The sequence below is a fragment of the Glycine max genome, chromosome 11, assembly GCF_000004515.6.
Source record: "Glycine max cultivar Williams 82 chromosome 11, Glycine_max_v4.0, whole genome shotgun sequence".
NCBI classification, from domain to species: domain Eukaryota; kingdom Viridiplantae; phylum Streptophyta; class Magnoliopsida; order Fabales; family Fabaceae; genus Glycine; species Glycine max.
The window spans coordinates 9,137,202-9,246,586 of record NC_038247.2 but is presented as its reverse complement, the minus strand read 5'-3'; the positions used below and the strand labels follow the sequence as shown (position 1 = coordinate 9,246,586).

General features: G+C 31.7%; 12 protein-coding genes and 1 non-coding gene across 22 annotated transcripts; 4 read left to right on the top strand and 9 right to left on the bottom strand.

Moving 5' to 3' along the window:
• Window positions 1–5,099: 5,099 nt before the first annotated feature.
• Window positions 5,100–9,023, bottom strand: ARI7 (ariadne A subfamily protein ARI7). Of its 2 annotated transcripts, none has more exons than NM_001354820.1 (7): window positions 8,655–9,023; window positions 8,145–8,177; window positions 7,761–8,037; window positions 7,094–7,574; window positions 6,352–6,897; window positions 6,138–6,271; window positions 5,100–5,797 (listed from the first exon to the last, which is right to left on the bottom strand). In NM_001354820.1, exons 1-7 carry the CDS (start codon window positions 8,775–8,777, stop codon window positions 5,793–5,795), a joined length of 1,599 nt encoding a protein of 532 aa, NP_001341749.1. In that variant the 5' UTR covers window positions 8,778–9,023; the 3' UTR covers window positions 5,100–5,792. The 2 variants fall into 2 exon arrangements, with proteins under 2 accessions (NP_001341749.1, NP_001341750.1); NM_001354821.1 differs by having other exon boundaries at window positions 5,100–5,724.
• Window positions 9,024–15,073: 6,050 nt separating this feature from the next.
• LOC100807535 (EEF1A lysine methyltransferase 4) lies at window positions 15,074–17,795 on the bottom strand. The gene is made up of 7 exons (XM_003537853.5): window positions 17,556–17,795; window positions 17,372–17,468; window positions 17,161–17,299; window positions 16,533–16,615; window positions 16,264–16,398; window positions 16,076–16,180; window positions 15,074–15,384 (listed from the first exon to the last, which is right to left on the bottom strand). Exons 1-7 carry the CDS (start codon window positions 17,609–17,611, stop codon window positions 15,253–15,255), a joined length of 747 nt encoding a protein of 248 aa, XP_003537901.1. The 5' UTR covers window positions 17,612–17,795; the 3' UTR covers window positions 15,074–15,252.
• A 3,263-nt stretch (window positions 17,796–21,058) lies between these two features.
• On the bottom strand, window positions 21,059–26,452 carry LOC100802919 (protein TIC 62, chloroplastic). Of its 3 annotated transcripts, none has more exons than XM_006590845.4 (14): window positions 26,124–26,452; window positions 25,610–25,727; window positions 25,448–25,520; window positions 25,314–25,359; window positions 25,042–25,212; window positions 24,662–24,743; window positions 24,453–24,525; window positions 24,264–24,374; window positions 23,038–23,190; window positions 22,691–22,824; window positions 22,336–22,524; window positions 21,900–22,094; window positions 21,379–21,445; window positions 21,059–21,277 (listed from the first exon to the last, which is right to left on the bottom strand). In XM_006590845.4, the coding sequence occupies exons 1-13, from the start codon at window positions 26,389–26,391 to the stop codon at window positions 21,391–21,393; spliced, it is 1,668 nt and encodes a 555-aa protein (XP_006590908.1). In that variant the 5' UTR covers window positions 26,392–26,452; the 3' UTR covers window positions 21,059–21,277; window positions 21,379–21,390. The 3 variants fall into 3 exon arrangements, with proteins under 3 accessions (XP_006590908.1, XP_006590906.1, XP_014619483.1); XM_006590843.3 differs by having other exon boundaries at window positions 25,042–25,218; window positions 26,124–26,449; XM_014763997.3 differs by lacking the exons at window positions 21,059–21,277; window positions 21,379–21,445 and having other exon boundaries at window positions 22,011–22,141; window positions 25,042–25,218.
• A 222-nt stretch (window positions 26,453–26,674) lies between these two features.
• On the bottom strand, window positions 26,675–31,726 carry LOC100802397 (protein TIC 62, chloroplastic). Its single transcript, XM_041006790.1, has 8 exons — window positions 31,611–31,726; window positions 29,913–30,030; window positions 29,207–29,317; window positions 28,960–29,049; window positions 28,692–28,747; window positions 28,500–28,568; window positions 28,171–28,359; window positions 26,675–27,914 (listed from the first exon to the last, which is right to left on the bottom strand). Exons 1-8 carry the CDS (start codon window positions 31,724–31,726, stop codon window positions 27,719–27,721), a joined length of 945 nt encoding a protein of 314 aa, XP_040862724.1. The 3' UTR covers window positions 26,675–27,718.
• Window positions 31,727–39,251: 7,525 nt separating this feature from the next.
• LOC100805941 (4-hydroxy-3-methylbut-2-enyl diphosphate reductase, chloroplastic) lies at window positions 39,252–42,417 on the top strand. Its single transcript, XM_003537850.3, has 10 exons — window positions 39,252–39,639; window positions 40,194–40,390; window positions 40,571–40,750; window positions 40,866–40,997; window positions 41,092–41,166; window positions 41,256–41,361; window positions 41,471–41,565; window positions 41,745–41,930; window positions 42,025–42,111; window positions 42,230–42,417. Exons 1-10 carry the CDS (start codon window positions 39,375–39,377, stop codon window positions 42,293–42,295), a joined length of 1,389 nt encoding a protein of 462 aa, XP_003537898.1. The 5' UTR covers window positions 39,252–39,374; the 3' UTR covers window positions 42,296–42,417.
• A 162-nt stretch (window positions 42,418–42,579) lies between these two features.
• On the bottom strand, window positions 42,580–47,551 carry LOC100807003 (cytochrome c biogenesis protein CCS1, chloroplastic). Of its 4 annotated transcripts, none has more exons than XM_006590840.3 (9): window positions 47,021–47,551; window positions 45,681–45,900; window positions 45,474–45,585; window positions 44,595–44,867; window positions 44,194–44,459; window positions 43,946–44,102; window positions 43,786–43,869; window positions 43,221–43,403; window positions 42,580–42,871 (listed from the first exon to the last, which is right to left on the bottom strand). In XM_006590840.3, exons 1-8 carry the CDS (start codon window positions 47,442–47,444, stop codon window positions 43,248–43,250), a joined length of 1,692 nt encoding a protein of 563 aa, XP_006590903.1. In that variant the 5' UTR covers window positions 47,445–47,551; the 3' UTR covers window positions 42,580–42,871; window positions 43,221–43,247. The 4 variants fall into 4 exon arrangements, with proteins under 4 accessions (XP_006590903.1, XP_006590904.1, XP_006590905.1 ...); XM_006590841.3 differs by having other exon boundaries at window positions 42,580–42,881; window positions 47,021–47,542; XM_006590842.3 differs by having other exon boundaries at window positions 42,580–42,848; window positions 47,021–47,542.
• A 1,653-nt stretch (window positions 47,552–49,204) lies between these two features.
• Window positions 49,205–60,846, bottom strand: LOC100805404 (phospholipase A-2-activating protein). The gene is made up of 22 exons (XM_003537849.5): window positions 60,653–60,846; window positions 60,235–60,560; window positions 59,636–59,739; window positions 59,368–59,436; window positions 58,714–58,774; window positions 58,470–58,609; window positions 57,088–57,277; window positions 56,715–56,776; window positions 56,211–56,299; window positions 55,973–56,042; window positions 55,826–55,885; window positions 54,875–55,021; window positions 54,726–54,764; window positions 54,575–54,612; window positions 53,743–53,829; window positions 53,091–53,256; window positions 52,857–52,934; window positions 52,379–52,515; window positions 51,926–52,002; window positions 51,153–51,222; window positions 50,365–50,430; window positions 49,205–49,795 (listed from the first exon to the last, which is right to left on the bottom strand). The coding sequence occupies exons 1-22, from the start codon at window positions 60,710–60,712 to the stop codon at window positions 49,661–49,663; spliced, it is 2,271 nt and encodes a 756-aa protein (XP_003537897.1). The 5' UTR covers window positions 60,713–60,846; the 3' UTR covers window positions 49,205–49,660.
• A 5,105-nt stretch (window positions 60,847–65,951) lies between these two features.
• On the top strand, window positions 65,952–70,076 carry LOC100804865 (probable 1-acyl-sn-glycerol-3-phosphate acyltransferase 5). 4 transcript variants are annotated; one of them, XM_006590839.4, is made up of 5 exons: window positions 65,952–66,202; window positions 67,356–67,500; window positions 67,582–68,179; window positions 68,895–69,025; window positions 69,424–70,053. In XM_006590839.4, the coding sequence occupies exons 3-5, from the start codon at window positions 67,608–67,610 to the stop codon at window positions 69,846–69,848; spliced, it is 1,128 nt and encodes a 375-aa protein (XP_006590902.1). In that variant the 5' UTR covers window positions 65,952–66,202; window positions 67,356–67,500; window positions 67,582–67,607; the 3' UTR covers window positions 69,849–70,053. The 4 variants fall into 4 exon arrangements, with proteins under 4 accessions (XP_006590902.1, XP_006590901.1, XP_003537896.2 ...); XM_003537848.5 differs by having other exon boundaries at window positions 65,953–66,202; window positions 67,627–68,179; window positions 69,424–70,047; XM_006590838.4 differs by having other exon boundaries at window positions 67,356–68,179; window positions 69,424–70,076.
• A 2,336-nt stretch (window positions 70,077–72,412) lies between these two features.
• LOC100804335 (UPF0496 protein At4g34320) lies at window positions 72,413–74,342 on the bottom strand. Its single transcript, XM_003537847.5, has 2 exons — window positions 74,033–74,342; window positions 72,413–73,768 (listed from the first exon to the last, which is right to left on the bottom strand). Exon 2 carries the CDS (start codon window positions 73,746–73,748, stop codon window positions 72,624–72,626), a length of 1,125 nt encoding a protein of 374 aa, XP_003537895.1. The 5' UTR covers window positions 73,749–73,768; window positions 74,033–74,342; the 3' UTR covers window positions 72,413–72,623.
• Window positions 74,343–83,021: 8,679 nt separating this feature from the next.
• On the top strand, window positions 83,022–83,731 carry LOC100527769 (uncharacterized). Its single transcript, NM_001250188.3, has one exon. It carries the CDS (start codon window positions 83,060–83,062, stop codon window positions 83,372–83,374), a length of 315 nt encoding a protein of 104 aa, NP_001237117.1. The 5' UTR covers window positions 83,022–83,059; the 3' UTR covers window positions 83,375–83,731.
• A 1,458-nt stretch (window positions 83,732–85,189) lies between these two features.
• LOC112998424 (small nucleolar RNA snoR83) lies at window positions 85,190–85,330 on the top strand. The gene has a single exon (XR_003263525.1). It is a non-coding gene; the product is annotated as a small nucleolar RNA snoR83 (small nucleolar RNA).
• A 2,310-nt stretch (window positions 85,331–87,640) lies between these two features.
• LOC100803270 (dolichyl-diphosphooligosaccharide--protein glycosyltransferase 48 kDa subunit) lies at window positions 87,641–91,964 on the bottom strand. Its single transcript, XM_041006702.1, has 13 exons — window positions 91,632–91,964; window positions 91,301–91,437; window positions 90,876–91,001; window positions 90,586–90,639; window positions 90,368–90,481; window positions 89,911–89,966; window positions 89,779–89,820; window positions 89,518–89,593; window positions 89,323–89,394; window positions 89,099–89,224; window positions 88,906–89,010; window positions 88,353–88,436; window positions 87,641–87,828 (listed from the first exon to the last, which is right to left on the bottom strand). The coding sequence occupies exons 1-13, from the start codon at window positions 91,891–91,893 to the stop codon at window positions 87,781–87,783; spliced, it is 1,302 nt and encodes a 433-aa protein (XP_040862636.1). The 5' UTR covers window positions 91,894–91,964; the 3' UTR covers window positions 87,641–87,780.
• Window positions 91,965–94,166: 2,202 nt separating this feature from the next.
• Window positions 94,167–96,566, bottom strand: LOC100803804 (probable NAD(P)H dehydrogenase (quinone) FQR1-like 2). Its single transcript, XM_003537846.4, has 2 exons — window positions 95,538–96,566; window positions 94,167–94,616 (listed from the first exon to the last, which is right to left on the bottom strand). The coding sequence occupies exons 1-2, from the start codon at window positions 96,074–96,076 to the stop codon at window positions 94,385–94,387; spliced, it is 771 nt and encodes a 256-aa protein (XP_003537894.1). The 5' UTR covers window positions 96,077–96,566; the 3' UTR covers window positions 94,167–94,384.
• Window positions 96,567–109,385: the final 12,819 nt, after the last annotated feature.

The window sequence follows — 109,385 nt, the reverse complement described above, 5'->3', positions numbered from 1 at the left end:
GCATTTCTTCCAATTTATAGGTAAACCAAGTACGATAGCGTTGAAGAATTAATCTTTACACAATAAAATAAAACATTTTTTCGAGCTTTTTTTGCTGAATTACTTTAATTTCGCTATATTCAATAATTTTTTGTATATATTAAATTTTAATAATCTAATTGTTAAATAATTTAATATTATCTCAATTATTATACTAAATTTTAGATAAATTAGGCATTTATAATTATATAATTTTATATGAAACATTAAAATGAATTTATTTAATAAATGATTAAGTAATTTTAAAATTTTATAAAATTTTGTAAACTTAATCTATTGAATAAGAACTTTTAATTCAATATGTATAAAATATTATCAAACAGAGTTATTTGATCCTCTCTATATATAAAAATAACGTGCGCACCCTCGTTCTTCACTTATGATTCACTTCTGAAATTAGTTTGTAGAACAACACAAAAATCAACTTTTAGTATAATAAAAAAATAAAAAGGTCAGTAAAAAAATGGATTTATCGTACGTAAGCGTAAGCGCGTGCATTTCTTAAATCATGCTCATGGATGGTTCTTAACAATTAAATGTATTCTGTAATGTATCTTACTTTAGTAAATAATTATTTATTTTATTCAATTTTCAATAAAATAATTTAAAAATAAGAAATGACTTTTAAAAAAATAACCGAACTTGTATTAAGTTTTGATCAATTGACATTTAACATGTTCCATGTCATGACATAAAAAAGGATCCTACTTTTGTAGAAAGAATGCTTAAATATACACAGATATGTGCATAAAGGATTTTTGTTTAAATAGTCACAGACTTTTTTTTCCAGTCCAGACAAACAAGTTTCTTTGTTGCCAGAGATGGTACATGGGCTTATAGCTCAAGTAGGAATTGAGTAGGTAGGTTCGGATTGAGGTATATATGATATTTATTTAGTTGAATTTGAAAAAAGCAATCCTCACGGACTCGTATAACTTCATCCTTGACGTCCTCCACACTCAACCTCCGTGTATTCTTAAACCTTTAAAATATTTGTTTGGGTGAAAATAACATTTTTTTAGCTAGAGGTATGAAGAGAGTAATTGTCTCTTCATATTTGTAGTTTGCCATATCATTATTTGGAAGGTGTTCCATTTAGGGGCAAAGGCTTTAAAGTGCATGTGATGACGACTAAATGAAATTGTGCTCACTTGATCTAGTTGTTCCCATGCCACAATTGTCCTTTTCTATCTCCTTATTGTCGAGTTGGTTGTTCCGCAAAAGCAAAAACCTCAAGCAAAAATTCCTTTTTAGAAAACTCCAATGTTTAGTAACATCTCACACGTGGGAAGAATCGATGTCGATGTTGTTGTGATGTTTGATCTTTTCTGTTGATGGAAATACGAGATGCAGAACAAGAAACAAAAAGAGACGATCTATGTCAATGTGTTCACATTTATTGTCGTAAAGAGAGAAAATCTTGCAGGATGCTACACCTGACCATAAACGATGCTGACATCACTGACAGCAGAGAAGACCAAGGGAAGAGGACAACGACAAATTCTTTTTTTATTTATTTATTCTGGTGTAAGTATGTGCACCATAATCCTCACTTATCTAAAGAGTTGATTATATCTACAATGGGTTTGCCTTAAACACCTTAGTCTCCACCCTTGAAAGGCTCTTATATGTTTGGGGGTGTCGTGCCAAAGTCAAACTCCTTCGGTGCATAAGTAACTTTTTAATGGTTGCCATCTTATTTTGAAAGCAATGGCTAGGATTGATTTTACAAATTCGATTGCAATTTTTACATTACCTATGTGAATTTAGGTTCTAGTCTATCACTGTCAATATATATATATATATATATATATATATATAAAACCAGAGGTATAACAAGTCTTCTCAATTTTTTCCATAAATTATAATTATTCAATACAAAAATAATCAATAATTAATTTCTTCATTAACATTGAATCACAAATGTAAACAAAAATTAACATTTTTTCCTCTTTTTGTCACGTCCATTTCACACACATTTTCTATAAATTGGACAAAAAGTATATCAAAATACTCTTTATTTATGTCTTTTATATATACTTTAAAGGATGCTTCTTTCATGAATCATTTTTTAATTCCAAAAATATTATTTCTAAGAATAAAACATGAGAATGTTATTTTTAAGTATTTAATAAAAAAATGTGTTTGCTTAACTACAAAGTTAGTTGAGAATATTTTTTATATTTCAAGAAATAATTAAGAGATTTGTTTAGTTAAATTATTTTTTCCTTGGAATATATATTAAATTACTAAAATATCCTTATTATGTTAAAGATGTTAATTTTTTCCTAATACAAACAACTTTATACCAACAAATGACAAGTAAATTAAACTCAAAATGTTATATACCTCACATTCTTATGACAAAATCTCTTTCACTACTCATTTACTATTCATTAGAGTATGAACCAAAATATAGATATACTTATCTGCATCACATCAAACATGAACAAGGAACAATTGGAGGGAAACCAAAAAACTATTGTGGGTAAAACTCATCGGATTGGTGGTAAATAAAAATTAACACATGAATGAAAATTTTGAGAATGACAAAAATTAAAGAACATAAATGAATGGATAATTAAGAAGAGAGTGTGATAATGGATAAGAAGATGGTATATGTGTATTTTTTACTGAGAGAGAGAATTTTTGTCCCATGGAAATAAATATTCCCTACCCCCTCTGTCGAGATTAAAATTTGATTGAAGGTGGGATTATTGCTTACCTAGTATAAAAAAATATAACCATGATTAATTAATTTATTACTTCGTAATAAACACCAGATTATTTTTTCCCCTCTTGTTTTGTTGGGACTAAAAAATCTACAAAACAAATGTTCCCTAAGTTTCTTAATCACCTATTTGTTTCAATTTTAAAATAACATTATATTACAATTGAAATTATTTGTTATAAATCTAAAATATATTTTGTATATTCTAAAAATTTATCTATTATGGATTTCTTAAGAATAATTATTATTAATTTTAATAATAACATAATTTAAAATTTTTTAAAAATATATTTATTATGTATTATAATAATAATTGATCATGCCAATTTCCGACCAAGATCTCTCCCTTGGCTAAAGGGGTCCTCGTTTCCTCTTGCTCCAAATTTTTGGTCCATTTGCTCTAAAGTGATGTCTAGGCCGAAGAAGGGGGTACCTACAAAAATATACTCCGACGCTCAAGTAAAATTTTGGTTGTGAGTAAATCGTTACAAGGTAAGAAGAATATAGAATGAACTATGATATTTATTGGAAGGTTTTACCTTATTTATACAAACCTCTATGGGCATTGGATCATGGGCCTTCGTGGACAAATTACCATTTAGGTAATTTTTCCTTAATTAAGGTTTAGGTAATCTAAACCTTGATTATCTGTAAATATCCCACATGTTACTTTTTTAAATGCTCCAATAGCCATCTTTGTAGTCAAGCTCAAGTAAAGGATTATATTTGTTTAGAGGCAACACATACATGAAGAAGAAGACCTATAGATATTAGAAGCTTTGAAGAAATGATTTAAAAAATTAATATTTTTATTGATTTATTGACCTTACACATAAGTGTGAGTCGCAAATACAAGTACAGGCCAACCCTGAGTGTCATCCAGAGGTGCAATGACATTGAACCCACAACTAAAAGGTGTTCATTTTTTGTAATAAAATTATAATTTTGTAATATTTTTTTATATTATTTTATAGTTTTTTATAAATAAATTAAAATTGTTATTTTATTTTGTCTTATTTTTTTTTTATTTAGATTGAAATGTGATGTGTGATTAAAAATATGACTCTTTTAATTAGTTTTCCTCATGTGTTACAACCATATATTTATATTGAATGAATTTTCAGCTCTATGAATGATAGCATATTTGAAGAAACAAACAAAAATTAAAACTACAAATGAAGTAAAACTATAATCAGTATATTAATAAAGAAAAAATATATATGTAAGTTTTAATTTGAAATGATATTTTGTCATTGATAGACGATAATGATGGAGTTTTGGAGAATTTTCATTGAAAGACCAAATATAAAAAATAAATTAAATCATAAATAATTAATATTTTTAAAATAAATTAAAATAAAAAATGAATTAAGTTTCATATGAGTTTATCTAAACTTGATAAAATTTAATGGGAGTATGAATGGGTTTCAAAAAATATAATATTATCTTTTTTAAATCAAATATTTTCTACCTTGCAGTAATGGAGGTAAGGAGAGTTAAATCCACCTCCAACTATGTTCTTTTGTCATGCCTATTTGATAAATAATTTTTTGTGTATTTAATTTTTTAGAGATATAAACTAAATAATAGATAATAAAATAATAATAAATTAAATAAAAAATGTGATACATCTTTTTCAGATTTGTTAAAATTATATTATTTATTTAGTGAAATAAAATGTATATTTATTTTATAAATTACTTGTCTATTTTTAAATACATAATATAAGAATATTTTTTCATTAATCCATAAAATATATAGACCGGCCTTGATAATTATAAGTACTCATTGAGTATAAAGTTAAGAATTAAAGTCGTTATCCACATCGTTATGAGACAAGTGTGAGTATTTTCTAAGTACAAATACAATTTAAAGGAATATTGTCAAGTCTTAAATGAAATTTTTAAATTTTGTTAAATTCGACATTATTGAAGAAATTAATTATTGGTTATTTTTGTATTGAATAATAGTATTTTATGCAAAAAGATATAGAAAATGTGTTTAACCTACTGTGTGATGTACTTTTATCTATGATAGTACTTGCAACCGGATTCATAAAATCAATCCTAGCCAATAAGATCGTAACCATTGAAAAAGTTACTTACACACGGTAAGTAAGGAGTTTGGCTTTGGCACACAAGAACTCGCCATGTTTGGGCTAAGTGAAATAGTTATATTACAACAAGTGTTAATACAACAGTAACTCAATTTGTTTTAAACGAAGGGCGTATTTGGAAAAACATTAACTTTTGAATTTATAAACATCAGTTTTTGCACAAAATTGAAAATAATATAAAATAGAGGATTTTTTTTTGTGTTAACATAATTAAAGGCCAAGAGATTGCAACGAGTGCAAGGATCGATCGAGTAACGAAACGAATAAGAATAGTCGAAAGTATATCGCTTGAAAATTGTAACTTAAACAAGTTAAAATAGTGTAAACATGAGAGAAGAAAAATCAGTGAAGTTACCTCCACCTATAACTCCATAAAATAGGAATAAAAGCATCCTAGTTGTCCTCAAGGTAGCCATTTACATAAAACTACTAGCAAATAAATGCCCCAAGGCTATCTATATACAGCGCTAGGATTTCAAACAGAAAGGTAGATGGCATAGGAATAAGAAACCTTGGAAACATATCTTTTATCTCAGCAGAGACATGGCTGGCTAAAAGAAAGATATGAGAAAGCAAATGGGGTATGAAATCCAAAAAGATTAATTCCTTCCTTCCAAAGGCAGCAAAGCAAAGCAATTTTATGTTGTTAGACCTGTACGCCTGTACGTATAATAAGGTGTCCTTCAAAGTCAATTTCTGTCTACAAACTCTGCTGGCAAGTTTAGATCAAAAAAACCACCACCTCCAAGACCCTCTTTTCTAGCACGTTTACGAGAAGAACATCCATTATCGTCTGAACTCCCTGATCCAGATGGTCGATCAAGTTCTTCTGTTACACCTACGCTTGCAGCATATATACAATAATCCTTTTCACTCAGTAACATTTTCTGATGAGCATCCACAAAGTCAAACTGAAGAAGACATACATAAGAACATTCATAACATAATAAGATAAGGAAGCTAAAAATATAAATTTATGAGTTGCCACCATATTTCCATGTTGGTAAATAACAACAAGATCTACAATAAGCACTATAAGCATAATTATATACGTAACCTCATCTACAAGTAATACTTCTTCATTTTAATGCATAACAAAAGAAACAAAAATGGAAGCAAGAAATCAAAATTGGCTCACTTAATTTCCTGTTAATGCATTATGAGAGGAGGTATCACAAACAATGGCAATGCTAACGCAAAAGGGTTTTGGTCCAGCTAATTATTCAAACAAAACCCACAAAAGGCATTTACCAGTATTATTGACTTTGTTGTTCCAGCCAACTGAAAGTTCTGATGCCCTCTCGATGCCCTTTGACTTGTATGGAGCAATACTATGAATGCCAAGATTGAGAGAACCCAATAGATCATTCTCAATGCATTCATACCTGCATCAAATATCACAATTCACGACTATCAATACCAAAAGTAAGTGATGTACCAGGACCTTATTTAAAGCAGCACTCACATTTTTTGACAAAGTTTGTCAATAATTGTTGAAAGGTTGAGTATCTGCATCCTTATCTCAACAACCTTATCATCTGAAAAGGTTTCAAAAGGCTCCTCCAAAATTTTAGAGAGCTTTTCAACATTTGCCTCAAGCTGTTGCTGTTGATCCTCAAATAAGTTCTGTTTTATTTCCCGTTGAGCATCTGTCATTTCATCCTTAAAAAGCTCATCTCCAAACATATAAAATGCAAATGCATATGAATATGATAGGACTCGCCTAGATCTGAAAAGTCTGGAGAGTCCATTATTTACCCAGCTATAATCTCTGAGTGTAGAATCTTTTTCTTCTGAAATGGCAATCTTCCCTTGTATAGTCTCTTTCAGTTTACTTTCAATCTTAAAGGAGTCTGTGTGAGCTTTATATCGGTTATGATAATGCATATAACGATATAGATCCCTCTTTGCACGTTCAGCTGTCTTTTCTTGCTCTTTGTATCGACCACAGCTATGACCAGCTATACTTGACCAAGTATGCTCTCGGCCAGTAGCTCCACCACACAACCAACTGCAGCGAAAGGGGGAAAATTTATAAAAAAAAAAGAAGCAAATGTCAACTCCAAGAGTCAAACGTGGCTTAGACTCCTGATCCCCCCCTATTATCATATTTAATTAACTGTTTTTTTATAATCAAATATAGAATATGCCAAAGAAGAGAGAAAAGTTGGGTGAAAATATATAATGCAGGAAGGAGGAAAGCTCACCAAAATGCTTGGCCACAGATACAGCTAACCAAGTTACAACCACCATTCTTCTCCACTGGTTTGTGACACTTTGGACATGGTTTTGTATGAACAGTTATCCAATTAACTGTTTCTGATTCATCTCGGCACTTCTTAGCCCAAAGCTCCCACATCAGACATGAACAAGGGGAGTGTGCTTCTGACAAACAACTAAAACAAAATTGTACACCACATGAACATTCTACCTCACACAGTTCATCATCCTCGACCCGTATTGCATTCCCACAATGAGGTGTGCTGGGGCACCATTTAACTCTCTTATTGTCTTCAATGTAAGATTCAAGCAGAAAGCGTTCATATTTCTCTGCCATATGAGGGTGCTCTCTACTGAGTAGAGTTCTTACAACGGCATCATCACATATGGAATTGCACTTGTGTTCCATGCATCTAATGCGCTTACTTTGACCCTCATTTATCTTGACAATAAAGTGCTCTATCCAACCTGTAAAAAGAGACACAAACACAAAAGAAGCTCATAAATGAAGTTTTCATGAATTTTCATTTGTGCAGCCAAGATTGACTCTTACTACTGCATTACAAATGAAAAACATTATAAGCCACGCCATCCACCTAACACATCTGAAATTTCATATAACCAAAGGCCATGAATAACAAAACAAAGACTCACAGCCGTTGCAAAAGCAGTGACCGCAGTCCATTCTCGTTGTTTTGCTACTAGGAACTTCCTCCATACAGATGTAGCACATGAATGCAGGAGGAACAGGTGAGTCAGAGTTGCGATGTTCATCCACACTAACACCAGCTTCAGCAAAGAGAAATGATTTCCCCTTGTCTACTAACACTTCAAACAGATTCTCCACATCCCAACGATGAAAAATAAGCAGCGTCCGAGCATGTTGCTCTCTCACCGATAGCATGTCCATCACTCTGCGCAAATCCTCCTTCTGCACAAATGTGGGTAATGATCTCAGTAAAACCTAAAAAATATATAATTTATCCAAACAAAACACACAAAGTGATCTCTTTTCTTTTAAATTTTTTCTCATGTTACCTGTGCAGCTAGCAGTGATTCCTTTGTAATCACCTGCAAAAGCCAAAGGATTTCGTTCATCAGAACATTGTCAGTGCAAGGAAAAAAACACAAAGTTCCCAGCTTCACACAATAGTAAAAAATAAAATTGATCATAGAACCACACAACCCACAAAAATTGCAACCAGGCCAACAGTAAAAAAAAGAAGGGTATTCCAATTCATATAGAAACCCTTCAAACTCCAACCACAAATTCAGCACCCACAAACGAATTCAAGGAATCCCCAAACGTTTACAATCGAAAATAGTTCTAAAAGCCCTACCTTCAACAAACCTATCTCAATACACCATCAAATATAATGGCACTTCGCGAAGAAAACAATCAATTCACAACCCAATACAATAAAGAAAAAGAAAGAAACACGGACGAAAATCATCGCGAGAAAGAAACCCAACAAGAGAGGGTTTTTTACATGAGAAAAAAGAAAAAGAATAAAAATTGGGATAACCCCAAAACGGCGTATCGTATACCTTAGTAGTGGTGCCCTTGGAAGAGAGCAAGGCGTAATTCTCGTCGTTTTCGTAGGCCTCGACGGAGTCCTCGTGGTCGGAGTCGTAATGGTAATCTTCGTCGCTGCTCGCGTAAACGTCCATCTCCGCTACCCCCGAAACGAAACGGTTCAATGGCTATTCAATTTTTTCAATTGATGGAATCGCGGGATTAGGGATTAGGGATTGGATCGAATCCGGTGATCGGAAAAATCAATAACGGAAATTCCGACGAGAGCGCCGGCGATAGAGAGCGCAGCTACACATACGCCACTCCACTCACGAACACACACGCAGAGAAAGAGAAGAAGAGAGAGAGGGAGAGAACCTTTTCTTCTAGCTTTGCAAGTTTTTGCATGCTTTATATAAACAAATTTATTATTATTAATGATAAGGATGATTATTATATTGAATAATAATAATAATAATAATAATAATAATAATAATAATAATAATAATAATAATAATAATAATTCATTGTTTCCTCTGGTCTGAAGTCTAATTTCATTGATTGCCTCAGGTTAGAGTTAGAACAGAATTCGTCAAAAAAATAAAATTATTAGAACAGAAAATAAAATAAGAGGTTTGAGAATTTCACTTTATAGCAGTGTTTGTCTGTTTTCCTGTTTCCTCACTTATTTTTGCGTACAGGTCACATTGTTTTTCCTAAAAAAATTATATTATTTGAAAACTTGCCTATTTTTTATAACGTTTTCCTTTATAATCAGTAAATATTATTTCATAATTTATGATTCCTCTTAAAAAAACAATTTGGGATTCAGAACAATAAGAATTTTTTTGTTTTTATTAAATTTTTTGGTGATTTAGAAAAATCTAAAAGATGTGACAGAATTTAAAAAAAAAATAAAACATTAAGAAATTTGTTGAGATTTTGATAACTTAGAGGCTAAGTTGTCTCGCTAAAAAAAATGATAAAAAGAAATAACTGAAGTACATTATTTTTTCTTTTCTGAATTTTCATAACTTTTCATTTTCGTATAATCATAACACAATAAATCACTATACCATTGATTATAAACAAAGTACATTTAATGCAAGGAAAATAAGTTGCATGCGTTTCTTACTTTCTTAGGAAAATGGTGTAGAAAATATTGAAGATATGTATTTTGTTTGAATAAATAATTAATATTTTAATATGAGCAATAAATGTTTAATTTATATATTTAAAATTTATAATAAATGCAGTAAAAAAATTCAAGATATGTATTTTGTTTGAATAAATAATTATTATTTTCATAAGAGCAATAAATGTTTGATTTTAATTATGTTTATTGTATTAAAAATTAATTTATTTATTACATTACAAGTGGTCTACTATAACCTAGGTTCGATAAGACATTTTAGTTGATTTTTATATGTTTTTATTAGCTGAAAACTTGTTTATTAAAAAAATTGTTTGACTATTCAATAAATAAGTTTTTTTTAGTAACTTCTTAGGTTATGTTTGATAAAATTAATTTTTTAAATAAATTATATTTTATTATTTTCTTATTATTTTATATTTTTTAACTATTTTAATAACTAGTTTTATCAAATACATATAATTTAATAAGTTAACTTAAGTCAAAATACATCTATGTCTTAAAATTTCAAAAGATACACCCATCTAAGACAATATGGCATAACATTAAGTAGTGTTTTTAATACCTTCATTTCATACTTTGTGAGATTCTTTCTTGCAGAAAACATTATCATAGGATTTGTGAAAGTCTTATGAAGAATAAATGAAGTCTAGAGTTTGAAAGTAAAGATCTTCATCAAAAGATATGTTATGCTTATCTAGACCTACTCTGAGTAGAAGAAGTGACTTTTTGCTGAAGTGCGTAACACGCCAACCTATAGACATGAATTCTGACGGAAGAAGGGAAACACATTTAATGCAATTAAATGTTCCAACAACCACAAGACTTTAGACGAAGAACTAGAGTGAAGAATTCATCCATTGAGAGACAATGAATACTTGAAGATGAATGTTATAAATAGAAGAAACTTTGAAAATATAAGACACGAATCAACTTGAAAATATTCTTTCTTGTAAAACTTACTGTAAATTTTATGTATAGATACAAAACTCTCAAAACATCTTGTAAATATTGAGAGAAAATATTAAAAATATTGAGTGATATATATGTCTCTAAGATGATCATATCTTAGTCACTTAGTAAAGTTTCAACAAATCTTAATAATTTGTTTAGAGCCAGCAGTGGATTGATAAGACAAAAAATATTAGGTTAAAGTCAAGCTTGTGCTAGAGCTTGTCTTTGTAAGAGTCGAAAGTGTCACTGACAAATACTTATAAATTTTGAAAAATAACTATACGTAACCTAAGTGGTAGAAAGGAAACAATATAAATTCTTGTGTGTTATTCTTTACTGCTTTTCTTTGTGTTTGACTAATAAAGGCTTTAAATTTGTTTTTAGATCTTATATTTGTTTTGATATAATAAAGAAAATCATTGTTTGATAAAGCTCTTTCAACATCCTTTTATTTGTTTTTTTTTTGTGAAACTTGTATACAACAATAAATGTGTTTTTGGTCAAAGAAAAAGTTTAAAATTTCTAAAAACACAATTTAACCTCTCATTCTTATGTTATTTGCTTCTATGCTAGCTTTTCAACTAATTTTGTCAAATATAACCTAAAAAGTTACTAAGAAACTACTAAAAAAATGTTTATTTACCGAACGATCAAATAAGTTTTTCAGTTAGTTTTGTCGAACATAGTCTTATTAGATTCTAGAGTTTTTTTGAAATGCTAGCTTCTAGCATTTTATATTTCTTCCCTTTTTATCCTCAATATATTTATTCAATTTCCTAATTACATTTCTTAAATTAATCATGGTTTTATTATTTTTCTGTCACTTTATATTTTTCAGCTACTTCAATAGTTAGTTCTATCGAACACTTATAATTTAATAAACTAGTTTTTCAGCTTTCAACTACTAATTAACTTTTCAGCTAGTTTTACTAAACATAGTCATAGTATCAACCAAAAGATTTACATTTAACCCCTTTCTACAGCAACATTGTGAAGTTGTAACAACCCTGAACCTGATAGAAATATTTACCACCTCCAAATGAAGCACTATTGAAAATGTCTAACTGCTTCAAACATTCTATCCATATTGCATTAGCTCAAGAATACTAAATGAAAAGGTGATCCACAAATTCTAATTGATTGCCACAACGAATACAAACTACCTCTTCTTTTGGCATAATTCTCCTACAACCTAAATTATCCTTGGATGAGACTCTCTTTCACTACAACCTCCACCTAAGCACTATTAACTTTCAAGATGACATATTTATTCCATACCCTATTCAAATCATCCTCCACATTCAATACATCCTCCACCATAGTTATAGTTAGATTGTATTGTATACACTTCGCTTACTTCCTTTGTCCACCTTCACATGACCATAACTCCCAACACAAGCTTACATTAATCCATATTCATCTTGATATTGATAAGTAACTCCTCCTCCTTGTGAAAAAGATTCTACCTCCATCTCCGAGACCATTCCTACACCCCATCCACCCAAAGTCTTATCTCATGAACTTTAACATCCTTACTATTAGCTATCAAGAACAATCTAGGATATTGAACACAAAGTGGCCTCCTCCACCTACCTATCCAACCAGAACCAAGTACTCTGACCATCAACAACCACTTTGCTTGTCACCTCACTAAATCAATCTGGTTTTACCTTCTTCCCACCATCATCCAACCCTTAAGACTATGTTCGCAAGATATTTCAGCTAGTTTTTAGAATTTTTTTATTAACTGAAAAGTTTGTTTGCCTGTTCAACAAATAAGTTTTTTTAGTAGCTACTAAATTTTTTTAAAATGCTAGCTTTTAACTTTTTATACTTCTTTCCTTTTTATCCTTAATATATTTATCAAAATTTTTAATTATTTTTTTAAAATAAATCACAGTTTTATTGCTTTTATGTTATTTTGTAATTTAATAAGTTGATTTTTCGTTTTTCAACTTTCAACTAATTTTTCAACTTTCAGTTAGCTTTTCACCTAGTTTTGCCAAACATATCCTAAGGCTATGTTTAGCAAAAAATGTCCATCCACCACCTTTCTCATTTAGGTTCAACCCTGCATAATTCCCCACATATGGTCCCATGATACCCTCTTTAAGATATGATATGATAGAAATTAAGGAGATATGATTATGTTATAATATGATAGAGATTAAGATATGATTCTATTTATGTTTTGGCATAGATTAAGAGAAATGATAGCTTATTTCTAGGAAAGTAGGACACTTTTATCCTATCTAATAAGATTAAATCTCTAAGATTTTGATTAGATTTAATCTTGTCTTCTTTTTTTTATATCTATATACACACAGTCTTTGAGTCAACGAGTGAAAAGAAATACACATATTTTCAGTTGTCATTTAATCTCAACAACCCTCAATTACTTGATGCCACAAACTCTACTTTCCTACTAACATTTCCCATCTCAATTTGCCTAGGAAATCAAAGATATATGCTCTTAGATTCCTCACCTCCAACTAGGAATGAGTATATGAATTGATTCAACCCGTTTAAGACCTGGTGTGCAAGGCCCACATTTTATACATATCGGATAACCCTAATTATTAGTTTTTCATAAATGTATCCGATATGCAAAGTCTGCAAATAAAAGGGCCAATCTATGGGCCCAACTGGTAATCTAAAAAAACCCGAAAAGCGAAAAATCTATCAAAATAGGAGATTTTTTTTTTCTTTTTAATCTAAAATCTATCAAACAAAAACATACCAACATTTGTAACTAAAACATATCAAGATTTATAACAACATCCAACATTCAAACCTTATAAATTAAATATCAAGGTCTTAGTATATCCTTTGTGGGTTTTGCAGGCTAACCCGTGAGCCCGCAGATTTAGCATGTGAAGCCTGTCGGTTTCACAGACTCAGTCCAAATTCGCCTATAGTTATGTGGATTTAAAAAAAGAGATTGTTATTCACATGGTTTGCAAACCTTGGCCCGTATATCCACCCTTCCCCCGACCCACATGCTTTCTTATCTCTACACATTGTTTTCCATGCCACCCAACAAACCGTTCTTACTACCTGCCCCTTCTAAAGGAATTTCTTAAATAGCCATTCAATCTATGGTAACGTAAAACAAACTACAACAATATAACTGATAGGGGGGGGGGGGGGGGGGAATCCAGTGAAAAAGCTAATCACTCACAACATGAAGAACCAAGGCTTGGATCTTTGCTGGGAGAAGTGCCTACATATTTAGTGCCTAAAACAAGATTATTTATGGAGGATACATGTAATGAACAAAAAAAAAAAAACTACAGCACAAAAAGTTCTATGTACATTAGGTAATATGTACATTAGGTAACATTTTTAATTTCCAAATTTTAAAGTATTCAGAATGATAATTATCATTATTGTTATCATTATCGTTGATCATGTTATTATTGTTATCATAACTATTGTTATCTTCGTTGCTATTATCATATTATAGTTATTCTTATTTTAATTAGAAGAAAGATTTATTAGATAAAATTGAAAAAGGTGTTACATATTACATAACATTTGGTTAGTTTTTTTTTTACATTGCCAACAATGAGAATCAAATCTAAGTTCTCATGCATTTATTCTAACTTCTACTAATATAGATTTAATACATATTATATCTTGTTCAAATGGAAGGGAAAAAAAGAAGAAGAAGAAAACAAATGAAAGAGGGTGATGCATATGTTTTTAGTAACAATAATATCATGAAGTCAATTATTTCCTTTAAAATGAGAACAATCATTATTATAATCATTCTTACTTTATTGCCATATATAAATAAGAATTTTTTTTAAAAAAACAAGTAAAAATAACCGAGTAAACATATAAGGAAAAAATGTGTATAAATTAGCTAATTGTTCCCTTATGTGAAAATATTTACTATGATAGTCACCATCAATGTTATATATACAAGAAATATAAACACGGTGATAATAAAAAGGTGAGGATATTTACTATTATATTACATCAATAGCCACTATAACCACTATCATCATTAGTGCCACCATATTACCATTGCTTATACTGTGAATTATATTTATAAAATTTAATTTAATAATGCATAAAATCAATTATGGAATTATTAACTTTTAATTTGAAAAATATGAGAATAGTTATTGTTATTTCTTGAAAAATATGAAAATAACTATAATTATTGTTATGGTCATCATGTTAGATTTCTAATATTTCAAATTTCGTTTATAAAAAGTGACTAAAATTCAAGAGGCACTTCGCCTAAACTCACTGTGGAACGAGAGAGATCTAAGTTAGTGGTGCTCTACATAGCCCGTATTACATTGGAGCATTAGGATGAATGGCAAACATAGCTAGCAACTTGAGATGGTTTCATTTACTTTTCAACAAATTAAAATTACAATTTTGGTGCAACATCAGTGTGCCTAAATCCAATAGTTAAGATAACTGCATTCCTCTTTTGAAGCAAGTGAATTAAAATTGCAGCAAGGAAAATAAATTGAAATTGATGGCAAAACTTCATACAATACAGTCTAATAGTTCAACTCGTCAACATTGATCCGGAAAGCAAAATCTTCACTTTCTAACTCTTCATGAAGTAAATTAATAGGTGATGCTTCAAACCTCTTAACAGGTGGAATATCATCATATGATGATCTCTGTCCCTGAAAAAAGTTCCACCAATCAGTTAAAACATAAATGCAGAACAGTTAAAACCACAAGCATACGAATTATAATCCTTATCAACCTCTTATGCATAATCCCACTCTAAATCATATAACCAGAACTAGATTTGTGCAACAATTTAGATGTCACCTAGCGGCCCATCAAAGGTGAAGATCCAAGATTGAATCACCCTCACATGTATAGCATATTAAAGCGTCCCTCCCCCTCCTCCTACACCCCCCCCCCCCCCCCCCAAAAAAAAAAAAATTATACTGCTACAGCTCATGATGAAATCTATACTTCGTCATGAGAATAGAATCATTATCTATATCATTGGCAAAAGTAGCACTTTTTAATTGCAAAAAAGTAGAGCATAATAGATTTTCCAAAGGTATATGCAACATTACATTGGTCCTGTATTTAAAAATTCAACAATTTTGTCCTCGAAAGATATGCATGAAATCAAATTGGTCATTGAAGTAGAAAACTGATGATATTCCTCATTATTGAAGAACCAATTTGGTAATGTGAAGTCATCAAGGTTAACTTTGAAGGACCAGAATGATTGTTCACTTTAAAAGGCAGTCAGTGGAATGGGGATTTTGGTATCTATACCTTAAAAATAGCAATGAACAAACATTTGCTTTTGTCATCATAAGAAAAACGAGAAGTAAGATTATATGGACCAACCTTCTTCAGAACATAGACAAAATAGTGAAAGGTTTCACCAAAAGTAGTCCACTCAACAGACCAGTTGAAATCTGGTGCATTAAATATAGGGCGCCTGAAATGTGGCTGGCATGAATTTTAGATAGATTAGAATCAATCACAGCAATACTCATTAAAAGAGACACAACACATCTAACAATTTTTGAAACCTGGCCAAAAGTTACTGAGATAAATGTGCCACCAGCTTTCAAAACCCTGTGAACACCTTTCAATGTGGCCATGACCTTGAATATAGTTTCAGGCTTTGGATTCCATGGGTCACCACTGTCCACGAACAATACATCCTTCAAATTTCAAAACCAAGAATCGCATTTAATCCATAAACTTCAAACACTCGATCATACAGGAACCATAATCATTAGTTTAAAACATCAAGTCAAAATCCCATCATAGATCAAAGGAAAATTATTCAATTTACCATAGTTCCTTTCTCAATAACCAAATCAAAACATTCATCCTCAAAAGGTAGCTCTAGCATATCAGCTTGCAGCACTTTTATGTCTAATCACAGAAATGAAAACATGTAAAATAAAAATAGACATAACAAATCAGAAACACAGATTCACAATACAAAGTTAATATAGATAGTCAATCATATATATATATATATATATATATATATATATATATATATATTCATTCATGTGTAATAATTAATTAAACCTCGTTTGCATAAACTTCTTCATAAAACCTTATAGCAGAAGAAATAAAAAGAAAAAAATGAAATAAGTTTCTTCTATAAGTTAAAATCAACTTTTCTCCCATAAGTGGGATTGGTTCACGGATTGTGAATGGAAAACAATATGATTGGGATGGAAGACCCCACTAAAGTGGTCAGTCAGGTTCCCTGAGAGAAATTAATGATAGACAAAGCTGACAGATACTTTACACTATTATGTTATCAGTGGTCCAAAAATAAATGATTTTAACTTAAGCAAATTAGCTTACGGCGAAGCTTACTTCGCTTTTTTCTTTGATATCTATCTTTCCAGTGCTTAAGGAGAAGCTTATCCAAACAGGACAACAGTATAATTGAGGAAGCTGACCTTTGAATCCCCGGGACAATAGCCGTTTTTGCATGTTTTGAACTGCAACAGGTGAAAGGTCAATGCAAGTTATGTTGGTTGTGCCATCCTTATGCAACTGTTCACACATTTGTGAGTTTCCACACCCAAGCTCCAGGACCTGCAAACATTTTCACGTTAGCCATATTCCATAATCACAAATCGTACCCTAATGTGTGAATATGAAGCATACAGCGGAATGGGGCGTGAGATGGGGTTGAATCAAGTGGCGAAAATGGGAATAATCCTTGAACCACTCGTATTGCTCCTCCTTCGAGAACCTCTCGTCCCTGAAACCAACGAAAGGAAAATTAAATTAAATTGTTGAGAAATTTACAAAATTTGTTGAGAAGCTTTGATCAGTGAATAGGGATTACCAGTAGGAAGGATTAAGGTAGGTCAAAGCAGTTGAAGGTGTTGGCGTATCTTCCATTGTTACTCTTCAAATTTCAATCCAAAACCCTAACACCAAACCCCTCTACTCTACTACTTTGGAACAGATTAACTTGAATTTTTATTAGTATCCCTTGACACTTGGCGGTGTAAAGAAATTATGCTTATCTAATTATAAATTCAAATGTTTAGGGGTCTAATCAGCTGCTTGAAATAATTGCTACAGATAAAAAAAAAAATCAAATTTATAGTTGTTTGTAATAATTGCTTTAACGTGTTTTGTTAATTAGTAAATGCTATAATTTTTCTTAAAAAATAGCATAATTGTTTCCACTAATAATATTAGAGTATTAAAATTAATTTTTAATAATTTCAAAAATATATCTTTTTATCAAATTTAATGTCATTGTTTCTTAATTGATTTGATCGGTTCTTAGTTGATTTCTTAATTTCAAACCACTTATCTATATCGATTTTCATTAATTTTGGACTGATTTGATTGATTCTGAATTGATTCTCATCGATTCTTAAAATTTTGCAAATCAACAAAAAATTCTCCCATGTTACCTTACAATTTAGATTAGAACATTGATGAATTGTGTCCTTGAGAGATGACCTAAATTGGTCCTGTATTTCAAATTTAATTGAAAAATATAATGTTTTTTTTTGTAGTAACTCGGTAATTGTTATCACACTTTCAGCGTCGTCACGTTGACCAACATGTGTTAGACTACAACGTTTCACAAATGACCATACCAGTCTACTGCTTTATCCTTGCTTGTGCGACCTGAACCATCTTGCGGTTTCACCATCCAACCCTTTATTGGTGTCATCTATACTGGCCAAGGATTTAGATTTGGAGATCGATTTAACTGACTTGCAAGCTGGGGTAAGGTTGTAGAATGAGGCTTCCTCGTTACCATGGTTAGTTTCATTAACTGTAAGTCTCCATACAAACTTCATTGTTCATATAACTTCAACTTCATTGGATAACAAGGTATTTTGTTACAAAGGATGTAAATAGTGCATTATTAAATAGAAGTAGATTTGAGTGTATATGGGAGATGGTACCCTTCCAAATCCCAACTAAGAAACTAAGATTGCACATGTAATTAAGGATTTGAGAAAGCTAAAATGATTTGGTACAAAATAGCAGTTTTGGTATCAATACTAGTTGCTAGTGCAATTGACTTTTGTCTATCCTATTCTTTGACAAAATTATATTCTTCATTTGTTAAGGTCTTTGTTGTTGCTATGTGATATTGTCCATGGTTTCATTCAAGTGAGCTTTTGCTTTTGATTACTATCACTTCATCTGATTAAATGTGCATCCATGAGTGACTTTCCCTTCCCATTATTATATTCACTACTATAGCAATGAGAACGCTGATATTCTACCCATAAATGTTCATTTATAATTGGTGCAACATCACATAACAAAAAGCAGCCTTAACGTTCTCAAGATAGACGCCAATAGTACTCAGACCTAGTATTGATAACAAAATTACTATTTTGTACCATAGAGCCTGGACTTTAACACGTCATTCATCTTTGGTCACAAGTGCACTCAGCAACGACTGGAGTTGAGGCCTCAGGGTCCAAGAAGGAAGATGAAGATTGATAAAAAAAATTGACACTTACTTGTGGATGGGTCTTAATAACTAGCTAGGACTAGGAATGGGACTTGAAGGTCTGTGACTGCAAGGGTAATTAGTTAACGACTGTGAAACAAAACATCTTATTTAGCAAATGATGCTTTTAAAGCGTATTGGACAATACTAGGTTCCATGTGAGTCATCAAGGTAGGATAAAGATTGTGAATATATTGACAAAAGCCTGAGGAAAAAGGTTCTGTACTTTTGTTGACATGAGAAAAGGGTGAGAACGGAGAGGGAGAAATGTGGGAGAAAGCACGAGAGATTGGACAAACGGTAATACTAACTGAGATGGGGTGAGGTGACAAAGTAGTCAGTGAGAGGTTGTTTAGAAACCAATTGAAGGAAAGCAAACATAGTCTCATTAAATAGTACATGACAGAAACACACAACACATTACATGACGGAAACACACATACAGCGTGACAGAAAACACACACATGACAGAAATACACACACAAAAGGGGTTTAGTTAGATCCCTCATGGCATTCCTGTCCAGTGAAATCTCAGTCCTTAATTAGAAACAAGAGAAAGAATTTTGTTAGAATTAGTGGTAGAATCCCTAATTGTTAGCTTATTAGGCTTTAGAATAAGCAATCACATATATACAGAGCTGTGTGATATTATTGTTTAGATACACATTCAGTAAATCCTTTATGGTAAGTTTAGACACACATTCAAATAATCTTTTAAATTTAAAATAATAAAAAAAGGAGATATGAAGTTTTGATGGTGGAGATTTTTACTAGAGAGAATTTAAGTGAAAATCCTATCCATTCCCATACAACATGACAGAAAACACATTGCATGACAGAAGCACACAATAAATGACGGACACAGTTACTATTATATGGAGATTTAATTGATTTGAATCACTAAAATTGACTCCTAAACATAAAACCAACCAACCAACTAATAAGTTAGGATATTATTATTTTAAGAACTTATAGCACATATCTGTACATATTTATATACATTGTCATTCTAGTTGACTTATTCTGTTTCATACCATTAAAACTTTCAGTACTTCTTTTTTTTTTTTTATATAATTGTCATGACCTATTCTATTTTATTTCACGAGTCCCTGAATAATTTATCTATATTTCTTTCCTGAAAGCTTTTGTAATTTATCTAGTATTGTAGTTTATGATCTATAAACAAATTATATAACATATCTATTCTTAAGGTTGAGAATGACCCAAATTATATTAGTTCTATTTTAGGAGATATAAGAGTTGGAGGGAGGGATAAATTGTGGATTCGAGTTTTTTCCTAACAAAAACTAATATATTAACAATTAACATTTGTCGATCCGAGATTGTAGTTTTACGGGATCAGGTTTGAGTTTATGCAGAAACATATCATAAAGGTAAAAATTGACTTAATATGTCCCTATTTATTGCTAGGGTACTATAAGCCTATTATCTACTCTATTTTTCTTTATTTTATTATTTCATAAAAAAAGAACTTTATTTTACTCCTTATCAAATGAATAAATAAAACATCATTTTTATTTTCTAAAAACACATTTATTTTATTTACCTTAATCGAAAAAATATTACTTCTATTTTGATTGGACATTTGAACTCCTTCCCCAACACGCGTGCATATTGTGGCATACAAACGATGCATGTACTATGAACTAGAAACATTTCTTGTTGTAGCACATTTCCATAGTTGGCTTGCAAGTCATATTCGAAGAGAAAATGTACATTAGTTGACGGCAAAAACGTGAGTTGCAGTACGTACAAAATCGTCTGGAACGGTCACATGTTATCCGCAAATAAAATTGAAATGAAAAGCTGAAAATAATAAAAACAAATATTAAAAATTGAACATGAAAACTGATGCTTTTTCCTTCATTTAAATTGTAACATAGGGAAAATAAATTACAAAAAGGAGCAATAGTGTTCGTTGAGTTTCGCCAAATGGTCATAAAGAAATAAATGAAACACTGCTGAAAATTTCAATTCGTAGAAATGCTTCTCTTCATATTTGAGTGACCATCCTTGTCCTTCATATGAGTTGCCGCATAGACTCTTCAACAGTTCTATTAAAATTATGTGTCCAGTAATTTTGGCAGTAAAAATAAAGCTTAAACCATTGTAGAATATAATCAAGGGTATACATATAATAATTTGCATTTCTAACCTTAGGCAATTCCTAAGAATTTCTGAAGGAAGGTGATGGTGATGCAGGAGGCTTCAAGTCCTCATACCTGGATGTTCATTTGAATGAGATCGGAATGTTAACATTTCCTCCAAGAAACATAAGACAAATATGGATTAAACAAGAAATTTGTTAAAAATTAAGGACACCAACCTAAGCATAATGATAATAAATTATAAATATCAGAGAGCCCTACACATAGGAGAGTGGACAAAAAGAAAGGGATACTACGACGTAATAGTGAACTTGATACAACTTTTTTACCCGAAGTCATGATGTATTTGATCTATGCATGTTCTCATTTACACGTTCCTACCTTAGTCCACTCATTACCAATCTATGATTTCTCTAGTCACTTGAATTTCCAAGTTCCAACCAGTAAATAAAACTCACAATTATACAAGCCAATGAGTCATTTGTTGAAAAAGCCTTAAATAAGGAATAAAGTAACAGTCATTGGAGAAGAAACAATTGTTTTTTAAGGCAAGTCGGAAGCAGCTCACATGGTATAAGGTGAAAGTGGTGTTGACTTGGGTTCAGGGAGATGTTCTTTCTTTGGTTCATCTGCTGTCGAAAGTTGGGCTGGTCCATTGCTTGATATTGTGTCTATCTTTGGCACCCCAGCTGCAGCAGGTGTGGAAACTGATACAGTTGGTGCATTAGGAGATGGTGACGTGGGAGGCTTTAAGTCAGGATATCTGCAGGCATAACATGGCCTCAGGGAACAAGAAAATCATACTGAGGGCTGTGACAGAATTGACATAAGTTGAAACCAAACTATATAAGGTCCGGTGCTAAAGCATAGACACAGCACAAATAAAATTACTACTAAGCTGCTGATAACAAGAATGAAATCAGACTAACATAGGGTAGGACGTTTAGGTAAGAAAAACAGTAATGTGTATTAAGATAAGAGCACAAAATTAGAGGGAAGCTTACACTACATAAGGAGAAAGAGGCTTCTCCACTTTAGATGACGATGTTGTCTGAGAGTCGCCATCTACTCCCAGCACACTACTTGGAGTATCAGAAGCACTTGGTTGTGGCACTGTCTCACTGATCTTCGTTTGTTTCCCACCACCAGGCTGAGATGGAGAAGGAGATGATGGTGGCTTCAAATCATCATAACTGATAAAATAAACATCAAATTAGTTTATGCCTCCATAGTCCACAATGAAAAAAATTGGTTGTGTCCAAATCCTTATTAGTTATTACATTATCAGAAAGACTTACAAATATCCCTACATAATATTTTAATATCTTTTGTCAAGGCAATATTTGGAATTTGGCTTACACAATATAGGGAGAAAGTGGCTGATTTGCCACTGGTTTAGGTTGTGCAGTTTCTTGTTGAGTGGCTACTTTAGGTTCCTTAGCCACAACATTTGCAGGGGGATCTGGAATGCTGACAACTGCAATATCTGGTTTCTGAAAAATCCCAATAAACAATGAATTAACTATCACTTGTTAGCAATAGCAAGGTAGAAGCGTTAATGATGACTAGCACCCTCAGTGGCAAGTTGAACTGAGAAGCAGGAGGTATTCAATTGTTATGTTTCAGGTTACGACCATTCATTTTTCTCAAGACTAGTTTTGATCATGTACCTTAAAATGTACAGTACTATATAAGGAAGGAATTACCTTGGGTGAAGAAATGTAAGGGCGTTGAGAAGGTATCCTTGCAAGAAGTCCCTCCATGGGAGTCAGCGGTGAAGTTGTCTCTGCAATTGCCTCCACTATTTTACAATATGAAAGATCACGATTCTTGGCCATGACTGCCAAGAGTTCAGCAATCTGCAATGAATTAGAGTAAGTTAATTTTGCACTTGGCTAGCATTCACTTACCAATTTGAAAATCAGAGCATATATATTCCCATTTATAAGAGGCAACAATGACTGCCAACATATTTACATTACTTTCCAAACATACAAGCAACATGGTGCGGCGTGTAATAATATATATTCTGTTCTGTATGTGCAGACAAGAATTAAACAAGCATGGATTAAATTAAAATGGTTATATTAACCTCAGTAAATACGATTATGTGTAGTCCTAACTAGATATACGCTGTGGTAACACAGCAGATAGCAAAGGTAGCTCTCAAATTTAAAGTTCTGTGTACATTACCTGCTAGATACAGGAAAAGAAAACCTATGGGAGCTCAAATTTTATTAATATAACTGGAATTTTTCAGAATAAGCTTACAAAATAATGAAGAAATAAAATTTATGAACAAGAGATTAGAGATATGATGAGAATGCAAAAAAAAAAAAAACAGAACTATAGTCTACATGTTGTCGGATACTGACACTGCACTGATGTCAAGGTGGGGATTATGAGAAGGAGAATGTTAACCAGTATCCACTGGTTAAGGGATCAAAAGTAAAGTGGTTTTATAACAAATTGTAACATTTGATGCTACTAATGCACTCTCATTTCCAATACAAACTTTCTGATTGTTGATTGTGTCTTAGGGCACTCATTAGCATGACCCTCATGAGAATTTCCAGTCAATGCATTGTTGACTTTTATGAAATTAGATTGGCAATGCTCATACATAGAAAATATAATCGCAAACTAAAAGAGAGCTAAAAACAAAATAGAATAAGAATAACATTTATTAGTATTGTTTTTCAATCAACTTGCTTGCAAAAAACTATGAGAGCTAGCTTGTGATCATATTCCATCATACACAAAAGTATTCCAATTTGTTTGCAATTCATCATAAAATGAAATTCACTTACTTTTATTTATTATCAGTACTTGGGTACTTTCTTGAAAATCAGAGAGTTAACAACTTCCATATGTCTATCATAATTTATAGAATTATAGCTATATACATGAAAACATATCACAAGATAAGTACCTGAAGGTTTGACACCAGACCCCCAAATAAAGTATCTTCCGTTGATAGGGTTATATTATGAGTTTCCTTGAAAGCATCAGTAGGCCGCTCCATACCTCCAGGTCTCACTATCTGAAGAGTGACAAACTAATTAGTCAAATAGAACCTGGACTTGGGTGAAATTAGTATCAGAGATTCAGAATGACTCACTGTGTATGGAAGTCCACTGGCCAGCAGTGCTTCTTCTGCCTTCCTTTTCCAAACTAGGACTCCCCAAAACAAACTACAGAAGCAGAATTTAGCAATCAGTTGAACTGCTTTATGATCTCAATATGTGGATATAACTACTACTTGACTACAAACTACAAATATGGAAATTGTTGAACACAGTTAGTTCATGAGAAAGCTTTCATACTCACTTGAGGATAGCTGCAGGAAAGCCAATTTTGTTTGTTCCCAGTGAAGTAACCAATATGAAGTGATTTACTTTGGTAACAGTTGCTGCAAGGTAGAGAGAACAACCATTTCACATTTTTGTGTTTTCAACATTTAGTACAATGCAAATTAATCACTGCTCAAGACAAAAATATAAAAAAAATAACAAAATAATAAACACTAACTGATTAAGCCTGGTTGATTTCAGTATTTGTGTTTGTTTTAGTGTTTCAAGATCAAGGTTTAACAAAGTTTGAGCAGTAAACAATGAAAACTTCAATTTTAAGACAAAGAAAGATCAAAACATACAAAAAGCATAGAGGACTAAAACATAACGATAATGAAAGATCTTGTTACCACTTACCAGCATCAATTAGATTTTTGGTGGCCAGATAATCTATTCGAAAGGGTCCAGTGATGTCAAAAACTTCCTTCTCACTGGCACCAATGCTACATATAACTGTTGATGCATTCCCTAACGCCGATCCAATTGTTTCTGGTTTCTCCAAATCACATTCCACAATTTCAAGCTTCTCTACAGCTGGGCTAAAGCCCAAAAACAATCTGTTATTCAATACAGCAGCATTTTGTCATTGAGAACCGAAACATAATGATTTCAAAACTTTCTTGCCTTACCTTGTACCCCTCCATTTGCACCATCAAGCTTCAATTGTTCAACACTCTGCACATGTTTATATCTTTAACGTGTATCCATTTTACACAAGATATTAGTCATATAACATATTTCAAATAATTAATCATTACACTACCTGAACTAATGCACCGGCCCTCTGAGCACTCCGCACTCCGGCTCTGACTCTAAATCCAAGCTTTATAAGCTCCCTGGATGAAAGAGACTATCGCTTCTTAGAATTTGAAAAAGATTATCATCATAGAAAAGAGAAGTGCAGAGTAACAACTAATAAATGTACCTCACTGTCCGTGAACCAACTCTACCAGTAGCACCAGCAACAAATACTAAGTTGTCATCCTTGGAATCTGTTTTCTCAGAAATCCCCTCAGCAGTACCCGTACAAGATTTTGTTGAACCTTGTATACAACATGTATGTTTAGATTCACGTTAGATGATCCAAAATCACGTTTAAATGTGTAATTTTTTTCTTAACGGAAAATGTTAATTTGTTATTTTTGTTAGAAATATCGGTTAGAAGATTCAAACCGCGACTCATCCCCCCTCCCTTCTCCCTTCCCCAACCAGAGTCAACCTTGTATCTCCGTTTCCGTTTAAATGCATAACTTTAGATAAATGTTCACATATTAGAAACAAATTTAAGTAACTTTTGCATTCTATAAAAAAAATATTGAGTTTTGTTACTAGCTAACTTCCTTTTAGAATGAAAACATACAAAAACAAATGAACTAAATGAAACATATATTGAAAGAGAGAAGGAGCATCATATATATATATATATATATATATATCACCTGAAGCTTGAGCTCTGGTGCAACGAATTTTGTGCTTTGTGGTACAAGGGTACCTTGTGAAATGGGAAAGGTTAACATGGGAGGTGGCCGAAGGTTTGTCAGTGGCAGCTCTACGTGACAGAGAGGAGGTGGGAATGGTGGTTGCGGTGAGTGACTGTACGGAGAAAGCCTCCATAGGAGAAGCTAGAAGGATGATATCTGGGAATGAGAATAATAATATGAAGATGTGAATAGTTTTGAATTTGATCGTGTTTGTTATGTTATCCATTACTATCTTCTCTCATTGGAACTGGTGCCACCCTCTACAGTGTGTGGCTATGATATGATGCCTCTACCCCACATATGTCACTCCTCAACCTCAAGTCTCGAGTTACTTAGATTCGCCACCGAGAGAAGATCATAACGTTTTTTTTTTCTTCCAAATATCTATTTTGATCATGGAAGTGTTAAACGGTGATAAATTAATCTTAAAAAATAAAATTTTAAAATTAATCTCTAAATATATTAGAAGTTTCTCAGATTAATCCTACAAACATAATTTAGGACTAATCAATCCAATTTTTCGCTCATTGGACATTCTAGTACTAAACACTTTGAGAGACTTTTTTTTTCCTTTCTCAAATTTACGTGGAATATATAGTTTCTATCTCTCTGATGCACAAGTTTTAATTTCGTACGATTTTGATATGTCAAAAAAAGAAAAATTGTAAGTAAGGTTTTTCTTAGCCAAATTTCAAAAACTGTTTTACATTAATAGCCAATTAAACTTTTTCTATTATGCTACTTGATTATATTATTTTAATTAAATTAAAAAAAACCGAGGGTCGAGTATCTAGATAGTGAAATCCTAGTAATTAAGATCTTGCATCTAACTACTGAGATATCGTCTTCTTTTCCTAGTTTTATCACTTTATGTACAATAAAGAAAACATAAATCCAGTCTTATTTTATTCCAAGTTTTGAAAAGTTGGCAAGTTTTGAAAAGTTTTAAAAAGAATAAAAGTAAAACACGACAAATTAATTCCTTGGGAATAAATTCAATAAAACCTAAAGTTTGAAGTAAAAAGTACAATGCCAAAAATAAATTACGAAAATGAACAATAGTGTTCGTTGTGATTCACCAAAAGGTCATAGAAAAATAAACGCCATTGCTGAAATTTTCAATTCGCAGAAATGCTTCTCTTCATATTTGAGTGACCAACTGGCCATCCTCGATATGAACTGTGGCATAGACTTTTCAGAAGTTCTATAACAATTATGGATCCAGTAACAAATTAATACGAAAATGTTGGGTCAGAAACCATACTAGTGAAAGTGAACTTGACATATAACATTTTGACCCAAAGCCTTGATGTGTTTGGTTTATCCACCTTTTCACCTTAAGTCCATTCATTAGCAATGTATGACTTCTTTACTCGCTTGAATTTCCAACCAAAATAAAACTCACAATTATACAGGGCAATGAGTCATTAGCTGATATCCCCGCCCCCTTATATCTCTTTTCTAAAGTTTAATTACTCGACATGCATTACATTAAGGAATGAAGAGTCTTTGGAAAAGAAAAATTAAAATCTTAAAGGCAAGTCAGAAGCAGCTCACGTGGTATAAGGTGAGAGTGATCTTGACTTGGGTTCTGGGAGATGTTCTTCCTTTGGTTCATCTGCTATTGAAAGTTGGGCTGGTCCATTGCTTGAAACTGTGGCTATCTCTGGCACCCCGTCACCAGCAGATGTGGAAAATGGTATAGTTGATGCATTAGGAGATGATGTTGGAGGCTTTAAGTCAGGATATCTGCATGCATAACATGGCCATAGGGAACAAACATAAACAATAAAATCATACTGAGGGCAGTGCCAGAATCGTCACAATTTGAAACCAAACTGCATAATGTCGGGTGCTAATGCATAGACACACCACAATTAAAAGTACTACCAAGTGTTGATAACAAGAATAAAATTAGGCTAACACATGGTAGGATGTTTAGGTAAGAAAGACAGTAATGCGCATTAACAATTTAACATGAGCAGGAAATTAGAGGGTGGCTTACGCTACATAAGGAAAAAGAGGCTTCTCCATTTCAGATAAAGATGTTGTCTGAGAGATGCCATGTACTCCTAGCACGCTACTTGGAGAATCTAAAGCACTTGGTTTTGGCACTGTCTCACTGATCTTTGTTTGTTTCCCATCACCAGGCTGAGATGGAGAAGGAGATGATGGCGGCTTTAAATCATCATAGCTGATAAAATAAACATCACATTAGTGTATGCCTCCACAGTTCACAATCCTAATCCTTATAACATAATCAGAAAGAGTAACAGATTTCACTACATAATATTTTAATATCTGTTTCTAGGAAATATTACTAATCTGGCTTACACAGTATAGGGAGAAAGTGGCTGATTTGTCACTGGTTTAGGTAGTGCAGTTTCTTTCTGAGTGGCAACGCTAGCTGATGGGTAGTTCAGTTGGAAGGAAGTAACTCACCTCAATGAGTTGAGTAGCTTCAGAGGTGGAACGATTAAAAAGGGTGACGTCGGATTGACTGAGCGGACTTTATAGACCTTTTACACAGCCACAACATTAGCCGAGGGATCTGGAACACTGACAGCTGCAATATCCGGTTCCTGAACCATCCAAATAAACAACAAATTAACATGTAGCACTTGTTAGCAATAGCAAGGTAGAATGGTTAATAATGACTAGCACCTGCTGTGCAAAGTTGCACTGATAAGCAGGAGGAGGTCAACAGTTATTTTCAAGCTTCAACCATCCATTTTTTTCAATAGTTTTGATAAAGTAACTGAAATTGTACAGTACTATATAAGGATGGAAGTACCTTGGGTGAAGAAATGTAAGGGCGTTGAGAAGGTATCTTTGCAAGAAGTTTCTCCATGGGAGTTGGTGGTGCATTTGTCTCTGCAATTACCTACACTATTTTACAATATGAAAGGTCGTGATTCTTGGCCATGACTGCCATGAGTTCAGCAATCTGCAATGAATCAGAATAAGTGGATTTTGCACTTGGCTAGCACTAACTTACCTATTTAAAAATCAACAGTCTCATAATTTTGAGGAGGTGTGACCTTCCTCTGAGGCCTTCCGTGCTGGGCTTCATGCATGTTGCCTGGTCTATCACTCACTGTGTATGGAAGTCCACTGGCTAGCAATGTTGCTTCTTCCTTCCTTTTCCAAATCTGGAATCCCCAAAACAAACTTCAGAAGAAGAATTAAGCAATCAGTTAAACTGCTTTATGATGTCAATATGCCAATATAACTACTCCTTGACTACGAACTACAAATATTGAAATTGTACACAGCTAGTACTTGAGAAAGCTCTCATACTCCCTAGAGGATAGCTACAGGAAAGCCAATTTTGTTTGTTCCCAGTGAAGTAACCAATATGAAGTGATTTACTTTGGCAACAGTTGCTGCAAGATAGAGAGAACAAATATTTCGCATTTTTGTGTTTTCAACATTAGTACAATGCAAATTAATGACTGCTCAAGAGTCAAGACAAAAGTATAAACAAAATAACATAATAAATATTCACCGCCTGGCTTATTGAAATTCCAAGGATAACATTTGTGTTTGTTTTAGTGTTTCAAGATTAAGGCTAAACGAAATTTGATCAGTAAACAATAGAAAATTCAGTTTTAAGATAAATAAAGACCGAAACATACAATAAGCATACTACTAAAACATAATGAAAGCTCTTGTTACCAGCCTCAATTAAATTTTTGGTGGCCTGATAATCTTTTGGAAATTGAAAGGGTCAGTGATGTCAAAAACTCCCTTCTCACTGGCACCAATGCTACATATCACTGTTGATGCATTCCCTAATGCAGATCCAATTGTTTCAGGTTTCTCCAAATCACATTCCACAATTTCAAGCTTCTCTACAGCTTGACTAAAACCCAAAAACATTTTCAATACAGCAGCATTTTGTCATTGGAAACCGAGACATGTTGATTACAAACTTTCTTGCCTTACCCCCCTCCACTTGCACTTGTACCATCAAGCTTCAATTTTTTAACACTCTGTACATATTTAAATCTTTAATGCATATTTATTTTATACAAGATATTAGTCATATAACATTTCACGTAATTAATCACTACGCTACCTGAACTAACGCACCAGCCCTACGAGCATTTTGCACTCCAGCTGTGACTATGGGTATTCGTGGGCTGATTCAGGTAAGTTTTGATCAAATTTAAGACTCAAGCCAATAAAATTTGATTTGTTCGATTTTTACAATTTTTTTTAAAATCCAACCTAACCCATTCATGAATGGTTTGGTTTGATTCGGACCAACAGATTATCCATTTAAATTTGATCCTTTTTTTACCTAGAACTATTATTTTAGAGCATGATTCATCAAAATACAATTAACGCAATATTATCAAATGTCTGAAAGTAGTAAAATTGATTAATTTAATGTCATCGACATAATATTATAAAATAGACTAATACAAATTAAAACAAAATATTCATCAACGAAATTTACTCTGAATCACAATTATTCCTTACAAACTAATTTCATGTAATAAATTTTGTTACTATCAGATTTGTTGAAACAAATGAACAAAATATGATTCATTAATATTATAAATATGACATAAAAAATAAATGTGAAAGGTAAAACAAATACAATGTACCTAAAAATAATACCTTAAAGGTTTCAATGCTACTAGTCCAAACACTTTGTAGCCAACACTTGGAGGCTCCATACCAGCAGCCAAACAACTCTAAAAATTTTGATCGGATTTATAAATCTAAATCCGTAATCCAACCCATACATGAACAGTTTTGATTGGTTTGGTTCGGTCTTGACCTAAATACATAAATGATTTAACCTAAACTATTTGAATCGGTTTGGATCGATTCGGATTCGTAAGTAACCCATACCTGTGAACACCCCTAGCTAACTCTAAATCCAAGCTTTATAAGCTCCCTGGATGAGAGAGACTATCACTCCTAAGCATTTTTAAAAAGTTATTATCCTAGAAAAGAGAACTATAGATCAAGAACTAATAAATGTACCTCACTGTCCGTGAGCCAACTCTACCAGTGGCACCCGCAACAAATACTAAGTTGTCATCCTTAGAATCTGTTTTCTCAGAAATTCCCTCAGCGGTACTAGTACTAGATTTTGTTGAACCTTGTATATAACATGCAAGTTTGGACTTTGGATTCACGTTAGATGATTCAAACATTAGACTCACTCTAAAATTGTTTGAGTCAAAACAATTTTAGATAACCTTTGTATTTTATATATATATATATATATATATAAAACTTATAATGAATACTACTACTAACTTGCTTATAACAACATACAAATATAAATCATTTCACCTCAAAATCAATTTAAATACAAATGAACACACAGCAATGACACTCAAAATTAAGAAACATATAACACCTGAAGCTTGAGCATTGGTGCAACGGATTTTGTGCTTTGTGGCTCTTGAGGTGCAAGGGTACCTCGTGAAATGGGAAAGGTTGACATGGGAGGCAAAAGGTTTCTCAGTGGCTTCTCTACATGACAAAGAGGAGGGAATGGTGACTGTGATAAGTGACTGTACGGAGAAAGCCTCCATAGCCAAAGGTAGAAGGATGTCTCTTAGATTGAGAATGAGATGGGGAATTGTTAATTTTGTGAATAGTTTTGATCGTGTATGTTATCCATTGGCACCAATGTCATTCTCTACTGTGCGTGAATGTGAAATGATGATTGATGCCCATACCCACATGTGTGACTCTCAAGTCTTGAGGAGTTACATAGATTCACCACAATCATAACTTTTTCACACTGTACGTGGAATGAATAGTTCTGATGCGCAAGTTTTTATTTCATACTATAATACTTTCAAAGCATGATATCTTTGGGGGTGGGCTGAATTTTCTAAAATTGTAAATTTTTTAAAATAAGCAGACCAATTATTTCTATTTTATATTAAAATGAAGGAATTAAAATTGTGAATTGAACAAAATAAGAGAAGCAAAATAGTATTTATATAAGTCTTTTTATTTCTACATAAAAATATAATAGAGTTTAATATTTATACAATAATAGTTTAAAATAATTTTAAATTACCTTCTGAATTACTTTAAGATAATTATTCTAAAAATCAATAAAATTATCATACATGATAGGTTGTAATCAGATAAATGAGTAAAAAATTTTACATTATCTGTATATAACTTTTTTTTTCTCAATTTAATACATTAAGAGATTGAATAATTAATAGGATAATACTAGAATTTGATAGCTTATCTTCTTTAATAATATTAAAATTTATTAACAATGAGGGCAATATTTCTTTTGGTTAGAAAATGAGGGTGACTAAATGGGGAAGTTTTTTTTTTGTTAATTACCATTTGGGGGTTCATTTTGAACCATAACCCAAAACGGGGTAAATGCTTAATATCTTTTACGATTCCTAAGTTAAAGGTTGCAATCGATGTTATGAATTTTTTTTTAACTGAAATCGTATAATATTTTATGATTTCAGTTAATTTTTAAAAATTTACGACACGGTCCTTTTCTAAAAAATTTTATAGAAGTCACAAATGAATTTACAACTTCTATTTTTTTCTTATATATTTTTTTAAAAAATACAAATAATTTTTTATTTAAATTATTTAATAAATAAATATTTTTAGTTTTATTTAATATTTTTTATATATTTTTATATGGTTTTATTTAAAATTTTCTTAAATTTTGGTATGTCATTTTATTTAATATATAGAAAATATAGAAACATTAAATATAGAAAATATATTAAATAAAATAATATACCAAAAATCAAGAAAAATTTAAATAAAACCATTTAATTTTTTTAGAAAATATATTAAATAAAACAATACTCAAAATGTATATAAATATTAAATAAAAACTTATAAAACATATATAAAAATATTAAATAAAACTAAAAAAGCAAAAAAAAATATTTATTTATTAGATAATTAAATCAAATAATTATTTACAATTTTTTTAAAAAAATTTATAAGAAAAACAAAAAAAAAAGAAGTTGTAAATGAATTGATGACTTCTATAAAAAAATTAAAAAAAAAACTTAAATGACTTTAAAGTCATAAAAAAAAAAGACCTACGACTTAGAAGTAGTAAATTAAAAAAAAATAACTGAAGTCATAAAATATTTTGGGACTTCAATTAAAAAAATAGAAGTCGTAACATTAGTTATGACTTTTAACTTAGAAGTCCTAAAAGATGGTATGACTTATCCTATTTTGGATAATAATTTAAAACGAACTCCAAATGATATTTAGCCAAAAAATTTCTTTATTTTATCGTTTTGTTGAAAATGAGAGTAATATAATATAATTAATATTTATATATCATATTAAAGCAAAATGAAAACTTAGTGAGGGCAAATGCCTTTATTCTCTTAGCCATAGATTCATCCATGCAATCAATGTATAAAAATATAGAAAAATGACTTTCTACATTGTTTTCTTACCAACATGATGATAAAATAAACAAAAGTTAAAAAATTGGATAGTAAAATTTACTAAATGTTAAAAGTTGAATGATAAAATTCGTGAAAATAAAACATAAGTGATAAAATTCATAAAATAATGAAAGTTTGGCGATAAAATTTGTAATTAAAATTAAAGTGAAATAAGACCAACAACCATTTGATACAAGTGATTCCTTGTATACCTTAACCAAGTGATCCGAATTTGAATCCTAATTGACAATTGAATATAAAATAAAATATATTTAGAGAAAAATACTTATTTTATATACATTCACAATCTCTAACAAAAAATTATTATTGTCTTTTGATAATAACAACTTCATATCATTATCTTATATCTACGGATTGAAATATCATCTACTTCTAAAAATTTATGTACAATAACAAAAAAAAAATCCTGCCCTAATTACAAACTTAAGATTGTCACAATCTTCGAATGTAGGGTTATTTACACTGAGAGCTTGAATTTGAGTTTTAATTATGTAACTTTTAATAGTACGATCTTAATTAAAACATAAACATAAGTTCAATTACTTGATTGAAAAGAAAATGTTTAAAGAGTTAATTAAAATTACTAAATAATTTAAGGACGTAGAAATTAACTTAACCTTTTTATTAAGATCAATTGTAGATATTTTTAAATTATAAAGTGCGTACTCAGATTTGAAGAAGCAATGTTTAGAAAATCCTGTGTATACAGATAATCAATAGTCAAAGCCGCCACCAATGGAAAAAAAACAAAAGTCAAAGCTACCGGTGCTTTTTTTTAAAATTTTAAATAAAGCCATCCGATCTTGAAAACTGCAAAATTTATAAAATAATTTTATAGAGTTGGTCAACAAAAAGTAAAAAAAAAAAAAAAAAACCAGCTAAATTTGACTCTATTTCTCGCTCTGAGAAATTTTCAGTAAATTTAACGATCTCAAAGTTTTATGGATGAAAATTATTAAATAAGGAATAAATAAATTAAGATTCTGATAAAATTTTAGTTCTGATAAATTAAATATATTGTCTTATCACTTGTCAGAATACTGGTGTCCCATTTACGTGGAGGCACATGCCTAACTATTTTTTTCCACTAATTGAACTCAATTTGGAGTTAATTTTGATACATTTGCCGTTTTAACTTGAAGAAATTAGATGCGATGTAGTTTAAGAATCTGTATGAATTATATTTTGAGTCATTTCAATTTGGAGTTAATTTCAATTTCATTATTATTAGTAGGGATGGTACAACGGGACGAGCTGGCCTAACTTGGCGGACAAGATGGAATTTTCGACACACAAGTTCATTATGATCCGTAATACCTAACACATCAGTCCACCAGACTAGAGCTAATAGACCCGTTAGTGGATTTTTTTTTCTTTCTAAATACACATTTTCTCTTATATGCTTTTTTTCAGTTTATATTATTTTGTAATTTAATTTTTAATATATATTACTTGAGATTATTTTTCATTTTTTTACTTTTCTTTAATTTAAAATATTATAAAATATAAATATTATATTATATAATTTTTTTAATTAATTTTAAAATTACTTATTTATTAAATTAAATTTATAATTTTATTTTTTATTTTCTTTTAAAAGAAAATAATATTATTAAATATAATTATTTTTGTTTTATTATTTAATTTATTTAACATATTTTTTAGGTGAATATTTTTATTTGAAATCTGAATTTTTTAATATAATTATTTTTAATATAATTATATTACTAAATATAATTAGTTTGATTATGTCATTAGATTTAATTAAAAATGAGAAGACTTTTTGTTTAACAACTTATCTATAGAAGAACATTATATTACATTATCAATAAAATACTTAAACAATTACACTTCGTTAAGGAAAACTTAAAGATGAAGATATGTTAGGACAATTGTTTCTATGTTGCCGGGAAATTCCACAATTTTTTCCACTTTCCCATTCATTTTCTTTTTCGTCAATCTCAATATGAAATGCGAGTTAAAACGGGACGATTATTTGTCATCCTCTTTCTCCTTGGATCACACTAATCTCATTCATAATCTTACTCGTTCATATTCTTGCTACATTAATTCGGGTGACAGCAAAAAATAACTAACTGCTAATTAAAAATCTTTAAAGATATTTTTAATATATTTTTATTATAAAAAATAACTCATGTTTAGTAGTTATTAGTATCTTTTGGATATTTTAATATTTTTTTTTCATATCTGCACGCCATAAATGATAAAAATACCAATTCTTATCACTTAAACAAAAAATAACTGCTAAATAAATATTTTTAAAAATATTTTCAATATAGCAGTTACTACTCTTTTTGAAATTTTATGTCTATTGTACAAGATAGATGTATCAATTATTTTTTTACTATATTTTTTAGTTTATTTTAATACTACTAACTAATTTTTTTATTTTTCTAATTAACGAACATAACAAAAAAATATCAACATCACATAAATTTAACTACAAAAGTACATACAAAGTAACTAAAAAATTGTACTATAATTTTATCCAATTTTTTTTATTTTTCTTTATCTGTATATTTTTTATTTAAAAAAATAAAAAAACAAAATTATAAAATTTAATTTAATAAATAAGTAATTGTTTTGTGTTTTTTAGTATCGTAAAATTAGTTATGACTTTGTGTTAACTCATTGGCAAGTACATCATTGTCTCAAGAGTAAAATACTTGGAAGTTGGAGTGTCAAATCCACCTGAACTTTGTTTGTACATTCAAACTCAGTTTATAAGTAAGAGATAAGGAATTTAAAATAGAAGATAAGAAGAGGTAGAAGATAAGATAAAGATTTTTAAAAAAAGATGATAGATTTAAAGATAAAAAAATAGAAGATAAAATAGATAAAAAAAATTTAAATATAAGAAAAGTAAAAGATAAAGATAATGATAAAAAGATAATTCAGAATGCAAATAAGTTGGGACATAGTATACCAAAACTACTCAAATAAACAAATTTATATTCTATACCTTCCTGGAGTAAATTCTAAATCCAATTTTGAATTGAGATTTGAATGAAATATTGATTGATGTTTTGTTTGAAAATTACGACAATTCAATTTGGGTTTTTATATTGTAAGAAAAAAGATAATAGGTAACAAAGAATCATTTTTTTTATTCAGCGTGGTTGTTTATTTTGATAGAGTTTTTGTAACGATAATTGGTATCTTTATTACACTAGCTAAAACTTATTTATTCTTATTCCTTTCTATCGCAACAAGATGGACTTTGCCTAGGCTAAGAATAGATCAATTATTAAATCTTGGGTGAAAATTTCTTTTACCCATTTCTCTCGCCAATCTATTATTAACAACTTTGTCTCAACTGTTTTCACTGTAAAAAAAAAAAGTGGACCTTATATAGCAATGAATTGTTTTTGAAATGTCCTTTCCCAGTTCTTTAGAAATTACCATTTTCCAGTGTATAACCCCTAGAAACAAATGCATGGATGGTTAAACCACACAATAAAGATGAAGAGCAAAAAAAATATAATAGAAATTGAAATTGCATTTAATAGATAAGAAGAGCACGTGACAACGTTCTTTTGCTGATATTATTACCTGATACTGGATTATTCATAGCATTACTATACCTTCCCTATTCATTGCAGGTTGGTTATTTGTCAGCATGGGTCTAGCTTACGATGTATTTGGAAGCCCCCACCCAAACGAATATTTTACGATGTATTTGGAAGCCCCCACCCAAACGAATATTTTATAGAGAGCCAACAAGGAATTCCATTAATAACGGGCGACTACTAGACTCCCAATAGAGAGGGTTAACTTATCATTATCATAAGAGGTTTTACACTTTAGGGACTAATGTGGGACAGAAGAAGAGGGATGGATAGAGAAAGAAAATGAGATAACGGACATAGAAAGAGGATTTCCCCTATTAGAGATACTCAGGCTTAGGATGTATTCATTAGAGAGCTCTAAGTATTTGGGGTCGTGTCTTTTCCTTCAACTTCTTACTCCTTTTATATGCCTAAGGTAGATTACTTTTCACGCTGACTTGGTATTGAGCGCGAGCTTTCGCGTTAAGCGCGCCTTTAGGCTTCCTCGTCAGCCTTCTTCGCGCAAAGCGTGAGCTGGCCCACTTAGCGAGAGTGCATGCTAAGCCTGAATTGTGCACTAAGCGAGCTGTCCAATTCTTCTAATTTTTCTTCAAGGTTTTTTCTTTCAATTTTTGCATCAAATTTCCTCCAAAGCACTTGAAAATTTTCTTCTTTTAATTTATGCTAATAAAAAACTGTAAAAATATTAATTTTTTTTATTTTATTAAAAACAATAGTAAAGTAAAGAAATTGCAATCATTCTTAATCAAAATTGACTATCAAATTAACTCAAATTTCACATTTATCACTTTGTATTGTGATTTGATTACTTGATAGACTTATTATTAAAGATTATTAGTATTTTTTGTGGTCTAAATATTTTTGTGTTGCCTTTTTCTTGTTGCAAAAAGGAAAATGAAACTTAGTTATTCACACTGAAAATTCCACATGTACACATGTTATTTTTTTCTTTTTTTAAACTTGGCTAGCCAACCCACTAGCCCACCTTCAGACAGGATGGGCCAGGATGTTCAATCCACCAAGCACAAGTGGGCCATCTCGCCTCGTCTTGTTTTTGGTGGGTCAATGGTAGAGCGGCCTAAACGGGTTGGTCAAACCGTTTTGTCATTCCTAATTATTAAGTTTAAATTAAAAACATGATTAATCCAAAAGAGTTGACATAGTAGTGTAACACATGAATAAGAGCGATTTATTTAACAAGAAAATTCCTATTTGATTCTCATCTTATGCAAATTTCCTTGAGTTAACGATAAACACACACTGTAAAGGAGATTAACCTCTAACTTAGAAAAAAAATTAAAAACAATTAAAAACATGACCTGATACTTTTTATGAGGTTAAATATAACTATATAAGATATCATTATATTATTTTTTTTTTACAAAAATGTCATCCTATTTAGTTAGGGTTGATAAGGTTATAAGGATATATCATTCTCGAGTTCAACTATTAGGTATGTAGTTGTACTAAATCTTTGGAGAAATTTTTTTATTTTTTATAATGATTATATCTGGTTGGAATAAAATTATCTTCAATAAAAAATATGTGTGGTGCAGGCCATAAAAAGAAAATTAAATTTACCTTTATTTTTATCTTAATGAAAAATTAATAATTGAAAATCTTGTCATTAAAAGGAAATCTTTATCTTTGGAAACAAAAAATAGAAAAAAAATAATTTTAATTGAAGAAAACGTTTGTCACGGGTACACAACATTCACGAACCGTGTTAGTATGTGGGCACCATCCTCATAAGCGCCAAAAAAACTGCAAGCACTCAACTCACTCACCTAACCAGAAAAACTAAATATTGTAAAAAACAATTTTTCAATAACTTGTGTAATAAAATTGCTTATATGCTATACCACACTGTGACAGTATGTAACTCTGACACCGTAAAAAATCAAATTTTCAATAACATGTGCCAGAAAATTTCCACGGATAAAAAATATTATTAGTCAAAACAAAAAAAAATGCTTATTTCATTGTAATTACATAATACTCGATAATAATAAAGAACGGCGGCGTTGAAGTGTTGAACAATAAATAAAAAAAATAAAAAAAATCTGAAAACAACAACAGAGAACACGAGTTTGCAGCCATAAAATAACCCACACATTCAGACTTTGTTGTGTTGTGTTGTGTTGTGTTTGACGCACTGTGTAATGCTATCTACGATGGCTCTCTCTGCGCATATTTGCCGTTTCCCCGCCACGCGCGCTGACACTGCTTTGCCGGAGACTCTCACCAGAATCCGGTGCCAGAAGCCTCTCTCTGTCCGATGCTCTGGCGATTCCCCTTCCGGCTCTGTGGGTTCGGAGTTCGATCCGAAGGTGTTTCGTAAGAACCTTACTCGGAGTAAGAATTATAACCGCAAAGGATTTGGGTACAAGGAAGAGACCCTCCAACTCATGAATCGCGAGTACACCAGTATGTTTCCTCTGAATTGGTGTTTGACTTCTTTTGCTGTGTTTTTTAATTGAATTGCATATAAAAGCTTGCTTCTTTCTTTCTGGGCATGTGATTATTTCGGCTTAGAGAGAAAGATAGAGATAGATAAATTGGATAAGTAAGGCCTTGTTTGTTTACTATTTTTTTTTATATATAAAAAAAACATCTCTAAGCTGTTTGTGTTTATTTGTTTTTTTAAGACACTTGTTTTGAAAACAATTTTTAAAGTTTAATAAATTTTGGATAAGAATTTTGATTGTTGAATCGTGTGCAATGCTTCATAAAACCGTTTTTAAACAAGAAAAACGAGATGAGAATCAACCATGCCCTTTTTGTGGTTCATTGTTCTGTTTAATTATTTGTTGAGATGATTTGCTTCCGTTCCATGGAAATTGAGCTCTAGGTTAGTTTTAAACTGTGTGCTTTTATTGTTGGGAGTTTACTTAAGATTTGTTGCTGTGTTAAATTGTATGTTATGTTTTGTTCAGTGTGTGTGTAATGATTTTGTGTGTACCATGTTTTTGTAATTTCAGGTGATATCATTAAGACTTTGAAGGACAACGGGTATGAGTATACATGGGGTACTGTCACAGTGAAGCTTGCTGAAGCCTATGGATTCTGTTGGGGAGTCGAGAGGGCTGTTCAAATTGCTTATGAGGCCAGAAAACAGTTTCCTACTGAGACAATTTGGATTACCAATGAAATCATCCACAACCCCACTGTTAATAAGGTTTCTTCATGTTTCCTATTACCATCAATGATCTTGTATTTCTTGAATTGGTACTTTGAAGTTATACCGTTCAGTTCAGGAAGTTGGTAAAAGTTTATTCATGTCCTGAACTCAATGGTTGATTGCTGCCCTTTTTCCTGTGCATGCCATTTTTTTAACATTGATAAATTATTAATGCAGCGGCTAGAGGAGATGAATGTTCAAAATATTCCTCTGGAAGAAAGTGGAAAACAATTTGATGTTGTCAACAAGGGTGATGTAGTCATATTGCCAGCTTTTGGAGCAGCAGTGGAAGAGATGTTGACTTTGAGCGAGAAAAATGTTCAGATTGTTGATACAACTTGCCCATGGGTTGCAAAGGTACTCTTTTGTATAGATGGCTTGATATTGTGCTGATTTGCATAACTTCAATTCATATATATTTTGCCATGCATCACCAAATACTGAGATTTTTTCTTCAATAAATTGTCTTAAGGTATGGAATTCTGTTGAAAAACACAAGCAAGGAGATTATACCTCTGTAATTCATGGTAAATATGCCCATGAGGAAACTGTAGCAACTGCTTCTTTTGCTGGCAAGTATATAATTGTGAAGAATATGAAGGAGGTCAGTCCTAAGTTGCTGTTATTCTCATTTTTCGTGTAATGAATGCCTTGAAGAAATTTGTTTTAATTTTTTGCATATTGTTAACCTTATCCAGGCTGAATATGTTTGCGACTACATTCTTGGTGGTGAATTGAATGGATCCAGTTCAACCAAGGAAGCCTTTTTAGAGGTATGGTTTTTTCATCATGTAATTAGTCTTGCTTTCTAAACCCTGTGGTCTTCACTGTCATGATTATGTATTTATTTATTTTTGTGCAGAAATTTAAATTTGCAGTTTCTGAGGGCTTTGATCCAGACAGAGACCTGATAAAAGCTGGCATTGCAAATCAGACAACAATGCTCAAGGGAGAGACAGAAGACATTGGTTTGTATTTTTTTTTTGGAGTTGAGTTGGGGGGTGGGGGGGGGGGGTTGACTCACTCGTCTCTAAAGTATGAGTACTTGTGGTATTTATTTTATTGATAATTTCTTAGGGAAACTATTGGAGAGGACTATGATGCACAAATATGGTGTGGAGAACATCAATGAGCACTTCATGAGCTTCAATACAATTTGTGATGCTACTCAGGTAGTTTCACTTCCGTTGCCTTTGATGTTCTTGCTTATTTTAGATTAGTTAAAATGTGATTGCTACACTTTTTAAGCCAAGCTGGTTATAAGTTAGCAGCATACATAATATATTTATAGTTACTGGTCAGTTTTGTATGCTTTCAGTCTAATCAACAGCTAGATTGAATTTTCTTTTAGGAGAGACAAGATGCTATGTATAAATTGGTGGAGGAAGATTTGGATCTAATGTTAGTAGTTGGTGGATGGAACTCCAGCAATACTTCACACCTGCAAGAGATAGCGGAGGAACGTGGAATCCCTTCTTATTGGATTGACAGTGAGCAAAGAATTGGTCCAGGAAACAAAATAGCATACAAGTTGAACGTAAGCATGGATAAAGAGATTTATACCTTGTCAAAGTTATTAGCTCTTTCTAGCCTTCACTATTAATAATAATGTTAATTTTTTGGTCTATCAGCATGGAGAGCTGGTGGAGAAAGAAAACTGGCTGCCAGAGGGTCCAATAACAATTGGTGTAACATCTGGTGCATCCACACCAGACAAGGTAAATTTCTCTTGACTGTCATTTTTTTAAATTTCTAATGGTGTGCTGTACTTTCACTTTTTGCTAATATTCAATTCAATTCGTTTAATACTATTTTGCATCATTGGATTTCAAACAGGTTGTTGAAGATGCACTCATCAGGGTTTTTGACTTGAAACGGGAAGAAGCGATGCAACTTGCGTAGAGTCAGTCATACATACATTGTCAATGTCTAAATGAAACGAGGGACTTAATCATAGAATCTATTACAGCCCTATGTATTGTAAAATATATCAATAACAAAAGTTCAAGAGCTCTTATTATAAATTTTAGCCTGTTGCGGTACCATAAACCAACCTTCTAGCACTTATTGACCGTCCACATTACCTTTATAAATTTTGGCTACAAAAGAGTATAATACATCTCTGATGATGCCCTTTGTCTCTCAAATGGACACGGAATAGCTTAATAAATTGTAAAGGCAAGTGGTTCATCTTAATGCAGTTGCAATAGCAACCTGTACATTATGGACGCATCAAATTCATATTCGACCTGATACACTTTCCAATTATTTAAACGAGGGGCCAAAATAACACAAGGCATACGAGTTTTGATTAATTTGGCCCCATTACTAAAAAAATACAGGAAATATACATGTATGTTGAACTCAGTGTATCTAGATAATGTCAAATAATATGAGCTGCAAAAGTTTTCTTGATATACTTCTTGTAGGCATCCTTCGAGCATTTGTAAATTCCCTGATGATCAACCAGCAAGACAACTGCTGGACACTTCAATGATGAAGTTCAATTTGTATTTGTATGCCAAAGTACTTTATCACATAAGTTGAATAAACTTTTCAATAAGCACTTATAAAGAAGAAATAAGGAGATAAAAATTCAAATTTATCCTTTAAGTTAAAACCAAGTTATACATCTCAGCTTTTGCAAAAGTTAAATGAAAAAACTTCCAAAGAATTTGAGATGCATAAGGTGATTTTAATTTATTTGAGAAGTTTGATTCATTTAATTTTTTTTTTATCTCTTCTATAGGTGCTAATGGATAAGTGTATCCAAATTGAATCATAATCCATATAAGTTGCTATCATCCAATTGAAGTGTCTTCTTTACCTATCTTGATTTGTCAAAAGCCATAAGCTAACCACTAATGCTATCAGCATGCTTAGGTAGATTTGATTCAACTATTTCAGGGACCTTATCAAGTAAGCGGCTCATCTCCTCTGGAAATTCCATCTTTGCCCTGTTAGTCTTCCCTCCAACGAAGACTGTTGTCCCATCTTGTAAAGCCCATATCTGTCAGTTGACCAAGAAATAAATTACTAACAGGTCAAAAATATACAATTGAATATGAATAATAGAACTTTCAAGCTACAAGAAAGCAACATTATATGCCAATTTTCATTCCTAGTCCAGTCAAGCATTAAATGTCATGGATTTGTTTTCTTTTAGTAATATAAATCATGCTATTCGTTCAAAATGAATGTGCCACAGTAAACATTTCTTTGAAAGGGAGTTTTCAGATGATATATCAATATTATTTAGCCAAACAAAGTCATTATCACTTGTTTTCTTGGTCAAACAAAGAAGTAACTATCACTTGTGAAAAAGAGGAACATATAAGCAACAGCAACATGGAAAAAAAATGGTCAAAGTCAAACAATGACAGAAAATTCACCTGTGAATGAGACAAATAGCTGATGCAAGTAGTGATCATTAGAGCACCAAATCCAGCATATACAACTGGCACACCTGGATCAGTCTGTATAAATAAAAGAACCAGTTAATGACAAAGTTAAAATAACTAACCGCAAAATGTATTAAGTTTAAGGTGGTACCTTCAATTCCAAGCCACTACTTCCTATTGCATCAACAATGACAATTTCTGAGCCATCAATATTGATTGGGAGCTTTGAATTAGGCCGTCTAACTCCTGCAAATTTTCCTTCCTTGTCATAAAGGACAATTGACTGCAGATCACGAGCAAGCATAGATCTAAAATTCAACACAAGAAAGTTAAAAAGGATGAGATAAGCTGAAAATTGTGCTTTGGTATCAGTATCACACCAAAATTTCAAAAACTTACATTCCCTTAACGTCAGGAGAGTTAATATCTCCAACCGGTAGAAAAGTACCAAAAAGTTTCTTATCTCCATTTATCTGTAGAGGTGCCATAGCTAAGTTATAAGGTCCTTCATTATCCTTAAGAATTTGCAGAGCGGAAATACTCCAATCTGTCTGATATATGGTGATACCACCGTATCTTAAAGGATCATTTACACTGATTGTCTTCCTCATTACTTCTTTCCCATCCATGTTACGAAGGGAAAGATCGGTGTGGAACTGTGAAACCTGTTAACGTAAACCAAGAATCAAAATTTTTAATGACCTTTTCAGGCTGAAATTTTGTGAATACATGGCGGAATTCAATTACAATTTGCAAGGACTATTATTACAATTTCATAGAAAACAAAAATCAACATTTACCTCTCCACTCTCATAATAATCCATGGAGAATTTGTTGACATGAATCTCTGTATTAAAAGCATCGGTTGGAGAGGACAGAAAGCCAAAAGGAGCCAGAACATCACCTACAACAAAATTCAGCCCCTGGGGCACAGTGACTGAACCTCTGAAGCTCCCAGTAGCACTAAGAGTTCCTCCAGCCATTATCAGTAGCAATGCTATATGGACTCCAACAGGGGCCAGCCGACCCGCAAGCCCTTGAAAAGCATATAAAGATGGTCCTTTCAAGAATACCTATCATAAAAAGTTACACTTTGTCACTACAAAATATTCAAGTTCATTGTTGGCCATTAACTATAAGAATGCAACTAAACTCTCTGATAGTGAATGTTAGGGTTTAAAGGGACAATAACAAAAAAAAGGGAATAGTAAAAATGAGAACATTAAGATAGATGTGTAATCAATCATAAAAGAAAAGACAAGATAAAAAATAACTGTGTACAAAGAGATATTTGTGCACCGATGGAGGAAAAAATGACAAAAAATCAGTTAAGTGGTTTGGATATATGCAAAGTAGGTCACTAGAAGCATAAGTAAATAGAGTAGATTGCATGGTATTTAAGCCTATGAAACGAGAGAGAGGGAGACCTAGAGGGACATTGGAAAAAAAATATTAAGAGAGATCTCATGGAAACTAATATCCCTAAGAAGTTGGTCTTAAATTGAGGCCTATGATGTCGTGTAATCCACGTAGCAGACCTCACTTGATATAAAACTTCCTTCTTTTTGGTGTTGGTTAATAGCAAATCATTTCTCATGTGTCCCATGGAATCATAGATTCTAAACATATAAAGAAAAATAAATAAATAAATAGTTGAGGATGAGCCGGGGCACTACAACCTCGTATCCAGCTCCCATCAATATAGTACCAACATCTTGGATTGATGCTCTTGGCAATGATTCTGAAAATTCTTGCTTACGTATGGCCTCAGCAGAGTGCAAAAATGACCATCTATGAAACAACTTAGGCCTTCAGTGATAAAAAATAAAAAGAAAAAAAAACTTTCCAAGTGAGGCATTATGAATACAGAAAAGTGACAAACAAACCTTCTTGAAACCTTGATGAGGGGGAGTTGAGTTGTGTAAGTGCAGGCCATGAGGGATGCACCAAGGAGAGCCAACACTCCAAGAAATATAGGGGATGTAAACATGTGATCAAAACCAAGGGTGAGAACCCATCTCCAAGTAAAAAATCCAAACACGGGATGATCTTCAGGGTATTTCTGGAAATAAAAGTCAGGGGCTTCACCTTGATCAATAAATGTGCCTGGCATAGAAGTCCAAGTTTAAGTCACTGTGATCATACTAAATCACATTTGCAGCACAGAAATTTCAATGTTAGTGTAGGAAATAAAAAAATAGCATCCCTTTTGCCATACTATGATCAACAACAAACTTCAGGAGCTTTCGCAACAAAATCATTCCTCTAAATAATAGTAACTAGGATGCAAAGCATGATCAACGTGAGAAATATTTACGTAGTGCAGGTTTTGATTTCCCCAGGATTTCACAACTAATAAAATAGTTAGGCATGAGGCAATATCCATTAACAAATTTCATTTACTGAATTGATGTCACCCATTACCAAGAAAAAGTTAATGAATTGATATTATCAGAAGCGCAAAGTTTTGTCATGTAATAATAGAACAAAAATATTTTGCGTCTAAAGGGACTCTATTGTCAATTGTGGTTGAGAAATGCTAATAGCATACTCTTTTGAATGAACTCTTTAATATTGGCTGAAATTTATTAAAAATAAAAAAAATTGTGGCCCTTAATATTCAATGAGCTCCCTTTCAAAAAAAAATATTCAATGAGCTTCATTCATGATTTCATAGTTTTAAAAAAAAAAAATTAACCAATGGTAGAGAGTGTATTAGAAAGAATGCCTTACTAGCAGTTTTCATTACAAAGTACTTGCAATTTAATTATCTAAACACAGTCAATTGAATCAAAGAAAAGCATATAGGAACTAGGAAGGATTAAAGAGAGAATTGAGAAAACCAATAATCAAATGGATGAAGATGAAAATCAATAGTAACTTCTATGAATTAGTTTCGCCAAAATTAAGCATCGAGAAATCCATATAGACTATATCCCTTACCAAACGGTATTGTTTGACACAAAAAACTTTCATTTCTGTTTTCACTTTTAATTACAAAATGTTATCTTATTTTCACAGGTTTGCATAAGAATTGATCAAAAAAAAAAAACTTTCCCTATATCTTATGCTAAAATAAAATAGGTTTCTAAATAGTTGAGAAATTAAAAATGCCAACCCACCACCATCCTCCTTAGACCATAATTTTTTTTTAAAACTACAAAGAGATAGAACATGTGGCTAGTCCATATTAATAGGGAGAAAAGAAGAAAACTTGAGCATATACCTAAAGCCATTAAAGAAGCAACAGCAAACATTTCCCCAATAGCCAATGGCAAATTAGAGAGAATCTGCAAAGTCTTCCTTCTCAACATATTGGCCACCCCAGAAAGCCCTCCCTTCTTCTTTGAGCTCTCTGGAACATCCTTGCTATCACCATTGTTCTTATCATCCTCTGTGAGTGGTGGAGGGGAAGCCTCTGATAACACAATCTTCTGTGACACACTCTTCCCTTTGTTTTTCATTTCTTGAGAGTTTTTCAGCTTGCAGCTGATGGTGAGTGGAAGAGTGTGAGCTCTCTTTGCACCATGGCTTGAATTTGAGAATGGCTTGAATCTGAAGAAGGGGTGAAAGATAGGGACTTTGAGGAAATGGGTTTGGGGAAGACATGGATTTGAGGTGTTTATGGCACTCAAACTCAAAGCCTTCATCGATCAACACTTTTGGAAACAAGCACTGTTTCAGGGTCTGTCAGCTCTTGGCTTATCAGCCATAACGACCACAGCGGTCACTTTATCCAAATACTAGATATTTTAATACGGAGGAGGATCAATTTATTTAGAGGAAGTCATTTTTAACTTATTTCACATAATTGCCTAAAAAAAACTTACTTCACATAATAATCTTTTTAGACTTAAATACTTTTTTATCTTTAATAAATACTCATTTTTATATTTTTTTCATAAATAAATTTTTGTTTTATGTCCGGTCTCTTATAAAATAATAATTTTATTTTTAGTTATTGATTGTTTTATTCTTAGATAAATGAGTGAATTTTTTGATAAATTAGTGAATTTTGATTTAGTTTCGACTAATAATAATTTTTTTTTATAAAAGATCAAATATAAAATTCGTTAATTTATCAGAACTATAAAAGTATCAAAGATTAAATATAAAATTATTATTTTATTAGAAACTCATACAAAATAAAAATTTATTTGATAGCAAACTCAAAAATCAAATATTTATTAGGAATAAAAAATCATATTTAATTTTTTTATAGATATTAAATTTTGTTAATCTAATTCTTGAGTTGAAAGCTTACATTGGAGTATATTCAATTTATATAATTTAAAAGTTATTTATATTTTACTAATCAACTTTATTTTGAGGAACAATTCTTCCTCTAATATAATTTTTTTGTAAAAAATAAATTTTCAAATATAAGTACATATTAATTATAAGATTATATAACTACAGATATTGAAATTATCTAAAATTTTGCATTCATGATTATCAAGATAATATCATGATTCAATGGTTAAATTCGTAAAATTCGCATTTTTTAAAAAACAATAGAGTGAGTGTTGGAATAATAAGCTAATCCCTCCCATTTAATATATTTATATGATGTATACATGTATTTATTATAAGTAAAAGTTTGATTTATATGAATTATGAATATTTTTTTTATGAGAATTCACTTTATTATCACATCATCTAATGAATAGAATGATGCAATAAAACAAATAAATTCTATTGACTATATGTATAAAACTATTTTACAATAATAGTGCATATAAATTAAATTTTAAAAAATAAAAGGAAAACTTTCATTATTAGAATTGTAAGTATCAATCACTTTAATTGCCAATTTTTTAAAATTCTTATTTAATCTTTGATTTTAGAAACACATTTTCACTTTAATCCTTAAAGTAAAAAAAAAAAAAATCATAAGCAACTAAAATAGATAACTTCTTGTAAAGTCAGTAAATGATCAACACAACAACAGTCCTAAAGACTAATATGAAAAATAAAAAATAAAAAAAATTAATACAACCTTACATAATAAAACGAAGTCAAGATTACTCCAATAGAATAACTTCACTTCTTGGTTTTAAAGGGCTAAATTCAGAAGGAAATGTGTGTTTATAAACATGTTATAAATATATCATGTGAAAACATTAGATACTTTAAATTATTTAACAAAAAGCACATTTTATTTATTTTCTATATGTAATAAAACCTTGCCTTTCTATCAAAATCTTTGAATTTTTTTTACTTATATATGATTTTGTTTACAATATACGTTAAAAAACCCTTGCTATATCACTTTAGATTACCATTACAAACATACCTTGGATTAAGCATCTATCGTAAACTTGATTCTCGCCCCCAAATAAAGCATTAAATGAAACGATTTGAATAAAACTTAAATATTAAAAAAAATGAGAGAGGAAGACTACTACAGTTGCTGTAATTTGCTCAATTGGCTTAAACAATCTAATCTTTTAACATCTCATGGGTTTCCAACTATAATTGTCTCAAAGTAAAGGAAGCACGGTACCTTCACATTTTCCTACCTACTTCCATGTTCTAGTACTTCTATGATGGATGTTGTAAAAGACAGGAGGGCAGACACATAGAGAATGAAAATTATTCATAAAACTGAAAATTCAATATATATGCGACATAATTTGGAAAAAGATCTGAAAATGCTGTACACTGCATAATTTCCATTTCCAAAGAACCCTGCACAAGATGCTTCGAGCCTTCGACCCTTACCCCCAAAGACAGCCAAAAACAGTATAGAAAGGAACCCTGCGTGCATGTGTCTGATTAAGGGTCACTAACATGAACGTGATCATTCCTCTTTACCTTCATTTTTTTTTGGAGGAACGGGATAGATTAATCACCCAAAAGGTATTCAGCCCCGCTTTGTTAACAGCTCAATGTCAGATCCGATTTCAGCAATCTTGCCTTCCTTAGAACCCTTGGCTGCTTTTGCAATGTTCACAACATCAAAATCCAGTGCTGTTTTTCTGACAAGACCTTCAAGCATCTGTTTGAAGAGGATTAGACAAATGAAAATTTAAGTGAAGCAACTTAGAGATAGATAATAGATAAGCTTCAAATTTCAAAGCACATGAATTTAGAATGAAAAGAGAAATTTTGTCTAATGTCACATTTTTTCAAACAATTAATTTTCATTATTAGTTCTCCTACAGTATGAATAGTTTGCGTATATTAATATTTCCACAGAAAGAAAAGGATGTAATTTGATTTAATTGTTTTTTTATGCTTTCCAAATAAACAAAGAAACTAAATAACAGAATGGATTCCACAGTCATACATTAACAACAACAAAAGCCTTATCCCACTACCCAAACTTCCATAGTCCATACAAAAATAAAATAAATTTAAATAAAATAGAATTATGTTTATCAAATACAAGATGAGTACAGTAGACAAGGGAGATAAAGGATTGGATAATCATCAAGCTTCACAAAAGCAGATTGTAACAATGATGTAAAACTGTGTAGTTAAATGAAGATGAGATGAAACATGCAGAACACCTTGACTTATATAGACACAAAAAACACGAGACTAGAGATAGAAACTTAAAAATACCAGTGATCCAACAGCAACTAAAGCACGAAATTTGGGGTCGACTTCAACATTTTCATCCTCACCAATCTGCACAAAAACAAAATACATATCAGTATAGTCTAGAAATAATAATATCTAAAAGTAGGAAATTTGATTTTAAATAATCTAGACACGTACAAATGTAAAGCAAATGCAGCTTTAGTATGACAAAAGCTAGCATTATTTAGGAGTGAAAATTTGCACTGTTTAGATAACATATTGACAGGGATGTCACACATAGGATTCAAGCTCAGTGGATGACATGAACAAATGTTTTAGGTGTAATTGTAGTTGTAAAGTGTCTCTCTAATATCAGTGGAAAAGTCTACTAGACAATGATAAGACCAACAATGTTCTTATGCTAATTATAGTTCAGCAAGAGAGGAAAAAAGTGTATAAAGATGAAAACATTGAGGTAGATGAATATTGAATAGACATACAAGATTCAAAAAGAATGTTTAGGATAAAGTTAGAGTAGCACTAGCATCTACTGAGGAGACAGATTCTCCTAAGGTGGTTTGATCATGTGGGAGGAACAATAGAGGCAACAGTGAGAGGAGGGAGGGGATCAAATATCTAATTACAAGGGGTAGAAGGAACACTAAAGAAAAAAGAGGAACAATTTAAAAGACCTTGTCCTAAATGATTTATTGAAATTTTGCTTCTGATAGATACTAATGGAATTGATCAAGTCAACCTCACCTAGTAAAATAAGGTTTGGGTGTGCCATGGTGGTTGTCATAGCTAGGTGAAAACAGCATAAGACATACCTCAAGAGCTGCCGATAGAACTTGAGATTGACCTTCTTGATCCTTTGTTTCAATCAATAGCACAGCATAGCTAAACAGATCACACAAGTAAAGATTATTGCATACTTACATTATGGGCCGTAAATATTGCACTTCTAAAGCTAAACCACTGCAATGATGAACATAATGAACTATAAACTGAGATCTAAATAAGTAAAAGCCACCACCACTGTTTTAGTGTCTATATAATTTTGCTTTTACAGCAGGGTGGTGAAGTTAAGTAGAGTGACACACCAAGCACGGAAGAAAAATCCGGATGCTCTTAGAACTGCCCACCCTTCTTCAACTTTTTCATCCAAGAAAAAAAAAAGGAATTCATTTAGTAGAGGGGGGAAGGAGAGAAATAGAGAAGAAATGGGATGGATCCCACACCTTCTACACTCTACTTTAATTCAAATATCTCTCTATTTCCATCATCTCAATCAAACACACTCTTAGTCTTCCTTTTACTTTCTAGGGTGGGGGAGAGGGGGGCGGGGGTAATAAAAAACCAGAAAGCACTGGAGCACTAATGCACCTAAACAAGGAGACTGTATCTTCTATTTGGAATTTGGAATTAACACAACCAAGAGAGAGAGAGAGAGAGAGATGTTAGCCAAATATAAACACAAGAACTACAAGTGAGATTATGTTAGCCAAATACCAATAATTAATCAAGTATTTTTTTTCCCCAAAACAATGTGCACTTACAGTCATGAAAATACTAGAATATTTGTACCAGAAAAAGGACTTACTTTAGTAACAAGGTAGAGTATGACAACTGCAAATTCTTGTTTGGAGATGAACTACAACTTGAGAAAGCATCAAGAATCTGCCCAAATAAAAGGACAGTCATTTAATCATTCAAAATTGAATTTTTTTAACAAAAAAGATAATATAAAATGGCCCAAGTCAGTGAATTAATGAATTGATAACTGTTAGTGATGTAAAGATAGTCAAATTGTGAAAAATTATTAAAAGGCATAGTGAAAAGTCAATGTATATCTTGAAATTAATGAATATCACTAATACTTGAAAGCAGAGGGTCAATAAAAAGCACTATATTAATCACGGAATGCATTTATGCACCTTTTTTCTTAACAACAATGTTACACTAGACAATTTCTACATTAATGTTAGTCTTCCAAGAAATTCTTCAAGTCCTTCAAAAATTCTAAGTTAAAAAATTGCAATAAAGAGATGCTAACCTCACTTCGATGTTTTTGCAACCAGTTGTAGTAGCACAAATTCCTGAAGAGATTAGTTACAGCACGAATGCTGGTCAACAAATTTGCAGGAATTGTTGGATTTACAGTGACTTTCTTAATCACTTCCATTAGTATGTCTGATATAACACAGGAGAAAACCAATGAAAGATTATACATCAACAGAAAGGTATAGGAAGAAAAATAAGTTCCAAAATTCAAGGAATATCATTAATTGTACATATTTCATATAGAAGTCCAAAGATAACTAAAGTGCATGTGACAAGGGGTGGAAAGGGGCACAATGTAGAGAGACATAACTAAGGGAGAGAAAACACAACTAACTACTGCGGTGGTGGGTGGGAAATGTGAGAGAATGGTGTACATGATCTGTTAGTGGAGTGATGTGAGGGTAGGCTAGATTAAATTGATTATTCTCATAATTTAATGTCAGAAAACAAAAAGATGGCAATGTTGATACCATTTTCTGCTTCAAAATGCTTCTGAAGTAAAATAGCCCCATCAGGATGAAGAACTAGCATCCTTACAATATCAATGACTGCATAGAGAAAGCACAATATGAAGTAAGGAAAATCAGAATAGAAAAGTTCACTGATTAAAATGAAAAAAATTTCTTCCCATGGTTTTTCCAAATTAACAATGAAATTTTCTTTAAGTATAATAAAAAGGAGGAATGCAAGAGACAATAACTAACCAGGAAATATCATTGCCATAGGCCATGATCGAAGCAGATTCAGTAACAAGGCTATATCAGAGTCTGCAAATTTACTAGAATGATAATGTGAAGTATCTTTCAGAATTTTAACAATGGCACCCAGTCTGGAAACATTGAGCTCAGTCAAAGACAAGTTCTGCTTTTCCTACACGAGATTGACAGTAGAACCAAATTACTCAGAAAATTCATTATATGAATTGATGTAGCATCACAACAGTGAGTAACAACACCGAACATTGAAGCATGCTTGCCAAAAACATGCAAATTTATTTTATTAATTCTTATGCATAGCAAATCTTGGCAACATGGTTTGCTGATGCAGGGTTTTTCTTTAGGAGGGTAGTAAGTCAAGGGCATCATAACATGTAGATCCCAAGTCAAATCAAAAGGCAATTAAAAGTCTTCATAGTCAACCTTAGCCAATGTGAAGTTAGAATCATCAACAAGTATATTGGTGTTTGAAATGATCATAGATGAAGTAGATATAAAAGATTATAAAATTTCTAGAATCCTGACCATTGCAAGTGAGTTCATGACCATAAATTAAAGTTATTTTTACCAAATGAGTATGATTTTAACATATTACAAAATAATAACTAAGGAAGAAAAAAATCCCAACCACGTAGTTTACCTGGTCAGACTGTAAAGCACAATTGAACTCAGAAATCTTTTTAAGGATCCCGTCAAACTGAGCTGCATCGAAAACAAGCATCCCTTTCTGACAACAGATGTAAGAACTGGGCATGAGCTATCAAATTACATGATTAACTTGAAGAGGGAAAGTATGAAGTCACACAGAGGAGGTTTGACATTGGACTTAGTCTATTACACTAGCTTTATCACTAGCCACTTCCAAGTGGGATCAAATTACTTGTACATTGAGCAACATTCTATAAAGATGAAATACTGGCCTGTCTGACTGTTTGTCTTGTTATAGTAATAATAACAACAAAAACAACAACATTAAGGTCAGATTACAAAGAAAAAGTTGATGCAGTTACTCGTCAAGCAATTTCCTGAAGAGAAAACCCATTTGCAACTCAAATAAACAAGGGCATCACCAAGAAACATTTATCAGTCATTTCTTCCTATTGAGCTCCATCTAGAACCATATTGGCCAAGTACTGAATCAAGGAATCCTTATCTTTAATACATGGATACATAGACCACAATTAGATACAGCAAAATAAAAAATTTACAAATTCCTTTTCTGAATGTCAATATACATAGCAGATGCTAATATTATAAATTTACACTCAGGACACAAAATATAGCATGCTACATAGCCTGGGTTTAACTACCCAGATGCAACCCAAGTTACCAAATAACAATGCTTTTAATTTTAATAAAAAAAAAATAACTACAAGTAAAAGGAATAACAGATTATCTACATTGTCCAGACTTGAGAACTCCCAAGACAAAAGATGTTAGCAACATCCAAAACAAAGTGTATGGAAGAATACCTTAGGAATATGCTTGAAAGTAGGTTTCGCAGAAATATCTGTCATTAAAAAATTCGGCAAATTTAATCGGGACTGAGTCGCACAAGTACACGATACAAGATGAACATGATACAACTCATGCAGGACAAGATACGGTGAGTTTTTTTATTACCAGACATACGTGAAGGTTGTCCTGGTACATAAGCATGGGCTAAAACAGAAAATAAGCGAAAAACAATCAAGTAAACAACGAGGACTACAAAATAATGAATGTCATTGATCACCATCATTTTTTATTTATTTAACAGACATTATACTTACAGCCAGTGAAGGGATCGCGAAATGAAGCATCAAAAGTAGTATTGTTTTGTCCAGTATTTTGAAGAATAAACTGTACAATTTGCTCACGAAAAGAAAGAGGAAGATTCTCCTTGAGTAGCCATTTATCAGCAACATCATATGGATTATCTGGAGACATCATATTAGTTAGCAGATTATCATTCACATGCATAAAGTAGGACAAGGTTTGATTCTTAGCATCTAACGTAGGTCATACAAGGCAAACAACACTTAAAGCAGAAAAGGGACAATAAAGTAGCTGATAAAACTTAATGGATAAGTCGTACATCAAGAAGTCTTAGAAACCTCATGCATCTTCATAAGCCCTAACAATTAAACCACTCATAAGAGAGGGTGGTATATTCACAACACAAACAAATAAGGGATTTGAGAAGATTGACACAATCTTCTTCACAAATCTCTCTCTACTATCTTAAAAGTACTGTCACTTCAGACTTCAGAGCATAAGCAAAAATCAAATGCAAGGAAAACAAAAACATTTGAGTGGTACTTTACCACTCCATACCTCCTCCTTTTATACAGGATAGGGCAAAACAACAACTCTTTCTTAGTACATTGACCAAGCATGCACACGCACACATGAAACGTGCCTTCTGGAAACTGATGCAATCTACCATACTAGTTTTCATTGACTTTTCATGCTGCAAAATCCTTTTTATCTAATGGAATATGAACAAATCCATCTACTACTCTAAGTTTTCATAATTAAATTATACAATACATTTAAGAAACTAATGAAATAATAATTAATAATATGTTTCCAATGACTCTAATAGGCCAGACAAATTCTTCTATACCAAAATATTCATCGAACACACAGATAATAACATCTCTTGATGTTGGTACAAGAGAATGAATCTGTTCATTATTAAGTTAGGATTAAACATGCAGCCTGATGGTAAAAATTTGTACCTGATCGATTGTATGGCAACTTACGGGTAGGCATACCATCTCCAATATCCACATCAAACACTGAGCAGCCACAGGTAAAAATTATAAGAAATGAATGTTAAGAAGGCAAACCTAATCAAGTGTTCGAGGGAAACAAAGGAAACTGACCATAATCATACTGAATACCATCAAAAAATTGGCGATTTGATTCCTCTGGTCCATCAACAACTTCACCAATCTTTAAGTAAACATAAATTGTTAATAAAGAATAATCTTGTAATATCTTCTAAATTTGGCACTGAAAGTGCCCACTTGAATTTTGTCTTAGGCAAAAGAAATAGACAGGTTAATGGAAACAGAAAAAATAGAAACCAAAAGTTCATATAGTGCAAAGTAAGGGAATTACTTTATCCCACTTTTGTTCTTTCATGTTCCACCCATATGCCACCCCATTATCCCCCTCTCTGACTACTTTTGTCTGGCCATCAGTAGTTCCTGCTCAGAACCAGAAGATGGTTAAAACAGAAACCAAGGCAAACACTGGGATGCTAGATTATGCAAAAAATTAATAACACGACAAGGGGGTGGGGGGGTGATAATTGCAACCACATTGTATTATGCACAAATATAAATTACAGAAGTCATCAATCATCTGCAGAACTGTTGAATATTTATAACTATTTAATGCTACAGTTTCATGCAATCAAGCTTGTTTATCCTATCGGAAAAGACATTCAATATAGCATTTGAATTACAAAAGTGGGCAATCTCCGGCCCAACATGATGCCCATCACTAGCAAATTCCACTTGCCTCCAACCCCAACACTCCAAAAGAAGAAAAAAAATTATGGGTATATTGGGAAAAGCTTATGCCAAATGACTTTTGAAAAGGAAAACCTTAAAATCAGACCTGGGATCTTCAGTGCCTCCAAGTCTGGTAACTCTTCCAGTTTCAATCCTCCAACCCTCTTTCTAGCAAAAATTAACAGATCAACCTTAGGTCATGAATAATAGCAAGACATAGTTAATCCTAACACAACATGATCTATAAATTAAAATTTTAAAAATAAAAACAAAAACCAGGAATATATTTGAATTTACAGGGTGTAAAATGTTCCCAAGAAAAAGAAATCATTTATTCTCAACGAACAAATGAACCATATATTTTCAGAGTGGAAATCTTAGTTAAGAATTCACAATGTAGAGACAGACAAGAAAAGGAGAAACTGATGTGATGAGGGAGTAGCAGAGCACATTATGACAGCTAAATAAACAAAACATACCTACTAGCTTTGTATTGAGAAAGTTGCGAAGTGTATAAATCAAGCTCTAACTGGTCAGCAACATTATCCTGATCTACGGTCCAAATGCGTACTACTCCATCTGAGCATGCTGTCACAATATCACCATTTTCCATAAATTTTGCATCCCAAACACAACCAGGATGTTCTATGCTCTGAACACAAACTCCATCTGAAAAAGTTTTAGGAGAAAAAAGTCTGTAATTTGAAACCAAAGTTGCATAAGTTGAGGCAAAAAACCAAAACTAAAGCCAAGTGATGCACAAATACGATATATGTGTATCAGATGCAATACGTATTAGATAATTGATACAGCTACTATAGGATACAATAAATTTAAAGAGAAAATCGTATATGTACTGACAGTGTTAATTACGCTGTCATTCAATCACAAATTATCATATATGGTAAGTTTGTTGACTTTGATAATAGCTACCTTAAAAGTCATACAAAAAATTATTTATAATTGGCTGACAGTATAAAAATTTACAGCGACAGTGCATATCTATTAAATTCTATGTTTAGATACATATCTAAATATGTATAAAAATTAATAAAACATTCCTAGTTAGTGTTGTCAGCATCAATACTTCTTGGACTTTATTAAAAAAAATTATAAATCATTGTCAGCATAAATTACTTCCTATTGTCTACAAATAGGAATAATACTATTAATCTCATTCCTTTCTTGAAACCGTCCATAAAGAGGACAATTTACATTTTTAGTTCATCAAGGGACAATGCTTCTATGTTTCTATATCTCATATATCTCTATTGGATTTTCAAAACTTTTTTAAAAGCATGGATACCTCATCTATGCGCATCGGTTAAGTATCCAAGAGTATTAGTATTGAATATGGATACGTGAAGGAAATTAATGTATTGGTGTTTCATAGAGAAAAACTGATGCCTTTGAGCAGCTTACAACCTTGGAAGCTTCATGTACATAATGGAAGAGAAAATTCTCTTTAAATGACAGTCAAAAATAAAACTTGTACTCCTTATATATATAATTTAAAAAACAAACGTTGCAAAAATGATGGATAAGACATAAATCAAAACATTAACGCTGAACCTATGAATTGTAAAAGTTGTGGCTAACCAAAGATAACAGAATATCAAGCAGTTTCCTAAAAAGGAACAGGATGAGACCCCCTTCCCCAAAAAAAGAACCCTCCCCTATAAACTTACGTAAGACCAACCACCATCATTAATTCTGTAGCTCACTTATCACACTCAAAAACAAACAAGGGCCATTAAACTCATAAATTTTGTTTATTGTCACTGGAGTAATATTTGATGATAATGATAATGTTCCAATGTCACACGATCTCCATCACAAGAAGCTAGAAAGAGGTAATCACCTTTCCAAACTTTGGCAAAATGGTCTTCGCTACCACTGACAATAAGTCCTGATGCATGTGAATCAACTGAATAAACAATAGCAGTATGACCAACCATCTCCATTAGCACTTCACCACTTACTGCCCATAATCTGAGAGAACTGTAGCAAGCAACAGAAACAAGTCAAGCAGGGCATATATATTTTCTGAACTACCAGGGATTCATTAATTAGATCTAGAGGAGTGTGTGCAGAAATGAACCCACCCATCATGGGATGCAGATAGGATTCCAAGACCAGACATAACAGACAAGCATCGAACTGTATCTGTACAATCCTCAAAGGTCATCAGCATTAGCACAGTGACATTAATAACAACGGGGTGAGGGGGGGAATGTAGCCCATAACAGCATAAAAGGATATAATATGACTGCTAAGAGAAATGCTAACAACACACTCCACACTATATTATTAACTGAAATTTATTGAAAATTACAATTTTTGTGGGTCCCACCACTTATTTGATGAGTCTATCTCTTGATTTTGTAGTTCTCAATAAATTTTAACCAATAGTAGAGTGTGTGTTAAAAAGGATGCATTAGAGAGTGTGTTGCTAGCACTCCTCTAACTGCTAAAACATGTTTCCAAGGCAACACAATTGCTACAAGCAGACAACCTCTCTGGCCTTCTTTAAATTGGAAAAAACAAATCAAGTTGGCAAAAACAATCAAAATGATATGTTGAAAAATAAAATGAATTCACGAATCACAAATATGCGAAGCAATATATTGAACCTCGACAAAATTACACAATTCTGTACCACCCAAGGAAATGTATGAGGAAAATTCACAAATTACAACACATGCATACCAAAACAAATATAAAACACATCATGCAAGTCTAAAGACAGTAAAGCAAACCTGAATGTCCTTGAAAGGTATGCAAGCAAGTTTTTCCTCTCCAAAGCTTTAAAGTAGAGTCACTTGAACCTAAAACCGTCAGAAGATAAGTTAACAAACTTATTTCAATCCAATATCATTCCCAAGCATAAAAGCATTATAGGTAACAAGATCTCACGCACATAGCCAGCATCCCAACTATAAATCCTTACTTAGAAACATGACTATAAACTAGTAAGACATAATAAAAAGTTTTTACAAAAATGCATCAACAAGTAACAATACCTACCAGTAACAAGCTCCCCTGAAGGCAGCTTTATAACTGCTTGAACTGGTGCCTTATGAGCCTCCCACCACTCTACAGATTGCCCATTCCTCCACCGTTTTAAGGTACTACACAACAGTAAAGAGTGCAAGAATCACATCAAAATTGAAACAAAATCAGTATCAAGAGACTTTAAACAAGGGAGATGTAAGGTTGGATAAGTGATCGGGGAAGGGTGAAAGAAGAAGAGAGGGGGGAGGTCGTGGATTCGAATTCCCCAACTGACATTTCTAACAAAACTAAAACTAACATTTGCTGATAAAAAAAAGACTTTAAACAAGGAATCCAAGCAAACTGAAGCATACTTTTATTTTTTATTTTGAAACCATGTTATTGGTACGGAGTACCCACCGACTTTACCAATGACTAATCTCCGTCGGGGAACATAGCTGGCCACCTTTAGTGGGGTTCTCCACTCTTAATCATGTTTTTTTCCATCTACAAGACTCAAATCCGAGACCTTGCTTAACAGAAACGGTTCAATACCACTCGGAACAACAACTAAAGCATAATTAAAATCAAAAGAATGGTTGATGCTAAAATAAAAAATTGAAAAACCCTACCAATCAACAGAAGAGGACACAACATCCCCATCATCAAAGGCAATGCCAGTGACCTGCAGCTGATGGCCCTTGAGAGTGTGAACCTTCTCACCGGTCTTCAAGTCCCAGACACACACGAGTGTGTCCATGCCGCCAGACACGACCCCACCATGCGGGAACTCCGAATTCGGAGGAATCCATGCCAAGGGTCCCACGAAGCTGGTGTGGCCCAACAGAATCTTGGAACTCACGAACTTGCGGCTGTCGTCCAGAGACCACAACCTGACGGTTCGGTCCCTCGACGACGTCGCTATGCCCTCGCTGCCGCACACGCATATTCCGCGAACCTGAGTGACCGACCAAACAATCAAATGCAAATTGAAAATTAAGATAAAAATGACGATGTTTGAGGTTGGAAAGAATTTAAAGGGAATTTTACGTCGTCTTCGTGTCCGCGAAGCTCGCAGCGCAATTGGTATTCTTTGAAATCAATGTCCATTTGATTGAGTGAGTGAGAGAGAGAAAGGTTTAAGGATCGCAGCTCACAGCAGAAACAAACCAAGCTAGCAGGCTTCCTTGCTTGCTTCTTTAAAGGTGTTTTCTTTTTAGTTTTTCCTCTTTCGCAAGACACCACTTCTAGTCCATCTCACCTTACTGTAATTATTGGAGAGGTAAAAATAGGTTTACGGGAAGTTGTTTTAAAATTAAGAATAAATTGTAACTTTTTCCTTTAAATTTTAATTTGTGATTTTCATTTTTAGAATTTTTGTAAATTAAATTTTAAATTTTTTTAAAAATCTCAATTTTGATTTAATCTTTAAAATTCATAATTTTGATCTAAACTTTAAGAAAACTATAAGTAGTTTTAACAAAATAATAATTTTACTATTTGAATATAATTTATATTATATCTTATTATATTTAATTTGTTGTCTACTTATTTATTATGTACTAAATATTGGATAAAATTAAAGGTTATCCCGCTCTTATCTATATTATGTTCTTCTCATACTCTTGTGTTTGATTATATCTAGCCCACTAAAACTAGTTCTAAAATACTAGTTTACAAGTAATATAAAAAAGATAGATTAAGAGAGATAAATGATTGTTGTAAAAAAAAAAGAAAGGAGAGAGATAAATGATTTAAAAAGGAGAGACTTATATTAACAAACTGAATTGCTAAGGAATGACTATGATCAAAAGCATGTTGACAAACATAGAATCTAGATGTTCTTGCTAAGGAATGAATAACTTGATTGGTTTGCCTACTAACAAACTAAATTGAACAGTTTTCAAAACTTGAACATTTAGAAACACAGAGCTTTAGGATATCTCCAACTTCATTTTTTTGGAAATAGCTCGTGTTGATGGTGTCCACTAGCTGCTGACAGTCAATTTCCAGGATGACTTTGGTGAAGTTGTTGTTCAGTAACCAAGTTATAACTTGAGATAGAGCTCGATCTTCAGCTTCCATGGGTGGAAGAAGGCCCTTGAACCAGCAAGATAAATCAGCAACAAAAGTTCCCTGTGAGTTTCTGTTGCATGCCCCAAGTCCATGAAGAAGATAATTGCGAAAGAGTGAGGCATCCAGATTACATTTGATGAACTCTAGCGATGGTCTGGACCATTTTGGCGTTGAACTATTAGCAGCAGAGGGTAGTGAAGGTCTGCGGTAACAGAGTTACTTCCAATCATGAGTATACTGGAAGGAGAGTTCAATGATATGTTGAGGGGCTTCTGTATATTTTCCTAAAGTTTCTCGTTACGTCGCTTCCAAAGAAACCAAAGGTATCTGTTTGAACAGTGGTGAATGCTTTTAATGATGTGAATATAAGTGATTTCATGTCATCCCCAGTTACAGCAACTTCCTGTATTTTGTTCCAGAGCGATACCTCCTCCCAAGCCTTCTTCGCATGCTCACAACCAACAAAAATGTGCCAATCGTTTTCAATATAATGTGAGCACAAAGAGCAAGTGGGTGGGCAATCAACACCCTTTGTTAGAAGCCTGTCATGCGTAGGGAGACAGTTTCGTGCTATTCTCCATAATTATCAACACCCTTTGTGGAATCTTCAGTTGCCATATATCCATCTACCGTCCTTCTTCACGCAGACTTGAGTTGTCTACCATACTCTGTGTAGCATGAAAGTATGCGGATTTGACTGTGTAAAATCCATCTCTACTAAACATCCATGTAAGCTTGTCTAGTTCATCCCTGAAATAGGTTGGCATTGAAAGAATTCTAGTGACATCCTCTGCTGTGAAAAGGTCATTTAGAATAATTTTGTTCCAGGACTTTGTTGAAAAGGGTCTACCAAAGCCTCAACTGATAAGTCCTCCAGACCATCAATAATGGGGTTGGTGACGAATGAACCATCAGTAGATCGTGGCGATGGGTCCTTCCAAACTTTGGCAGTTTTCCCATCTCCCAATGTCCATCAGAAGCTAGCTTCAATCCTTGCTTACCTAGCATAGACAAATTAAAAGCATATAAATGTCTAAATCTCATACATTCATCCTTCTTCCTGATTGTTAGACGCTCCCAACTTAGCCAATTTATGCCTTTCCCATAGTTTCTATTACTACCCCACCAGAATGAGTTCATCATCTTTTGGATCTCATCTTGAAGGGTAGAAGGGAGGAGAAAAACACTCATGCAGTAAGCAAGAATAGCTTGAGATACTGATTTGATGAGCACTTCTCTACCAACCTTTGAAAGGTGTTAACCACTGTTGGATCTTCCTCCAAATTTTATCCCTCAGATAGGAGAAGATGGATTTTTTCTTCCTACCATTCATAGAGGGCATCCCAAGGTATTTCCCTGTTCCCAGACAATCTGTAACTTGCAGTTGTCCAGAGATTTGTTGCTTGATGCTGGGTGGTGTGTTTCTGCTAAAAAAATTCAGATTTCTGGAAGATGATGGAAAGACCTGAGGCTTTCTCAAAAGCACCGAGAATACTGTGAAGGATATCAACTTAATTAACATTAGCCCTGCAAAATAGGAAGAGATGGTCAGCAAAAAAGTGTGTGAGAAGAGGGGCTCCTCTACACACTTTGAGGCCGTGAAGATCTCCCTTTCTCTCATGAACCCTCATTAACTAAGTAAGTTCCTCCATACATATAATAAAAAGATAAGGGGACACTGGGTTCCCCTGTCCTCTCCCTGGTGAAATGGGTCCCACTGCCTCTCCATTGACCAACACATTAAAGTTCACAGATTCAACACACATCCTCATCCAAGTTACCCACTTTGGATCAAAGCCCATTTTTAGAAGCATGACATTCAAATATCTCTAATCCACCTTATCAAAAGCTTTACGGATGCCCATCTTTAGAGCAAATTCCCCTTCCTTACCTCTCACCTTACATTTCAAGTGATGGATGGTCTCAATGGCAACCAAGACATTATCAAGGATGGATTTGCCCTCCACAAATGTAGATTACTCCTTAGAGATACACAGAGGTAGCACAACTCATAATCTGTTAGCAAGCACTTTTGAGACAATCTTATAAAGGACATTGCATAAAGAAATAGGTCACAAATCTTTCATAGAGGCAGGTGTGTCAATTTTTGGGATCAATACAATATCAGTGCTACTTAGTTTAGGAGGGAAAAAACATTGTCCATCTAGGCAACACCATTGTTAAAGATATAATCACCAAGTAGGTCCCAAAATCATTTGTAGAAAGTAGGATTAAAGCCATCTGGTCCAGGGGATTTATTAGAGTGCATCTGAAAAGCAGCTTCCTTGAATTCCCATTTTTCAAAAGGAGTTACGAGGGAGACATTATCAAACATAGTCAATTTTGGCTCAACATGATCAACAGTGACTGCAACATCAACATCATTGTAGCTATATAGGGATTCAAAATAGTTTCGAGCAAGGTTACAAAGATCACTATGATTAGAAATAATATCCTCGCCGTCATTAGAAAGCTTTGAAATGAAACTCTTCTTCTTTCTAGCATTTGCAATAGCATGAATTTTTTTTGTATTAGCATCCCCATCCCTTATCAGTGAACTTTGGGTCTCTGTCTCCAAAATAATTCTTCTTAGGAAAGAAGCAGATTTAAATCCTCCCTGGTATTTTTAAAATCACGCATACAGCTAAGGGCATCAGAGTACCTTAAAATCTCCAATCTGTCCTTACATTTCTTGATATCATTTTTGAAGCGAGTGTGGATGCGGTGGCCCCAAGCTAAAAGCTCATAAAAACATGTATAGACTTTTGAGAGAAAATTAAGGGACACATTTGAGGACCAACCATTCCTTCCAACTGTGTCAAGGTCATCTTCTTCAACGTTTCTTGACGAAAAAGGGCCATAATAATAGGGGAATGATCAGAGACTCCTGCAATAGTATTCATGAGCTTGCAGTCAGGGAATGTGTCTAACCAAGATTGTCTGGCCATGGCTTTGTCCAAACGCTCTTCAAGGTATAAAGGGCATCCATGTAATGGAATGTCCTACAAGGTTTGCCTCTATAACAACATCTCCAAAGCCTCAACAACCTGGAAGGATGGTCCACACGCCCTTTTTTAGCATCTGAGGATAGAAGATTGTTGAAATCCCCCATAATATATGTTAGATTGTTAGTCACACATTTTTTTAGTATATTTCATCCTACATTGAGATTCTTATTTCTACATAAATATTAGTATATTCCAGTAAAAAAAAATCAAATGTTTTTTTATTGCAAAAAAAAATCAAATGTTGAGTACTACTATATGATATTAAAATAAGATATGTGGTTCAATGAGACTGATAATAACTCTTTAAAACACTCTTATTTAAAAAATAATTCTTAAAAATATATATATTTCAAAATATTTCCTAAAAGAATTTTCATTTCATAACTTATCCTGACTATATACATTTTAATAACTTTCAATTAAGTAATTTTATATCAAAAGTCACACTTGAATTGAAAATTTATTTTTTGTAGATCATATAAACTAAATTTTACATTAATAAACAAAATTGATGCTTCATTCATAGGAATCAAGATCCATGTAATACATATTTTTTAAAATATACAAAAACATCAATAATTTTAATTACTTTTTTTATTGATGTTCAATTTTCATAAATTTTGAGATAAATAATCAAAATATTATATAATTATAATTCAATAATTAGATCTATGAGACAGTCATTCAATTTTACATGGTATATAAAATTATTAAATGATATAATTATTGACTTAAGTTACATGATATCATTTTCCTTAACAACTAAATATCTTATCAAATGATTTTTTTATATTCTTTCTTTCTTTTCTTTTTTCATTTTAGTTTTTTTTTCTAAAGCAAATTAAATAGCTTAAATTATCATCGATAACAATTTTCTATTAATATTATGGTTAAAAAAACATTAATGTTTACATTTCATTGGAGGACCTATTTACAATATTCACAACTACAAACATCATGGCTTCTATCAGTCACTAATCCATCTATACCATTGATTAAAAAACGAATATCCCCAAAATAAAGAAACGTATATCCCACTTTTTATGCTAAAGCGATTCATCACATCATTCAGGGGCCACTTTTGCTCTTTTCCACGTTAAATGCATTGCCAGTTTAATTAACCAAAAAAAAAAGAACTCTTTTGTATTATTAAAAGTTTAAAACCGTACCGAGTTTAATTAAAAGCGTCTTGGAAAAAAGGAAACTTCTTTGAAATTCAAAAAACCGTACGGTAAAAGCAGGTGGCAACCTTCGTAGTTTCACACATTTTGAAGCTTTTTTCATTCACAAACATGTGCTTTATTTTTGTTCAGCTTGAAACATCACCAGTTGAGAGTAGAAGAGGGTACTATTATTGCAGAACACTGCCCACAATCTATTCTAGACCTTACGTATAACTCCTACCTATCTAATCTAACTGTTCAACCAAACAAGGTACAACCACCGACTCCATTGTGTTTTTCTACATCTCAATGTCTCTCTGGGGCTGACAAAAATGCCACAAGCTTGAACAAAGGTGAGGATGCTCAACCTCATTGCATCACTCTCGCATGGCTAAACGTGCTTTTGTTGTTTTCCAACGTTGCAACAGATTAGTGCTCTTTTCTAAAACTATATAAACCTTTTCGTGCTAAAGATCCGAGCTTGCATAACTATGGGTTGCCCCTTTATCTGGGGCTTCACCCTTTTGTCCCTTGTTTTCTAAATGGCAAAAAAGAAGAAGAAAAGACCCTTTTTTTGCATAATGTGGTTTTGTTTTGTGCACAAAGGTTGTCAACAGTGTTCCAAGTGATCATGTTTTTTTTTTTTTGTGATCACACTTGGTATCACAATGTTATGTGTTGCTAGGATGTTGAATGCATAACTTTTTATCTGTTTTAAGCATGTTTATGATTTTGTTCCCTATCTGATGTTACCTTTATGTTGAGATTGAGAGTAGATTGTGTCTTTATTTGGTTGGAATTTGACTTGACTTACATAGGGACTTTCACGATCCCTTGTGGTAAGGATCAAAAGAAATAAATGACAAGGAAAGATACCGTCTAGTCATAAATTTTGGATAGGAGTTTTGTGTCTTAGTTGGTGGTGATATCCCGATTTTAGTGCATCATGTCTTCAGGATATTAGAACAAATGTTCCTCTCATGCTCTCACACTCCCCCTCCTTTGACCTATCTAAACAGTGGTGTTATTATTGTGATAGAAAAGCTGTTTGGTTCTTCTCCACACAGCAAATCCCCTTTTGCATCATAAGGAACTTATCTCGTTGCTACTCTTCAACATCACACATGCTGGATGCTTTGATTTTCTTTCCTATAGTATTGTCAAACAATTGAATTATTTTAACCCAGCTGGAAAAGTTTACTTTGGCGTCCTTCCTATTCATTGCATAGCCTTCCCTCATACGTTGTATTAGTGGAAAGGTTGATTTTTCTTAAGATTACTATTTATTTACTCGTTGATCCTTTCGTTGTCAAGTTATCGAGGTGTAGCCTTATAAGCAATGATACCCTGTCATTTATAATGTACTGATAAATCCTCCTATTATACATGCCTAGTCTTTTTATTTTTCTTTTTTCTTTAAACTTCTTTTATTCTCCACGTTTATGTTTCATGATACTTGATATCCTTCGAGGTAAAGATATGATATCCTCCTCAACTTTCTCCCAGGTACGTTCATTTTGTGCCAAAACTGTCAAAAATCATTCTCTTATTGGGTCATCAACTACAAGGACAAAACAGCTGGCAGAGTCCTGCTGTTTTTTGTCTGCATCACTACAAGAAACCTGGTGGCCAGAGTAATTCTTTTATGAAGGTATCCAGTTTTGCTAATCCAGGCTTATTGAGGAGGCAATTCATTGAAGAGGCAGTGCACTTATTCTTTTTTCTTTTGTAGCCTGCGATTGTTTTTGATAGTTGCTTATGGCTGTTCTTAAACCAGTAAGTTCTTGCTTTGGAGCAAAGTATCAAGCTCTAGCACCATGGAGAATTTTAAGGGGTCTGGTGTGTCTACTAGTGCTTCTTTCAACAGCATTTATAATGTTAGTGTTCTTTGGTTTTATCAGTGCTGTTATAATGCGACTTTTTAGCGTCATTTACAGCAGGAGAGCAACTTCCTTTTTCTTTGGTGCTTGGCTAGCCTTGTGGCCTTTTCTATTTGAAAAGATCAACAAGACTAAAGTTGTGTTTTCTGGAGATATTGTTCCTTCTAGAGAACGGATCTTATTGATCGCAAATCATAGAACTGAGGTTGATTGGATGTATTTATGGGACCTTGCCTTGCGGAAGGGATGCCTTGGATACATAAAATATATACTTAAGAGTAGCTTGATGAGACTTCCAGTTTTTGGTTGGGCATTTCACATACTAGAGTTCATCCCAGTGGAAAGAAAGTGGGAGGCTGATGAGTCAATCATGCGCTATATGCTTTCAACATTCAAGGATCCACAAGATCCTCTCTGGCTTGCACTTTTCCCAGAAGGCACTGATTTCACGTAAGCCACTTGATACCTTTTCTGTTTACTACCATTAAGGTATTCATCAAATAAAACTTCAATGCATTATTACATATTTTTGCTTATGATCATCATGATGCTGGAAGAAAAACTTAGGTTCTTCTATTTGTGAATCATGCGATTTTCTCTTGAAACATCCATAAAAAAATTATTGGCTTTAATATGTTTTTAGTTCTTGTAATATACTGCTTTTTTGGTTTTGGTCCTTATAAAATATTTTTTTCAAAATGGTCCTTGTAAAATTATTTTTTGTTTTGATCTTTGTTACTTTGTTTTAGTCCTTGTAATATATCAATTTGTTCGTTTTTGTCCTTGTAATATATAATTTGTTTTTGGTCCTATCAAATATTTTCTAAGGAACTAATTCAAAGTGAACAAAATATTATAGGGACTAAACTTAAAAATTAGATATATTACAAGGACTAACAAGGACCAAAACTAAAAAAGAATTTTACAAGGACCATTTTGAAAAAAAATAATTTCATAAGAACAAAAAAGTGTTATATTATGAAGAACAAAAACATATTTAAGCCAAAATTATTAGTAGGAAAAATATGTTGTCACCAACCTTCAAATGGTGACTTTGAAACTGAATGGTCTTCATCCCATGTTTGAGTTGATGTAGCATATGTAATTCTGTTTGTATGTGTATTCTGTTAAAAATTTATTGCCACCTATCTTTTTCTTCTTGCAGTGAGCAAAAGTGCCTTCGGAGTAAAAAATATGCCGCCGAACATGGGTTACCAGTTCTGAAAAATGTTTTACTTCCAAAGACAAAGGGCTTCTGTGCCTGCTTGCAAGAATTGAGGAGCTCTCTCGCTGCAGGTTGTCCTATTTGTCTGTATTTTATCTGCTTGTATTATATAATCATTGGTAAAGTATGTGACATTAGAGTTATTCATAGTTAGTCCTTATACTCATCCAATAATTGTGAATCATCCACTTAGTCCTTTTCTTTTGATATGATTGATGGGAAAATCTGCAGCATTTTCATCTATCTAATATCATTTAGCATTTGTCAAGGAAAAATACTTGTGTACAGGCTACCTGAAGATCTTGAATTGCCTTGTAGGGAGTTTTTTTTTTTTTTTTTCCTTTTGGATAAGATGACATATAGTTTGTTATTTGCAATGATATCAAATTAATCGAAGGTTGGAAGTTTAACGATCATAAATAAATCATATTATTCTGCCACTAAGATTCATTCAACTTTTCATTGTCAGTTTATGATGTGACCATTGGCTACAAATACCGCTGCCCATCTTTTTTAGATAATGTCTTTGGGGTGGATCCTTCTGAAGTTCATATTCATATCTGCCGCTTTCCCCTTGATAGTATCCCGGTATCTGAAGAGGAAATGTCCATGTGGTTGATAAATAGATTCCAGACGAAGGATCAGTTACTTTCCAATTTTCAAACTCAAGGTCAGTTTCCGGATCAAGCAGCAGAAAGGGACCTCTCTGCTGTTAAGAGCATTTTAAATTGTATGACAATTGTTACAGTGACAGGTACAACGATGTACTACTGTTTTTCCTCATTCTGGTTTAAACTTTATGTGTCTCTAGTCTGTGCTTATTTGGTTCCGGCCACATATTTCAATACTCGGCCGCAGCCCATTCTTAGCTTTTTGAAGGTGATAGCAAGGTAGAAGGCACTGTCAGTTGTCTGACTGTTAAAGTATATAAGTATTGGACTTGATAAAAGGGTTGTCCCGACTGTTGTAGTATACATGCAATTATATCTCGTTTAAAGGGTGTCCCGATTTATTTGATAAAATGGTGGACAACCACATTTTGGCTCATTGCTTTTTTGCTCATTGCTGCAATATTATTTGCAACTTTGCAGTTCTATTTATGTTTTCGGATACTAACTCTTTTTTTTTTTATCTGATTCCTAATATATTAGTAAACTCGTCACAATTTTGGCACCATTCGGTGAGCTCTTTTGCGTACCAAAGCAATAATAATATAAATATAGCTGGTTGTGTGATTGAAAATATGCGAAGTAGTAACTAAATAGTAAGCAATCAATGGTGCATCTACGAGCATGCTAAATTTTGTAGATGGTATAATAGATTTATGTTTCTTCTCATTCTGTGGGTACACGTGTGTGCTCCTTGCAAAGGAATGACCTGAGTGAAAAGATCATGATCCCAAAGAAGGGTCATCAAACTCTCGGCCTAGTAATTCAATTTGAAAACTCCTTCCCTGAGCCTGGTGTTGGAGAGTGCTTTATCGGATGTTATGATTTGTGAATCATGCCAATCCTGAGTTTGAGGTTAAGATTACACATATAGTCTCCCCCCTGCAAAGGCGGTTAATTATCATATCATATTCCAAATGAAATTAAGCAGAACAGTCAGCACTCTCTCTACATCTGCTCAACACAAACTATTTTTTTTTATCATGTTATAAATGTAAAGTATTCACCAATTCCATTGATAATTAATCTTCACTTGAAAATATGATTGGTTACCTTTAATGGATATTTCTTAATCATGTGTTTTTCATCTATTAGATTTTAACTTGAAACCTTATTGGAGGGATAAGAATAAAGTTATATTCAGACTGATGTAATATCGGTGACATGAACTAATTTAAACACATGATAGATCGTCAGTTTATTTTCTGAAAAAAAAATTGTTTAGGTCGGTGGGTAATGTAGTACATCACTACACTGTGACTACGTTGCATGGTATAAGTTTTCTAATCCCATCCAATAGCCCATTCTTATAACTAATAGTCCTATGGATGGATTCAGCACGCATTGACTTGATCATCGATATCATAGTCCTCACGAGTATCCACACCCCATTCAAAGCACAAAGAGCTAGGAGGATCATGCTGCGATCAACTTAGTTATACAAAGGATCCATCTCTTAAGCTGATATTGAACATTTCTAACGTTGTCGGCGTAACATTGACAGTTTTTGATTGAACAATTGTAATATCTTCGTAAATGCACGCTCAAATTTATTTTCTGTGGACGAATATATGTATGTATGTATTGAAGGGAATTCTGGATAGTGAATGGAAATGATCATTAATAATAATAATAAAGGACCAGAGTGAAACGTGACATTATCTTTTTCGTGATTAAAACGATGCACACCAAATTTGTCTTCCATTTTCAATTTTTATAATCCTAATGCTCCACCGACTTACGTGTTACTTCCAACTTGTTATGTTTTTCGCACGGGAAGGGAAGGAAGTCATAACTTATAAGATACCGCCTCTAATTCTAGATTTGTTGGCCCTTTCACGTTTCAAGAGTTCCTTAGGGTCAAAGTTTACCCACTTTGCCAATAATCAATTCATTTTAGGAAAAATTAATAAATGATTCCGAAAATGTGGTTCCAAACAATTTTTTCATGCTATGTTTTTTTTAGATAGATATGTTATTAACTATTCTTTTTAAATTACCACCAATGGTTATCATAAGTAAATGATAATGATAACGATTTATGTTTCTTAATCAAATAATTAAAGATTTAAATACTGATTTGGATATGAATTGTTACTTATAAAGAAAATGTGATTATATATCACGACAAGATTGATCACTTAGCCTTGAATCATATAATAATCTCAACTATTTAAAAAGATAATTTGTATATTCTTTTGTATATCTCTCAATAAATATTTTTGGATTTAACTTTGAGAGAATTCATTTTTTAAATGTAAAAAAAAGAATTTAAAGTAAAAGAAAGTTAAAGAATAAATTTATAAAAAAAATTGATATTGCACACACACACATATATATATATATATATATATATATATATATATCAATTTTTTTTAAAAAAAAAAGATTAAATGAATAATGGGCCATAATTTTCTTTTCACTCTAAAGTGAAAGCAAATTTTAAAAGAATTAAATTCAGATATTTTATATTAACTTAACTATATATTGCATGTACCGAGTATATCATGCAGATAATTAATGAAGTGATAACCTCGGTGAACAAGCTCTTTGAGAAAAAAAAATTGATTCGATAAAGTACAGGTTTGGTGCAGCTCACATCAATGATCAAACTTTAGGATGCAAGTACTTTGTTCGTTTACAACTCAACGTTGGTTGGAGTACTATCAACCTCTAAAGTAACGTAGATATTATCTCGGTTTTCTAATTGATTTCTCACTGTATTTCAAGATATATAAATTAAAGACTCACAAATTAGTCTCACCTCAACGAACTAAAAACCAAATGAGATCATAAAAAGAAGAAAAAAGAAACATATACATTAATACACTATTGTATGAAAAGAATAAAAAAATTTGCTGCCAGTGTCAAGACATATCAAATATGCCCGGTTATTATCTTCAACACATGTACCTATGAATCAAGAAATTCCATTAGATACACAAGGAAAATATGTATTCTCCTTCAAACAGTTACTGGCAGATTAGACATGAGATTGCTTTCAATTGTGGGGATGCTTTATGATTCTCTGCAGGACCACAGTCCTTGCCCTCCTAATGTCACGGCTACACATATCAGCTTGAACTGCCAAATCTTCAACATTCTTCATAAACACTCCAAGCTTCTTCTTGATCTCCTCTATTGCAACTTTCACAGCTTCTTCCTCAATGGCAAAATCCACATTATGCAATAGAGACTCAATCTCAATTTCAAGCCTATCAATGAGAACCCTAATGTTGTCTAAGTCCTTTATGGCAACATATGTTCCAGCCTGCATTGAGCTAATCACTTCCTTTTGCCCCTTCAATGCATTTTCATAGTTCCTCCAGAGGGAGTCAATCCATTTTCCCATGGATCCAATTGGGATCGACGTAGCAGCAGCTATCGCAGCAGCAACAGGTGGGGCTGCGATAGCAGCTGCTACAACTGAGCAGATTAAGACTGCAGCAAAAGTCGCCACAAAGATCATACTCGAAACCTTCCTCCAGGAATGGATGTATTTGAGCTTCTTATCAAGCTTGTTCTTCCTAAGCTGCAACTTTTCAAGCATGAATATCTGGTGCTTGTAAACAGACTGAAATATCTGGAAGAATTCCTCAGTGAAAGGATCACCAGCGGCCTTGAAGTTCTTAAATTCTTGCAATGTCCTCGGGTAGCGGTTGTCTCCTCCTGATCCTGATGATTCTTCCTCAAACTGTTGAAGAGCCACATGAATAAGCAACTGACTGTCGCGAGCGCGTTTTAGGCACTTCTCCAATGCAGTGCAGAAGTCCAAAGTTTTCAGACTATTCTCAAAGTATTCCTCAACCAGTTCAAACAGTTCCTGGCTCTTCCATATGTCTTTCTTGCAGTCCAAGATTACCTTGACAACTTCCTGGTTCATCTCCAAAAGGCATTCTGTGATTTGCTTCAGAGAATCAAATGAAAGGGCTCGAACTTCAACACCAACAGCAAGAGTGTTGATAACCTGATTTGTTCTAGCTTGAAGCGTGGTGTCAAAGGACTGCAAATCAGAATCAAGCTTGCAAGCAGCCTCATAGGAACTCAACTCAGTTTTGTAGTGCAATTCGGTGCTGAGGCCAATAGAAGAAGTTTCAGGGATCTTCTTGCTCATATGACTCCCCATTTTGCTTCAATTCAAATGATCTAATAATAATAACCAAAAACAGTCAGAACTCTGATTTATTCCTTACCCATGAAATCAAGTGAATGATATTATGATAACCCAATTGACTATTTTCGGTGCAATTTTAACATAATAAGAGAACTATGATTTTAAAGAACTGCTATCTCTAAAGAATTGCACACAACAGAAACATAAATATCATTCCAGTCACCCCAAAAAGACTATAAGACGAGTATAAGCGAAATGAAACAGACCCAGATGGAGATTTTTGGAAAAGTTCAAACCTTTGAAAGCGATTGAAGACAAGAAAGCCGGGATAAGGACAACGAAAAGCGATGGAGCTAAAGGATGGTTTTTGATTTAGTGTTTAGCTTTGGGAGAGAAGGAAAGGGAGATAGATAGATAGATGATGATGATGAAGACAAATAAGTTGAGGTGGGAGAGGGAATGCAGAATCTTAAAGGCAATTAAAGCGGTTAAGAACCAAGAAATGTGGGTGGGTTTTGAGATTTGAGAATGGCTTGCACGCATGAGAAAAATGAGGTGTGTTAAAAGATGGAAAACGCCACAAGCAATGAAAATGAAATGATGCAATTCTCTCTTTCTCTCTCTTGAAACTACTCTCTTATGTATTTTGTGTCTCCCTCTTCCCGTTTACACTACACAGTAATTTTAACGCGCAAAGCAACAAGGATTGGCCACGAGAGAAGGAGCTAGAAGCAACCTAACTAAGCTCGAGAATAAGAAGCACAAGCTTCAGCTTAATGGGAGTCGTTAACGACACACTACACATATACATGTTTACTGAACAACAAACTAAGGTGGGAATGTGGGTTATTTGTTGAACAAGTTTCCAAAGGGCACCTGAAAACACGGTGTGCTGCCATAATTGTTGGCCAAAATCACCGAAAGTGAACCCTTTTCGCTTCATATTTCGCTTGAAATAGAGAAGTGACACGTCAAGATCCTTCATTTCAAACATTTTATTAACATATATTATCATTACTTCTTTTTTTTCTATATATTTTGTTATATTATTTATTATAGTTATATTTAATTTTTTTCCCACTTTATTTATTATAGTTATATTTTTTCCCACTTTAACCTTTACTTAATAAAGAGAGGAGAATAACTTAGATAAGAAAATGATTCTAAGACATTTTTTTAGATCTTGAGAGAGAAAAAATAAAAGAAATATAAATAATTGATGTGGTTGATAATGTGACATAACAAGAAAAGAGCAATAAAAAAAATATTAAAGAAGTGTTTGAAGTTTGTAATAAGAGAAGAGAGAGAATAAAAAGTGTTGGATGTTAATGAAACATTTATTGATCTTTAACTGTTGATTAGAATAAAAATGTTATCAAATTTTATAGTACAAAATAAATTGTTCTTGTCATACTACTTTATTTATAATGATTTTTTATTTATTTTATTTTTATCTTTAATTTTTCTTAGCTTAGGAGAAATTTAGGTGAAAACATGGTTGCTTTTCATTTATTATGTCCGAATAGGAAAAAAATGACAAAATTAGATGCAATATTTTAAATTTTAATTGAGAATCAGTATTGAAAATATTTAATTTTTATACTCGCTTAGCTCAAATTTCAATCAACATGCACCCTCCTAGGTCGGATTTCGATCTCTAGGTCAAATGATAAATTAAAGTCTTTAGTTTCTTCTTTAAGTGTTAACTTAAGACTGAGGGGTGTGACACCCTAGAGACTTCGACATACATATTTATATAATATTTTATATGAAAATATGAAATTAATTAAAATGACTTTATTCGATAAATATAAAGGAGCTCACATGGGTAAAAGGTTCACATTCGCGTTGACCACCAAATTAAAAACCTATTAAATAAGGGTATGAAAACATTTTTGACCTAAAACAAGGCAATCCAATTTTTTTATAAAAGGAAACAAGTTAAGCAATGGAATAACATAAAATAACATGTTCATAATATTAAACAAATAATACAAAAACCCATGTTCAAATGTCATATCCTATCAGAGCATTATATTCCAGCATTTTCTAATATGAGGTTTTCCATAGTCATCCACCTAATCATCTACTCGCATGAACACAAAGTTTGATATCATCATAGGATCTAAATACAAACAACACACAAAGAATGAGTTATTACATTCCTAACTAATAGAGAGAAACATGACAACATAGATATACATATCATATAAATGAAATACAACTTACTTTAACATAGCTCATGTCAATCCACCACTTATGCATAACATCACATCTCAACACTACACGTCTCACACATTTTCACATCACTCATGCTCTCAAGGATCAAAACACAATATCACTCAACCAATCAATATCGATAAATACACAAGCGTTATGTAACAAATATACTAAGACTCAATTCTATATGCAATATGGTACCATGTTAGTGAAAAACCTCGTCAGGCACCTAAGAGTACACGACAAGACAAACCACACAATGGTAAGTCAAGTCACTCTCACTAGGTAAAATCATAGGGAGACCAACCAGGGTCACTCTGTTTTGCGAGAACGCTCCAACCATATGGGATCAGCATAGACTTCAAGGAACATTCAAACCGAGTGTATTTACCCCTTAGGTCTACACTCTGAAGAGTCCGTTAGAGCCTCTCCCTCTTGATTCAGTCCAACTTATAAAACATTTTAGCACGCAGATTCTATCTATGAATTGTACAAAATACACGGACCCTTCAATTGTTCTCAAAATAATTTTAACTCGTCGCGTCTCAAAGTGATTAAACTCGTTGGATTCTCACAATGGTTCCCATCACAATATTTGTCGCGTATTAACTTGTCGTCCTTAAAGGGTCTTATAGTCGTGTGATTGTACTGTTCATAACTCACAACTCAATGCACACAACATCTCAATATAAACATATGATCTCACAATTTAACACATACTCAACTTGTCACTTACACATAGTTCATCACACTTCCATTATATACATGTCATACATTATATACATGTCACATAATAATAATATTAATATGTTATGTTCATATAATTAAATCCCTAAAACAATTTCACATAATTATGTCAAAATCAAAGGAATCAAGATCATAGGTTAAAAACATAAAAATACCAAAAGCATTCAATTTTATCAGCCAATTTGCATTAGGGCATCAATTGGCCTGTCAAACACAACAATCTCGTAATTTTAATCATAAAGTAAGAATCACAATATAGTAAACGTTCCAAAATAAATTACAATTTGATCTTTTATGGATTCCTACACATGTTCATTCTAATCCCAATTATAAAAAAATCATCATTTACCTTTAAGTGGGCTCACGTGTGTAGTTCGACAATGATAGCTGGATCTATGGCAGTTCTATAAGATTCCTTAAGCTTTTCCTCTTGTTGTTTTGTTAGGATTTCCAAGCATTAAAGAGAAGGAGAAGAGATTGAAACATTCATTTCACTCTCTTTGTGCTAGGGATATTTCTCTTGCCACAGATATTATTTCACAAATCTCAACGACGGCTATGTGCAAAGATGAGTTTCAAAATATGTTTTCAAATTTCACGATGATGCAAGGATTAACAAGTCCAAGATCATATTTTTTATTGGGACAAGTTTCGGTATATGCGAGAAAAATAGAGCTCCGTGTGAGGGACATTTATATTAATGCGGACATTATTTCGCAAATCTCAATGATAAAGATGTGCAAAAATGAGTTCCGAACTGGGTGTTCAAATGTCACGATGATCCAACAGTTAACGAGTCTGAGATTATAATTTTACTGGACATGTTTGAATGTATGCAAGAGAGGATTTTGGAAAATGAAAAAGAGAAAACAAATTTGAGAGAAGGCAGAGCGCAAAGACTTATAGTAAATGTAAGAACTGATTTAATATGTCTCTATTTTTAATTGGGGTACTCTCAGCTTATTATTTATTCTATTTTTCTTTATTTTATTATTTTATAAAAAAGAATTTTATTTTACTTTCTATCAAATGAATAAATAAAATATTATTTTCATTTTCTAAGAACATATATTTATTTTATTTATCTTAAAATCATTATTTTAATTAATAAATTATTTCTCCTTATTTATTTAATTACAAAAATTTTATTATTTTTCTAAAACTTTATTTATTTATAAATAAAATTATTTTTAATTTATTTTACGAAAAATAAGATGTTGTAAGGGACTTGTGCACTCTCCTAATTCGATGAATCGATTTAGTTCAACCAAGCTTTCTAGACAAATCGATCAAGTTATGTATTTTGAGATCGATGATTGAATTGATTGCTTGAAAATAATACAAATTATCTCCCTTAACAACCTTATCTATCAGCCTAAGGATAACGAAGAATACATATCGGCCAAGAATTGAGACAGTTAAATTTTACTAAAATAGTTTCATTAGCACCCGAGAGATTATAAAATGAAACTGTGCTATAGATACATTATTTTTTTGTGAAATAGATTAACTAATCTATTTTATCTAACATATATCCCTTTTGTAGTAATTATTAAAATACCATTCCGTGACGATTTGCATAAAACTCTAGGGTTAGACAGGACATATACACTTGAATGTTCTGACAGGCAACCTCTAACCTTGTGGAAGAAGTTGATGCTTGGAACAATTTTATTTTTTTGTTAGAATTGAGTTGACTTATACTTGTAAGTCTCCCGTAAGAATATTCTCATTTCAAAATTTCATTGCGAAGTTTCTAAACAAGCTTTCCTAGGGCTTGCGGGAGAAACCTGAATAATTTTGAATTAACTAGAAACAAAATTATTATAATTAAGAAGAACATAGCTTTAAAGTTCTGCATGTAGAAGAGTATACACATATATAAACCTACCTGTTTGTTGCTCCCGAAACGTTATAACTTGAAGCAGCGCCGCCTGTTACATATGTGTTGCCACCATTTTGGCATACGTGTTTATATAAATAAACTTCTAATTCTAATAATGTGTTTGGTTTTTTTTTTTTTTTTGCAGGAATTTCTTGCCAATTAAACGCAAAAGTAATAATGAGTTGTTTTCCGATAACCGTACCTTAGATTCTTCCTAATGAAAAACCAAATACAAATTAAGTTGTAACTTACAATACGATACATAAATAATCATTAAAGTAATTTCTAAAATTAGAAAACTGCATCAGCTTTAGGGTCCCTTTGGTTGCGAGAACAAAACTAAATAGATAAGAAAAATGATCATATATTTAATGTTTAGTTAATTCATAATGCTACTAGATAAGCTTATCCTTCACAAAGTTACTCAAAGAAAGAGTAAATTTATAAAACTACTAGTTAACTCAAAGAAAGAGTAAATTTAAGAACGATTGAGATAAGATGGAGAATTTTTTTCCCTTTCATCCTTACCTTACATTGTAGATCTTCTTTATTTCACTATTATCATTGCCACAAAGTTGTTGTCTGATCTGGTTACCACTACTATTGTTACAACTATTTTTGCTACTATTATTATCACTATTATAATTAGGAGTGGTTTAATTTAATTTTTGGACAAAAATTAAGTCATTCCAATCAAATAAAAATAATATGCGGTTTGATTTTATTCATTCTAAATGCAATAAGAGTAATTGAATTATGCTTAAGAAGGGTAGGAGATTAAGATTAGTGTGCTCGTGTATGGGTCGTGGAAAAATAAGAGATCGAAGTTTTATCAAAACAAAATGGGCAAGCCATGTTTGTATGTAAACAGGTCATCATGTCCGCATGCACCCACCTACTTGTGCATTTTATTTTAATAAAAAAAATCTGTGATCTCTCTTCCTGCTGACACGTAACCACTGAGTGACACATGTTGGCAACTTAGTGGTTTCCACTTATTTTTTTAAAAGCAAGGTATTCTCTAATAAAAAGTCATGAAATCAGGGAAGTGTGTTTTATCTCTCCTAAAAAAATCTTTTTCATATCTATAATTAGCAAATTGAATTTCTGTGTAACTGTACTTAAGAAATTCAATTATTTATTAAATGTGATATATCTTATTTGTTGGTGTGGTTTTCACTTTTACCACCCACGATTTGAACTTTGAAAATATAAAATAGATTCCATGCACGCTACTGAACTGGCTCTTCTTTCACGTGATTTATTGCTCCCGCCACATCACATACATAGTGATTGGATTGGATGGTTTTCTTGGTCACCTTGGCTAATTCTGTTGGCTTATGACCTAAAGTTTTGAAATATGTCAACCAAGCAAGGTGCTTTGTATCTAAGCTTAGAAGATAGAAAAATATGTGTAATAAGGCTAAAGACTTTGAAGCCATGCATAATATTATTCCCCCGTTCACAACTTGTGATTCTTCTCTTTATATCGATCTCCCATGACACGCTCTCATATATAATTAACTTCACTTTCCTAACCTTATTTTGATCATATCCGATGAAGTAGATGAAGATGCCATCGACAAATTGACCCAATTTATCTAATCGAATACTCTTGATTCTTTTCGTTTTGGACTTCTTCCCTTTTTGTTTTAACTAATTTCTGCTCCATTTTTAATTGTCACGTAAGTGAAATCTATATATGTCTATTATTATACCAAGCTGTCAATTCTTGGACATCATATCTATCAAGCCTTTCCATTTTGCCTGTTCCACATTTAAATCGTTGGTGATTGCACTTGCATAGGAGTGACGGATTTGTATAGTTTATAGATATTATAAATTTTAATTTTATTGCCACTATTCTTTTAATCAATCAAAGAAGTTATGAAGCTTATCTGATACGTAGTATATTTTAGAGATAAAATTAAAATATATCCTTATTTTATTTTTTTTAAATTATGTTCGAAGATTTGAAATCAGTGTCACTAATATCATAAACTCATAAATAGGCTTGATCTTGTCAATATGGATGTTGATGGTTGAGAATTGAGATTGAATTGTATGTGGCCACGTCAACATAAGCTCGTGACGTTTTACTTTGGTAGTGTAACGTAACGTGGGTGGTCCATTCATAATACAAAAACAATTATCATTCTAACTACGGCTACGAAAGCAGAATAAATTCATTGGCTTAGTTTGCTTACCTATATGTAAGTTAGGCTCCCATTCATAACATGAATAAACAATTGTAAGGTTGGTGGGTCAATTTAAATTACATGACGTCTGTTCTTTTTTCTTTTTTTCTCAGCAAAAGGTATTTATATTAAGCACAAGAAGTGCAGAGAAATAACAAATAAGACCGCAACTAGGATTTTAATATATACACATGTCAGTACATGTCATCTGTTCTTTTTTATTTTATTAATGCAATTTTGATATTGTCTGATTACTTGATATTGTTGATTTCTCGATAATTTTAAATCATGGTTAATTATATATTCTTTTCATTATTTTTGATGTTTAGAGGAAAATTCATTAAAAACCTTATAAGTAAGAGTGGATAACATAATGTGAAAGGTAGAGTTCATTACGGAAATTAAATTAAATTTATACGCTCACAATTTATGTTCTGTATATAACATTACCAATTAAGTCTGACTATTTCTATATTATTTGTACAAGTTGAGTATGTACTTTATTATTTGACTACTTTGATGAATGATAATTGGTATTGAGTTTTAACGCTTTTTAAATGTATAGGACTCTTATGCAGTAAAAAAATGAATAGGACACTAGGTAAAACAAACTTGTGACTTCTCGCAAGCAGCCTTTAAACAGTACAGCCTAAACCCTGCTAGAGATTTTTTTTTTGAGTTAAATGTATATATATGGACAGTACGGTTATATGGGAGCATATAAAGTGAAAGGACTTTTATTATGAGAGTGAGATAATCATGATTAAGTATTAGATAAATAATGAAATATTAAGATTAAAAAATAAAGCCACGTTATAATTTTTTTAAGTGGTTATGTAATTATTTTTTCATCATCATGTAATCATTAAATAAATTTAAGTCATAATTATTCATGATTATATAATCTAAATTATTAAAAAAATCTAATTCAGTTGATTGAACAAAATATATATAAGTATTATAATTCTCTTAATATTGTGTTTAATTTCTTCATATAATATATATATATATATATATATATATATATATATATATATATATATATATTAAATTTATTTCTCTTTCCTCTAATACAAATGCTCTTCAATTCTCACTTTACACATCCGCTTGTGTGTAAAATATTTTTACACAAATATATAAGAAATTCATTATCTCACTATATCATATTTATAAATGAATAGATTTGTTGTGAGAAAATGATACAACCTTACTATTAGATCATTTAGATGTATGCGGAAAAATATTTTACACCAACTATGTATATTTTATACAGTAGAATATTTTTAAAAATATTATAAACATGTTTTAATAATACATAACACAACATACACTGAAATAACAAAACATAAGCTGGAATAATACATAACACAAATAATATCCCATTCACTAAAGAATTAATAACTTTCAGTGTTTTTTTAATGACAAGCATGCTCATAATGGGTTCTGCTATACAGTATATTAAAATTATTGATCAGGGTCTAGAGATGAAGGTTGAGTCTCCATCCTTTCCCAGTCTTGTAGCTAGCTAGCTTCTTATGGTACAGAATAAATAGTATTGTAAAAAAAGTAATATCAAAGTTTAATTTATGTGCAACGTTATCTTACTCTTTCTTTTCTTGTTTCGTCTCGAGCATAGGCGTCTTCCAAATTTTCAGTAACCTCACTCTTTCATTACTGTTCCCCCTCTAGTGATAATATAGTTTGTAGTATTACATGTACAGTTTCACTCACCATGTCCTCTCGTTTCCACTTGAAGCTTCCCTCCGTGGGAATCTAATTCCATCCACACTTCACATGCAACCATTGCACATATTATTATACATTAAAACAAGCAAAACCTCCTAGAGACCAGAGCACTACAAACATCCAATTATTCCCCTTAAATCACCAAACACTTGCCCGTGATATATTGGTCCCATTGTATTGCCAACCAGCCAGCACACACAATGTCACGGGATCTCTATAACCCACCTTTCTTTGTTTGAATCAACGTTAATTGGTTAAAATTGATTTTGAAATAATATAATTTATGTTTGAATAATTTTGATTATAATTGATTTTAAAGTGATAAAAAATTACTTAAAATTATTTTAGCTCAAAAATAATAATTATGATATTTTCTTCAATATAAAATTCAAAACGTGTGAAAAATTATCTAAAATTAATTATGAAGTGCGACCTAAAACCAAAGACTAACTAAGTCTATATATAAGCCTATAGTCCCACTCTCATTGCAATCTAGTGGAAGAGTGAATAAGAGATATCAATATATTATGATAATGGAGGGATACAATAAGAAGGTTATGATTGTGGGGATGGTGTTGGGCATGGCCATGATTGGGATGGCCAATGGCCAATACTCGTTTTGTCGCATGCCCAGCGATGGGTTGGCGGCATGCAAGCCGAGTGTGAGTGGGGACTATCCTGCTGATCCCTCCACTGCTTGTTGCTCAGCCATTGCCAAGGCTGATCTTAAATGCTTCTGCCGCTTCAAGGATTCGGGCCTTCTCTCTATGTATGGTGTTGATCCCAACAAGTGCATGGAACTCCCTGTTAAGTGCAAGGTTGTCGACTCTTTCCACTGCTAGATTCATTAGAGGGGGCACTAATCAATATAAACTACACAAGGGCACTTAATTAACTATGTACTCTCGTTGATTGCCATTGTTAATTTTCTAGCTTGTGCCCCTGCTGTTTATGTTTCTTATTTTCCAACGTGCTTGTTGCTAATGTAATGGATCGTGGCGTGCTTGTTTTTGTTTGTTGTTGTTGTTGTAACTTGTAATAGTGTGATTTGTTTGTTTCTCTACTTTAGTTTTGGCTAATATTCCTGTTACGTACGTACATCTTTAATTTTGGTTTGTTGTGAATCAATGTTCTTGTCAATTTCTTTTCTTGGAAAGCTCCTTTCATTTTAATGGAAAGCAACTTTAACCAGATCCTTATATCAGCTTGTGAGTGTCTAAGTTCTTATGCATTATTAATTGCTATTTTTTAAAATATAATGGATCAAAATTCAAAACATGGGTTGAAGCTTGAAGTAAGATGCTTTGGAATCTGAGGCAAAAATAAAAAATAAAAAATTCTACTAGCCATATTATGGGTGTTATAACTCCAAACAAAAAAAATAAAAGAATATATTTAGTGGATTTGTCCAAAGTGACCAATAAAGGAAAAGACATAAATAGTGTCAAGTTTAATTAATTATTGGACAACCTAACAATGTTAACACTTCATTTATCAATATCTTTTAAAAAAATTATCTTTTACTTATGTCACTTTGTATCATCAATCATTTATTTTCTTTTCTTTTTCTCTTTGGATGCTTACACTCGAGCGTCTAAGGATAATTTTCAGACGAGAAAAAAACATAAAAAAGTAAATTCATACTTATATTTATTTTAACTAAAGAGGCAGGAGTTGTGAACTAAAATATTAAGATAATTTTTAGATAAATAAAGTTATTCAATAGAAAAGTTTATTTTCTCATACTTTTATCTAAGAAAATAAATGAAGTGTACAAATTGATTTAATGAATGAAAGCAAGATCTCTGATGAAGTACTTTTCTCGGCTTAATGACTCGTCTAATTTTAAAAACTTTGTTTTGAAACCTAAACTTAATTAAAGCGTAATTTCAAGTAAAATACTGAAGATAAATCATAATTGGACTTGAGAAGAAATGTTGGAGAATAAATTTCACATTAATTTTCAAACTAATTATAATAAGTATATTTTGTACAAAAATACTATACATATATAAAAACAATATTCAATTGAAAATAATTCTAAAAATTATGTAATTAATAAATAAATAAAAAATAGTCTTTTTATTTGAAGCCGTTAGGTGACAAACATCAATATTTTAACTAACATCACCAGCCTTGGAGTTCCAATTAAAAATGTAATAAGTTGGGTGAAAACGTGAGAATACTAGAAAGTTCAAGGACCAAATAATAGTCAAATACAATAGTAAGTATTGAAATGAATAAAAAATGAAGCAAAACAGAAAAAAAAAATAAAGAAAAAGAATAAAATATTTTAAATTTTATTTTTAAAAATTAATTTTCTCTCTCTTTGTCTTTATATTTTAAATAAACAAAAATAAATATATTATTAGTCATGCTTTATTTTTAACCAAACTTAATATTTTAGGGTTGGGCTTCCTCTTCATGTTTGACTTTCTTGGGCCCAATATTTATGGGTTCGGCAGGACGATGTTATATATACCTATCGGGAGATGCCGTAGTCGCAGCTAAACCCTAATCTTGTTCTCATTTGTAACTCGCTGAATTGCTGTTTTGCACTAGGTAGCGGCTACAGAGAGTGTCTTTTTCAATTGTTTTTACATGTTTTTTCTTTTCCAAATTGTTATTAACTTTTGATTTTTGTATCGGCCTTCATAATCCCAGATTAGCTTGAACGTAATGTTAAGTGCTTATGCTGATTCATGGGAGGCCGAAATTGAATGCTGGAAGTTTCGCTGATAAATGCCTATTTCTGATTGTTATATCAAGGCGTTTACTAGTAACTTTACCACACATTTTCGACTAAAGTATTTCACATACAAAAATTTCATTTCATTTCATTTCATCTCATTATGTCGCCTATTTCTTTCTATTTTTCATTATCTTAATCCTAAGGTTGGTAAAATATTTTAACACAACCACCTCAACATCAAAGGTCTAAGCCTATCGGTTATTAAATACCATGAGGCTTGAGGTTCAAATAAGGTTTGCGAAATCGCATTTTTTGTTGAATCGTATGTGTCTTACAAATAAGTAACGTTTTACCCAGTTACATAAGAGGATCAGAGGCTCGATCACGATTCTTTTTACAAAAAAAAAACTAGCTTTCGAGTTTAATGGGGTTTTATTAGAGATGGTTCATTTTTCATCGTCTATCGTTGTGCTTTCGAACAAAACTTTTCAATAAAAATCCCTATGTCCTGTTGTACTTGCATGAACTCTTTGTTATATTTTCTTTTTAACAACCTTTTCCTTATATCTTTAATTTATTTGAATGTCAGTTTAAAAATGTTGTAACAAAAAGTTTAAAATTGATATTTTATCAAAAGGAGAATAGGAGTACAAGACCAAGATATTCAGTAGCAGTCAAATTTCACCTAATATAAAAGTGACTAAAATGAAGAACGAGACATTTAGTAGGACCCAAATTTCACCTAATAGAAAAAAGTAAAAAATTGTCTGAATTGAGTGCTAGAAAGTATGGTTGTAGCATTTATTGAAATGTGCATTGATTTTTTTTAGAGAAATGTTTATTTATTTAACCAGTGCATCTTTTGGCTAATTGAACTTAAGTGGCAAACGAAAACTAGCAAAAAGAAGTGAGACACTAAACCCTACTATTGGACATTGCTCCTGTTCAATCAGCCCAAGGCAGTTTTTAAACTGTTTAAAAAAATATATTACCTCCGCTTCTTTTTATGTATAATACATCTAAATTGAGTTCAAATGATATGCATGTTTACTTTAGATTAAAGTTCAAATGAATTTTACCTTGAAAAACAACTTTTTTTCCCTTCTTCAAACTTAATTTAAGAAAAAAATTGAGACAATTCAGTTTACAATTGAAAACCAAATTAGAGAGACTTATACGATTTTATTTTGGTTCAATTGCATATTTTATGACCCAATTTCCATCGTTTTGTGAATTTTACATTCAAGTTTTAATTTGAGTATTTTACCGATGATAACATATCACTAAATAAAGTTAAAGAAAAATAAAATGGTGTATTTTGTTTTTAAAATAATGGTAAAATGAGGGGAAAAAAACTTGAATGGTAAAATATATTAAAATACGAATCAATTTCCTATTTTATTTTATTCTCTTGATTTTCTCAAAATACTAATATAGAGATATAATTCAATTTTTTTATACATAAAATACATTACATTACTATAATAGAAATATAATAGAACCCTGAAATGCATATCTATTTTGTATTTTTTTTTTATATTTGAACTCAATTAACTAGTGAAATATTTTACTTCTCAATAGTTCAGAAATTTAAAAACCCAATAGAAAACAAAATGGGTACTTTGATAAAAACAAAAAAACTTGAGTTGTAAAATTGGGAGAAAACCTTGGGTTGTAAAAATAACCAAATAATGACAATTAGGTGATAAAATACATAAGTAAGCATTTTATTTTTTAACTTGTATTTGGGCTTCTCTCAGCTGAACCTAACATGCTACCCTCAATCTTAGGTCATATTTATCAGGTTTTGCAAAAAGGAGATATTCATTTTGCTCAACCCAACTTTACTTTCACCTTTGCCATAATTTATAAATTAGGGTAAAAATTTATTGAGTTGGTGATTAAAAAAAACCTTGAAAACATTGCACTTGTGAATACTTTTAATCTAATTTATAAACAATAAACTACATTGATAAAATCAATCCAACATCTAATAAATCATACAGTATTTACTCAAGTCTAGACTCATATATACAATGGCAAGTATGATTAATCCTTAATAAAAGAATATATACACAAACATCTAATTACAATAGTATAAGTTTGGTTCGATAATTGTTTTCCCTAAATATGAGAAAACCAGCTATACACCTTGGCTTTAAAAATGTTTAATAAAAAAAACTTCAATAAAAGTTAAATGGATAAGTTAATTTTAATTTATGAGAAATTCAATTAATTTTTCTTTCTTATTTTTTAATAAACACTTGTAAAAACATTTATCCAATATTTCTTAAATTTGAGAAAAAATACCGTTAGACAAATAGGCCAATCTTGTAGTTAAATATCACCAGCACCATGAAATGCTAAGCTATGATGCTTACCGTAAAACAATAGTACTTTAAATCGTAAGGCCAACTGACGCGGGGAGAAAAGTAATGCATCTATAATAAATTAGAAACATCAGTTAATATCATTGCCTAATCAAAATTTTTTATCTCAAAATAAGTCCAAAACCCCGTACTACAGACTACAGTATTTTAAAGCAAAGGTTTACATCTACTTGCTGTATAGATGAACTGCGGTGAAGATGAAGAAGCCTGCCATCTGCATCACAATCAAAAGGTTATATTACCAAAAAGCCAATGAGAACTCTTAAGAAGATCCATTCAGTGACAGAACAGAACATACATGGATCTAATTACAACTTCACAGCCAAAAAACTACAAGACACAATAGCCTAATAACATTAACTTCCATTCCATGCAAGGAAAAAGGGACTTTAAAAGAAGAAAGGGCTACCCGTATGTTTTGCATCTCAACAGTTAAAAGCAGATCGGTTATTAGCAGAAAAAAGTGCACTCCCTTTTCTCTCTTTTGAGAATTTTCGAATACATGACCTTTAGATTGGTCAGAAATTTATTAGGTGAATTAGAACAGCAAGCCACCTCAAAGTTAGCACACAAAATTGAATTTAGCTGCTTGGTGAACTAGTTTTCCAAAATGTGGTACAGTCATAGGTAAACAAAAACATTTGGAATGCACAAACAGGTTTATCCAGAGACAAAAATCAAGATCATACTCAAATTTGTGGATTAACTCAACCAAATGAGAATGGGAGAGATCCTTACCATTGAAAATGCTGCTCCATAATAGGGATAAGCTGCTGGTATAAATCTTTCATATTCATTGTGTCTAAAGGGACGAACAGGAATCTACATGGAAAGTTCAACACTATTCATGAATACTGTTTACAATATTTTGCTTATTATTATAACGTATTAACAAAGTGAGAAGCTTCACAACTACAGGTAACCAAATATTGGCTTTTAAGTTTGAAATATGACTGCTTTAACAGTATGCTAGGATAAGTTAGGTACCATAAAACATTTAAATAGATAATCATTGCAAAGAGGAAATTCTAAACCCATAAAGATGCAGGTCTTAGTGTGTGTGTAAACTGTAAAGCCGTTATATTATATATGGATGCATGCAGAAAAGTTTCAGTGTGACCCAGCTAAGACATGAAGGTAAATCTAATGAAGAAAAGGGTGTTTGGGTAGAATGACTCTTAAATATATACATACATACACATACATATACATATACATATACATATATATATATATATATATATATATATATAGAGAGAGAGAGAGAGAGAGAGAGAGGACCAGCAATTACCTGCTTTGATAAAGATAAGCTTGTATATCCAAGTTTTTCGTACTCAACTTTGAATTGGAAAACCCCATAGACATCTGGAACCTTAAATGATGTGAAATAATGGCCCTGAGAGAAAATATAATCCAGTGAATTTTGGGGAAGTGTTTATTAGAGAAGAAATAAATAGTATGGCCAATAGGAAATTCAAAAGCACCTTGCCGTCAGTTGATAAAGTCTTCAAGACATAGGGGCTCATCATGTAAAATTGCACTTGAACATCATCAGCTACATAAGGTTCCCATGTTGTCCCAGACCACTCATAAACTTCAACAGAGTATTCCTTTATAACAAGATTGGACAAGTGAGCCACAACCAAAAGTAATGTATCAATTAAAGCAAACATGACAAATATCAGCATTTGAACAATATTTGAATTACCAAATTATCATTGATCCTATAGATGGCTGGTTCATTAGCTTCCCCAACTTTGTGGTGTTGCACATGCACCGCCTTAATATCAAAACATGAAGCGAAAAGATCTATTAATTAACAGTAATGATGCTAAATGACGATGTCAAATATCAAATAAATGAACAATGACAGTAAAATTGACTGAAGAATTTTTTTTCCTACCTTGAGGTGACCTCTTTCATGGAAAATCCATTTGCTAAGTTCATTCAAGAACTGCTCATTACCAGACTTCTCGTGTCTGTTATTTCAAAAAAATAAATTACCAAACATTTCTTTGCAGAAACTATTTCACTAGAATTCAAATTCTAGGGGGGAAAGACATATGACCACTAAGTTGAACATAATGAAAGTATTTATGCAACATAGCTGATAGAAAGTGTATAATTGCAATATTAAGAGAGAAAGGCTTAATGCTTTACTCACTTAGTTGGACTCCCAGCCTTCTGCACACCTGACGTGAAAAATCTGCAGAAAAATCCAAATTTGTGGAAAAATGAGCTTCAGAGCTTACATATTAGTAAGTACCACAAAACCCTACATGTGAGCCTTTCATACCGGTTGCTGAACAAACTCAAGGAGCCAGAGATCAATATCCGGGCATTATTTCTTGCCTGCCAAGAAGAAAAAGGATATAATAAGTGATGAATTACTACATAGGTTCATAGTTAAACTCTACAAAAATCATAAAAGCATGCAATGAACAGTAAAACGTATTTAACAAATGTTTTATGAAACAGGTGATTGTATTCATTATACTTAACACTAACACCAGATATTCTGAAACAAATACATACATATTGTGTACAACTGCTATAAATTATACTATTCCATAAAGGTAACACCATAACAGATAACTTCAAAAGGAATAAGAAAAAGGTTGAGAATCAAGCCTGGCTTGCATATTTCAAAAGCATAAGAACTAGGGCATGCTCAAAGACAACCAGAAATGAACAGATGAGAACAGCAAAAAATATACACACATACAAAATTGGACGATGAAATAATGTCATACCTGTATAACTGAAACTAATGAGATCGAAGTTCCAGTGAGTGATGGAGGACTTGTCAATTTAGATTTTGGGTTAGCAGAAAAGGCTGAAGGAGATGCAGAGAGAACTTTCAACACCTGGATTGAAGCATACAAAAGAAAAAAGTGTAACCAAACCAACAAAAACTTATAAATACAATAAGGCCAATGACAAAATGTGAACTTCGATAAAGAAATATTACCAGGCTATTGGTAGGATTTAGTGAATGCCCAATCCCCTGGAAAAGTACAGGAGCCTGTCCCAGGTAACAAGAAAAATCAGAAAATAATACTACAGTGTAGAAGAAGCATTTGCCAGTAACATACAAGTCTTCCACGTTGAAAACAAAAGACAAAAATGGAAAAGGAAAAAACACAAACAACTTCATGGACTCAAACATTAGTACAAAGTATGACATGGTAAGAATAATGTTAACGCCTCGAACACTCATTGTGGATACTGCAGTTATTAACAAATTAACAATGCACTCGCCTCAATTTTTTTGCTTCCCAATATCACGTCAGACTTGATAAAATCATCACTAGCAATCAATGTATGATCTCCTTCAGTAGCCGAGACTGCATATCCTGAATGATCCACAACCACAGCAGCAGGATCCTAAAACATTAAAAACACAAAAGCAAAGGTTGACTTGAAATTGCCAAAAAAAATTGGTTTAACTAGAGGTATCTGGGGCTTCTTATTTGGCACCCAACTAATCCTCTCCCACCGGGTTGGCCATTTTGGGGTAAAGTGGTACTTGAAATTGCCAAATAACATACAAATAACAACAACTAACCAAATTAAAGCACCATAGTATAGACACATAACTGAGAAATGTCAATTCTCAACCTCACTAGAAGAAAAACATGCACAAAAAACAATTCAGTTAATAAAATCAAATAGATTGTAAGCACCTCATCAAAGTCCACTCCACACTCGGTGGCGATTTCCCTGATTAAATCAGATGCATTGCTATCAGCAGCAACGATCAAATCATGACCCGAATCAACAAAATCCAAAATTGCAGCCGCGTCAATGGATCCTCCAAAACCTGCACCTCTCGCAACATCATCTTAGCTAGCTAAAAATAACAACTTTGAAACACAGACAGAACAGAAATCGCAAATCCTCGAGACCCATTTGTGAAACACTTAACACAAATCAAGATCTCCATAGTTTTCAGGAAAAAAAAAGAAAAAGAAAAAACATATCAATGGGGGGGGGGGTGAGAAGTGGAAAACTCACGTTCAATGGTGGGGGAAAAGAGAATTAGGGCGTCGTAGAGGTACTGGCCGTATCTCTGGAGCGCAATTTTGGGGTCGTCTGCGAGGTGGAATTGGAGATCGAAGCCGCGAGATTTGAGGGAGTTGAAGAAGAGAGAATGAGAGGATTTGATGGCGAAGTCATCGAGCAAAACGAGGACGCGTCGATCTGAGGGTCTCTCTGGGGAGAAGGAGGTGCAGAGAAGAGGAATGAGCGAAAGGAACACGAAGATCAGCTTCGACATTTTTCGTACCAACACTCTCTCTACTGTGAGTCAATACAAGAGTTTCGCCAAGTCTTCTTCTAGCTCCAACTTTCATAAATTGCCATTTTGAACCCTTAATTGTCAAAATTCTCAAATTTTTCCCATTTCTGTTATGGACATGGGCTGCTACGCCCCAATTCAGAGTCCAGTCAGCGTGGGCTGCTATTCTCAATCTTTCACTTGTTATTTTCACCTCTTAAAAAACATTGGGTATTATGATGTTGGTGGGAGATTCAACTTAGAATAATTAATAACAATTATTAAATCAGAATTAAAAATAATAGATAATAGAAATTAAAACACAATTATAAATATATCTTATGAAACTATTAATATTATTATCGCTATCACCCTCGTAATCACCATCATTGAATTTTGATTTTTTTTAGTACAATCTTAATTTAGCCTAGTTAAATAAATCTCATAAAAAATCTTGGCCCTGTGAATTTAGGTGTGATAAAATGGGTTAGACGTACCAACTTGATTAATCCTTTTTTTTTTCGAAATAGGTTGATTATTTAAACCTACCAACCCAGTTTTCCCCCCTGCCTAACTCATCAAGAGAATGGGTTGAGTGATCAATTGCCAACCTTTTATTTTTTTTTAAAAAAAATAATTAGTTTTATTTATATTAATATTTTTCAATTTTTTATTTTGTCTTAATTTTATAAATGTTTCACATGATAAATAATGCTTGTATGGATGTTTAGATTTTTTTAATGTTTTTAAATTATTATTTAGTAAACATGATCCCCCAACTCACTTTCTATCTTCTTTTTTGGCAAGGTATCAACAAATTTCAAATCAAGGTATGTAAAAATTTTCAACCCACCTTGCTAGAAAGCGAGTCAACCCCCAGTTTTTGGCGGGTGAACCATGGGATGGGTGTGGCAATATTGACCCATTTTGCCATTTTTATGTAAGTTGGTTGCAATGGATTGACCTAATAATTTATTTACTTATTTTTTAAAATTATTTCAATCCTTATATATTTTGATTAAATTATTCGTACATATTTTAAAAAAAAGCTAAAGTTTTAAAGTAAAAAACATTTTTATGTTAAACTTCGTCAAAAAGAATTTAATTTCCTTGTATTATCAACAAATAAGAAACCACCTGATATATAACTTTTAAAGAAATTTGATTATTAAAAAAGTTAACTAATAATAATTTGTGAGTAGATGATAATGAAAAAATATTTACCTATACTTTAATTAAAGTTTGGTAAAAAAAATATTTTAATTAAATTTAATCTACTCCCTGTATCATAAATTTGAATGCTCAATTAACTCTCTCTCTCTCTCTCTCTCTCTCTCTCTCTATATATATATATATATATATATATATATATATATATTATTTTTTTTAGTGCTCAATTTAATCTACTCCTATATTATAAGACTCTTACTCTCACCACTCTCTCAATTAACTCACTATTTATATCTTTATATAGTCTCATTACATAGTGATGCTCACACACAACTTATGAGGGTAGAATTGATTTTTTTATAAAAGATTTATATTTTTAAATTTTAAATTATTATTATGAGTATGTTGTTTAAGAGTATTATGAGTATGTCATTACCTTCAGATTTAAATTAAATCATATTTAATTTAAAATAATAATAATAATAATATTTAAATCAAATTAAATGTTATTTTGTATTGATTTAAGTCATATAATAAAGTAATTTTTATTTTATATGATTAGATGATTATATATAAAAAAAATATTTACTTGGTATATTTGCATGAATTAAAATACTAGTTATAAATATATTAAATATCAAATATTGATACATAATTTTGGTTTAAACTACATATATTATTTACAAGAAATAATGTTGGTTTAGTCTTGTAAGATCATTATAGATTACAAAATAATATGCATGCATGGATTATAAATAAATTTGAAGAAAAGGAAAGAAAAAAAAAAGTCATGTGCAGAGTTCAGACTATTACTTTTGCTAGAAGATTATCTGCTTCTGTTTAATTGACATACGTCCTTACCCATGAAACGAACCAATCACGGAGCCTCTCAAGTCTCAATCATGAGCCAGTTGCACACTTGAGTGTTGTTTGAATCCAATAAGCCTAAGCCAGCAATTCCTATATAGTACCAATCACAGCATAGATTTTGGATGTCACATCCTATTCCTTCATTTTTCAAGGAATTAATTGGAGCACTTTCTGTAATTCGTTAAAATATGTATCCCCTATTTTACTTGATATGGCTTGAAAGACTTTGATAATTTGTGAATTCCCACCTCACTCATAAATGTATCAAACAGCACCGAATAAAGAACATGAAGTTTACAATGTGTACGTTTTTTTTTGAAAGGGAGAAGAAAAAAGGTTCATGAATATGACCATGCTAAATAATCTTATACAAATAATAAACACAACATTTGAAAATCATATCTTAACATTGAATGATAATTTTGAGAGGTTTTTGATCACAGAGAAGCTACTAGCTTTTCTGGCCTAACTTCTTGACTATTGTGGCCATGTACTTTCCTTGATACTCAGCAAGGGCCAGTTCTGTTTCACTAGCCTGCCTTGATCCATCGCCAGCAAAAACTCCAGCACCATATGGAGATCCACCTCTGACCGAGTCCATTTCGAACATTCCAGCACCGAAGGTATAACCAATAGGAACATAGAGCATACCATGGTGGACTAACTGTGTGATTGCTGTCCAACTACAATAATAGTCATAAAAAGTCATGTTACTCATTGCTGGTCTGTCTCCCAATCATGATTCTCACCACTATAGGATTATGTTACAATCAAAATAACAACAATACTACTTCATTAGCATGTGGAGATTCTCCACCAAACTAGTATCTCTTTTTGTTGGTTTTCCACGTGTATTCTTTTTCTCAGACAATCTTATTCGAACTAGGATTAGACATTAAATGTGGACAACGAAAATTCGAACCTTGGCTCATCAAGATGTGAGGGACTAACTCCTTTAACTAGACCCAACCACATCGGCAAAATCTTCTAATTCAAAGTGTCTTTAATTTTCAACCATACTCCTCACCCCCTGACCCCACCCCTCAATTTGTTTATCTATCTAAAACGTGACCACCAATCCACCCTCCCCCTCCCAGATCAAACAATCCATACGCTGAAATTGTTCACTGAGATAACTACAATTTTTTTAAGTTCCACTGATTGGCACTAATCAACAACGCATATGGTATTATACACAACTAACTCTCCCGGTTTTGATGTACTACAATTGTTTCTAACAGAACACCCGCATCTTGAAACAAGTTTTACTAAATTCAAGTAGAAAAACTTCTGCTATAGGCACTTTAGAACCCGTTTTCTACCACACTATTTATAAGTTCAAAGCAGATAAAACTCTAACAATGAAACAGAGTTTAACTGTTACAAATCACTTTAAACATGACTTTTAAAGTAATTATTGTTAAAGTCAATTCGATAGCGTAAAAAACCGATCTTTGTACCCTCATTTCTTTCTAATTAAATTCTATCAATTGATTTATATACATAGATAAAATTCTGAAGTTCCATTAAAGAAAATAAAATGAAGAGCAAGGCTCTTATTTATGCATGCATCAATGAAGGCAGAAAATAAAAGGCCTTCTTACGCTGTGGTTTCTTGGCCTCCACCCTGAGTGCCAGTGCTGACAAAGAAGCCAGCAGGCACCCCTGCCAGCTTCTGCTCTCTCCACAACTGACCGGTCGAATCGAAAAACACCTTCATCTGCGCCGCCATGCTGCCATACCTTGTTGGAAAACCAAACAGCAAGCCATCAGCCTCCACCAACTTGTCTTCAGATATGAGTGGCACTGTCTCATCCTTCTCAGGTGCCTTCATGAGTTCCAGAACCTCCTTTGGCAGCGTCTCCAGCACGCGGTACAACACCCCTTCAACGCCTTCAATTGAATCAACCCCTTTCTTCAAGGACCTTGCCAATGACTCCACATGGCCATAAGTTGAGTAGAACACAATGAAAATTTTCAGCTTTTTCACTGCTGCTGGTGCTGGTGCTGGTGCTTCCACCTCTTGGCTTGTGCTACTTCGATCATTTGTTGGAATTAGACTTTCAACAATAATTGGATCCTTTTCTGCTCCAGAAATTGGTGCCTTTGTTTTGCTTGGAAAGCAACCACCTCCTTTCCCCATTGAAATTCAACTATGGGTGAATATACTGTCAAATAATGAAGTTTCTAAAATATATACAAATAAGGTTGTTCTAGTTTTACTTGCAAAACAAGATACAAAGATATTTGAAGAAGGAAACAGAAAGAATGGAATCAAATGTTGGTTAACTTTGCATTATAGGCCAGGCAAAATTGCAATAACAGAACTAAAAGAAAGGAAGAGAAAAAGGAAGAAGAGAGATGGAAAACGTGTAACGTGAACAAGATTGGATTTGACTTCACTTATGAGCTGCTTTAACTAATAAAATAAGATGAATTAGATATTGGCTATTGGCTGGCATGCTAGTTCTTGAGTTATGTAGACAAATATCACTTTAAGATATATAGATATTATAAAAGCCGATAAATTTATTAAACATGATAATTTACGATATGATTAAAAGAATGTCAACACATATTATTCATTCTTATTTATTTGCTGGTGAAAGAGAGGGCAATGTGGCAGACGCGTCGTTCATAAGAAAACTAAAGCAGCCTAATTAAGTAAGACAAAATGGCAAAGAATCAAGTGATATCGAGTGTGGACTGACTTAGTTAACGCCTTTAACAAATAATATTAGTTAATGAAAAATTCCTTTTCATTGACAGTTTCAAACTAGTATTTCCGAAAGGATAATATTATTATTTTTTTGACAGATTGCAATATCTTTTTATGAAAAGAATATATTAGTTTTATCCAATGATGTGTTGCAAGCCATTATTATTGAACAATTATTGGTAAGTTCTACCTAACTAATTCAGGGTTGGGATCATTCCTTGTACAAATGCTAGTGCACACCCTTCCAAATTTTAAGTCAACAAAGGCTTCATTTTTCAAACCCATCAATGACGTTTATTCAGAGTAATTTACCCAAAATTTTCACGCGTATATATATTCAAACAAACATGTCTTCCATGAACAGTACGTGTAAATTATCGTAAATTATTTGATATTGTCTTCAATTCTCATGCATAAAAAAAATACTCAAATAAGCATGGCCTATCAAGTTCTGGAACCAGCTTTTAAAAGCAGTTTTGTTTCAATTGTTTACTATTTACTTACAGATTCAAGAAGAACTGAATTCTTACATTATACTTTTTGTGTGTTTAACAGCTCGTAATTGATGCAATTTATGCATGCATGAGTGGGGAGAGAATGCACCTGGTGTGTGAAAAATTAAGTTGATACGTAGCTATTCATGCAAAATTGCAAATCGATCGATCAACCCATTTTGGTATTAACTTCCCTCTATGCTTGGGATAAATGTTCTCACAAAAATGGTTATCTTCACAACCACGTGATAATTAAGTATCACTGTTGTTGCAGTTTGCAGACTGATGCTACATGAACTCTCTAACCGGAAGATGATCTAATTAAGCTTGTTGTTCCATGAATTAATGTTGAACTCCTGAAAATTCCACAATTAGATGTTCATAACCGGCCGGTTTTGCGCCCTTCTGTTAGGAGATGAAATTTAATTAGTAGCATAAAACGGAAATCAAATTGATCTGTGACCCACCTGATTAGTAAAGTATTGGGTCAACACAATTTGTTAAGTGTTGATCTCGAAGTCAATACTATTGCTTAGGCACATGATTTTTACAGTACACCTGGGAATAGTACATTCGTCTTTTGCTGTAGTAAAATAAGGTAATATTATCCTTCAGAAGCTTTGAAACCCATAACAAAAAATCCAACTCATCTTAGGCACACTTGTGTCCTATTGTTCTAGTAAAATTGTTACTAATTTGAATCTTAGAGTATCTTTCTATTAATGACGTGATCTCAATCATGTTAGAGAGAAAAATTGTTGGTTAGTACACCTAAGACTTTGGGTTAGAGAGAAAAATTATTGGTTGATACCTCAAACTTTGGGTTAGTCAGAAACACATATACAAGTTATTTATCCTATGTTTGGAAGAGAGAAAAGAAAATAGGAAGGAAAGAAAACTTTAAAATTTAAATTGGAGGAAAAGTTGAAAGAAAGAAAATTTTAAATTTTTTTTCTTGAATTCAATTTTCTTCTTATTTTCTTTCGATTTTTTTTCGACCAAATAAAAAATACATATTATATGTGTTTTCTTTCTTCTTAATTTTCTTTCTTTTCACTTTTATTCCTTCGAATGAACCATTAAAATTAAGTATCATATTAAAAAAAAGATAAGAATAAGTAACAACCAATATTATTCATCTCCCACAAGCAAATGCATAAGCATTCAGCTAAACACAACAAAATTGAAAAACAAAGTACACCAATTTAGCATTAGTTACAAAATGGAGTAAACCCTTCACCTCATTGACACAGGGTTATATGCATTACTATATTAGCTCTTAATTGTTGTGATTACTAATCTAGTTTCTCTTTTCTCTTTTTTTTTTTTTTACTGACTAATCTAATATAGTCTCTAAAAAATTTTAAGATTTATATTTTTAAATTAGTCTTTAAAAAAATCTTTTAGCTAGTAATTATTTTAATTATATAAGAAAATATATGATAACATTTTACTGTAGCTCTTGGCGAGGATATTTTGAGTTAAAAAAGAAAATATGGGAATATTTTAAAATACTAATTTGGTGATAAAGTTTTTAGAAAATTAAGACAATTTTTTTTAGATCGTTCTTAAGTGAGTTTCATTTAGACACATTACTTAATTTTTACTTTTTTGTTTTAACTTAAGCACCTCATAAAAACATAAGTCCTGCAACTCCAAAATACTAAATGGGCCCACTAATTATCTCACATTCTTGCATTTATCAATAATTTATTTAATGATATAACTATTTTAAGAAACAATTAAATTATAAAAATTAAGAGAATTATTTCCACTGTTTTTTTTAGAATTTTTTACTAAAATGAAATATTTTTTTAAAAATAAAACATAAACCAATTTTTATGAATTAGATTTTATTTAAAAAGATTACATAATTAATATTCTAACGGCTTCAACATTGTGTGATGATAATAATAAATATTGTGTCAAAGTAGAAACACAGTTTCTAACCTTTGTAAAATGTTCAAAGATAATTTTTATTATAATTTTTTATTTTATTTTAATCTATATTTGGATGAGTCTCGATAAAATTAATTTTGAAGTAAAGTAATTTAATGTTGGGATGTTTTTATAAAAGCAAGTTGGTAGTAAATTAAAAATGAGCATAAGTTTTTTTTATTAAATACAAAAATTATCTAAAATTATTTTAACTTACAATAATTTTGTAATGTAAAATCAAAATAGTGTTGGACCAGTAGGTTGGGAAACTCCGTGTTTTATGGCCAGAACAAAAACAAATCAAATATATAAAAATCCACCTAAAATCACACGTTAACATAAATTTTAACGCAATTATAGAAAATTTAATGTAAATCTAAATATGCTCTTAAATAGTTAAACTATACGCAATAGTGCTTCAATGTCTTGAAAAAAGAAGCAATCGATGCATATTAGCTTCTAATTAATAGAATGTTGTTTTTTTAAAGTGTAATGTTGATGCTGCAACTGCCAAAGAACAAAATCCTTTTGGCATATGCATTCGTAACAGTACAGGGAATTTATTTCAGCAAAAACTGTTTGGAAACGTGGCTATCCTCTCCAGTATTTGTGGCAGAAGCAACAGCACTTCTTGAAGCTATTTCATGGATTGATGATCTGAATTTGCATCACGTCTTCATAGAGCTTGATTGCAATTATTGTGGACAGTAGTGTAGCAAATTAAAGCAGTAACCTCAATCTTTCTGCATGTGGTTCCATTATTCTCTAAGTGCAGAGATTTGCTCAATCAATCATCAAACATTTTGGTTCATTTCATTATCGACGAGTTAATGAAGTTGTTCACATTTAGACATGACAAACAAATCTAGATACCGTTTCGCTCATGAGTTTTATGGGGAACGGTACCGGTAGGAGTAACAATTTTTAAAACTAGATAGGGAAATGGGTATGTATATATTATCTGTATAGTAATAATTAAATTATCTTTATTTCATGTGATATATATATATATATATATATATATATATATATATATATATATATATATATATATATATATATATATATATATATTAGCATTTTTTATTATTTTTTGGATATATATGGTAATATCATTTTATAAAAAATTAAATGTAGTTATTTTATTTTTTCTTAAAATGAATTTTTATGTTTTTAATTTTATTTTTAAAAATTATAGGACAGGTATGGGTATACTCAATATTTGTCAGGTACAAGGATGAAAAATAAAAAATCATACCCGCGGGGATGAGGATGAGTTTTACGCAACGAGAAATCACATATTGATTTCCATTACGTACTGTTATCATGTCTATTCACACTTTTATTTAGAATATCTCAATTTTATACTAGTCACCATGTATTTTTTTAGCTTTAAATATTTTTTTCGTCTTTGCAATTTAGTGTCTTTTCCATTTTGGTCATTGGAATGTTTTTCTTAGTTATTATAAAATATGTTTGTTTTATTTTGGTCCATTAAATTTACATTTTAGTTTTGCTTTGGTACATTATGTTTAAAAATTTTCATTATGATATATTATGTTTTCAAATTAGCATATTTTGGTCTTTTTCATGATTTAACATTAACGAACGTTAGTAATTGTCTATGTGTCTATTGAGTTGTCTCATTGGTCTCTATACCATCTAAACATGTATTGTTGATGTGGAATTTAATTTAATTAATTTTTATTTTTCTTATTTGAATTTGAACATTGTATTTTGACTATTGTAGTTGTCAGTGTTGGGTTTCATCTTCTATAAAATGGGTTCTTCTTCTTTCTCAAATTAGTTTTTGCTTTTCATCTTCTTCAAAAGAGCCTTTTCTTGTGCCCTAAATTTGAGTTTATGTTTAGTGTATCAATTGGGGGAAGTAATTTGATCTTTTTCTCCACATATTCTTTGATTTAGGATTTTGTATTTAGGGGTGCGTATCTAAATTTAGAGTGAAATTGGTGTTATTTTGTAGTCATCAACAATAATTCGGTGTTGGATTTAGGGTTTTAGTCATCCAATAAGGTTTGTATTGGATTGTTTTGTGAACTCTGAATTTAATTTGGAAATACATTAAGGTGGATTTGGTTGGATTTAGAATGTATTGGTTTCATTAAAGTTAGCATACATAATTTGTGATTGAATAAAAATTCAAAAACATTTTATACTCTTAGTGTATATTTTTGAAGATAAGAATAACCAATTTTTACCTTCTGCAATAAATAAGACAAATATTTATTTATATAACTATAATTTATAATAATAAATATTTTTAATAAAGAAATATATTATAATTAAAAAATATTAATAATAAATATTTTAATATATAAATTATATTTTAGACTTATTATCATTTATGTTGTTATGTTAAATGTTTTTTCATTTTTCATTAAATACTTGTTGTTTTGTGTAATTAAAAATATTATTAAATGCTTTGGTAGTAATTGCTGAATAAATATTTGATTGATAATGGACTGACTTTTTTTATTATTTTAAAAAATTCAATTCATTATCAATAAAATATTTATTGAGCATTTACTACTAAGATATTTTTTAATTACACAAAAAAAACATGTATTTAATGAAAAACAAAAAATCTTTAACATAACAACAGAAATCTAAGATATAATTTATAAGTTAAAAATATTTATTATTATTTTTTAATTATATATGTTTATGTATTAAAAGTATTTATCATTATAAATTTTAGTTATATGAATAAACATTTATCTTATGCATTGCAAAAGGTAAATATTCTTATCTTAAAAAAGATTATTCTTTAAATATTTTAATTTTAGAATACATTAGAAGTATAAAATATATTTATATTTTCATTTAAGCACAAATCTTAATATATAATAACTAGTTTAAAAATTTTACTAAATCACAAATCGAATACTAAAGTATACTATTTTTAATTTACTGATATCTTTTACATTGACACTGATACTCTAAAGATAAATATTCATTAAATTCCATTGTCTTTTATACTTATTCTTTTTAGTTTTTTTTTAAAAATACTAATAAAAGTTATTTAATACTTTTTAAAATAATAAAAAATGATTAAAATGTAATTTTTGCTATTCTATTTTCTCAAATATGTGATTTTAGTTCCTCTATTCTTTAAATAAGAAATCTTGTTCTTCATTTTTTAAAATTTTTTTATTTTAGTCTTCTTATTTTTTTAACTAAGATATTTTGTTTCTCACTTTTAAAAAAATATAATTTTAGTTTCCTTGGTTAATTTTAAACTTGTTGACTGTGTAATTTTTTAATTCTTCTTTTACAAATTAACTTTGTTAACAATTAAATAATGTTAAAAACATTTGTTATGTGCATAATAAATAAACAGTTGTCGATAAATTTTATAGAGTAAATCAATGTTTGAAATTGACTATAAGGACTAAAATTATTAATTTTTTGAAGGTAGGAAACAAAACGTCTCAATTAAAAAAATAAGGAATTAGAATGATAAACTACTTAAAAGCAATGAATGAAGTGTCTTAATTAAAAAATTAGAAAATTGAAAACACAAATTTGAGAAAATAAGAGGACGAAAATTAAATTTTAGCCTAAAAAATTCAATTCATTATTAATCAAATATTTATTGAACATTTACTACTGACTCGATGAGATTGGATGAGGGTATAAAATTATTTTACAAGCATAAACATTAAATTATTTTTTAATTACACAAAACAACAATCATTTAATAAAAAACGAAAGATATTTAATATAATAATGATTTAAAATTATTTAATACTTTTTTAAATGATAAATAAAGTCAATTCATTATGGGAAATAAATTACTCTATATAAAATATTAAATAAAATTAGAGATGTTAATGAAATATATTTATATAATGTATAAGTAACTTCCATATATTAAATGTTTAACGTTTTTCATTTAATACTTATTGTTTTTTGTTATTAAAAAAATATGGTCAAATACTTTATTATGTAATGCTCAATAAGTGATGTTTATTAAATACTTAGTAATTAATTTTTTCAAAAAAATATTTAATGTTTATTTAATAGTATTTGGAAAAAAAATATTATGGAGATATTTTTTACATTAATGAATTTGAATTTTAGAAGTTATAAAATTATTATTGTTTGAACAATTTTTTTTACTGATTATTCTCTTTTTAATTTATTTTTTTCTCAAATGCAATATTTGTTTTATTTATAGGAACTGAACACGAAATTTAGATCACCCATGCACTTTGCTCAACCAACCGAAAAACGAATATCAAATTTCAAATTCAACAAAGGTTTTCAAATTTCTTTATGTTCATATCATTCAAAAATTTCATATAGGGAAGTAAAAAATTTCTTTCCTTAAATATGAAAGGTCATTCCCTTGGTGGAAACCAAAACTGGATACGCATAGACTCTTTACAAACATAGAAAGTGTTTTTGATAAAATACAGACAAGTTAAGTAATAAATGTTATTTCCGTTTTTGTCGTGGTATTTGTTTAAATATAAATTTAAATATATAATATAATGCTTATATATTGTGTATATAAGAACACGCATGCATATTCATTTGACAACAACTTCATAAGTTTCATAAGCACTTTGTTTTAGCGCCACACACACACACAGGTTTCTCTTCTTCTCTGATTTTTGATGCCGACACATGACGTGCATGTTTATTCATGTTGGTCTTGTTTCACAAACTACATGGACTCGGCTTTGTGTTTTATGCTCTTCAGTATTCTTTCAGTTGTGTGTTTATATTCTGGATGTTAGTTTTGGTGTAATCATTTGTGTTTCAACTCCTCATAGCAGATGGTGTAAACTGAGTTTTTGTTTTTGGTGAAAATTCTGATTGTATAAGATCCATTCTTGTGGCTTCTAATGGGGTTGCCTTAGGATGCGTTGGAAGATCTTTTCCTTTTCTTCTTGAAATGTGTAAACTCAGTTTTTGTTTTTGGTAAAATTTCTGATTGTATAAGATTCATTCTTCTGGCCTTACTTCCTAAGGATGTTGAAAGATCTTTTCCCTTTTCTTCTTAAATGTGTGTGTGCCTTGCTAATCCAGCATTTTCCTCTTGATTAATTGGTTTCAGAATCGATATTATATCAGTGAAAAGAGGGTATGTTGGAATTTTTTTAGTGGCTGGTTTTGTGAGAAATTTGGCTTGAATTTACATGGTTCACTTTGAAATTTATGGATCTTAAGCCTTAAGAAAAAATTAAAAACACACAAAAGTTTGGATCGTTAACCACAAACTAGTCACTTTTAATTTTTTATCATGTCTATTTAACTTTGTTTTAGAAATGGGATCCATCAAAAGTAATATACTTATACCATTATTAGCAGTCTCAATGTGGGTGAAAATGATCATGTGATTGATGAACCGTATATGCAACTTTTAAACGAGTATCCTAAATTCTAATTTTTGTCCCAAGAGAAACAAACGTCAAAGAAAGTCAATGATTTATGTTCAAATAATATTCGTATTTAATTTATTTGTTGCAAAAACAATCCATAGTTTCAAATAAGCATTCACTTTTTTTTTCCTTGGCATTGGTTTCTTTGTTATTTATCTCTCATTCTGGGGAGTATTTGATCTAAAAGTAGTTTGTTCATAAAAAAAGGTACTTAGTTCAATCCTAAGCAAGATGGACAAAAGAGGTGCCAAGGTTGATGGCAAAAAGTCTGCACCGCCCAAAAATGTAAGCAAACATGATATTTCTATCTGCAATCTATTTAGACCGGATAAATATTCTCTAATTTTCATCAAATTTTCTTTTTCTAACAGGAGACACAAAACTTGTCAAGATCCTTGCCATCTCCATGGTCTACTTCTACGCAGGTCTCAGATTTTATTTTTTGGAATCATTTTATACTTATTTATAGGGAAACAAACAACTGATACTCTCCATCACTTTTAATTAGGCTTATCATAATGTTGAGCATGCTGCAACTTCCAATGTAAATCCAGCTACTTCTCTTTTTTATCCCTCCTGGTCGGGAAGTCAGGTAGTGATATACATATTCATACATATGATAGTTGATTGTGTGCTTTGATTATGATGAAAAGACTACTTACATGCCTTGTTTTAATGGCAGATGCCAACAGCATATGATGCAATGTATCAAAGTTGGTCATTCTCCAACATTTATCCAATGGCAGCAGCAGAGGTAACTCTAATTCCTTATTCATTTAATAAGTTTATTTAGTTTCTTATTTTATTTTATTTTCATGATTTCTATTAAACTGAAGTTTCCAGTTGCTTCATATTTTATGAAATTTGCATATTCTTTTATGGAGTGTGGAGTTGGGATGCAGTTAGGAATTGTTAATGGATTTAATATATGATTCTTCTTCCTGAGAAACTTCAATGACACAACTGCTTTAGCAGGTTGGACAATGTTGTCTATTAGATTCTGGAGATGAAATGCAAAGGATTTCTTGTGACAAGAGCTTACAACCTTCAATCCCAAAAACCAATGGGGAAGGACTACCAAGGAGGTACGTTTGTTCTGCTGGTGAACATCTTCATCACATTTTTCCAACCGTAATTTTCAAATTGTTTGTGCACAGTGTGACTAGCGAAAGCAAGGAAACAACAGTTGTAGGCCATGATGTTAAGAATGCCGGTGCAGCAACAACATTTAAAATAAAGGTGCATATACAGCTTTGCAATGTAATATCGGCCTATTGAATTAAAATGCAGAATATATATATATATATATATATATATATATATATATATATATATATATATATATATATATATATATATATATATATATATATATATATATATATAAAAGCTCTTTTTAATATTCTCCCACCAAGAAGAAAAATCTTCCACATATATAGAACTTTTATAATATTACCTTGGAAGGAAATATGTACTTACCAATTTAACTGCACTGAATCAAAACGGAGAATCTAATTATGATATTAAACTATCAATGGTTTACAATTGCATGCATATGATGGTCCAAAGATCTATATTGCTGAGATTCACCTCATTGGTTTCTTCCATCTTTAAATTTGTAAAATTCCCTTATAGCTAGCTACACACCATCTATATGATCTTGTTTAAGTATCATCAAATGTTCATGGTCATGCCACCCTGTGTGGCTTGTTCGAGGGTAATCTGCAGTGGTAATTCTCCTATTATGATTTTCTGCTTGCATTGCAAGTGATCTTGGACATTGACTTTCTAAAATTGTGTTCAATTTTGCATTGACTTGGTTCTTCCCACACCTCGTTCCTTGTCACTTAGGCCATTTTGCATGAAAGGCTACCACCATCATAACTATTGTTCTATGTGTAGCCTATGGAGATGTACTACAGTGAAAATGAATTTCTTTGACAAATACTCTTCAGAAAGTAAAGGCCATATATTATGGTTTGCTTTATTTAATTCTTAATTAGTGATGCCTACTATTTCCTGCTGAGCTGAATTTACGTTGACAGGAAAGTGATGAAACAAAAGAAAGAAGAAAAAGGCAGAAAAATATGATATCAGACAAGAGAAAAAAGAGAAAGATCATGAAGGTATACAATATTTATCATATACTAGATATATACTGGCATGTTAAGTGGGTGTCTCGAAATTCTAAATTGATTATATAACAAAATAATGATATCAAGAATTACAAAGAGTACATGAGATGGCAATGATAAATGTACTTGAATTTTCTGACATGAATTTGCACATTACACCTTTCCATCATGTTGCATTAATTTGAAGTTTGAAGTCAAAAGATGTAGCCGTTGAGTGTCTTCCACAGTTAGTTTATAATCGACATGAATCACACGATTTAACAATTCATTATTTTTTTCCTTTTATTTTTCTTTCACCAATTCTCATGATGAAAGAAATTAATCAATTTAGGAACACTATTGAAATTATCCTATTTGACTATAGTCCACTAGTTTATTTGTCACTCAATGCATGCACTTCATTTGGTTGTTTCATTACTTGTTTCCATTCTTCCAAAATAGAGGCTTCGTGAACTCATATACTACTAATAATATTGCTTTATGAGACTTATGTTTAAGTGCTTTATCTATTTTTAGTTTAAAATTATTACATTGAACACTGTATATCATCTATATTATATATTTGAAGTTATTTTTCATTCACTTAGAATCTTACCATTTTATATAAATTATGATTCACCATTCAAAATTAGCTTGGCGATTCACGATTTGAAAATTGATCTGATAACATTGTATTAGCAATATAATATCTATTTTGTCATCATTTATATTTGGAACTCTTAAACACCGGTAATTTAATCAGGCACTAAAACATGCTAATGTTTTTCATCTGTACGGTTCAGAATGCTTATAATCTTTGGTCCTTTCAGCTGCAGGATATCCCTTCAACTAGGCAGGGGCAGTCCAGTATGATGCAAGGAAATGGTATGTTTGAAGTTGATAAAATTGTGATTTGATATATAAAAAATGGAAAATTCATGTTTTATGATCTATGAGATTTGATTTGATCAGGGCCAGCTTCACAGAATGTGAGTAGTAATGAAACTTGCAATGTTATTGCATCTGATCATTTTGAAGCAAATCCAACTGAGCTGCAGAATCAGAAGTTGGGTACAGAACCCGATGCATGTGGCAGTAAGCCTCAACTGAAAAGAAAGGTACTAAAATTTTCTGGGTGATATTATTTCATATATCGTATTTGATTAGCTTTTTCAGTTACCTTTCTATATATTAGGAAAGGGGAGCTCATCATGTTCTGATATAACACCTAAGATAAAGGGAAATCATTTTAATAAACCAGCTAGCTAACTGCACTTTAAAATTCCTATTGGACTAATGTACTTAACATATATGTATATATATCTAAGGTTTATTTGCTCATGCATATAAATAAGAGTTTGTTACAAACGTGGAATGATAATGATTAAACAACCGAAAGGGTAAAATAAAGGATGACACTGACTAGCTCCTTTTTCCAAGCATAGATATAGCTTATAAATTCCTTAAAATCTAAAAAAATAATCTTTCACATAGATATAGCTTATAAATCTTTCATAATATTACCTTGGAAGGAAATCTGTACTTACTAATTAAACTGTACTGAATCAAATTATGATATTAAACTATCACTGGTTTACAATTGAATGCTATGATGGTTCAAAGATACATTGCGGAGATTCACCTCATTGATTTCTTCCATCTTTAAATTTGTTAAATACCCTTATAGCTACACCATCTATATGGTCTGGTTTATTTAAGTATCATCAAATCTACATGCCACCTTGTGTAACTTGTTGGAGGGGCACGTGCTGTGTTAATGCTCCTATTATGATTTTCTGCTTGCATTGCATGTGATCTTGGACATTGACTCTCTAAACTTGTGTTCAATTTTGCATTGCCTTTGTTCTTCCTACACCTTATTCCTTGTCACTTAAGGCCATTTTGGATGAAAGGCTACCACCATTATTGTTCTATCTACACTTTACTGTCTATGGAGATGTGTACTACAATGAAAATGAATATTTCTTTGATAATACTTGCCATATTATGGTTTCTCCATTTAATTCTTAGTGATGCCTACTATTAATATAATTTCCTGCTGAGCTGCATTTACTTTGACAGGAAACTGCTGAAGAAAAAGAACAAAGAAGAAAGCATCAAAAGAAGATAGCATCTAAGAGATCAAGGATGAAGATAAAGGTACACAATGCATAATTATCATATACTAGATATATACTGGCATGCTATGAGGGTGTTTCGAACTTCTAAATTGAGTATATATAAATAAAATAAAGATATCAAGAATTACAAAAGGGTGCATGAGAGGTGACAATGATAAATGTACTTGAATTTTGTGGCATAAATTTGCACATTATGTTGAATTAAATTTGAAGTTTTTTAAGTAAAAAGATCAGATATAGTTATTGAATCTAAGAGAATATACGTAAGTAGCTGCTGTAATTTAGAAATTTAAACTTGAACATGGATATTAATAAGGAAAAGCACAAAATAGAAATACATTGAAATTGATTATGAAGTTGCAGACAATACCCATGCTTTAATGTCAGCTCCACGACTCACGCTTTAGATTTTGTACGTATATTATAATAGATTCCGGATAGCGTAGTTATTTTATTTAATTTAATTTTCTTACACAAGAACATAAAATTCTAGTTTTTCAAGCTATTTTGTTATATTCTAGATCACACGTTAATCAAAAGAACACATTTATTCTGGAGTTGCCTTCATTGATCATTCTTATTGTGCATGCTTGAACTTTTAACTGGAGCAATGAAAAATTCTCAACATCATATAA

Excerpts from the sequence above, each read along its gene's own strand:
- LOC100804865 (XM_006590838.4), top strand. The coding sequence starts at position 67,608 with ATGGCTGTTCTTAAACCAGTAAGTTCTTGCTTTGGAGCAAAGTATCAA. Across the intron at positions 68,180-68,894 it reads CCAGAAGGCACTGATTTCAC|TGAGCAAAAGTGCCTTCGGA; the intron begins GTAAGCCACTTG and ends TTCTTCTTGCAG. Across the intron at positions 69,026-69,423 it reads GAGGAGCTCTCTCGCTGCAG|TTTATGATGTGACCATTGGC; the intron begins GTTGTCCTATTT and ends TTTCATTGTCAG.
- LOC100807535 (XM_003537853.5), bottom strand. The coding sequence starts at position 17,611 with ATGGAAGATACGCCAACACCTTCAACTGCTTTGACCTACCTTAATCCT. Across the intron at positions 17,469-17,555 it reads TACCTTAATCCTTCCTACTG|GGACGAGAGGTTCTCGAAGG; the intron begins GTAATCCCTATT and ends CGTTGGTTTCAG. Across the intron at positions 17,300-17,371 it reads ATCTCACGCCCCATTCCGCT|GTCCTGGAGCTTGGGTGTGG; the intron begins GTATGCTTCATA and ends AAATGTTTGCAG.
- LOC100803270 (XM_041006702.1), bottom strand. The coding sequence starts at position 91,893 with ATGTCGAAGCTGATCTTCGTGTTCCTTTCGCTCATTCCTCTTCTCTGC. Across the intron at positions 90,640-90,875 it reads TGGGAAGCAAAAAAATTGAG|GCTCCTGTACTTTTCCAGGG; the intron begins GCGAGTGCATTG and ends TACCTGGGACAG. Across the intron at positions 89,821-89,910 it reads TTGAGTTTGTTCAGCAACCG|ATTTTTCACGTCAGGTGTGC; the intron begins GTATGAAAGGCT and ends ATTTTTCTGCAG.
- LOC100527769 (NM_001250188.3), top strand. The coding sequence starts at position 83,060 with ATGATAATGGAGGGATACAATAAGAAGGTTATGATTGTGGGGATGGTG.
- LOC100805404 (XM_003537849.5), bottom strand. The coding sequence starts at position 60,712 with ATGGACATTGATTTCAAAGAATACCAATTGCGCTGCGAGCTTCGCGGA. Across the intron at positions 53,830-54,574 it reads CTTTCAAGCATATTCCTAAG|AAAGGGATGCTTGTTTTCGA; the intron begins GTATTCTTCCAT and ends ATCTGTTGTCAG. Across the intron at positions 52,935-53,090 it reads TATGGCAATGATATTTCCTG|TCATTGATATTGTAAGGATG; the intron begins GTTAGTTATTGT and ends TTCTCTATGCAG.
- LOC100805941 (XM_003537850.3), top strand. The coding sequence starts at position 39,375 with ATGCTATCTACGATGGCTCTCTCTGCGCATATTTGCCGTTTCCCCGCC. Across the intron at positions 40,391-40,570 it reads ACAACCCCACTGTTAATAAG|CGGCTAGAGGAGATGAATGT; the intron begins GTTTCTTCATGT and ends TTATTAATGCAG. Across the intron at positions 41,167-41,255 it reads CCAAGGAAGCCTTTTTAGAG|AAATTTAAATTTGCAGTTTC; the intron begins GTATGGTTTTTT and ends ATTTTTGTGCAG.
- LOC100802919 (XM_006590843.3), bottom strand. The coding sequence starts at position 26,391 with ATGGATAACATAACAAACACGATCAAATTCAAAACTATTCACATCTTC. Across the intron at positions 25,728-26,123 it reads CACCAGAGCTCAAGCTTCAG|GTTCAACAAAATCTTGTACG; the intron begins GTGATATATATA and ends GTTGTATACAAG. Across the intron at positions 25,521-25,609 it reads GTTGGTTCACGGACAGTGAG|GGAGCTTATAAAGCTTGGAT; the intron begins GTACATTTATTA and ends TCTTTCATCCAG.
- LOC100804335 (XM_003537847.5), bottom strand. The coding sequence starts at position 73,748 with ATGGGGAGTCATATGAGCAAGAAGATCCCTGAAACTTCTTCTATTGGC.
- LOC100803804 (XM_003537846.4), bottom strand. The coding sequence starts at position 96,076 with ATGGGGAAAGGAGGTGGTTGCTTTCCAAGCAAAACAAAGGCACCAATT. Across the intron at positions 94,617-95,537 it reads GGAGGCCAAGAAACCACAGC|TTGGACAGCAATCACACAGT; the intron begins GTAAGAAGGCCT and ends CTATTATTGTAG.
- LOC100802397 (XM_041006790.1), bottom strand. The coding sequence starts at position 31,726 with ATGGAGGCTTTCTCCGTACAGTCACTTATCACAGTCACCATTCCCTCC. Across the intron at positions 28,360-28,499 it reads CCACTTTCTCCCTATACTGT|CTATGATGATTTAAAGCCGC; the intron begins GTAAGCCAGATT and ends TTATTTTATCAG. Across the intron at positions 27,915-28,170 it reads CCTCTTTTTCCTTATGTAGC|ATATCCTGACTTAAAGCCTC; the intron begins GTAAGCCACCCT and ends TTATGCATGCAG.
- ARI7 (NM_001354821.1), bottom strand. The coding sequence starts at position 8,777 with ATGGACGTTTACGCGAGCAGCGACGAAGATTACCATTACGACTCCGAC. Across the intron at positions 7,575-7,760 it reads TCACTGCTTTTGCAACGGCT|GTTGGATAGAGCACTTTATT; the intron begins GTGAGTCTTTGT and ends CTCTTTTTACAG. Across the intron at positions 5,725-6,137 it reads CAACAAAGTCAATAATACTG|GTGTAACAGAAGAACTTGAT; the intron begins GTAAATGCCTTT and ends CTGCAAGCGTAG.
- LOC100807003 (XM_006590840.3), bottom strand. The coding sequence starts at position 47,444 with ATGAAGGCTTTGAGTTTGAGTGCCATAAACACCTCAAATCCATGTCTT. Across the intron at positions 43,870-43,945 it reads GTAGTGGCTTGGAATTGAAG|ACTGATCCAGGTGTGCCAGT; the intron begins GTACCACCTTAA and ends TTATTTATACAG. Across the intron at positions 43,404-43,785 it reads GCTATTTGTCTCATTCACAG|ATATGGGCTTTACAAGATGG; the intron begins GTGAATTTTCTG and ends GTCAACTGACAG.